Source organism: Elaeis guineensis, chromosome 7 (assembly GCF_000442705.2).
Source record: "Elaeis guineensis isolate ETL-2024a chromosome 7, EG11, whole genome shotgun sequence".
Lineage (NCBI taxonomy): Eukaryota > Viridiplantae > Streptophyta > Magnoliopsida > Arecales > Arecaceae > Elaeis > Elaeis guineensis.
This window is the reverse complement of record NC_025999.2, coordinates 101,894,594-102,038,772: the sequence shown is the minus strand read 5'-3', so window position 1 is coordinate 102,038,772 and position 144,179 is coordinate 101,894,594. Positions and strand designations below refer to the sequence as shown.

General features: G+C 38.9%; 7 protein-coding genes, 1 long non-coding RNA gene and 1 pseudogene across 12 annotated transcripts; 4 read left to right on the top strand and 5 right to left on the bottom strand.

Moving 5' to 3' along the window:
* The first annotated feature begins 31,990 nt into the window (after nt 1-31,990).
* On the top strand, nt 31,991-38,492 carry LOC105047955 (cytochrome P450 90D2). The gene is made up of 9 exons (XM_010927115.4): nt 31,991-32,396; nt 32,613-32,937; nt 33,245-33,394; nt 33,483-33,731; nt 34,481-34,570; nt 34,658-34,843; nt 34,994-35,115; nt 36,372-36,475; nt 37,528-38,492. The coding sequence occupies exons 1-9, from the start codon at nt 32,170-32,172 to the stop codon at nt 37,563-37,565; spliced, it is 1,491 nt and encodes a 496-aa protein (XP_010925417.1). The 5' UTR covers nt 31,991-32,169; the 3' UTR covers nt 37,566-38,492.
* A 793-nt stretch (nt 38,493-39,285) lies between these two features.
* Nucleotides 39,286-47,695, bottom strand: LOC105047957 (uncharacterized; the record flags this gene model as incomplete). The annotated part of the gene is made up of 9 exons (XM_073261035.1): nt 39,286-39,804; nt 40,080-40,774; nt 41,203-41,437; nt 41,529-41,752; nt 41,834-42,067; nt 42,189-45,133; nt 45,230-45,408; nt 45,722-47,413; nt 47,547-47,695. Coding segments are annotated over 2 exons (582 nt in total), but the record flags the coding sequence as incomplete, so codon positions are not given.
* LOC140859387 (DEAD-box ATP-dependent RNA helicase 20-like) lies at nt 41,423-43,988 on the bottom strand. The gene is made up of 4 exons (XM_073261036.1): nt 43,902-43,988; nt 43,080-43,123; nt 41,596-41,752; nt 41,423-41,437 (listed from the first exon to the last, which is right to left on the bottom strand). The coding sequence occupies exons 1-4, from the start codon at nt 43,986-43,988 to the stop codon at nt 41,423-41,425; spliced, it is 303 nt and encodes a 100-aa protein (XP_073117137.1).
* Nucleotides 47,696-54,476: 6,781 nt separating the features above from the next.
* Nucleotides 54,477-61,474, top strand: LOC105047964 (nucleosome assembly protein 1;2). Of its 3 annotated transcripts, XM_010927123.3 has the most exons (12): nt 54,478-54,734; nt 54,837-54,880; nt 55,054-55,149; nt 59,176-59,268; nt 59,502-59,592; nt 59,676-59,737; nt 59,827-60,011; nt 60,102-60,279; nt 60,375-60,418; nt 60,686-60,887; nt 60,977-60,994; nt 61,075-61,474. In XM_010927123.3, exons 1-12 carry the CDS (start codon nt 54,662-54,664, stop codon nt 61,129-61,131), a joined length of 1,143 nt encoding a protein of 380 aa, XP_010925425.1. In that variant the 5' UTR covers nt 54,478-54,661; the 3' UTR covers nt 61,132-61,474. The 3 variants fall into 3 exon arrangements, with proteins under 3 accessions (XP_010925426.1, XP_073116657.1, XP_010925425.1); XM_010927124.3 differs by lacking the exon at nt 60,977-60,994 and having other exon boundaries at nt 54,477-54,734; XM_073260556.1 differs by lacking the exon at nt 61,075-61,474 and having other exon boundaries at nt 54,477-54,734; nt 60,977-61,057.
* Nucleotides 61,475-64,273: 2,799 nt separating this feature from the next.
* Nucleotides 64,274-66,400, top strand: LOC140859098 (uncharacterized). The gene is made up of 3 exons (XR_012142540.1): nt 64,274-64,581; nt 64,670-64,744; nt 65,931-66,400. It is a non-coding gene; the product is annotated as an uncharacterized lncRNA (long non-coding RNA).
* A 3,315-nt stretch (nt 66,401-69,715) lies between these two features.
* On the bottom strand, nt 69,716-91,906 carry LOC105047962 (heterogeneous nuclear ribonucleoprotein Q-like; annotated as a pseudogene).
* A 1,646-nt stretch (nt 91,907-93,552) lies between these two features.
* Nucleotides 93,553-102,767, bottom strand: LOC105047961 (uncharacterized). Of its 3 annotated transcripts, none has more exons than XM_073260554.1 (8): nt 102,458-102,767; nt 102,234-102,333; nt 102,029-102,149; nt 100,651-100,772; nt 100,418-100,539; nt 96,944-97,103; nt 94,512-94,621; nt 93,553-93,962 (listed from the first exon to the last, which is right to left on the bottom strand). In XM_073260554.1, the coding sequence occupies exons 1-7, from the start codon at nt 102,603-102,605 to the stop codon at nt 94,600-94,602; spliced, it is 795 nt and encodes a 264-aa protein (XP_073116655.1). In that variant the 5' UTR covers nt 102,606-102,767; the 3' UTR covers nt 93,553-93,962; nt 94,512-94,599. The 3 variants fall into 3 exon arrangements, with proteins under 3 accessions (XP_073116655.1, XP_073116656.1, XP_010925422.1); XM_073260555.1 differs by having other exon boundaries at nt 94,512-94,626; nt 102,458-102,766; XM_010927120.4 differs by lacking the exon at nt 94,512-94,621 and having other exon boundaries at nt 102,458-102,762.
* Nucleotides 102,768-103,824: 1,057 nt separating this feature from the next.
* Nucleotides 103,825-105,255, bottom strand: LOC105047960 (tetraspanin-2). The gene is made up of 2 exons (XM_010927117.4): nt 104,607-105,255; nt 103,825-104,358 (listed from the first exon to the last, which is right to left on the bottom strand). The coding sequence occupies exons 1-2, from the start codon at nt 105,108-105,110 to the stop codon at nt 104,047-104,049; spliced, it is 816 nt and encodes a 271-aa protein (XP_010925419.1). The 5' UTR covers nt 105,111-105,255; the 3' UTR covers nt 103,825-104,046.
* Nucleotides 105,256-128,307: 23,052 nt separating this feature from the next.
* LOC140850807 (uncharacterized) lies at nt 128,308-142,997 on the top strand. Its single transcript, XM_073260553.1, has 11 exons — nt 128,308-128,569; nt 131,127-131,168; nt 131,284-131,428; nt 134,252-134,481; nt 134,665-134,722; nt 139,649-139,726; nt 139,887-139,975; nt 141,628-141,709; nt 141,876-142,055; nt 142,129-142,369; nt 142,485-142,997. Exons 1-10 carry the CDS (start codon nt 128,385-128,387, stop codon nt 142,264-142,266), a joined length of 1,227 nt encoding a protein of 408 aa, XP_073116654.1. The 5' UTR covers nt 128,308-128,384; the 3' UTR covers nt 142,267-142,369; nt 142,485-142,997.
* The last annotated feature ends 1,182 nt before the right edge of the window (nt 142,998-144,179 follow it).

Genomic DNA, 144,179 nt, shown 5'->3' with positions numbered 1-144,179 from the left:
CCGGCATTTAATGCGGGCGGTGCGGGCGTCCCGGGGCGAAGCGCGCCGAATCCTTAGCCAACCGGCGGGCGCCACGCGTCGCGCATCTGGGGGACCTTGGTCGGCGCGGAAGCATCTCGGCCGTCGGTCGGCCCTATATATATAGGACCTCCCGGACCCTGACCCACATTTGCCATTTGCTGGGGAAACTCTGTCCGGGCGATTTCTCGGTCGTCGCGGGCAGAGCTCTTCTCTACTTTCGGAGGGTCCATCGGGTTCGTGGTCCTCCTTCCCCTTCTTGCTTTCTTCTCTTCTTTCCCTTCTTTCGGTTCCTGCACAATGACCAGGAAACCGACTCAGGGAGCTCGGTCGGGGAACCCGACCGACGACACCCGATCGGCTCCGGAAGATGAGGCCTCCTCGCTTTCGGGGCCGAACGTCGATCAGCTTCGGGAGCACTATCGCATCCCGGAGCAGTTTCGGCTCTATGCTCCAGGGGCCGGCGGTCGGGTCAACAACCCTCCGCCCGGCGACCTGGGGCTGTATGTTGAGGACCTTCGTGCGGGTCTTCGACTTCCGATTCCGGAGTTCGTCCGGAATCTGCTTGATTACTACGGACTCTGTCCGGCGCAACTGGCGCCGAACTCTGTCCGGCTAATCATTTCTTTCGCGCTGTTGTGTCAGCTCTTGCCGACCAACCCCCGCGTTTCCCTCTTCCGGGCCTTCTTCGTGCTCCGACCCCACCCTAAGGCCCGAGGGTGGTGGCTCTTCAACCCCCGGAAGGGTCTTGCCTTCATAACCGGTCTTCCATCGTCCATTCATGGATGGAAGAACCAGTTTTTCTTTGTTTCCTCTTCCTCCTCTTGGGGCTTTCCTTCTCGCTGGGGTGTACCCCGAACTGAGGCCAACGACAACAGTCGGGTCGACGTGGACGACCGGGAGGACTTCCACCGACTCAAAGACATGTTGGTCCCGAAGCAGAGGGAGCTGTTACCGAGCAAGCTCTCTATGATGCCGGCCTGAGTCTGGTCCCCCGAATAGGTATCGCCCGATTCCCCAGCTTTTCTTTTTGTTCGGCTTTAGGGTAGTTCTGGTCCGGCCTTTAACATTGGTCGGTTTTGCAGGGACACCGCCGAGGATGAGGCCGACCGACGCCGAAATTCGTCAGTTTGCCGCCGCGAGGAAGAGGCCAGCGTCGGGGGCTGGCCCTTCGCGCCCTTCCAAGAGATCAGCCCCAGTCCCGCTGACCGTGGAAGCGTCGGCGACCGAGGGGTCGGAGCCAATCATAGCCCTCGCGGCTCCGACTGTCCGAGTGGAGGAGAGGCGAGTCGAGGAGAGGCCGGCCGAGGAAGTGGCCGAAGGAGTGTCGGCGGTTTCGCCGCCGCGGGCGGAGCCGGACGTCGTTCGGGAAGCCGAACATCGTCCGGAGGCGTCCGCCGGTGCAACGGGGGGCGCCGGGTCGAACTCCAGCGTCCCATCGCTGCCAGCCCCGTCGGTCGGGGCAGCTGATCGGGGGAAAGCCCCGATGGAGCCCTCGGAGGAGGAGAGATCAATGCCCCCCAGCGCATACTACCCCGAGGTGCATCGGCCTTGGCCGACCACAACCTTGCGAGGAGGTTGTGCCAGGGGATCCTCCTCCCTACCGACGTCCAGTCGCTGCGATCTCGGCAGGTGACCGAGATGCTGTCGCGGTTCTACCCGTCGATGGTGGAGGTAAGCTTCGCGTCACCTTTCTCCTTAGAAGAATTTTCGCCTGCCACATAATTCTGACAAATCTTTTTTCCGTCGGCAGTTGATCTTCACCATGTCCGAGTTGGAGGCCGGATACCGAAGGTTCGGCGACGTTCGGGCAGCCTTCAAGGAAAGGTCGGCAGCGGCCGAGGCCGAGAGAGGGAGGCTGGTCGACCAACTGCAGGAGTCGGTCGACCGGGAGGCCAAGTTGACGGACGAGGTCTCCCGGCTTATGGCCGAACTAAAGTCGGCCAAGAAGGAGGCCAAGCACAAAGGTCGGGTCGTGCGTCGTCTTCGACGCGAACGGGACAGTGCCACCTCCGAACTCCAAGGGGAACGCGAGCAACTTCGGGTCAGCCTGGAGAAGCTCGCGGAAACCGAAGAGGACTTGTCCATCGCCCAAATCGACGCCGAAATTGCCAGGGCCGAGGCGGAGTTGGCGAGGGAGGAGCTGGCCCATACCGAGGACGAAGTACGATCGGCGAGGGAGTCGGCCGACCGCGTGGTCGAAGACTTCCGGGCCTCCGACCAGTACAAGGAGGAGATGCTCGAGTCGGGCTTCGCCTCCTACAGGGTCGGGTTTGAGGACGGTCGGGATGCCGTCCATACCTTGTACCCGGAGGTGGACGTCAGCCGAGTCGCGCCGCTACTCGCCGAAGAGGAGGGAACCGAAGAGGAGGCCGACCATCTGTCGGGAGGCATCATCCCAACGGAGGAAGCCGTTCCGGAGCAGGAGCCGACCGGAGGTCCCTTGCCGACTGAAGGACATCCTTCTGCCGCCGACCCATCGCCGCTTATGGTCGAGACGCCGATTCTTCCCGATCCCCCGTCGATCGAAGAGATTATCCAGGACGAATGATCGGTCCAGCCGACTGTCTTCCTTTTGTTTTTTCTTGAAAATACATGTAATCGGCTTCGGCCCGACTTTGTAATCTCTTTTAATCAATGAATGAAATTGTCTCTTTTCCTTCTTGTTTGTAACGTTTCTTATCGCTGTAATGTCGAACCCAAGTCACCAACTTAGAGAAGTCGCCAACTCGGGTAAGTCGGTAAGACCTAACCGGCTTGCACAGTTCCGAAGTAGCTTGTATCCCGACTTTAGGTCGGTTTTCAATAATTGTAGTCGCTATTCGGGCGCATCTGTTAAGTCGGACTTCCGTAGATGCGTTCAGTCGAACATCGACCGGCGCAGTGTCGGGGGAGCGGTAGTAAGTCGGATCCCCAAGCTCTTGTGTCGGGTTCTCATGTCCTTCGACAGACGGTGGCAAACCGAGTGTCGTTCAGCCGACCGAAGGTCGGTCGGCGAGTAGTGGGTGCGACTAAGGTCGCGTCATATGATAGACGGTGGTAAGCCGAATATCCCTCGACCGGCCGTAGCCTGGTCGGAACGTCGCGGCAACAGCCGCGTGGGCTTTTAGCCTTTCTTCGGTCGGGGCCCGATCGATCAGTCGGCCGATGGATATACCCGAAAATTCGACCGTAGAGAGTATAAACTCCCGCCATCGTAGATGCATCGGTCCGTGTAAGGGGCCGATGTGTCGTCGGTGCCAGGTCCGCGTCAATGCGTCGGGGCTGAGCGCCGATCAGTAGTCGAAGGGTTAGAACTCCGATTTTTCAAACCGAACTTGTATTCCAACGATTGGATTACAGAATTTACTGGTAATACAGCTTCAAGTTGTCGGCGTTCCAAGTCCGGGGAATGGGTTTCCCCTCAAGGGTCTCCAGTCGGTAGGCCCTCGGCCCGAAGGTGTCAGCAACCTTGTAGGGTCCTTCCCAGTTGGGAGCCAACTTCCCTTGGTCCAAGGGCTTTGACACCTCCGCCTTCCTCAAGACTAGGTCGCCAGGTTTAAAGAGCTTTGGTCTGACCTTGGCGTTGTAGTACCGGGCGACCCTCTGTCGGTAGGAGGCCATTCGAATTTGAGCCTCATCTCGCAGTTCGGGGAGAAGATCTAGGTCGGCTCTCCGGCTTTCGGAGTTGTCCGGCTCGCGGTACTGCTCGACCCTTGAAGATGGCAGGCCAACCTCGAGCGGGATCATGGCTTCTGTCCCGTAGGCCAAACTGAACGGCGACTCTCCGGTCGGGACACGGGGGGTCGTTCGGTAAGCCCATAGGACGGAGCCCAGCTCGTCGACCCAGAGGCCCTTGGCTTCGTTCAGTCGGGTCTTGAGTCCATGGAGCAAGGTTCGGTTCGTCACCTCAACCTCACCATTGGACTGTGGGTGCCCGACTGAAGTTAGTCGATGACGGATGTGGAACCTGGCGCAGAAGTCCTTGAAGTCTTGGTTGTCGAATTGCCGTCCGTTGTCGGTGATGATGGTGTGCGGCAATCCGAACCTGAAGATGATGGACTTTTGGACGAAGTCCTCCATCTTTCGCTCGGTGATCTGCGCCAAGGGCTCGGCCTCGACCCACTTCGTGAAGTAGTCGATGGCGACAATGATGAACTTCCTTTGGCCCGACGCCGGTGGGAAAGGGCCGAGAATATCGACTCCCCACTGAGCGAAGGGCCATGGAGCAACAATGGGAGCGATTTGGCTGGCCGGTTGGTGCTGAATATTGGCATACTTCTGGCATGGCTCGCACCTTCGGACCAACTCTGCCGCATCCTTCCTCATGGTCGGCCAGTAGTAGCCCTGTCGTAAGACCTTGAAGGCTAAGGACTTGCCCCCCAAGTGATTCCCACAAATTTCCTCGTGAACCTCTCGGAGAGCGTAGTCGGCGTCGGTCGGTCCCAAGCACCTGAGCAGAGGGAGGGAGAACGACCTCTTATAGAGTCGGCCGTCCATGATCACATATTGTGACGCCGACCATCGGAGTCGCTTAGCCTCCGCGGGATCTTTGGGACTGGTTCCGTCGGACAAGTACCGGACGATCGGGTCCATCCAACTTGGTTCGGACGTTAGCTGCTGCACTTCTTCGACCCGATCAATGCTCGGCTGTTGGAGGTTTTCGACAAACGTCCGACCCAAAGAATCATAGGCCGACGTTGCCAATCTGGAGAGAGCATCGGCACGGGCGTTCTCCGTCCTGAGGATGTGGGAGATCTCGAAATACTCGAGGCGGGCCACGAGATCCTTTACCTTCTGAAGATACTTGATCATGGTCGGATCTCGCGCCTCGAAGTCGCCCTTGACCTGCCCCACGATCAGCTGAGAGTCGGAGAATGCCCGGAGGCTGTCGACGCCCAATTCCTTCGCCATCCTCAAGCCCGCGAGGAGCGCCTCGTATTCGGCTTGATTGTTGGAGGCCTTGAAGTCGAACCGGAGGGCATATTCGGTGACTACACCATCCGAGTTCGTGAGCAGGAGCCCGGCCCCGCTTCCCTGAGCGTTGGAGGCTCCATCGATGTGAAGTACCCAAGTGGAGATCGGGTCCCGCTCAGAGACCGAATCTCGTCCCGGGCCTTCAGCTCCCGACCTTTTGTCGGTTGTCGGGCATTCGGCGATGAAGTCGGCCAAGACCTGAGCCTTCAAGGCAGGCCTTGGTCGGTACTGAATGTCGAACTCGCTAAGCTTCATCGCCCACTTAGCGAGTCGTCCGGATGTGTCGGGTCGGCGCAGTACGGCCCTCAGGGGCTGGTTGGTGAGTACCACGATGGCGTGGGCCTGGAAGTATGGTCGGAGCTGTTGCGCGGAGACGGTCAGGGCGAAGACCATCTTTTCCGTCTCCGAGTATCTGGCTTCGGCACCGTGGAGCACTTTGCTGATGTAGCAGATGGGCTGATGGGTTCGGCACTCGTTTTCCCGAACGAGCACCGAACTGATCGCCTCAGGAGATGTGGCCAAGTAGAGATACAAGGTCTCCCCGAGCTGCGGCTTTACGAGCAGCGGCGGGGAAGCCAAGTACCTCTTCAGGTCTTCAAAGGCCTGTTCGCATTCATCCGACCAAGAGAAACCGTTTGCCTGGCGCAGGGTTTTGAAGAACGGGAGGCACCTTTCAGCTGATCGGGAAATGAATCGGCTAAGAGCGACGATTCTCCCATTCAGTTGTTGGACCTCCTTCTTGGTGTTCGGATGACGCATGTCGAGGATCGCCTTTATCTTCTCAGGGTTGGCCTCGATCCCTCTCTGAGAAACGAGGAATCCGAGGAACTTCCCCGAGGTCACCCCGAAGGCGCATTTGGTCGGATTGAGCTTCATTCGGTGTCGTCGAAGGGTGCGGAAGGTCTCCTCGAGGTCCTGAACATGGTCCGAGATCTGCGTGCTCTTTACCAGCATGTCGTCCACGTACACCTCCATGTTACGTCCGATCTGGTCTTTGAAGACCTTGTTGACGAGTCGCTGGTAGGTGGCGCCGGCATTCTTCAATCCAAAGGGCATCACCCGATAACAGTAGAGGCCCTTGGGGGTCACGAACGCGGTGTGCTCCTCGTCTTCAGGCGCCATCCGGATCTGATTGTACCCGACGAAGGCGTCCATGAAGCTGAGCAGTCGAAATCCGGACGTCGCATCCACCAGCTGGTCGATCTTCGGGAGCGGAAAGCTATCCTTCGGGCACGCTCGGTTGAGGTCGGTGTAGTCGATGCAGATCCTCCACTTCCCGTTGGCTTTCTTGACCATGACGACATTGGCGAGCCAATCGGGGTACGTGGATTCCCGAATGAAGCCCGCCTCGAGCAGCTTGTCCACTTCCTCGTCGATGGCCTTCTGCCTTTCTGGGGCGAAGGACCTTTTCTTCTGCCTCACCGGTTTCATCGTCGGGTCGATGTTGAGTCGGTGAGTCATTGTTTCCGGAGGGATGCCCGACATATCTGCTGCCGACCATGCGAATACGTCGGCATTGGCCGTCAGCAATTCTGCCAGTCGATGTCGCTCGGTGTCGGGCAATTGAGACCCGATCCAAACTTTTCTATCGGGATTTTCTCCTATCGGGATCGCCTCGAGCTGCTCGGCCGGCGAACCCCGCTCTTCCTCCTCCCGTTGATCCAGTTTGTCAATTGTCAGGGGATCCTTTGTCTCGTCGCTTTGGGCGGAGATTTGAAAGCATCGTCGGGCGAGCTGTTGATCTCCGCGCATCTCCCCGACTCCATTTTTGGTCGGGAATCGAACAAGGAGATGGTACGTCGAGACGATCGCCCTGAGGGCGTTCAGTCCGGGTCGCCCGAGTATGGCGTTGTAGGCCGAAGGAATTTGGACGACCGCGAAAATGAGGGAGACCGTGCTTTGCCGTGGTTCGGTACCGACCGTCACGGGCAGGGTGACTTCTCCTTCTGTCGTGACGGCGTCTCCGGCGAAGCCGATCAAGGGCGTGGAGACCCTACTAAGTCGATCCGTCGGTAGTCGCATTCGGGAGAAGGTCGAGTAAAACAAAATATTTGTCGAACTTCCATTATCAACAAAAATTCGTTTTACATCATAATTGGCTATTGTCGCCGACACAACAACAGCGTCGTCGTGGGGAGTCTGGATGCCCCGAACGTCGTCTTCCGCGAAGGTGATTACGTCGTTCGGTCGTGGCTTTTTCGTCGGCTCCCCCCCTGTAGACGTCCCCGATCCCAGCCGCTTGGAAATCATGTTGATGACCCCGGCCGTCGGCTGGTTAGTCGGTGCTTCTTCAGTCGACTGGGGACGTCGATCGGCAGTCGGTCGGATCGGCGGACCCTTTCGAAACTTGCCGAGATACCCCCGGCGGATGAGATTTTCGATCTCATCCTTCAACTGGATGCATCGCTCCGTGTCGTGGCCGTGGCTCCGATGGAACCGGCAGTACTTCCGATGGTCGAGGCCCTTTGCCTTCAGAGGCGGAGGCCGTCGCAGGTATTCCTTCCCTTCGATCTCCATCAAGATCTGCGCACGGGGAGCGGAGAGAGGAGTATAGGAGTCATACCTGGGACGCACCGACCTCGGAGTCTGTCGGCGGGGTGATTTTTGGATCTGTCGGGGTGGAGAAAGCCGACTACCGGCCGGGGGCCTGCTTGGTTTGGCGGGCTCCCGACCTTTTCTTCGCTTCTCCTTCGGACCCCTGGGCTCGACCAGGCGTCGGTCGGACGCTCCTTCGTCCGCGCGCATGTACTTGTATGCGCGCTCCAGTAGCTCGGCGTATGTTCGGGGGAGGGTCTTGTCCAGAGAATAAGTAAATCGGGACGACCTCAGGCCCCTCTTCATGGCTGAGACCGCCATGTCTTCGTTGAGGTCCCGGACCTCGAGCGTGGCCGCGTTGAATCGCGCCACGAAGTGTCGGAGCGTCTCGTTTTCCCCCTGCTTGAGGGAGAAAAGGCTATCCGACGTTCGCGGCGGCTTTCGGCTGGTGCTGAAATGGGCCACGAACGAGTGCTCGAGCTGCGCAAAGGAATGGATACTGCCCGATCGAAGATCGGAGTACCAAGCCCTGGCAGCCTTGCGGAGCGTCGCGGGGAAGCCGATGCAGAAAAGAGCGTCGGTTGCCCCTTGAATCGTCATGAGAGCTTTGTAGCTCTCGAGGTGGTCGACTGGGTCGGTGGAGCCGTCGTAGGGCTCCACGTGCGGCATCTTGAACCGACTGGGAATCGGCTCGTCGAGGACCAGTCGGGAGAGAGGTTGGGCGGTCTGGAAGTCGACGTCGTTCGAAGACTTCTGGCCGTCCATCTGCAGTTGGGCGAGTCGGCGGTCGATCTCCTCGAACCGCCGCTCGTAGTCGTCCGCTCGTCGATGCTGGGAGACCCCAGGGGTGGAGCCTCCGGAAGACTCTGAAGGAGAGGCCGACGGTGTGCGCGGCCGCTTTTCCTTCCTCGCCCGTTCCAACGGGGAAGGAGAGGGCCGCTGGGACCGTCGGTCGTCGCGCCGAGGTCGACCCTCCTCCTCCCCGTGGGAGCGCTGTTGGGAGTGCTCGCCTGGAGGCGGCAGGGGTCGGCGCGACCGTCGGCGGCTGCTCCTGGAAGGCATAGGTCGGGCCGCCGGTTGTTGCTGGAGGCTTTTGACTGCGTCGGTCAGTACGGTCATCTGCCGTACAATGGCCGCAATCTGCGCCTCCGTAGTCACTGCAGGGCGCGGAGAGCTAGGCTCCGCCGCCGGTGGTGGTGGAGAGGCCTCTTCCCGGCGGGAAGAACGCCTTGCCGACCCAGTGATTCTCGATCGTTGAGCTCTTGTCTTTGTCATGTTGACCCCTACCTGGCGCGCCAATCTGTTGCGGCCAATCGCCTCGTCGCCCGATCGCCGGGAAGCGTGCACCTGCAAAAGGAAGTCCGCACTGACCGGAGGCGGCTCCGGCGGGGACCCTCCGACGGTCAAGTCAGAGAGGTGACTGGGCAACAGTGAAATGCAGACAGAGAGCTCTGAGAGGGAGAGAGAGAGAGAGAAGCGAGCCTGCGTATGTGGAAGAGACGGGCGGATCGATCCCTTGCACTGTTGCCTTCCCCGGTATATATAGTGGAGCACGGTATGGCGCCGTCATCAATGGCGCGGACAAGTGAGGAACTGTCAACTCACTGTAGGCTGTCAGAGCCACCGTGAAAACATCATGTCGCCGTGTAGCCGTCTAATCACCAGGGTTGACCCGGCTCTCGGCGGGACAATGCCCCTAGGTAACCGTGCCGCATGTCCGTGTCAGAGCTGACAACGTCTGGCGGCCGTACGGCGGTTGGTGGAGTCGGCCGACCCAAGGTCGGTGGCCAGCAGAGTGGCGTCGGACTCCTTCGTCAGTCGGCGAGCTTCAAGTGGGTCGGCTACCGGACCTCTGGGTTCAGTCGGTCGGGAATAGACCGTGGAATGGCCGTGGTTAGCCGCTGATGGCGTCCGTTGGCCTGCCGCCCGACTTACGATCGGCCAGTCAGAGTCGTTCGTCGGGCCGTCGGTTAGTCGGTCGGGCCGCCAGCCGGTCGGGCCCTCCGACAGTCGGTCGGTCGGTCGGGGCCCCGAGGTCGGGCCCTCCGATAGTCGGTCGGTCGGTCGGTGGGGTCCCGAGGTCGGGCCCTCCGATAGTCGGTCGGTCGGTCGGTGGGTATCCCCCAACAACATCTAATCAGAAATATCATGATCGGTCCATCATCAGTTCCAAAAGAGTCCATATTGCACTACCCCTTAGTTGCAGTTAGGCTACAGACCAAATCCATTCTAATATTATTTATAATAATTCAGTATCTTATTCCAAAAAAAATAACAAAAAAATATTATTTAAATTTCTTAGCTATATATATATTATCACGTTCCAAACTCAACATCTGGATCAGATATGTGATGGCCGCACACTCCTTAGAGCAAACCCTAAAGAATATGCAAGACCAAATTAAATCATTACAACCTTATCAACCATAATATTTAATTTTAATAATAATTCATAAAACTTGCATAATTACAATTAATATTCCTTCAATCTTCTGATCAGGTATCAACGGTACTCTATCTATGCATCCGCTCACTCATAAATCCATACCATAGCCAACCATGGACATCTTGTAACTCTGAGAAGAAAAGAAAGATGAAGGGGTGTGAGCTTTACAGCCCAGTAAAAATTTCCATATCACATCAATATAATAATATAATCTGAAAATAAAGATAAGCAATAACACATAAAAGCCGATGTTCACTGTCCAGAATACTGCAAATATTTATAGATTATCTATTTTATCAAAAAAGATGCATTATCATATGTTAATAAGTTAAATAATTTTATTCAACGATTGTTTCATGTCTTATCTTTCTATTTTCTTCTATTATCACATTGTCTTTAATCCTTTTCTTTTTGGCTTTGGCTTTGGACTACTAAGATCATGCGACGATTTTTTATTCGGATCGATTTATGTGATCTTCCTTGGATCGAAATATTCATGATCTTTCTCGGATCAAAATGGTCATGATCTTTTTCGAATCAAATCATTCATGATCTTTCTCGGATCAGATTCTTCCACACATAAGCCTGTGGGGCTATCCCAGGCATAAGCTCCTAACAGGCTATTCCACATGACAAGGTCAGTCCAAACTATATTTCTCTTTCTTTTCATTTTCATAAAATTATAATATTTGACTTCATTAATCAATTCAAATTTTGCAGTGTAATAAATATGTCATACCCATATAATTATGCCATCAATCGTTGATACATATGTATTGATATAACATACTCATGCTCAAAATCATATAAATAAATAACAGTATCTCAGATATAACAAATTCATCAATCTCAAATCCAACGATACAAAATCAATGAGATAAAATCAATGATAAAATAACATATATAATAACGATCATGTACAAGGATTCTTACCTTTACTGGTGACTGATTCAAGCACAGAAATCAATATTCTTCTTTGATTTATGAATTTTTTTAACAAAATATTTTACTCGATTTCATATGCAGACAATCATCTCTTCATAACCCTAATCAAATATAAAAATTATATATGAAAAAAATTATCCGATAATCAATCCTAATAACACAAATCTAGGACCTCTCTCAGGATTAACCAAAATTAGAATTTATCTAAGTATCTGGATCCTCCACTGATCCATAAGACTTCTAGGGAGAGAAAATTTATGAAGAGAGAGAAAATTTTAGAGAGAGAAAGTAGAGAGAAAAAGTGGAGAGAGAATCTTCGTATCCTTCAGATGAGGCAATCATAGTCGAAATCATCAGAAATCAGATCAGGATGACTCAATATGGATTAACCATGATTGATGTTATCAATTTTGAATAAAGATCGGATCGAAATCTAATCTACTGCATGAATTTCGGAGCAATCGCAGGTCATCATATTTTCATATCAATTTTATCTTAGGATTCGTGATGAAATCAGAGAGAGAAAGACACTAGAGAGATAAAATCCATAAAGAGAGAAAGGTCTAGAGAAAGAATCTAGAGAGAGAAAATGTAGAGAGAGGAGAGAGAAAAGAGAGAGAAAGGAGGGAGAGGAGAGAGAAAAAATTTCTCTCTCTTCTTCTTTTATTTTATTTTATTTTTATTTTTTATTTTTCTCTTTCTCTTTTTCTCTTTTTCTTTTCTTTTTCTTTTTCTTTTCCTTCTTTCTTCTTCTTTCTTCTTCTTTCTTTTTCCTTTTCTTCCCACGGCCTCCCTTGGGCCGAAACAGGAGACGGACGAGGGGGCTCCAGCTTGGCTTCGACGAGGGCGACGGCTTTGTCGGAGGTCTGGCAACAGGTGGAGGTAGCGGTGGAGCAAAGGATGGCCGGCAATGAGGTTCGGCCGGCAGGAGATTTAAAGGATTTGAAAAATAGAGGATCTGCTCCTTTTCTTTTTATTTTTCGATCATTGGCTGGTCACTGACGGCCAAGACCTTCAAGAAAGAGGGATAGAGGGATGAGGGTCCTATCCTAGGGATGAGATGCCGCAACTGACGGTGCCGGTGGCCAGAAAAGAGAGGAAAGGATCCGACCGAAACAGAGCAAAACATGATTCACCCTTTTCATAGATTTTTCGACGATCCCGAAGGCAGGCGAGGGTGCACGAAGCCATGGAAAGGAGGGGAAGGAAGAGAGGAAGGAGGAGAAGGGCTTACCTCAAGCTTTAACAGCGTCGTCGGCTCCAATTTTCGGCGAGCACGAGTACGGGAGGCCTTGACTTCAATTGGAGAAAATAAGGAGAAATGAGAGAGAGATCAGTGATCATCGTGGGTTGTTTAGGAGGGGGAGAGGGGGGTCTTATAGAGTGGAGGGGAGGTCGAATCCCCCTCGAATTCGACATCTCCTTCGATGATTTGGGTGGAAGAAGACTCCCAGCGGAAGTCTTCTTCATTCCATTTTTTTGTTATATGGGCTTTTGGGCTTGGTCCAGGGCCCAAATGGATCGGGTGTTACATTCTCCCCCTTCAAATAATTTCGTCTTCAAAATTAAGTTATGTCGTTCGAGATACATATTTCAAAGTATACATTCTTCATGTCATTCTCAAGCTTATGGTAATGTCTTATATATTATTTATTTCTCATGATCTTGTTATAACAAAAATTATTTGAAATTTTAAATTCATCTTCTTTTATTGATTTCTCAACTTTTTGAAGAACTATAATATTTTGGACTTGTATTAATATACCACCATTATTTATCTAATACATTCCACTTGAAATTTATAATTATCTCAGACTACCCTTGATAGAAAAATAAATAAAGATCAAACATCGGACACTCTTCACAATCATCGATTTCTTTCTTCTCTTGACCTTCCAACAAATTTTATATGTAGACTCTCATCTTAAGAAAACCTCAATCTTATATATTAGTCCAAATAACAATATTAAATTTAAAAAAAAATAAGATCTATGTCAGGACATTCTAAGTTTGAACTAATATCAGAACTATCAAGCTGTTAATAAACTTGAGATATCTAGAATTTTATGGTATTATCTACAATGAAGTAACCTACTGTCACGCTCTGAACCCAACACCCGGGTCGGATACGTGATGGCCGCACACTCCTTAGAGCAAGCCCTAAAGAATATGCAAGGTCAAAATAAATCATTACAATCTTAACATCCATAACAATTAATTTCAACAATAATTCGTAAAATCTTGCATAATTACAAATTAAATTTTTTCAATCCTCTGATCAGGTACTATGACACTCTATCTATCCATCTGCTCACCCATAAATCTAAGCCATAGCCAATCATAAACGTCCTGTAACTCTGAGAAGAAAAAGAAAAATGAAGAGGTGTGAGCTTTATAGCTCAGTAAGAATTTTCATATCACACTGATATAATAATATAATCTAAAAATAAAGATAAATAATAAAATATAAAATTTGATGTTCAATGTCCAGAATAATGCAAATATCCATAAATTTTCTGTCTTGTTAAAATAGATGCATCATCATATGTTAACAGGTGAAACACTTTTATTCAACAATTATTTCATGTCTTATCTTTCATTTCTCTTTTCATAATCACATGATTTTTAATATTTTCTTTCTGACTCTGGACTAACCAAGTCTATACCTCAGTCATCATCCGGATCGAATCCACTTAAAAAGCCTTTCAAGGCTGTCCCAAGATGAGCTCCTGGCCGGCTGTCCCATGTACGAAAGCCCGTAAGAGGCTATCCCAGGCATAAGCTCCTGACGGACTGTCCTAGGCATGAACTCCTGACCGGCTGATCCACTTATAAGCCAGTGAAGGATGTCCCAGGCATAAGCTCCTGGTGGGCTGTCTCAGGCATAAGCTCCTGGCCGGCTGTTCCACATGACAAGGCTAGTCCATACCATATATCTCTTTCTTTTCATTTAATCATTATGTGTTGATTTCATCAAATCAATTCCGACTTGCATTATGATCAATTCAGATATGTCATATCCATATAATCATGCCATCAATCCCTGATATATATATATATTGACATAACATACTCATGCTCAAAATCAAATAACAATATCTCAGATATAATAAATTCATCGATCTCAAATCCGATGATGCAAAATCAATAATGCAAGACCAACAGTAAAATAGCATATCTATAATGGTGATCATGTACAGCGATTCTTACCTTTATCGGTGACTGATCCAAGCACAGAAATCAATATTCTTCTTTAATTTATGAATTTTTTTAACAAAATATTTCACTCGATATCATATGCAGACAATCATCTCTTCATGACCCTGATCAATATAAAAATCACATATAGAGAAATTACCGATAATCGATCTTAATAACACAAATCGAGGATCTCTCTTAGGATTAATCAAAATTAGGATTTATCTAAGTATCTGGATCCTCCACTGATCCATAAGACTTCTAGAGAGAGAAAATTCATGAAGAGAGAGAAATTTTTAGAGAGAGAAAATAGAGAGAGAAAATTTTTGTATCCTTCAGACGAGGCAATCATGATCGAGATCATCAAAGATCATATCAGGATGACTCAATATGGATTAACCATGATTGATGTTATCAATTTCGAATAAAGATCAGATCGGGATCTAATCTACTGCATGAATTTCGAAGCAATTTCAGATCATCTTATTTTTATCTCAAGTTTATCCTAAGATTCGTGATGAAATCAAAGAGAGAAAGACACTAGAGAGATAAAATCCATAAAGAGAGAGAAAAAGATCTAGAGAGAAAATCTAGAGAGAGAAACTGGAGAGAAAAGCTAGAAAGAGGAGAGAGGAAAGAGGAAGAGGAAGAAGAGAGAGGAGAGAGAGAAAATTCTCTCTTTCTTTTTTTTCTTTTTCTCTTTCTCTTTTTCTTTTTCTTTTTCTTTTCTTTTCTTTTCCTTTTTTTTCTTTTCCTTCTTTTTCTTTTTTTTCTTTTCCTTCTTCTTCCCACGGCCCTCTCTTGGGCTGAAACAGGGGATCTCAGATCCCCTCTTTTGCTCGACCGACCAAGGGCCGCAGTTGGCATGGCGGTGGTCGGCGACAAGGGCCGACGATCCCACAGCTCGGAGGGACCAAACCGGTGGTCGGCGGTGACCAACGGCATCGAAAAATCGAAGAAAAACGGGCAAAATAGAGGTTTTTTCTGCAACAAAATCCGACGACTCCGGTCGTTGGCGAGCGTGCACACCGGCATGAAAAGGAAAGGGGAGAAGAGAGGAAGGAGGAGGAGGCTCACCTTCGACGTTGGTGAGGCTTTTCGATGAGAAATTGGACGGGCACAGGTCGGGTCTCCACGGTGGTTTTTCGGCGATTGCCACCGATTGGATCTCGGGTCTTTAGTGGAAGGGAGAGAGGAGGGATCTCCTCCTTAAATAGAGCTGGAGGGGGCTCTTTTCCGACTCCGATTGGGAGCTGGTGAACGGAGGAAGAAGACTCCCAAAAGGGAGTCTTCTCCTTTGTTTCTTTCCTCTTTTTTTTTTATGGGCTTTGGGCTTGGTCCAGGGCTCAAAATGGGTCGGGAGTTACATTCTCTCCCCCTTCAAATAATTTCATCCTCGAAATTAAGTATGTCGTTTGAGATATATTCTAAAAATATATATATACATGCATCATGTCTTTTATTTCTCATGATCTTGTTATAACAAAAATTATTTGAAATCTCAAACTCATCCCCTCTTATTGATTTCTCAACTTTTTGAAAAACTGTAACATTTTGGACTTGTATTAATATACCACCATTATTTGTCTAATACATTTCACTCAAAATTCATAATTATCTCAGACTACCCTTGATAGAAAAATAAATAAAGGCCAAACATCGGGCACTCTTCACAATCATCGATTTCTTTCTTCTCTTGACCTTCCAATAAATTTTATATATAGACTCTCATCTTAAGAAAACCTCAATCTTCTATATCAGTCCAAGTAACAATATTAAATTTAAAAAAAAATATGAGATCTATGTCAGGACGTTCTAAGTTTGAACTAATATCAGAACTATCAAGCTGTTAATAAACTTGAGACATCTAGAATTTCTTGGTATTATCTACAATGAAGCAACCTACTGACAAAAATTATCCGGCTATGATCAGATTAGATCAAAATTTATAGCATCCTTTCATTATCAATAAAATCCTTCTTTATTTGCAACTAATGTATTTTATCATAATATCTTTTGATTTAAAAGATTAATATTTCTAATCAATTTAATTCACCATAATTTTGCTGCGCACTCTGATCTTAATTTATCAAATTATATAAGACTATTAAAGATAAAAAATATTCTTATATATTAGATCAATTCAGGATAGATCCAACCTTCAAATTTCATATAAGACTTACGGTAAAATTTTAAGTTTCTTTATTTTTACTACCTTTGGGTATAGCATATTAAAATTAAATCTTGATCCACTTTCTATATTTGAAATCATTGCATAAGTTTCATCACTCTTCAAAAATACAACATGTCTAGAATTAATTGGAGTTAATCTTAGATTTACCTTACAATCATTTAGATAATTTCTAAATCAATCTTTCTTTTTAAAAGAATTAATTCTAACTTGACAAACTAGAAGAACTCAAGCCAACATCCTTAAGTAGAATCAATTTGATTATTTCTTATAGAGCTCTCATCATCACAACCCTTAATATTAATCAATAAATCCATACAAAAATCTTGTCCCTTATATAAGTCATTCAAAATTTAACACTAACAAGATATCTTAGTTTAATTTTTAAAAAAATCCAAACTTTGACTTGAATAATTAATACACTTCATCATTTTCAATAATCACAAGAAAAATTAAAAAAAATCTAATCCAAAGATAGTAATATGAATTATTAAAGATTTTATCATAACTTGTATATTATACTCTGACAAAATAAATTTTCTTCTTTAATTTAACAACAATATCAAAATACTTTTGATCCACTGAGAAAAGTAAACTTTTGATTTGAAATCCAAGATATAACTCGTCAATTCTATTTTAAATAATTATAATCTTAAGCTCAAATACCACTTAAATCATATTCTCTAATGATCATAACCTAAACTATAATATCATTCTATTACATCCTTAATGATGATAATCTTAAACTCTGATATTATCTATCATACTCTATTGATTATAATCTCAAAATTTTGATATCACTTATATGACAATCCCTAGTGACCTTAAACCTGAGCTCTAGTACTGTTCTATCATATTCTCTGATATCACTCTGTCACATCCTATTGATCATGCATAAAGTTTTGATATCACTTCATAATCTCTAGTGACTTAAACCTAAGCTCTAATATCATTTTATCAAATCCTAATCACTTATATCATAATCCCCAATGATCATAACCTAAACTCTGTTATTACTCTGTAATATTTAAATCACTTATATTATAATCCTTAATGATCATAACCTGAGCTCTGATACTACTTTGTCACATCCTATTGATCTTATATAAAATTTTTAATATCTCTTCATAATCTCTGGTGATCTTAAACCTAAGCTCTGATACCATTCTGTCACACCCCGAACTCAACACCCAGATCGGATACGTGATGGCCGCACACTCTTTAGAGCAAGCTCTAAAGAATATGCAAGGCCAAAATAAATCATTACAATCTTAACATCCATAACAATTAATTTCAATAATAATTCATAAAATCTTACATAATTATAAATTAAATTTCTTCAATCCTCTGATCAGGTACTATGACACTCTATCTATCCATCTGCTCACCCATAAATCTAAGCCATAGCCAATCATGAACGTCCTGCAACTCTGAGAAGAAAAAGAAAGATGAAGTGGTGTGAGCTTTACAGTCCAGTAAGAATTTTCATATCACACTGATATAATAATATAATCTAAAAATAAAGATAAATAATAAAATATAAAATTCGATGTTCAATGTCCAGAATAATGTAAATATCCATAAATTTTCTGTCTTGTTAAAATAGATGCATCATCATATGTTAACAGGTGAAACACTTTTATTCAACAATTATTTCATATCTTATCTTTCATTTCTCTTTTCATAATCACATGATTTTTAATATTTGCTTTTTGACTCTGGACTAACCAAGTCTATACCTCAGTCATCATCCGGATCGAATCCACTTAAAAAGTCTTTCATGACTGTCCCAGGATGAGCTCCTGGCTGGCTGTCCCACGTACGAAAGCCCGTGAGAGGCTATCCCAGGCATAAGCTCCTGGCGGACAGTCCCAGGCATAAGCTCCTGGCCGGTTGATCTACATGTAAGCCAGTGGGGGCTGTCCCAGGCATAAGCTCCTGACAGGCTGTCCCAGGCATAAGCTCCTGACCGACTGTTCCACATGACAAGACTAGTCCATACCATATATCTCTTTCTTTTTATTTAATCATTATGTGTTGATTTCATCAAATCAATTCCGACTTGCATTATGATCAATTCAGATATGTCATATCCATATAATCATGCCATCAATCTCTGATATATATATATATATATTGACATAACATACTCATGCTTAAAATCAAATAACAATATTTCAGATATAATAAATTCATCGATCTCAAATCCGACGATGCAAAACCAATAATGCAAGACCAACAGTAAAATAGTATATTTATAATGGTGATCATGTACATGGATTCTTACCTTTATCGGTGACTGATCCAAGTACAGAAATTAATGTTCTTCTTTGATTTATGAATTTCTTTAATAAAATATTCCACTCGATATCATATGCAGACAATCATCTCTTCATGATCCTGATCAATATAAAAATCACATATAGAGAAATTATCGATAATCGATCCTAATAACACAAATCGAGGACCTCTCTTAGGATTAATCAAAATTAGGATTTATCTAAGTACCTGGATCTTCCACTAATCCATAAGACTTCTAGAGAGAGAAAATCCATGAAGAGAGAAAAATTCTAGAGAGAGAAAATAGAGAGAGAAAATTTTTGTATCCTTCAGACGAGGCAATCATGATCGAGATCATCAAAGATCATATCAGGATGACTCAATATGGATTAACCATGATTGATGTTATCAATTTCGAATAAAGATCGGATCGGAATCTAATCTACTGCACGAATTTTGGAGCAATCTCAGATCATCTTATTTTTATCTCAAATTTATCCAAAGATCCATGATGAAATCAAAGAGAGAAAGATACTAGAGAGATAAAATCCATAAAGAGAGAGAAAAAGATCTAGAGAGAGAATCTAGAGAGAGAATCTGGAGAGAGAAGGTAGAGAGAGGAGAGAGGAAAGAGGAAGAGAAAGGAGAGAGAAAATTTTCTCTTTCTTTTTTTTCTTTTTCTCTTTCTTATCTTTTTCTTTCCCTTTTTTTTTCTTTTCCTTCTTCTTTTTCTTTTTTTTCTTTTCCTTCTTCTTCCCACGGCCCTCTCTTGGGCCGAAACAGGGGATCTCAAATCCTCTCTTTTGCTCGACCGACCAAGGGCCGCAGCCGGCATGGCGGTGGTTGGCGACAAGGGCCGACGATCCCATAGCTCGGAGGGACCAAACCAATGGTCGGCGGTGACCACCGGCGTCGAAAAATTGAAGAAAAATAGGCAAAATAGTGGTTTCTTCCGCAACAAAATCCAGCGACTTCGGTCACCGACGAGCGTGCACCCCTGCACAGGAAGAAAAGGGGAGAAGAGAGGAAGGAGGAGGAGGCTCACCTTCGACGCTGGTGAGACTTTCTGACGAGAAATTGGACGGACACAGGTCGGGTCTCCACGATGGTTTTCTGACGATTGCCACCGACTGAATTTCGGATCTTTGGTGGAAGGGAGAGAGGAGGAATCTCCTCCTTAAATAGAGCTGGAGGGGACTCTTTTCTGACTCCGATTGGGAGCCGATGAACGGAGGAAGAAGACTCCCTTCAGGAGTCTTCTCCTCTATTTCTTTCCTTTTTTTTTTTTATGGGCTTTGGGCTTTTAGGCTTGGTCCAGGGCTCAAAATGGGCCGGATGTTACACCTATTGACAAAAATTATCCGGCTATGATCAGATTGGATCAAAATTTATAGCATCCTTTCATTATCAATAAAATCCTTCCTTATTTGCAACTAATGTATTTCATCATAATATCTTTTGATTTAAAAGATTAATATTTCTAATCAATTTAATCTACCATGCTTTTACTGCATACTTTGATCTTAATTTATCAAATTATATAAGTCTATCAAAGATAAAAATATCCTTATATGTTAGATCAATCCAGGATAGATCCAATCTTCAAATTTCATATAAGACTTAGGACAAAATTTTAAGTTTCTTTATCTTTACTACCTTTGAGTATAGCATACAAAAATTAAATCTTGATCAACTTTCTATGTTTGAAATCATTGCATAAGTTTCATCACTCTTCAAGCATCCAACATGTCTAGAATCAATTGGAGTTAACCTTAGATTTACCTTACAATCATTTAGATAATTTCTAAATCAATCTTTCTTTTTAAAAGAATTAATTCTAACTTGATAAACTAGAAGAACTCAAGCCAACATCCTTAAGTAGAATCAACTTGATTATTTCTTATAGAGCTTCCTTCATCACAACCCTTAATATTAATCAATAAATCCATACAAAATCTTATCCCTTGTATAAGTTATTCAAATTTTAACACTAGCAAGATGTCTTAGTTCAATTTTAAAAAAATCCAAACTTTGACTTGAATAATTAATACACTTCACCATCTTCAACAATCACAAAAAAAAATTAAAAAAAACTAATCCACAGATAGTAATATAAATTATTAAAAATTTCATCATAACCTGTATATCATACTCTGATAAAATAAATTTTCTTCTTTAATTTAACAATAATATCAAAATACTTTTGATCCACTTAGAAAAGTAAATTTTTGACTTGAAATTCAATGCAACTTGAAAGATCAAAGAATCATATTCAGAATATGATATTTTGAGTAACCAAAGATTTCACCAAGATGTGTATCTCATATTCTCATAATAAAATTCAAGTATATTTTTTCATCTAAGATTGAGTTTCATATATGATCTTCTTATAGGTTCAATGCTCAAAAATATTTTTCTCTCATATGATGAAATTTCTTCTTAGACCATATCCTAACTTCCTTCTGATAAATTTAAAATTTGTAATGCTCAGATAATTAACATCAAAATCAGAAAAGTTATCATGATTTTCTTTTATATAAGTTTAGCATTCCAAAATCATCGAGTATACTCAACATAACATATCAATACCTCCCGCTTCCTTCCAGGGTCAACTCTTCTTATATTCAGGCCATCCTACTAATTGAAATCCAAGATATAACTCGTCAATTCTATTATAGATATCATATGCCACTTATGTATAAATTTCATCTTAATATCTATGGATTCGAAATCTAAATAATAAATCTTCTCTTTTATATCTATCATGTTCCTCATGATCATAACCTAAGTTCAGATATCACTAAAATTATAATTCTAAATAATTATAACCTTAAACTCAAATACCACTTAAATCATATTTTCTAGTGATCATAACCTAAACTCTAATATCATTCTATCATACCTTTAATGATTATAATCTTAAACTCCGATATTATCAATCATACTTTATTGATTATAATCTCAAAGTTTTGATATCACTTATATGACAATCCCTAGTGACCTTAAACCTGAGCTCTAGTACTGTTCTATCATATTCTCTGATATCACTCTGTCACATCCTATTGATCATGCATAAAGTTTTGACATCACTTCATAATCCCTAGTAACTTAAACTTAAGCTCTAATATCATTTTATCAAATCCTAATCACTTATATCATAATTCCCAATGATCATAACCTAAACTCTATTATTACTCTGTAATATTTAAATCACTTATATTATAATCCTTAATGATCATAACCTGAGCTCTGATGCCACTTTGTCACATCCTATTGATCTTACATAAAGTTTTAATATCTCTTCATAATCTTTGATGATCTTAAACCTAAGCTCTAATACCACTTCGTCACGCTCCGAACCCAACATCCGGATCGGATATGTGATGGCCGCACACTCCTTAAAACAAGTCCTAAAGAATATGCATAGCCAAATTAAATCATTACAACCTTATCAACCATAATATTTAATTTTAATAATAATTCATAAAACTTACATAATTACAATTAACATTCTTTCAATCCTCTGATCAGGTATCAACGATACTCTATCTATGCATCCGCTCACTCACAAATCCATACCATAGCCAACCATGGACATCTTGTAACTCTGAGAAGAAAAGAAAGATGAAGGGGTGTGAGCTTTACAGCCCAGTAAGAATTTCCATATCACACCAATATAATAATATAATCTGAAAATAAAGTTAAGCAATAATACATAAAAGTCGATGTTCACTGTCCAGAATACTGCAAACATTTATAGATTATCTGTTTTATCAAAAGAGATGCATTATCATATGTTAATAAGTAAAATAATTTTATTCAACGATTGTTTCATATCTTATCTTTCTATTTTCTTCTATTATCAGATCGTCTTTAATCTTTTTCTTTTTGGCTTTGGCTTTGGACTACCAGGATCATGCGACGATCTTTTATTCGGATCAATTTCTGTGATCTTCTTCGGATCGAAATATTCATGATCTTTCTCGGATCAAATCATTCATGATCTTTCTCGGATCAGATTCTTCCACACATAAGCCTGTGGGGGCTGTCCCAGACATAAGCTCCTGGCAGGCTATTCCACATGACAAAGCTAGTCCAATCCATATTTCTCTTTCTTTTTATTTTCATAAAATTATAATATTTTACTTCATTAATCAATTCAAATTTTTTAGTATAATAAATATGTCATACCCATATAATCATGCCATCAACCGCTGATACATATGTATTGATATAACATACTCATGCTCAAAATCACATAAATAAATAACAGTATCTCAGATATAATAAATTCATCGATCTCAAATCCAACGATGTAAAATCAATGAGATAAAATCAACAATAAAATAACATATATAATGACGATCATGTACAGGGATTCTTACCTTTACCGGTGACTGATCTAAGCACAGAAATCAATATTCTTCTTTGATTTATGAATTTTTTTTAACAAAATATTCCACTCGATATCATATGCAGACAATCATCTCTTCATAATCCTAATCAAATATAAAAATCATATATGGAGAAAATTATCCGATAATCAATCCTAATAACATAAATCTAGGACCTCTCTCAGAATTAACCAAAATTAGGATTTGTCTAAGTATTTGGATCCTTCACTGATTCATAAGACTTCTAGAGAGAGAAAATCCATGAAGAAAGAGAAAATTTTAGAGAGAGAAAGTAGAGAGAGAAAGTGGAGAGAGAATCTTCATATCCTTCTGATGAGGTAATCATGGTCGAGATCATCAGAAGTCATATCAGGATGACTCAATATGGATTAACCATGATTGATGTTATCAATTTCGAATATAGATCGGATCGGAATCTAATCTACTGCATGAATTTCGGAGCAATCTCATATCATCATATTTTCATATCAATTTTATCCTAGGATTCGTGATGAAGTCAGAGAAAGAAAGGCACTAGAGAGATAAAATCCATAAAGAGAGAGAAAGGTCTAAAGAGAGAATCTAGAGAGAGAAAATATAGAGAGAATGTAGAGAGAGGAGAGAGGAAAGAGAGAGAAAAGAGGGAGAGGAGAGAGAAAAAATTTCTCTCTCTTCTTCTTCTTCTTTTATTTTATTTTTATTTTTTATTTTTTTCTTTCTCTTTTTCTTTTTCTTTTTCTTTTCCTTCTTTCTTCTTCTTTCTTCTTCTTTCTTTTTCCTTTTCTTCCCACGGCCTCCCTTGGACCGAAATAGGGGACAGACAAGGGGGCTCCAGCTTGGCTCCGACGAGGGCGACGGCTTCGTCGGATGTCCGACAGCAGATGGAGGCGGCGGTGGAGCAAGGGATGGCCGGCGATGAGGTTCGGCCGGCAGAAGATTTAAAGGATTTGAAAAACAGGGGATCCACCATTTTTTTTTATTTTCCATCATTGGCCGATCACTGACGGCCAAGACCTTCAAGGAAGAGGGATAGAGGGATGATGATCCTATCATAGGGATGAGACGCCGCAACTGACGGCGCCGGTGGCCAGAAAAGAGAGGAAAGGGTCCGGTCGAAACAGAGCAAAACAGGATTCACCCTTTTCATGGATTTTCCGACGATCCCAAAGGCCGGCGAGGGTGCACGAAGCCATGGAAAGGAGGGGAAGAAAGAGAGGAAGGAGGAGAAGGGCATACCTCAAGCTTTAACAGCGTCGTCGGCTCCAATTTTCTGCGAGCATGAGTACGGGAGGTCTTGACTTCAATTGGAGAAAACAAAGAGAAAGGAGAGAGAGAGAGATCAGTGATCATCGTGGGTTGTTTAGGAAGGGGAGAGGGGGTCTTATAGAGTGGAGGGGAGGTCGAATCTCCCTCGGATTCGACTTCTCCTCCGGTGATTTGGGTGGAAGAAGACTCCCAGTGGAAGACTTCTTCATTCTATTTTTTTTTTATATATATATATGGGCTTTGGGCTTTTGGGCTTGGTCCAGGGCCCAAATGGGCTGGGTGTTACATATATATAAGTACTTAATTAAGATCTATCCAATCCATAACTGATATGAGACTAAATATATATCTGCATGCATTCTCATATTAGTAGTGTAGAAATGCATCGAGGAACAAAAAAGCCCTCTTATATCTATACTAATTAAACCAAGGAAATGCCTATAAGACAGTATTCAAACATCCAACAAGGATGTTTAACCGTAAGCTTACATAAAATCCCAACATGAAAAAGGGGAAGAAATGAAAGCCTCAAACCCAGATCCAAACGTTCTGTTGTTTAAGCCTACAGATTAATTTTGGGCCACAACCTAGAACTCCACTCATGTGAAATATGGGTCAAGTTCTTTTCAGATCTACATCGATCATTAAAGATGATACTGTTTGGGAATGCAGATTGGACCACAAAAGCCATCAGAACAAAAGGTGGGAAAGATGCATTTCATCACCAAACAGAGATGCTACTGACGTTGGCAAAGACTAAGCAATCGTAGATATTATCCTAAGATAATAACAACTCAGGAAATTAAGCTTTTCCAATCACAGGTCACGGGATTCCCTAAAGAGACCCCAAATGAAGGCCAAAAATCATTTCCAGCTGACCAAGCCCAAGCCCTGTTGTTGCACAGTCTTTTTTTGGATTCGATCCAACTCCCCATGGCCCATCCCATCATTATGTTTTCTGTCAGATGGCCCCTGATTATAAACAGTAACACGAAAAGTTATTTCTTTCTGAATAGAGTTACCGCAGGACTTTTGGTAGCCTTTTTGACGGCACAACACGGTTAATCCTCACATTCGATAGCAACTGGCACAGTGTAATGGACTTCTGGACTTGTCGTTCATTTGTCTCACTGCTTGATTCCGTTCTCCTCTTCCTACGCTTGCAGTACTGCTCCTTTGGCATGAAACTGTACCATTATAATTTTCTCCCTATCCACATCCAAAACCCCACCACAAGCTCCCATTGGAGGTGTTTGATCCTACATATCCTCCTAAGATTCATAGGTTATCTGATGTCCTACAAAAAAAGTGAATGTTGCAGGGAATTCAAAGCCTTCCCATTCATGTCATATGTGAAGGGCCGTGTGGACGTATGTTTAGTCCCATATCAATTATTTACCAAAAAAATTTTAGATATTTATACAAAATCAAATAATCCAAATAATACATTTCGACTAGTCTTTGTAGATGAAATTTCGGATTGTGATAAATAGTATCAGAGTAGATCTCGCATATGATGTATTTGGACTAGTAAATTCTATAGCATGAATCTATTTAGGTTAACCATGAGCTGTTAATGATGTTTATAGATTTGAATGAATTTTGATTCTTAACCTGACGAGAATGTTGGAGTTTAAATACAGAGAATATGTAAAGATCCGTGTAAATATATGTTTAGTCTTATATCATTTGTTCATCGGGAAAGAGAAGAATACACCATAATTTCTACATGGAAAAGCTCTCAAAGGAAGAGAGGAAAAAAAAAAAAAAAAACAACTACAACCTTGGGGCCATGCTAGTCAGGCCTCATCCACTAGATGGAGATAATAGAGTACAAGTACCAGACACAAAGGACTAATAAACTCTTGGATGACGAGTTACATCTCACAAACAGAGGGATTGCAAATAATAAGAAGGTAGGACATCCCCATTGATAATGATGGATGGCAAACCCTTCAAGATAAAACTCCTTTGGAGAGCACAGAAATCAGTCCAGATTTATGTGGAGTTCGAGTTGACGCTCACGGATCAGGTGATAAACACCCCTTCAATGCGAAGCCAGAATCTATCTCCGGTTTATTTCTTTTCTACCCATCTTCTTTCTCTTGATTTCAGCTGCGAGGGAACCCTGGACCTCTTACCCAAGTCTCCTATTCTCTTCTTGAAGAGTTGGGGAGATTTAAGGGGTTGGAGAACACGGGACAATGGATACGAGCTAAGTACAACCCACTCATTTTCCAAATTAAAAACAATGGGAAGTTACCGAATTAGTCAATAAGAAATTCTTTGTGCACTGTATGCTATATAGAAAATTTGACGTGGAGCACACCGCTTCATTCTATTGGACCATATAGCCATCACTTTTCAATGCACATTTAATGTACACAATTCTATTTTTTCGTTCAAAATTTTTAGTGATGAAAATTCTCTTTTTAAAAATTATGACACCTCTTCTTAAAAATTATGTCACCCTTTCACAAAAATTATGACATCTTTTTTCTTTCAAAAAAATTATGATACCATTTCATAAAATTATGATATCTCTTCATAAAATTATGGCACTCCTTCAGAGAATTATGACACCCCTTCACAAAAATTATGACACTCTTTCACAAAACTTATGACATCCCTTCACAAAAATTATGACGCCTATGTGAAGGAGGGATGTCATAATTTTTATGGAGTGTCATAATTTTTAAGAAGAGATATCATAATTTTTTTTTAAGGATAGAGGTATCATAATTTTTTGGAAGGGATGTCATAATTTTTTAGAAGTGGTATCATAATTTTTATGAAAGGATGTCATAGTTAAAAGGTAAGAATATTTTTATCATATAAAATTTTTAAACGAATAAGACGATTTATAGGCATTAAATGTATATTAGAAAATGATGACTATGTGGATCAATCGAATAAGATGGTGTGCTCCACATCAGATTTTCTACACTGTCGCACAAAGCATTTTTCTTAATCAATTCTTCCATACACCACCACAATATGAGAAGTGACACCACAACAAATATAAAGCCCATTTTCATACCCCCGATCCCGTATCAAGACATATTATCGATGATTAAGCCAAAAGAAGCAGGTTGGCTAAAATGTTGATAATTCCATTGCTGAGGCAGAGATGTTCCCCGCAACCAAAGTTGCAGGTTAGAATTTTGTTCAAAAATGTGCAAGGGTAGATTATATATGTACATGTTTTAATCGGCTAAAAATGAATTTGGTTGAAATGAAAGTCAGTCAAAATAAAAAAAAAAAAATTTTTGCTTATGCATCCTTGCATTATGAATTTCCCACAACTAGAGTTTTGAATTAGTCGCACTAAATTCAAAAGCATCTATAACTAGGGAAAATCTAATAGTTTATTAGTCTGCAGAGATTTACCAACAAGACCTAGGTCAATGGATCGGCATCAAACATGAGGAAAATAAGATGCAAACATTACATTTTCCCTTTAAGAAAGTGCATACATGTAATTGCAAGCATCAAGCAAGTCCATTGGCCCGACATATTGCAATGTTTGCATCTAATTTTGCCTATCTTTTAGGCAAACTACATAAGAAAACCTGATAATTACTCCATATTGGGTAGGTGTTGCATCGAAGAAAGGATTTATCTTCTACCGCATAAATCCAAAAACCGATCGTAACATAATTTTTTTGAGATTCATGCAGCCTGATGATTGAGTAAGTTCAAAATGCTTTAAGAGCTACGTGGGGTGTGGTCTAATAAGATCATATTGCAAAAGAAAATTAATCATTCTTTCGTATGAAGGATACAATTTGATCTCCTTTACGTGTACAGATAAAAAAATGAAAATCCAATAGCCATCATCCTAACCGGCTGTGTTGGAACATATGCTTCCACTTTGCTATTAGAGCCTGCAGCCATGAGACATCTCATTAGGCTTTCTAGCTCTAACCATCAGCAGACGGGTGTACCGTGTATTGTTTAGTGCCAGACAGCCATACCAAAGCTCCAAGCTTCCTAGAATTAATGATAAAACTGAAGTAAACACCTATTAAATCAGGAATCTCCAATCATTACCAAAAAAAAAAAAAAGTCAGGAATCTCCAAGGCCTGCTGGCCAATCAACTGTCTGCATTTCTTATGAAAAAAACTCCTAAAGAGCGGACATCGATCTTTCGGTGTCAGGTCATTGACTATTTTCACGAAAGGTGGGTGATGAAGGAGAGAATTGATATGGTCACATCAAGTTTTGATATCCCACCAACCTGTACTGCCTCTCTCCGTCCCGTCGGTACTCCCTTTTGACGGCGAAATGTTTCACGGAAGGGATGTTAATGCAGTGCATTAGAATAACGCAATTATGACAGAGAAAATTAGAAGCAGGACAATATATATTCTACATTTGTTGTTTTGAATACTGATTTGGGGTGGATGTTTTATTTGTCGTCAGCTGGCTTGTGAATGTATCGGCTAATTGCATAAAAAAATACTTCGGAGCGTCTATCAAGCCTATGATTATTCGTTTGGTAATAAATAATTAAATAAATTAGATTTTAAAACTTATTTATACTCAGTTAAATTAATAATGTTAATAAAATTATTTTTTTATATAAAAAATCGAAATTGCTCTTAAATAGAGGGAGATATACATAATTTTTAAAATTTTTTTATGGTTGTTGTTGCCGTCGGAAAGTGGAGCTGATTCAAACCGCTGAACTAAAGTCAGGAGAGAGATGATTGTAGGGTAGCTAGTCAAGACATTCGAATCGAATGCCGGCATCGAGTCCTTGATCAAACTCTTTATTCAGATCCTACAAAATCATCAAAGATAGGAAAGTCCTCATGTTGGGGGCTCTTTGATGCCTAAATCAATCTTCTGCAGAAGCAAACAAAAAAAATCTGATCTTTTAGATGAAGTTTAGTAGAAGAGTCAAGTATGAAATATAATAAATTGGAGAAGGAATAGAATGTAGAAGCTCAAAAGATGCCATGTAAAGTACGAAAATCAGAGATAGAGTTAGAAAAACTCAGAGCTCTGTGGAGAAGATAAATTTCAGTTTGTATGAAATTAGTCTCAAAAAAAAATCATGTGAAGTTAGTGTTCACTTACTTAGAGGATTCTGAAGAGTTGAGTGTTATAGACGAAGATGGGTATCTGTCGTCTTTGAGAATGAGTGCTATTCGCTAGCAAACGTCGTAATGCTCTGGTTATTAGAGAATAACGACTCACATTCTGAAGCTTGTTGAAATTATAAATCTCACTGAGTGAAAAAGAAAGTGGAGCAGCAAGATGGTTGGCTGCTTATCATCTTGCAAATAGAAAATGCTGGAGCTCTTTCAATATCGTTGTAAAAGATTTAGTAAAGATTGGACATTTGTTTCATCACTTTCTTTTAAAAATATATGTCGGACTGCTGTTGGGCCGCCCGTCACAGTGGATCCTTCAATCCACAGTATATCAATTGTTATATGATTAAGATAATTTTGATCATTTTTTAAATTTTTTTGATATGATATTTAAATTTTATTTAAAATTAATGATTTAACTAATATTTTATTAAATCATGAACTAAAATATCAGATTAAAAATAAACCTCGACGGGAAGATAAGTATAGATTTTTCAACTTTTGGTTGTAAATATAATTTATCCTAATTTTATGAGGAGTTTTATAATTTATTTTAAAAAATCTGTTTGGCGTCAAATGCGGTGAATCATCCCAGTTATGCGCCATGCATCCATTTATATATAAATGATCTATGTTACCAAAAATATATAAGTGATCTGTGTTTTGAATAGCTCAGTGACATGACACCCATCCCTTTGGATGTCCTTGCTTGGGAGTGTTGAAGGGTGTGTCCTTAAAGATTAAAGAACGGAACTTTTTGTACCATGGGTTCTTGTCGGCAGATGGAGTTTGGATTCTCCATGGCCCTCAGACTTTGTGCTCGTCCAATTCATTTTAAATAAATCACCAACTGTCCGTTCAGGGGAGTTCTCTTGAACAACGATAATTAGCTGAGCAAGTGGTGGAGTCCACTCAATCACTTGTTATTCTACCGTGCTTAATCACAGGTAGGTGGATGACCAAATCGGGGGAATGGAAAGAATTTAACATCAAATGGAGAGCATCTGAAACCCAGGGTCCGAATAGTGGCTTGACTACGTGCACGAGCTCCATTCTTAAGCCAAGAAGAGTTAAACTTACTAATTTGTACTTTAGCTACAAGGAAATAGCAAAATCATAAGTTGGTTTTACCCTAAAAAGGTATAGCGATAAGTTATTAATTATGGTCATTTCTCTATGTTTGTGTTTTAGGAACAACAAATTACCATAAGAGGCGAAACATCTCATATTTAACTCTTAATGACCTAATCAAGCTCATCAAATGGCCTCCATTGGAGGCACCATAAGCCATTTAGAGCTCTTCTGACATGATAGTTACGTCTTGACTCACGGGTGCACATCCCGTGCAATTAAATCCTGTGATGTGCATAATGAGTTGATGTTTATTGCTGCAATGGACTCCACTCATATTGACACTTGCTTGACTCATTACTTTCTTAAATCTTCATTATTTTCTAAAATCTTGATTTAACTTACGCATCAGAGAATTCTTGACAAATAAAATTCAAAGACCTACAGTATTTTTCTTCTTATTTTCAGATCGGACCCGTAGCTTCCAACAGTTTTATTCATCTAACCAAATCAACCAAAGTACAGCAATTTGAGCAAAACCAACCAATCACCATCCACTAGCTCATCCAGTTTGGGCAGGCTGGATTTTAGCAGCAACAAGGAGCATGTGTCGATGTATAGGAGCAAAGAGGTGCGGTGGAGTGATCCAATCTAGTGAAGTCCTATTGAGGAAAGATGCCAACGTAACTCTTACCCATCCATAGTTATTGATGAGCACGGACATATGGTTTGGATTGTGAAAAGGGCTTTGGAACTCTAGAATGCTGATCAATTAGCCATGAGAAAGGTATCCATTGATGGTGCCCACCCTTTAATTAAGATTGCGTGTAGATATTGTTACCTTTCCTAGCCTCTTTTGATATAACATACATTCAAAGGGAGGTAAAAAGTATAGCTAATTGGATGGCGACTTATGCAACCAGTCAACCAGAGTGATCTCGTGAGATTCGGTCCGCAACGCTCCTTCCCTTCTTTCGAAAATTTTGTCCTAAGACTCCCATAGTTGTAATTATACACGAGAGTAGGAAAATTTGCTATAGTTAGAGAGTGTCAGGACGCTAAAAGGATGTGAGTAGTTTATCCAATGTGGGTGGGGAAATATATGTAGGAAAAAGCACCTTTGGTTAGGTTAATCCCGCACAGAGGGGGATCAATAATGGGAGAATAATGAGGGCCGGCTGTGTCATTAACATATCACAGCAAAGCAAGGAGAAAGCAAGAGGATGGCATTCTAAACTTGGCGCCGGATTAAAGGGGTGCCCTAAAGAAATTGGCACCACATGGGAAGTCTTGTAGGGATTCCTTTGGGTGATGCTGATTTGGTATGTGATGTGTCGTAAAGAGAGAAAGAGAGAGAGGGACAAAACGCGTTTGAGATGATGATGATGTGTGTGTGTGTGAAAGAGAGAGAGGAGAAGGAGAGGGACAAAACGTGTTTGAGATGATGATGAGAGGTGGGTTGGATTTTTATTCAATGAACCTCACATGTGTGCACGAGGTGAGCAGCTGCGCTTAATTATAGGGACTGGCACCATGCAATCATAGACGTGGGGACTAATCCAACGATTAAAATGGTTGGGGGCTGCCATTCAAATACCCCCCTGTACTTCAGCTTCTCGAACACCAAATTTCCACCCTCTCCCTTCTCTCTCTTTCTCCTTGCCTCCCTCACGCCTTCCCTCCCTCCCTCCCTCTCTCTACATTCCTCATCACCACCGTCATAGCAACACAGCATAATAAAATTAAAACGCCTTACATAAACATAGATGGGTCCAAATCTTTGGAAGATGGACAATTTGTTCATCACTTGGGTGGCCACAACTGTGACCGTGCTAGCAACCATCCTTTGGAATAAGCTGAGGAAGTGGAGAAAGACATCAGCCCAACTTCCTCGAGGGAGCTTCGGTTGGCCTCTCATTGGCGAGACGCTCGATTTCGTGTCCTGCTCCTACTCGTCTCGCCCCGAAAGCTTCATGGACAAGCGCCGGCTCCTGTGAGTTGACGCCAATCACACACCGCTAGTCATCTTCCTTGCATGTGTTGGCCAAGTGCCAATTCTTGTGTTACATATAGACAGCTCCGAGTTTATGATTGATGTCAACTTTCTCGATCTCTTCTCATTTAGTTTGTGATCTTATTTGGTCTACTTTAGGCTCATCTAATGACAACGATCTTGTTGCTCAAAAAAATTTTGTCAAAATTTTCACAGGCATGGGAAGGTGTTCAAATCTCACCTGTTCGGTAGCCCGACGATAGTTTCGACCGATGCCGAGGTTAGCCGGTTCGTTCTACAGAGTGATGCGAATAAGTTCGTGCCATGGTATCCCAAGTCCCTCACTGAATTGATGGGCAAGTCTTCCATCCTCTTGATCAATGGTAGCCTCCAAAAGAGGATCCATGGGCTCATTGGCACCTTCTTTAAATCGCCGCACCTGAAGGCTCGAATCACCGGGGACATGCAGTGCTACGTGCTCGAGGCCATGAAGCATTGGAAGGATGATCAGCTCATCTACATCCAAGAGGAGAGCAAACGAGTCAGTCCCACCCTTCTCTTCCTCTGTTTTCCTCTCATGCAAGCATGCACACCTGGGGCATCACATGAAAGGCCCAAGGGTGGGCAGAGTGGTTGTGCCTACCTATTGTTTTCATCACTAATTTGTGTGTCTCAATCTTTCTTCTCCAAATACAACTTTTCATTCTATCATCATACACCCACCCTTTTTTTCGATTATTAAAGTTCTGTTTGTTAATTAGTGGCTAATAGTATACTAGTTGGGTAACTGCACATGAGGTTCTTTTTCAACATGCTAAACTCAAAGGGGCATTATTTCCATGTCTCAGATTGTATTCCAAATACTAGTAAAAGGATTGATTGGCTTGGAACCAGGCGAGGAGATGAACTTTTTAAAGCAGCAATTCCGGGAATTTATTGCGGGTTTGATGTCTTTGCCAGTGAAGTTACCAGGGAGCAGGCTTTACAAATCACTGCAGGTAAGTCTGGTTTACCATGTAAATTTACTAGCATGGGCAACTACTTAAATTCATTGCCGACTAGTTAGCTCATTATGTCTTCGTCCAGGCAAAGAAGAGGATGGTGATGCTAATAGAAAAGATTATCCAAGAGAAGAGGAAGAACAACAAGAACGGGTGCACCCAAAGGGACGCTGTTGATGTTTTGATCAAAGATGGCAGCGATCAATTGACCGATGATCTCATATCAGATAATATGATCGATTTGATGATACCAGCCGAAGACTCTGTGCCTATTCTTATGACGCTAGCAATCAAATACCTCAGTGAATGCCCACTTGCTCTCCGCCGTCTGGAGGTACATGCAAGACAAGCTTCCTTATTTCTTAGGGCATATATTCTCTACGGTGCCCAATGTCGTGCATCTATAGATGGCCATCAAACAATGCACACAGCGTGCATCACATAGCTCATGCTTGTGCATGACCATCCATCTTATGATGGCAACTATCTATAGATGCACCGCATCTTGTGGTGTCATGCACACACTATAGGGGTCCACGCTCTATTTCTTAATCTTTTCCCAGTGTTTCTCGGATCCCCATAGACCCCACCACCCTAAGTTTAACGGATGAAGATTACAAGAAGAGAATAAATGAGTAGGTAGAAAGCCAAGCACTAAGAGATGCCTATTTGGTTTGTTTGGGGGAAAATATAATGTAATATGAAACTGATCGTTTTTAACATAATTGTTAATTAATAAGCAGTTGTTAATCTTGTAGCATATTTGTCTTGGGCAATGATAGGCACTGCCCATGCCGATCACTACCCCACATGAGAAAAGTGGAAGGGTAATGTTAGGTTCTTCGATCAGCCAGTGATTAGTAAAAGAAATTGGGAGTCATAAAAATATAAATACCTTATTGATTTGGCATATCACTGCATAGTTAGATTGTGACAGGAGAATGGTTCAATCAATTAAAAAGGACAATCTCTTATAAGAATGAATGATGAAGTGTGCATAATGATAAAAAGTTGATTCCAAATGTTTAGAAAAGAAATTTTTGAATATAATTATGAAACTGATATCGTGATAATTAATCTCAGCAAGAGAACATAAATGCAAAGAAGCGAAAATCCCTGCTCGGAGAGGATTTGCAATGGACCGACTACATGTCTTTATCATTCACTCAAGATGTGAGTTTGGAATTCCACATTATGAGATGAACTTATGTACATGCAACAATCTTAACTTCATGAGACCGATAACCTAGTCTTATGTAGGTCATAACAGAGACTCTTCGAATGGGAAACATTATAAGCGGAATCATGCGCAAGGCAGTGAGAGATGTGGAGATAAAAGGGCATTTCATACCCAAGGGATGGTGCATCTTAACGTATTTTAGATCGGTCCACCTTGACGAGAGCCTTTACAAGGAGGCCTACAAGTTCAATCCATGGAGGTGGAAGGTAAGGGAAGGCCCTAGCTCCTGGTGATCCACATGCCTCTCCTTTGTGGAGGGTAGGGTCTTGGTCAGTTGCATGCAAACCTACTCACCCTCCCCTCCCATTGCTTATCTTATCTGAGTGCAATCCTTCTTCTCTTTGGAACTCTGACAGGACAAGGACATGGGTGCTTGCAGCTTTACTCCTTTTGGAGGTGGCCAAAGGCTGTGCCCCGGGCTTGATCTGGCCAGGCTGGAAGCTTCCATCTTTCTCCACCACCTGGTCACTAGCTTCACGTAAGGATAGCCACCAATATCCCCTCCTTATGTGTATAGCATTGCATTGCATCTGACGTACATCACAGCAACACGTGTGTATGGCATGTGTGACTTACGTACGTACGTACCTATAGTTGCTTGCATACACAATGCACATAAGAACCTACACCGACCCATGAGAAATTATTAGGTGGACCAGATCCAATGGATCAGTCTAAATCTCAAGAAATATAAATCATCATTCTCACTCCTATTTTGCTCTTGAATTAGTTGAATATTTTAAATACGAGAGAGTAATGCGGCGAGTAACCATTGGACTGCTTCACTAGATCTGGTCCATCTAATGGTTTCTCCTGACCCACACATGTGAAACTAAATATATGACTGATTGGACTAGGGTTCACCATGTTTAGGTCACATGCCTTTGCACCATTGTGCTTTGACCTCGGCTACACCACGAAGGGTAACCTGTATCGTACCCGTGAACCGTTTAATGTGGACCCAGAAGCTGCTTAACCTGCACTATGCCCTGAGTTGGGTGTCAATTTCGCCACCGCGCATCAGACCTCAATTGCTATAACCTTAAAGCGACGTGTCTGATTTTGGCTTTACATAGGCTCTACCAATCAACAAACTTTTGGCTTAAATGTGCAATCATGGATGCCAAAGGACGCTCCTGCGTTTTCTAGCAGAAAAGTTCCATATAGACAGTATTATTGATAAACCCTGTTAAGAACATTCACCGGATGAGATCTAGAGTCATTCACTCAGTGTCGGGCAGAGATTTTAGATTCAAATTTTCCACCGTATTTTAGATTCACTCAGTGCCAAGAATTTAGATCATATGATAGGAGTCATATTGCGCTTGTAGGTAACCCAATCCACAAAATAGTGACATTTTTTTTTTTTTGTCTATTTTAATTTTGAAATCTAATAATTGTTTATCAGCATTTCTACCATAATTATTTATAATACACTAGATGCTTGTTTCTATCTCCATTTTGATGAGATAAGGTTTGGTTGCTCTGTCCGGTTGAAGCAGAGCCACATCCATCATAATTCTGGAATCCAATTAGCATTTTTCTATCTGGGACCAGTCTAAGATATGCTATAGCATGAAGATAGAAACAAGACCACGTAGATTTTTTTTTTTTTTTTTTTTTTTTTTGCATGATTGATTTGATCTCTGATATGAATGTTTGTGTTTGATGTTATTATCATGAGTGCATGACGGAGGGACTGATGAGTCGTACGTATATGACTTGTGCCCACAGGTGGGTGGCCGAGGAGGACCACATAATTAACTTTCCCACCGTAAGGATGAAGGGAGGAATGCCTATCCGGGTGAGAAGAAAGGCGAAGGAATCTCCCATCCCAGGTTAACAATTAACCTTTTTTTTTTAAAAAAAAAAAGGCGGTAGGGCAGCAAAAGGTCCGTCTGCACACGTGTGGGCTCCTGCACTACCTAGAGGCCCCGCTATTATTTAGACCTATACACAATATAAAAAATCCTGTATATATAAGAGTACATAGGAAAATTAAAATAGAAGGGGTATAAAAAGATTCTGAGATGTTGGCGGAGGAAGCTGGCTTTGGGGCAGCTTCCGCTTTAGAGTTTCTGAATAGTGTGCTGGCTTGGAAAGGACTAGAAGAAGAATAATATAGCTTACTGGATCACTATTTGAATGGTCAATGATACTGAGACTATATTATCAGATTTTACAATCGATCTTTCGACTTAATTTTTAAATATTTTATTTATAAATATATTTATACTCAATTAATTTAATTTAACTAATTTATCAAAAAAAAAGGGCTAAAAAGCCATGACTTTAGAGTAAGTACATGGCAATTTTTTTTTCCAAATTTATTAAAAATTATTGGATTGTTCTCAACTTTGTTCGGGTCCAAATACTTCTTTAAATTATTCTCGAATTATCTGATGAACTAATACTAATTATTCATAGATTTTATTATTCTTTTTATGAATGATGGATGACTTCCACAAATAAGTGATGTTATTTGATTCCAGCGATGGTGCCTTTACTATTATTTTTCATCTCCTGTTCCATGGTCGTTATCAAATTAGTAGATGTACAAAATTTGCGCGCTTTAACTTTTTGAGAAATCCAACCGATAGATGGGGTTCGATTCATAACTATATGAATTTTTTTTTTTTTTATGACTTCATTCTTTTTCTGAATTCCATACACATTGCTAAATTTGTGAACATGACTTATCATGTCCCAAAGCTATTACAGGCTCACTTGCTACAGCATTGTAAAACCATGTAATGACTAAGAAGAGAGTTTATCTCTTTTAAAATTGATCCTAGGAAAAAGAAGTTCAAATTCTATATGTAATTAAGATATATGAATTTATACATATAGCTTCCTATAATGCTAATTATGTTTGCAAATTTCTACATAGCTATTACAAGAGGGACCAATAACGGCTTAGCCAAGTAGCTGATACCCTCCTCCATGGGGTTTGGGATCAAATCCACTAGAACGATTCCGGAATTCTAAAACTATTTGGACTTCATTTTACAATGGCTGAAGGAAAATGCAGATTGATGTGGATATGGGGCCTATTCGTATTGTTCATGCCTTCATGATGCTCAAGGAGCCTCCAAGGTGAGAATATAGGGAAACATTTTCTTTTCTCTGTAAACCTTACCCCCCTCCTCATGCCACACACAAGAAAGAAAATTGCATTATTAATCTATTCTCAATCCTCTTTCCAAAACATTCCAAGGATTGTTATATAATGCAATCCAGAATCTAAAGAAGTATTTTGTTAGGAAGAGTTAAAGGTCTGAAATCAGAGTGAGAATGAAAACGGAATAAGAATGGATGATTTCTATTTCAATCGTTTTGTTGAGAAGAATTTCATTTTGATTTCAATTTCAGAGTGGAATGAAAATGATCTAATCTATCTAAAACTCAATTTAGAATTTAAATTTTTATTCCAATCACGGATCAAATATTTCAAAAATTTTAATCATTCCTATTACGAACCAAATATATGAAATGATCATATGAATACATCCCATTTTACTCATATGAAATGGTCAAGCTTCAGATCATCTGCATTATCTACATCACTTGTGCATAGGACGTGCCTCGAAAAATTATAATAATTCTAAGTTACCTACGATTTTATCAGTTTGCCGATTTTTTTAAATTCATAATAAAAAAAGATGAATCCGAGGGATAAGGCCAAAACATGCTTACGTGCTATACATTGTCTATAGCAGTACATGATCAACATCATAGATTATCGTAAAGCGAGCCATGGTCTTATCTTTTCCAAGGTGCTGGATGATACTTCGATGTCAACATGACAAGATTGCTGCAAATCCTGACAAAAGACTGAGTACATCCGATCCATTGAGGGGGGAGTTTTTTTGTTTTGTTTTGTTTTTTTTTTTTTTTTTTTTTTGACCCCTGTTCTGGACCACTCGATTGACTGGCTATCTGAACAAACAATAACTTGCTTTAAAAATAAAAATAAAAATAAATTATAAGACAGTAACTGAAATAAAATATTATTTCTTATTGAAATTTTGTTTGAGAAACATAATCGAGTTGCTGCCATCTGAATTTTTTCTTTTCTTCTTCTTCTTCTTGATGACAAAGGAGACAGGCCGGAAGCCACCCAATTTTTTTTGAGTTGTGAAAAGAAGAAGAAATCCAGATTTAACGTAGAATCTCGAAGAAGGATATGGATTCGCTTGATTGGTTTTTCCACTCAACAGGTTGAGATTAAACCTCCATTTTTCTACTGGTTTATAATCAGACTGAACTTAGATTGGCCATTAGAACGGGTTTACTTGGAAGTAGAACGAGACTTTTACTGGCAATTTCGTTATAAGTCCGCCTACCTCGGCTGAGGAAAATTTGATCAAACAGTTGGCTGTAGGGGCCACCACATTCAAACACCTTATTAGTGGTGGAGTCCATTAACATCAACTAAGCATAAAATTTAATGTCAATCACCGCATGGAACCGAGTGACCATAATCTCATGCCAAAGAAGAAGCTCCTGAAGTTGATGATTAATTCTATCGATATAACGTACTCATTTATTCTAGATCTGGCATTCAATAACTTCCTATTCATCACTACAAAGATGTTTAGTTTACAATCGAAATTAGAATGAATTGGAAAGAAAATCAGAATCACCATATCCTCTAAAGCATTCCATTCGTAGTCGAATCAAAATCGGAATAAAGATTTGAAGAGTTGGGATTGGATATTAAAGGATTGAATTATTTCTATGCTATCTCGGAATCAAAATCAGAATGAAACCCTCGTTCCGACCAAATTAATGGAATGAAAATCACCCATTCATATTCCCGTTCCAGACCCCAACTTCCCCCCAACCAAACATCCTTTCATTTCTATCCAAAAGTAAAGACTCAATAGATGGAAACGGCCAACTGGCACTGCAGCAAGCCGATGTCAGTTGCACCATGTCTTGTTCCACCTTCATGCAGTGCATCTCAGAGGAAAAATAAAAAGCGAAGAAGATGAACTTATCTGGAAATGATACCTGAGGCAGTTCTGAACCACACTATAACCGTTACTTAGACCAAGCCCGTGATCAAGCTTTGACTACTGTTGCAGATGTAATGGCAAAGGACATGTTCTCTTGGACCACATGGACGAAGTCTCTGACAAATACCGAATCTATGTGACAGGGCCTGTCAAGCGTAAAACAACTGAGGTTAGGACATGACATCAATGCATCAAATGCCAACCACCAAACAGTAATTAATCATAGGCTCATTCTCTCCAATAAATGCACCTGGCATGAGCACTGGGAAAATAGAGATGTCGGTGGCTCAGAATTAAAAGTATAGAATATGGTGGAAAGTGAGAGCGCTGCCCCACATTGCAGAAAAGAAATAACGTTCTATTGGAACTTTGGATTCCAATTTATCTATAAATTTCAAAATGATGGTAGAGCAAGAATTACCAGAAGAGCGGAGATTATTTGATGCGCCTGAACAAATAGCATTGCTATGCTTCATGGAGACCAATGGAGGCTCGAGGCAGAAGATCCAAGTTCTCAAAAAACTGCACATGCTGTACAAATCCAACCAATGGAATCATATAGGACCTAGATAAGGCGCCGCTCAAGTACTCCTGCATGTAGACTGTCAACTGACGAGCCATACAATGATTAACAAAAATCTTGTGTGCTTGGGTTGATAACTGGCAGTAAATTTTGTTTCATATTTTGTAAATTACATGTACGTTACTCAGTTCAGAATAAAACTTGATCAAGTAATATCAGAACTTCCAAACTTAACCTCCTAACGTTAAAATCCAGCTTCCTGAATGGTTCATCACAAGCTCTTAAAACAGCAGCCACCTCTTATGGTACATGCTCGATAGTTTACTTCCTAATTCAGAAGGGTGTTCCATGTTCCACAAAAACATTGACTCCATCCTCATGCCCCATCAGTTCACTGGTTGAGAGTTAAATGCAAGTTAAATATACCAAAATGGCCAATAGAAATGTCAGCTAACCAGAGATGCATGACCCTTAGAATGCAACAACCAGCCCTTCCATTCAATAGTAGTGCAGTGGATTCACTACTCAGGAATGCATCACCTCCATTGGCAACCACCACCAAAACCCTCCCACAATCAGAAATCCCCCATGACCTGCTGAAAATTTGGTGGTTAGGCAGCAGTCTCTTAACATCTGATTAGTCTGATGGGGATGGTAGAACTCCAAATTCACACATCAATTTTCAACTGGAAACCACACAATCAACAAACCACAGGCCACTGGCCAGGAAGCCTTCCATAGTTTGGGGAATATAGATCAATTGTCGTGGCAATTGTGCAGAGCAATTTACTTACAAATCTTGTTCTTAAAGTGATGGACCTATCAATCTATTTTTGGTCCTAGCCAGTCATATTGTTCGTGTGGATCAGAAAAGTTGGGGAGGAGTGCTAAAAAAGACAATAATTGACTAGTGAATTTTATGGTTCATTAGATTTCACTCCTCATACACACCTGTTAGCAGATGATGAAACTTGGGGAGAATAAGAAATTAAAGAGAAAACATAGTGCAGGAAGCACTAACCTGCAGAGGAAGGTGGGGCACCTCGGCCCACTGCAGCCAGTTCAGGACTGACGTTCTGCCCAGCTTCTTCCAGTAATATTAATAAGATCCTTAGCAAGTTTTCATTAGCTGCACTGAACAAGGTATATGCTGTTCCCTTGGCGCCAGCTCTTCCTGTGCAACCAATGCAGTGGACATAGTCCTCCAAGGATCCAGCAAAAGTCATAGTTGATCACATATTTCACATCCTCCACATCTGTCACCATAAAGCGAGCAGCAAAGTTAAAGAAGTAAAAAGTCCTTGCATGCAGAGATTTCAAAAGACTATTTGATTCATATATACGTACCCAGACAAAGCAGCAACATCAGTAGCAATCATTATAGGACTTTTCCCAAATTTAAACTCTGAGATACCCGGTCCATTTCAGCTTGGCTTATGTCACCATGGATCGACAAAGCAGGCCAGCCATCAGTGCACAGTTGCCTGGTGATTTGGTCGGAACCCTCCTCTGTGTCCATGCATATCAGAATCTGACTTCCATCCATAATATCCTCCAGCAGTTTGACCAATCTGACAGAAACAACATAGGTGAATCAGCATGCAGATTTATATATCATCCAAACAAACTTAGCAGTATATAGGATTCCCTACTTGTTATATTTCTGACTCTCTGACACAAACTTATCCAAACAAACCTGTGCCAAGTCAAGAGTCAAATCTGTCAGATCGGGTGAAGATGATACAATGAAACAAACCCAGTTGTGCATCTCCTTGTTTGGCCACAACAGCTAGCTTGTTTGGGTTGTATAAGAACTGTCTTGCAAGTTGTTCAACTTCCTTTGGTCAAGAATCACTCCGATAAAGAGTTTGACGATCTGGCTGGACCTATTGGAAGGAAATAAACTAAAACATTAGGGAAGCATCATGTTCTAGTGATATATTCGAAAAAACTGCATGACTAGAAAGGCCAAACAGATTGAGTGAACCAACTAATTTCACTTCATACATCATTTACTGCTGAAAAATCCCAATTTCCTGTGAACTGGGCCTTGCCCCAGTGATCCTTTGACTGGTAAGTGAAGGTTCTGCATGCAATTCCTGGGTGATGCAACACCAAAAATCTAAACCTTGGTAATTATAAGTGGGTTGGTCTCCCTTGAGTCCAATTTCCTAAACTACATTAAAATGGAAGTAAAAATTAGCAATCTAATTATCCACATGACTCCATGGGAACAACGACAGTTCAAAGAATCAGATATTTTCATCACTAGTAATTGTAAACAATAAGGATTTCACATCTCAAGAACTATAGGTGGCTGGCTGGATGATGAAACTGATAGCAATTCTCCAGCAAAAAGTTACAGTGAAGTTCTGACATAAAGTAGGATTTTGACATATGTTTGAATGCTATAAACTTTCTGTAAAATCATATCCAACAAAAGAAATTCTTGGTTATGCTGAAAAACCAGAACAAGTGATTCAATGCTTGATGCACACATCATAATCTTCAGAGAAATCATGCACAACTGACTAAAAAAATATAGAAGGCTCTGAAAACATCAAGAACTGATGGGTAATGCCTGAATTTTAACACCTGAGAAGAATGAGTAATATATGTCTGAGAAATAAAGTGTAAGCAAGCAAACAAGTGGCACACATGCACACACACACAAAAAGGTTGCTTATAGCCTAGACTTTGATGCCATAGAGATGAATGGCAAGCCTCCTTAAGATGCCCTGGAACACCCCAAACATAATTTTATCATATAGATAAATACATCTTTTAAACTCTGATTTGCACACAGTTCAACAGGTCTTGAAGTTCAAAAAGTCAGTCTCCAAGTGCAGATATTTAGCCAAAATAAGAATGTCTCCTCATTCACTTGTAAAACAGTACCTCGGTGACCATACTGCAGCAAGGGCAATAAAACTAGATACAATCTAGTATCCACACAAACGAGAGACACAGTGTATGCAGAGCACATATAGTCTGCAGATCACCTCAACAAATTCTCTAATTAAAGAATATACTCATCTTAATTCTCCTATTATAGATAATATTTTACATAGAGGAAGAAAGAGACAACATCAATCAAAACACTATTATTAAAAAGAGAAGAATTATGGCAACAATCTAATTCCAAATATACAATCAGTCAAGAAACTAACAGCCATCAATCAAATACTCCTACCTTTTTTTTTTTTTATAATTGTGAGAAGGGAAGGAAAGCTTCACTGAGTACAGATTACATTCTTACGAACCTACAGCCCAAAGCATCAGCAAACATGGACCAAGAAATGGCTGCTGAAAGGCTATTAAGCCAAAGCTGGAAGCTGAGGAACCTCAACTCGCTGTGATGTCTCCTGCCCGGTCCACTATTCGGTTACCCTCTTGACAGACACACAAGAAAGAGAACTCTAGCAAGGACAAGGACACGCAAACACTCCTATCTTTGAAGGTATATAACTAACTCATTTTACTTGTAAAAAGTTAAGTACCATACTACAAGACTTACAGGACCATGCCTTCCATTTAATCTGGCTATTTTTAAGATAAATACGATTGGGTATATGTTGTTACCATAGAACAAATATGAAAACAAAACCCAACTATATCCTGCTTAATTTTCATATATCTAACATGGACTATGGATGACAGACTAATAATACATGCCAAAAGTCAAGAGACTTTCCCTGGGTTAAAAAACGGCCAGCATACCTGGGAAACAATTTTCCTGATTTGAGGTTCCAAGCCCATGTCTAGCATATGGTCTGTCTCATCCAAAACAAGATATGTTGCCCCCATCAATAGGGGTGAAAGTGGATAGGATAACACCCGTCTGGCTCTATTTTCGTATCCACATCTAGCCGGATATACATAGAAATTTGAGCATCCAACTAATATCCATATTTTTATCTATATCTATATTTAAAAGAAAAAATAGATATGATATGGATATGAAAAGACAACTATTCTATCCGTATCCGATTCTATTTGTAATCTCATTTAATTTTATATAGAACTAAATACGATCTCATTTAATTGTATATAGCACTAATGAACTTTTAAAGAAAATATGTAACTATATTAACATACTATTAATTTGATTCACAATCCATTTAGTAATATCTTTAATTCTGTGGTCATAAAGTTTAATTATTCAACTAATATCCATATTTATATCCATACTTCCAATATCCGATTTGTATTCGTATCCATTTAAAACAAATATGGATATGAATTTTTGCATCCGACTAATATCCGTATCCATATCTATATTCATAAAAAAAAACAAAAATATGGATATGGATATACCGATACCCAATCCATATCCAAACCGGTTTCAGCCCTACTTATCAGGTTTGTGTAATGTGAATCTAACATATCAATCAATCATCATGGGGTAGAAATAACAATTTCAGCTCCTGATAAAGTGTTAGAAAATGCCGAAGCATTAATATCATAGCTTTCCATTTTTCAAGATAACATAACTGCAGCAATATTTTTGAGACAGGTTGAGAGAGTCAGATTTATAATGTTGCTTCATTCCTATCAATGGCCACCACTGCCAATAAGTAGTACAGCTGTTTCTTTCCATAACCTTTCAACACAAATTTAACTCCATTTTCTTACAACAGACCTTGCAGTCTGTAGTGAACAAGACCATACCACCTCAACTAGTTCTCCAATACTACTTTTGTTTATGTATATTAAAAACAAAAAAAAAAAAACACATTAATACACAACTCTGAAAAATAAACAATCAAATGGCTATCATCTATCGATCTGAAGATCTCAAACCTGAGGTCCCTTTGGAACCCCACCATATACAAGTGCTCCTTATCTTTGATGATGCACAAATTTAGTTGCTTCTTGTTGTATCTGGACAGCAAGCTCACGAGTAGGAGCCAATACCAAAAGGTCCAAAACAATTGGACCATCGCCAGGAGCTAGAAAAGAATTGATGTAGCAGAAAAGTTACATGTTTGTACAAGCACTAAGCATATTTAAATAACAAACAACAGAAAATGGATCAATAGTTCCACCTAAAATTGGCTAAGCTTTAACATGAACAATGGCAGCTAAAAGATAAGCAAGTGTCTTTCCAGATCTGTTTCACCAACGCCTACAAGATCACAGCCCTTTAAATCCATTGGTTAGCCCTATGATTGAATAGGAGTATGCTCAACGAAGCCAGCTTTAACAATCTCTTGCATAGCCTAATCTGGAGAATTGACCGTATATAAAAATATGTTATCTTGCAAACAAGAAATATGGTATAAACAAAAATCACAGAGAACTTTTCTCTGAGAAGCTATTTTTCATAAAATATAAAAAAGAAAGCTAATAAAAGAAACAACAAGAAATTTGTTCACAAATAAGAAATAAATATTCTCTGTCTCTCTCTTCCATGGATTACCATGCTATTTAATGATGCAGGAAAGCAAAATGTAGTTCTTACAGGACAAAATAAATATTACTCAAAGAGCCATGATAGATAGATTAATTCTAGAATACTCATGAACGAAAGAGTATACCCATCCTCCAAGAGAGCATGATGTTACAGCCACTTGTTAACCCTATATATGAAGCCTTCTTCTGAACCTGAGGAAAGTATAGCTAGATAGTCATATACATATGCATGCATATGTGTATAAATGGCACGCATGTAGGTATGTATGTGTGTGTGTGTGTGTGTGTGTGCGCGCGTGTGCACATATATAAGTACATGTACTCTACAAAATATAAATGGTCTAATAAAACACAAGGAATAGATCAAACCAGAAAGAAAGAAATAAGAAATTGTAAACAAGCCACTAGTTTATTTGTTATTTTCCAATTAATAACTTTCCTGCATGGATTTCCTCCCAACGACAGTTTCCTTGGCAGCCTCCTTAAGGCCTCAATCCAAGCTTGGACGATAACTGCACAACTTAAACAGATTCTCACTACATTAGTTTACTCCAGTAGCCAAACCTAATCTGCTCTGATCTATTAAATGCTAAGATTTGAGGCATGGGGAGGTGCTCTTCTCATAATTTTATTCCAATCAAACCCTGATGTTGTAGAATACGTGAGGTGTAATCTCAAGCCAGCATTGAATAAAATGCTTATGAGGTTTCTTACCTATGCATTGAGAGTATACATCACTTGATGGTAACTTTAGCTATATATATTCAGGTCAACTTAGTTTCATGGCCACAATTATGGCTTTGAACCATATTCTTTTGTTCTGGTTCCCATAGGTGCCACCTTGCCCCTTTCTTTTCCTCTAGATAAAGTTTGTTCGAAAACAAAAATGCATGTGCACGTTCCTGGCTACCTTCCCCTGACAATGTCTTTCTGTTAGCCTATAATATTATTTTATATGACATTTTTTGGACGACCAGAGGAAATTTAAATAGAATCACTACGTTAGCATCTGAAAAAAGGCATCTTTAACTTTATAGATGATAGTGTATTGCTTAATTATCATATCTGATAGATGAACAAAAAATAAATTATCATATCTGATGCATTTGGCGATAAAGCTAAGCAAAATCAAAAGTCCACGTATGTTTAAATTCTTCAATCACCCTAAAGTATCAGGAAATCAAATTCAAAAGTTTCTTTTTCAATATACATACTACATACACGTCAAGGAATTTGATCATAAAAGCCAATTAAAAAAAAAAATCACGCTCTCTCCCCTTTAGCAGGTGCTCTTCTCATTAGAACATGCATTTAAAAAACGACACTTTTAAACATGCATCTATGAAGCGAAAAGAGACATCTGAGTCACTTACCCCGCCTACAATTACATGACCTGCCCAAACACTTGTTCTTGTTCAAGATTTGATCTTTCATGATCGCACATTCCATGGAACAGGATAATACCTCCCACCCTCGTTCCAGAATGGCATATCCGAGCAAGAAAACTATCCAACATCTGATTTTTAACAAAGAAAGTGTCTTTTCTCCGAGCAAGATGAGGGAAGGAAAACCAACCGAGAAAGGCGACATCCCGGAACTCTAAGGCGGGCTCGGGCACGTCGCGGCCCTCGTCCGCGATCTCCCTCTTGCAGCGGTAGGCCTCCACGTCGGCCTTGGCCACGGAAGGAGACTCCACGTAGAAATTCTTCTCAAAAGGAGTCAGCCCGTTCGAGTGGGCGCCGAGCTCCGCTTCTCTCTTGCTCGAGGACTCGTAGCCCCTGCCGTAGCTCTGAGAACCGATCCCAAATCCCGCATCCCTGGAAAATATCAGGCAAAAGCATGGATAGGATGGAGGAGGAGGGGAAAAAACCTTCTTGCAAACTTCTTCTCCTTCTTCCTCTTGTTACCGATGGACTAGCGTTAGGGTTTGGGGTAGGGTTTTGAGATTACCTTCGCCGATAGGATCCGGGTCGCTGGCACGGCTGTCGCAGCGGCTCATGGCGTCCCGTCTCTTCCTTTTTCCTCGATGACTCTCTCGCGATCCGTTTGGGAGGAGAGCCAGAGAGCGACAGGAAACGAACGATGGAGAAGTTGTTGGTTTGAACGGTTCAATCCAATAAAATATCATCTAAATAAGATTTAAAAAATTAATAAAAACTAAATTGATAAAATTAATTATGATTAATTATATATTTTATTGTATTCATATTTTTCTGCTAAGCGAAAAATTTTAAAATTTTGAATCATAAAAAAATATGATAATATTTTATTGGATGGTCTGATAGAACAGTTATACCCAATAACTTTTTCTCCGAAGGATAAGGGTTGAGGGAGGTGCTAGCATTGCTGGTGCTTTTTTTTTTTTTAATTATATTTTTTAAATCAATTAAATAAAAATATATGTATATATTTATCAATATATATATATATATATATATATATATATATATATAACTAGGCCTTTGAGGTTGGTAGCCTTGACAGAGGGAAGGTTTAGAATGTTAGATGAATTGATTAGCATTAGAGAGATGTTTGGTTGGAGCAATTGAGATCTGAAATGGGAATCAAAATAGATGTCTCCCATTTGAGCTATTTGATTTAGAGGGAGTCTCATTTCAATTTTTATTCCAGAGAGAAATAGAAATGGCCCAATTTCCCCATATCTAAATCCAGACCATCCCTGGGGGAGTCAAAATCTCGTTACATCGGAATGAGATAAAATTAAAAAAAAAAAATACCTATCGACGATGGGAATTCGTCGGTGCCGATCATGCGGTAGGGGACCTAACCAGTGATGGCGACCATGGGGACAGAGTTGAGAAGGACATCGGCAAAGTTGGAGACCAGGTTAGTAGCGCCAGGGTCGGAGATGGCAATGCAGACGTCAAGACGACTAGTGGAGTGAGCGTAGTCAGAGGCTGTGAAGACGTCGTCCTGCTCATGGCGGAGGAAATGGTTGATAATAGAGGGAGAGCGAGTGAGGGCCTGATGGATCTCCATGGAGGCACCATCGAGGTAAGCGAAGACATCAATAACGCCCTTGCACTCGAGGGCTTCGACGAGGATGTCCGCACCCTTATGAGGCTCATCGGAGAAGAAGCGACGGAGAGAGGAGGGGCGGCGGTGGAGGGGTGGGAGAGGCGTGGGAGGTGCATGAGGTCGGGGAGGGGAGGCGAGGGGAGGCGAGGGGAGTTGGTGGTGCCGGAGCTAGGGAGGAGAGAAGGTTTGGTGGTCATGCAGAGGTGGGTGCGGCGCAGACGACGAGTGCAGCATGGACGGCGGTGGGGGCAGTGCGGTCGTGGAAGAAGGAGGGTCTACGGCGGAAAAGAAGAAGCGAGGGGGGTATCTTTTTTTCTTTTACTTTTTTTTTTAAATTTTTATAAAATATTTTATATTTTATTTCATAAAATATTTCATCTCTTATTATTATGTTTAATTTTTATTTAATATCAATTTTTAAAACAATTATTTTTTAAAAATTTTAATTAAGAATAAAAATAAAAAATTGAGTTAACTCCAATTTCTACCTTTGTATGAACCTAGCAACTATTCCGATTCCGATTCCGATTCCGGTCATGAACCAAATATTTCGGAGAATTAGACCATTTCGATTCCGATTTTCATTCCGATCCCAATTTCGATCGTGAATCAAACACCCCTTGGATGCGTATTTGATTCATTCTAAGATCAACAATGTACACCCCCCTCTTCGTACGATTGGACTCATCCTACCAAGCTTCTAGTTATAGTTTGTCAAAAAAAAAATTATCGCCATCACAGCATATCATTAATAGATGAGATCACCCTAATCCATTATGATCTCTTTGTTATATGGCTGACACTAGACCGAGGTGTATCATGCTCGTTTCCTGCTAATGTATCTGAGTTTCATTAGGTGCCATAGGTTGAATTATCTTTAAAAAATTTATTATATTGTTTATTGGGTAGAGAATTAGATGCTGGCGAGATTCAATTGCATCTTAAATTTTCAAGTGGCATAACTTAAGGTCCACGTGGGCATCTTAGCATACATATTCATAGGTGGTATCAGTTATAAGTCCTTTCTATGTTAAGTTGGATCATGTTACTTATCCATTGGCTTCATAATTTTGGATGCCTACCTTTGTTTAGTCTACCAAAATACTATATTTCAAGTGACTCTGAATTTTAGTGAGTTAACTCTAAGGTTGCATTTGATGGTTGGCAATCTATTCAGATTACTGGCAATTTAACATGGGCCCACCATATTACTGCATTTGGTATATCTTTTAAGTAGTAATTTGGATTGCATTGACAATCCAGATTGCCTCCCAAAATCTGAATTACCTTCAAGAGGGGTGGCTATCCTCAAAAAATTTGGACGATCTTCTTTCTCATGATTGACAACAAAAAGAGGGAGGCCAAAATTAGTGCCCTCATCTACAAAATCGGATCAATGACGATTGAAAACCAGCCAATCGACGGGCCGCCATCGTCTCCTTAATGCTCTTCATTGGGCGGCGATTGGGTGAGGCGGCGATGGAGCTGGATGAGACGCTCTTCGCCGTCGTCTTCTTGCTCATACTGACGGGCGGTGGAGCTGAATGAGGCGGCGGTGAGGTGCAAGCCCAAGGATGCGGTGACAGCTCTTCGTCAGGAGGCCGGGGTGTAGTGGTTAGGACAGCGCGGGCGGCCGAGAGGCCGAGGTGTGGTGTTGGAGGCGAGACGTGTGGAGGGCCACGGGGGGTGGGGTGCAAGAGATCGGTAGGGTGGGTGAGGGCGGCGGCACAGATGGGTGAGGATGGCGATGGGGGCGGCTGCGGAGGTGAAGGGTATGGATCCGTCAGGGGGCCAAGAGGTGGTGCGGAAGGATAGGAGTAGGTGCGGACGGCCAAGGGGCAGTGTCGAAGGCACGACGGGCGGGATGCCACAGGAGGTAGGGTGCGTGGAGTAGCCGGAGACCGTCGGGGGTGGAGGGGAGGGGGTTGTTAGGGTGTGGCGTGCTGGGGAAGGAGAAGAAAGGAGAAAAAAATAAAATAATAATAATAAATATTAAAAAATAATATTTTTTTATAGAATAATTTTTATCATTAAAAAAATAATTTAATAATTTAAAATATTAAATTAATAATTTAATTTAAAAATATTTTAAAAATTTGATATTATATTATTAATAATCTAATTGTTATATCAAATATATCAATCAAGATTCTGAATAATTTTACTGTAACATTACAATCAAGATTCTCAGTAATTTTACTGTAACATTACTTGTATGCATCAAATACAGTAATCAATATTACTGACAATCTATTGAAATTATAGATAATTTTAAATTATTAAATAATTTATATTAAAATAATTCGACAACGTACCAAAAGCAACCTAGAGTACATCTTAATTTTCACATGCCCGACATTCCGTTTCCTCCTAATATGTGCTGTTCCTTTCTGTGCTTAACTTCTAATCCACCTTTCTTTTCTGTTTCCAGTCAAACTCTTGATATGAGGCCTATTGACGTGTTCTAACTTCTAACCGTCCCTCATCCTATCACCTTATCTATAACCCTAGCTTTAAATAGATTGCGAATGTGTCAGAACTTTAACCGACCGGGGTCATAATGGCAGAATTCTATCTGCCTCTAGAAACATAGGTTCAACTGAATTGAATCGTGATCGTAGGTCTAGATCTTCTGAATGGTTGGTCTTTTTTTAATGCTAATTGTTTAATTCATCTTTATTAGAGATGAGCTACCGAGATTTGTAAATATTGAGCATCATCAAAAAGGAGAAAACACTAATAAAAGTAGAAGAAGAGGAGGAAAGAAGTGGTCAAGCCTGTCTCCAGTCCTGCTCCAAAGTGAGTATAATCTTTTGAAAAAAGAGAACAAAAAACCTCCAAGAATAAGATGCCACAAGGTTGTGACACCTTTAGTAGGGGCTCCATTCAATAAGTCAGGAGTGCAAGTCCCATCACTACCACTAGATCAGGAAATTTGCTTGTAGCAGTTTTAATTCTGCATAAATCTTGATCGAGAATGATCAAGAGAGCTTATGGCGGCGAAGTGTAGGACATACTATCAAGGATGCCGAGTTCAGGTGGTGGATTATCAACCAGGATGGAATGTTTGAGTTCAACCGACTGTCAAATACAGAAATTGAGATAATCAAGTTGATGATCATATTCAAAGCTGTTGCCAATCAGGTGGTTGTTGGCTCCATTCCTCATTAGATAGAAGGATGGTATTGCTAGAGATTGTAATTCTTGAACCTTTGATGCAAGGACTCCACTATATTTCTTTCAAATATAATTTGTTTGTGGAAAAATGTCATAGCAGATATACTGTTTCTAATTGAAACTCTGTATATTTTGTTTTGTTTTGTTCTGTCGTGCATCAAAATCCATGCTATACATGGCTGAGGATGTTAGATTTACTTGTCAGTGAAACATATAGTCTTACATGTTTGAAGAGTGTCTGTTGTTTACTTTTAAGCCATCAAGGGAAAAAAAAAAAAAAACAAAAATGATAGGCTTGTTCAGCATTCCATTCATGCACCATTAATAGATTTGTTGCTCCTTCTCTTTATTTGTGTCCATAATTTTCCAAGAACAACACATGATTGGTGGTTCTGTAAGTGCAATATTGTTATGATATTCTACTTTAAACCATGATCCAAAGAAAAGTATTTTTCCTGTCTTCATTTGTATTTATCAATATGATGACCAAACTAACGGAAGGTATATCAACTTCAAAGATAAGAATATGTTTAACCTAAAGTTCACCATCTTAGCATGGGATCTATATGAATAATATCTTAGTATGGTATTAGTTGCCCGATGCAGAGGTCGATTTGGCATATGGACAATCAATATACACTTATATTGCATAATGATTCCATACTAGTGTAGCACGCCCCATATACACGAGTACCGAACGTATGGCTCGCCATGGTTTAACTTACTCTAGTGGTACTTAATAGCCAATTTTCTAAGTTAGTTATCAAAATTCTGCTTCCAAATAAATCTGTTTATCATCCATCAAAATGAGACTACTCGAGCCTTAAAGAAAATAATTTGACGGAAGATTAGATTATAAGATGACAGGACTCGAAACAAGGAACTGATGAGCTTAAATATCCTATGCATTATAACCATGATTAGAGACTTGTTGCTTGATCTTGTGATAATGGAACATAGGAATTATGAGTTCTGTAACAAAGACATGTTAAGCTTGCGATATTTACAATTAAAGTAATCGAGTTTTCTAGTTACCACAATGGAATATACAGGATGTTCAAGTGCAGGAGGCTTCCGCTACTATGAAGTCTTTGGAAGGTGAATTAAATGCAGCATTACCTCTTCATGCACAAAGAGACTTTTTATATTTCAAATTCGTAGCATCCACTCATGGTAAAACAACCTTAGTGTTGCACTAAAGTCTGCCCTCTCTAGTTATCATGATAGCATAGATAAGATAAAAAAAACTGGGATGCATGGATATTACTATTGACGTGTGTATATGTGTTGTTTACCTTTCGAGCATTGTTCTTTTGAGGCATATTACAGTGTTAGGTGCAGCTGTATTGCACCCATGGTTCTTGCCTCCTTCAAAAGTAACATTTTTCATTTAAGAAAAAGGATCTTGCCTTTTGGTTAAAAAAGTTCAAACCTTCGTGTGGAACCAAATTGTTTGCACATTTTATTAACAATCAACAACATGGTCCATCTTCATTCTTTCTTCGCCATTTTCACATTTTGTTCTTCATTGCTGTTTGTTATCTGCAGTTCATTAATGTTGACGCTAATAATCACATATTCTCATGGTAAACATGCTCGATTTGATTACTCTCATGGTTTTCTGTTCTTTGCTTATAAATATATCATTTTTCTTTGGTTCAACTTATAAATATATCTTCTTTGATCTGAACTTACTCTATATCAGTATTTTTTTCCCCTGTTTATATATCTGCTTATTCCCCACCCCCCTCTTCTTCATGCGAACATTCTGTATCTTATGATCCCTACAACCGTTTGGAAATACCATCAACCTGTGTCCGTTTCTTCTTCTTCTTCTTCTTTTTTATAATGTCAAAGATGCTGAACGGGATAAGTCATTGTTACCACCCTTAGGCAAAGTTAAATATTCATGGATTGCCTGTTTTGGACATCTAATGTTTTTTTGTACTGCACTTTCTAGTTTATATCCCCTCAGAAGATCTATGTCTATATACGCAGATACACAAGTTAGAGGCAGAACATGAGAGATTAGAGGAGGATGTTGCTATCTATAATCCTACAGCAAGAGCAGCTTAAGCTTTCACCTGCATGTATGAAGGTATTTATACAGGTACACAATTCAGGCTATACAATTTTGTGTCGACTTGTTGCAATACAGGTATTAATTCAGCTTAAGCGATCTCATATTACATGCTTTCAGTTGGTTCAAGCATGGATCCATGGTGATCCAATATCCACTCTGTTCGGAGCTTAATCTCGAAGCTTCAGAAACTCACACCCGAATTCTAAGTGGGTCGGGTCCTAAAGCCCGACCCGCTAGAGCAAATCCTAGCGATGTGGTCTCCCTTGGAACGCTCAGATTCCCGGTCAAAAACGAAGACCCAGGCGGACCAATTTGAAAGCCAAAGGCGGGTTAAGTTCCGTGGGTTGTGACTTGTGATTGATCTGTCTTTTTCGCCTCAACAGCAAACAGCCTTATTAGCTCATGCATCAGCAAACAGCAGAGAGATTTATTAGTGAAACGAAGCGTGGACCCCGCCTCACATTGCCCATTACTACACCGAACAAAGACAGCGGATCCTCGGCCGGTTCGGTTCGGCCCTCGTGGTGGCGGTGCGTCGATATGGAGTAGGGTTTTCATGCGGGGGATCTTATTTGGAGGGAAGCGGGACCTCGCCCGAGCGCGCCGTCTTGGGAGCGAGCAACGAGGCCAGAAACCCTACACCCACGACTCCCCCCACCTTTATATAAACCGCTTTCACCTCTCCTTCCTAATCTCTCTTTCCCCTCGCCCTTCCGATCCTTTTGTTTAGGGTTTTGCTCTCTCTCACATCTCCGTGGAGGTCGCGATGAGCAACGACAAGCAACAAGACAACCTCAATCTCTCCGATCTCGGTTCCGCTCTCCCCACCACCACTCCCGGTTTCTTTTCTCCCCCGCTACTTCCCTCGGATATCTCTTTTTTTTTTTTAAAAAAAAAATTGATCTATATCCTCATGTGTCTTGGTGTCTGTTGATGTGTAGCTCTGAGCGCGGAGGACCGGGCCGGCCTCGTTAATGCTCTGAAGGTGTTTTTTTTTCCTTTCTTTTGAAAAAAAAAAACTCATTTTTTTGGTACTTTGATCGTGCTTTCTTGCTTGTGCTCTGTCTCTGTCTTTGTTCTGATTTTGGGATTAGAAATCCCGGTTTTTTTTTCATATTTTTTGAAAAAAAATTGTTACTTGATGTGTTCTTGAGACAGAACAAGCTCCAGAGCCTAGCAGGGAAGCACTCTGATGTGCTGGAGACCCTCTCGCCGAAGGTCAGGAAGCGCGTTGAGGTGCTGAGGGAGATCCAGGTTTGATCTTTTTCCCCAATCTTGATCCCTTAACATGTTTTTCGTCTCCCGAGGTTTCTTCTTGGTGCTTCTTCTCTGGGGATTTTCCAATTTTGGTTTTCTTGAGCATCCAATCTTCGTCTTTTGCTTATTTATGTTCTGTCTCGCCTATCTTTCTTATCAATGTTTCTTGATGGTGATTATCTGTAGGGTTTACAGCTTTCTTTATTCTTTTGACGGTCCCTATATATTTTTTGGCGATTCTTGTCAGGGTTTCCGGTTCCTTTTATCTTTAGTGTATTTAGGGTTTCAAATGCAAGTCAGATGTGGAAAAATTCTGTTTTTGCAAATGCAAGGATGGAAAGACTTGCCTATTAAAAGTTGGCAAGAACGCTAGGTATTTCAGGTTTTGTGTGTATCTCTTTGGATTATCAGATTCATGAACTCTTCCATATACATATTGGTTATTAGTCCATGAGGGATTTTTCTTTGAGTGCATATTTTGTTGATTGGCAGGACGGTTAAGTTCAGTGTGTTTCTCATTCAAAGCCCAAGGAAAAACTATTATTAAAATAAAGAGGGGTTTAGGTACATACAAATTAGTTCACCATTTTCTCTAAATTATGCAGTACAACTGAGCTTGAAAATTCCTTTTTTTTTGGGGGGGGGGGTGTGGGGGAGTTTGGTAACTTGGTTTCTTGAAATGTGAACTAGCATTGAGTACACTTTGACTAAGCTATTTGTTATATGGTTCATGTTCAAGTTCGCTGGATGTTTTCTTTATTTTGGCTGGCTAATTAGCTGTTTTGCTTTTGTGAATAGCTGTACCAGTTGTAGTAGCAGGCACTACATTGGTTAGTGCTTCAAGCTTATTTGTAGACAGGAGGTAAAATAGGGATAAAATCATGTGTCAAGGTTTGGGATATGTGGCTGAACGCTCACATATAGCAAATTTAAAGATCATGAAAACATGGATTCAAAGCCCCTATTGGTGCGCTCAACAATTCAAACTTCCTATTTCATTGGAGATTGGGTCATTTTTCTTTCCTGAATTTTATCTGTTATTATTATATTCATTAGTTCTCTGTGTAATCATAGAGTTGGAATAAGAGTTACTGAGGGTAGACTGAGAGTTTATTGGTATGTGCAATTAAAAATTGATGATTTGTGTAGAAAGGTTGGGAATCTAATTGAAGGTCTAAAATTTCATGGAAATTGTGATCAAGGATTTGAAAAGGTTACAGCAAATTTCACTTTGTTATAGAAATGCTTCTCTAAGGCAAGTTGACCAACAAGTGTTTGGGCTGAGGCTTGTGGATTGTGATTAATAGGTTCCTTTGTAAGTTGCAATCAAAGTTGTCAAAGGCTCAAGTTGCCAATGTTGATGTTGCTTGAAGCCTAGCACAAGGTGCGAAGCAGGAATGTGTCTTGGTGAAGTGATGTGCAAAAATACATAAACCTCTATAAAAGAAAAATAATGAATACATAATAGTCAATATATTTGACAATCAATTGCCAACTAATCAACAAAAATAAAAATATAAAAACATTAGGAAATAGATTTGCACTCATACAGATGAAATGGTGTCAGGAAAAGTAAATGAGATGCTTTGTTCTGTTGCCTATTTCTGATACATTGACACAGCGGCATCTGCTGAAGGTGACAAGGTGCAATGCCTTGGTGTGAAGCATGAAGGTTTTTCCTTCGTGACTTGTCTCTTAGGCATGCCTTAGCCGTGTCCTTCAAATCTTTGGTTATAATAAGGTCATTGTCTTGATATGTTATGCATTAGGGCTGAAATCGGATCAGATACAGATCTGATATCAACATATCCATATCCATATTTATTTTGTCTGATGAATATAAATATGGATATAGATATTATTCGGATGCAAAAATTCATATCCATATTTGTTTTAAATGGATACGAATATAATTCGGATAGTGGAAGTACGGATATAATTCAGATATTGGAAGTACGGATATAATTATGAACATAAGTTGGATAATTAAACTTTATGACTATAGAATCGAAGATATTACTAAGTAGATGATAAATCAAGTTAATAGCATGTTTATACGATCGTACGTTTCCTTAAAAATTAGTAAGTGTTGTATAAAATTATATAGGATTACAGGTAGATTTGAATATTCAAATACGGATCGGATTGTTGTTTATCCATATCCATATCCATTTTTATTTGACGGATATGGATATGGATACGGATATTAGTCGGATCCTCAAATTTCTGTCCATTTTCTGATTAATTTGGATATAAAAAATGGATCCGGATAGATATTGTCCATACTACTTTCACCCCAAGTGTGCATCCTTATGCTTTAGTGAAAAACATGACTTCTAATTATGTTCTTTTCCTCATCTTTACTCTCATGTGGTATGACCATTACATGTTGACTTTTGGCTTCTATTAAGGTATTTGGACTATTGTATGGTAATAATTGATGCTATCTGACAAAACAATATTATAACATCTCATTTAAACTTGTAGTAATTGCCCCTTTTATTCTTTTGTATACTTCAGCTCAGGCGTGGGGGTTAGTTTTTGAGTCAAGGAGTACACCCACCCCCTCAAACACCCATCCATTACACAAATAAAACAAGAGCCACGGGGCCCAGTGAGAATTTAGAGTCCCAAATCCGATGTTCCTCTAGGGAAACTCCAAAACCAGCAACCCAATCTGCCAGTCTATTGCCTCTGAGGAAGACATAAACAACACAGTTCTCCTAAAGCTGTTTAAAAATAGCCTTCAGCTGAAGTAAACAGTGGTAATAAACCATAATTGCATTCTCCTTTAATTAACTTAGAACTGTGGTGGAGTTACCTTCAACCCAAAGTTTAGTAGCATGTAGGTTATTTACAACAAAGTAATGTCCATTCAAGCAGCATATAATTCGGCTAAGGGGACAAACACCTGAAAGAGGATTACATCCTGCCACTAACATGTGACTGGTGTCAGCCCAAACTACAAATCCAGCCACCACTACATCAACTGCCTTTCAAGAGCTATCAAAATTGACCTTGAGATATCTTAGTGGGATGCACTATCTTGAACTGCATTATCACACTGCCTTTTTTCCCTCCTTCCATGTGCCAACTTAAAGTGGAGCAACATCACTCCATTAAATTTTGTTCCAATTCCAGCTCCTAGATTTTATGGAATGAGGAAAAAATCTTGATTACTATGAGAATATGAAGATTTGGCAAAATGCATTTCCCAACTTAATGGCACTTTTTCCCAATATAAATATCAATTGCTTGCATGTTTTACCAGGATAGGCTAGTGGAGTGTAGTAGTGCTGCTGCATAGTCCTCTTCATGGAACATATCTTAAGTTGTTTTAGTTCCTCTTTTTTTTCTTTTTTTCTTTTTTTTTTGTTGGGGGGGGGGGGTGGGTGTGGTGGGACTTCTGAACCCATTATTGAACTGGTCCACCATTGAACCATCATAATATGTTTAAAAAAAAAAAGTGCATGGGATAACACTATAAATCCTAATTTTGCACCATGCAGTTGGTTTTGCTTATTGACCACTTGAGATTAGGTACACACCTAGGCAGGTTAGATGTACATCGATGCTTCATACTAACTACCCTCAGTGTGAAATATGGTTGGGTTCATCTGAATGTCTCGAGGAACATCGGATGCGCTGCATACATGAGTAATGGTGAATAAATGTTGATAGATGGAAAGCAAAGAGCAGATGCATTTATTCTTGATCCGCTCCTCTTCTCCAATTGATCCTCTTGTTTTTACATCCATGAACCTTCAGAAGAAGTTTACTAATTATTTGATTTTTTTTATTTTTTATTTCTATTTTTATTTTTTGCTTTTTGTATAAAATTGGCTGAAGTGTTTTAGTTGTATATATCGATAATTTATGTTATTGAATGGCGCAACTGTGCAAGCTACATAGATACTGCTTTTTACCTAAAAGCAGTTTGTGTTTCAAGTCAAGTTTTATAATTAGGCCTGCAAGTTTATTTGTACTGATTTGATAATATTCTTCTGGCCTTTCATCTTCTAGAGCCAACATGATGAACTTGAGGCAAAATTTTTTGAGGAAAGAGCTGCGCTTGAGGCTAAATACCAGAAACTTTATGGCCCACTTTACAGCAAGGTATTCTCTTTAGTGGTGAATAATGTTAGCAGAATACATGATTACCTTTTCCACAACCATTTGCCAGGTGCTCCAAGTATTTCTAAGAATAAGTATGTTTTCTGTTGGCATGTTTCGGTTGCTATCCCATCATCACCATAAGTGATACTTAATGGTTGTTCTACCGCTTTTAGTATCTTTCATTTTTCTGGTCTTTGCTCATGAAACTTTTATCATGGAAAAAAAACATGCAGAGATATGAGATCGTGAATGGTTTGGTTGAAGTTGAAGGTGTTACAAATGAACCTGCGGAGGAAAACCAAACAGAAGATAAAACTACTGAAGGTTCGTAGGAGAACTTGAGACATCAGATGGTTGTTGAATTTGTTTCTATTTTCTTGTATGCTTATTGTTTTTTCTTGCTTCAGAAAAAGGTGTACCAAATTTTTGGCTGAACGCTATGAAAACAAATGAAGTGCTGGCCGAGGAGGTAAGTGAGAGTATAATGCATTTCTTTTGCTCCTTCTAGTCCTTACAAATTGGAAATGACTTGTGAAAGTTGGATTACGATGATTCCAGATTCAAGAGCGTGATGAGGGAGCTCTGAAGTATCTTAAGGATATCAAGTGGTGCAGAATAGACAATCCCAAGGGTTTCAAGCTTGAGTTTTTCTTTAATCCTAACCCTTATTTCAAGAATGCCATCCTGACAAAAACATATCATATGATTGATGATGAAGAACCGATCCTAGAGAAAGCAATAGGGTATTTTCTTTTCTATTTATTGCCAAATATTTTTCTTATGAGTTTTCCCTTCTTTATTTGAAATCTCATGGCATTGTTCTTATGTTGTAGGACTGAAATTGAATGGTTGCCAGGAAAGTGCTTGACTCAGAAGCTTCTGAAAAAGAAGCCAAAGAAGGGCTCAAAGAATGCCAAGCCCATTACCAAAACTGAAGAATGTGAAAGTTTTTTCAACTTCTTTAATCCACCTCAAGTCCCTGATGATGATGAGGATATCGATGAAGACGTTGTAAGTTGACATCATTACCTACCTTCCTGGAGAAAATATGAAATAAGGACTAAATCAAATTAACAGTGGGTCATCTTTTGCCTCTGTTTGAACAGGCTGAGCAGCTACAGAGTCAAATGGAGCAAGATTATGATATTGGGTAAGCCCCTTTTTTCTCCCTCAAGCAGTGGAGCGATCGTTCCACAGTTCGAAGAAAAAACAGATAAGGGGGATGCATTTGGTGCTGATTATGGAAAAAACAAAACCAAGTTAACATTTACAGAGGCAGTTTTTGATGATATCATCTCTGACATTTTGATTGCTAGTTCTTACAATGTTTTGCCTATAAGATTAGAATTGCTAGAAGCGTTCTGATTACCGTGTAAGCTCAACATGATACTGAGTGGGTGGTGTCAATGACCTGCAGGTCCACTATTAGAGACAAGATTATTCCTCATGCTGTTTCATGGTTTACCGGGGAGGCTGTTCAGGAGGATGATTTTGAGGACTTAGAAGAGGATGATGAAGATGAAGATGGGGAGGATGATGAGGACGAAGAAGAGGATGATGATGATGATGATGATGAGGATGATGAGGAAGAGGAAGAGGAAGGAAAGACAAGGAAGAAGGTATGTGTCTGAGATTTCAAAATTTTAGTGGGTCTGTAATATTTGAGAATTGTGCGCTTATTTTTGATCTGTTTTGTTGTCCCAAGCAGACAGCTGCAACAAAGAAGGTGAGATATCTACTCACCTACCTGATCTTAATCTGCATAGTTCTTAGTCTATGTTCTAAATGATGGTTATGCTACTGCAGAAGAGTGGAGGAGATGGTCAACAGGTGGACCGGCCAGCGGAGTGCAAGCAGCAGTAAAACTTTTCTGGAATGAAGTATTTTCTGGACTTTTTTAGAGTGCAGGTTGGAGGATCTGTTTCCAGGTGTTGGCTAAGTCAAGTCATTTGTTCTCATTCCCTTCTATCGTTTTATGTGGAAAAGATGAGAACGGGAGGTCGGGGAACTGAAGTTTTGGTGTCTTCAACATTAATACCGCTACCTTTAGTTTATTCTTTTTTAGTTTCCTTCTATATGGGTGTGTGAGATGGTTGTTTAGATTATTTGTAGGCCTTTTTGGTTGGGGAAGATTTTTTACTGCCTTTCTAGTGTGTACGCGGATGAACCATTAATTGTTATATTTATATATAATGATTATTGTGCCTTTCTGATTTTTGGATCTGATGCTAGTATGCTTTCATGGTTCTGAATGTACCGCAAGAGACTTGCATGGTTCTTTGGAGCTTCTTTTTGTTGGATTCAGACTCTTTTAATTTATGCATGCAAAGATTTTTTTTGGTTGATATGTTCCTTTGCTATGTCGTAAAGGGACCCATGGTTCATGGTGAATGCCTGCATTCATTCTGTCTTGAGAATTTTGTGGTTCCCTGTTGTGCTGTTGGATTGTTGTCTTGCAGTCTGGGAAAAATTAAGGACAAGGCAATGTTTTTTTTTTTTTTTTGTTTAAAAAGGTCATGTACTGGTGTGGGCTAGATTTTGTTAATTGTACTCGCCGGTGTGCGGCAAAGTCTCACGCACGTACTTGTTATCAATGTCTCCTCATTTCGGAGGATTATTAAATCCAAAATGTCTCCAATAGTTTTGCTATGAACTGTGAAAATATGGAAGCCTCTTGAATCTACATCCAGTACGGTCTCTCCCCTCCCCAAAGAAAATGCTTTGGAGATTCTTTAGCGCGGTCTACCTAATGCTATTAGCAATTTTGTGTTCAACTACTATCCGGGCATTTACCCTATGTAAAATGAAGATTAACTAAATAAGTGTGAATTATGTGTCCAATTGTCCATTGTATTGACATGGATCGGTGCATGGTTCGATTTTTTAGAAATCATGGATTAATCTAAGGTTTAGTAGCGGCATAAGCTCAAGATGTTCTATCGTTTTATATTTTTTTGGAAATATTCAAGAAAATTGTGATTAGATGGAGCAAGTCTCGGAGACTGAAACACATGGAATATTTTTGGCTGGATTCTATAAATCAAAAAGTCAAAATTAGTTTTATCTCTTGCCCTTGAGATGAATAAAAGTTCTCTGCTGCACGCACCAGCAGAGGTCGTCTAGAGTCTCTTAATTTTCTTATCACATAGACGGTTGCATGGATCCTGAAGTTGAAATTAAAGAGTACTCCCACTAATGGAGTCCCTTCGATCTCTGATATATCCAAAATCGGGTAAAAACAGTTATATCCTTGTCGAAGTCCCTCCCACCGTATCCATCTTTTCTCCATCTAGGGCTCGCTGGACTCTAGTTGCTAAGGAAAAGATAAGTCTCTCTCTCTCTCTCACACACACGACACGCGCGCACATGCACACGCTTATGCACCCTTTTCACGTATAATATTTGAGAATTGGTGATACATCATATAAGAAATCAAAGTATATTTGATGATTTTTTTGATACATATGATCGTTTTTTTTTATACATATTCAGCAATAATTCAATACCTATCTTCAATTGTATAGATAAATAATTTTCAAAACATAACTTGTGACAAGCCAATACACAACTAGTACATTAATCATCTGATGATTTATTACATACCTTCAATAGTATCAATGCATTGCATCAAATATATATATATATATATATATATATATATATATATATATATATATATATAATATAATTTTTAAAATGTGATATTTACTAATATACAAGTTAATATCTTGCTGATCGTTGGGAGAGATCACCTGAAGATGGCAAGGAAAAGAGACCGAGAAGGATTTGGGAAGGAAAAAGAGAGAGAGAGAGAGAGAGAGAGAGAGAGAGAGACGGCAACAGCTACTGACAGATGGATGCCCCTTTTAACCATATTTTTTTTCCTTTTCTTTTAAAAATAATGGAGATGGAAGGAACTCCATTGGTAGCAGTCCCTCCGTATCGGTCTCTTTAATTTTGGCGATTAGAAAAAATAAAGAGGCTTCGTACGGCTTTCTTTAGTGCATGCACCAAAGATAAGGAATTTTACCAAGATTTCATTACTATTAATTAGTCAATTGGGGCATTTAATGTAATTTAATGCATTCAATTTGGATCCAACAATTGCAGCCTCTAAACGGAAGGCTTTTTGTCATTGGTAGAAAAATAGAAGGCTTTTTTAATCGTATACAATTATTCTTTTCTCCTTGCTGCTGCACTATCTCTCTCTACAGTATCATTTCTTTGTAGATATTTAAAAAAAAAAAAAATCGAATACCATTTTTTCAAATCCATACAATTAGAAGATAGAAAAAAATAATTTAAACCTGACTGCGGTCCCCACTATCATCGCTATCAATTTGCCAAGTCCTAAAGCAATGAAATAGAAGATACCATCAATGATGCTGTAGTTGTTGATTCGGTGTTTTATTTTTTTAATTTTAATCATACGATGATTCAGACATATATAAATTAACCTAATTATTGGTTGGACAAATCCATCAGCTCAATGATAAACTGATCCAATCATGAAGCAACACATCTATATTATGTCTTTCTTTTCTTATTCTTTTTTCATGATGGATGTGTGCGCCTTTACTTCATGGTTGAATTGGTCCATCGCTAAACTGAGTCAACTTCAAAAAGGATGAACAAAAAAAGAGAATTTCGACCTAGAGTTCGATTTGTATACTTGATATGAAAGAATCATTGATCTTTTTTTCGTGATAGTTGAGAATTGAATGATCTTCTTTTGTGACATCAACTTTGCACTATGCATAGCTTTCAAAGCCCTCCAACTGCCCCTCCCATCTGGTATAGATCGTAAGGCAAATATTATGATTTGAAAGGTGTACAAAATGCTATCTCATGGTTTATGCAGCGAAAGAAAGGTTAATCATTCTTTGGCGCGAAAGATACAAGCCGCATCCGCTCGGCCCAAGCCTAATTCGGAACCCAATCACGCCGCCGCCAATCACCTCCCACCAATACTCCACGTTTTCTTTCTTTCTTTTTATTTTTTTTGGTAAAATCCACGTTTTCTTTTGACGGTGGACGAACGGGGGAGGGAAGTCCGATGGTCCCCCAGCCGAACTCCCCTACCTCCCCGTTTTCTATTTAATCCCACATAGAGCGCGGAGTGCTCTCTCGCCCCCTCCTCTCTCCGAGTTCTCCGTCGTCTCTCTCTCTTCCTCTCCTTTCTCTGTCCGTCTCGTTCGCTCTCTTAATCGCTGCCTCCCCCTGCGTCGGTGTTTTCGGAGAAGAAAGAAGAAAAGAAGAAGAAAAAGGGAAAAAAGAGATAGCAATCCAAGTAATCGATATACCATCTTCAAGGTAAAGCCTCTTCTCTTCTATTCTAAGCCAATCTATATTTAGACTTCATAGTAATTGATTCTTGAAGGATTTATTGGAGGGTTTATAGGTTGCGTTCTTGGATAGGATTGTAGGAGAAGAAAAGGGTTTCGACTGCTCATGATGGTAAACCTACTGCAAATAGGTCCTGCCCTTAATCATTCAAAAATTTATTTCTTCGACGAATTTTAATCTAAAAGTTTAGTGCTTTTTTAATTGTTAACCGATAGATCAACGATTATACAAATTTTGAGAATTTTATAATATTGTTTGATTGGCCAAATAAATTGTTTAATTGATCTGATGTGTGGTGAGAGTTGGAACCTTAATTAGACATATTATTTTAATATTATTGTTTTTGGTAAACATGTTGTTATGATGCTCCCTTTAAATTTGAAAAATTTTATTATGCCCGGTTATTGGCTGAAAATTTAGCAAATTAATGATATCGGTATCCCTTGATCATGGACTAGAAACGTGACGACAGCTAAGTACCTTTCGTTGTAGGCTGAATTATTTTTATTGGTAGAAATTGTAACATAGATTTGTGAGATAACGGAAATTTATTATTACCGGAATATTATGTATTTTCTTGCAAATTGTATAACGAATCAGTATGATGATATTTTATTGTTGGCAAAAGTACTTAATTAATTTATATATGTAGCATGAACATTTTATGGTCATGTGTTTCTGTTTTCTTATGCGTATATTATAATTTACATTCATACTATCTACTACATGGATATGATGTGCACATGCATGGTGGGGTATTTATTGAGCTGTCAAGCTCGTACTCTCTCTTAATGATTTTGAAAGGAACATGATATCCAGAGATACTTAGAATCGCTTGTTGTAGGAGATATGAAGATATTAGCTGCAGTATTGAAATCTAATTGAATTTTTAGATCTTATTTATTATATTAGGCTTTTTGAAACTTGGATGATTCAATTTAATAGTTTGTATTTACAGACGTTGGTGGAGGGCCTGGAGGCTGTTATTTTGAATTTGTGGTCAGAATAATTAGATCATATTTGAGAACTTGATATTATAAATCTATATTAGTGCCCAAAAAATTAATGCTTATGTTGTCTCCAATATTATAAGTTTTTGCATAAGTTTGAATACCTTTTGTATTTCATGGGATTATGATTTGCAGCCATTTCACATGTCCAAAAATGTGCGCGACACGTTAGAATACATTAAAGTGGAAGTAAACGGCATTTCTTTTTAAAATTATGCCATCAGTTTATATCCATAAATTTTGACATGAAAAAGAATTTCCTGATGTCATCTATTTTACGTTCAATGTCATTCTTTTCCTGTGTAGATGGGTGATGCGGTGAAAACAAAGTCTGATAACAAAAGAAGTGCTAAAGAGAGATCACAACGAGGTGGTAAGCGAGCCATGCAAGCAAATGAGTTCACTATATATGTCATGTCATGGACCTCAAAGATATTGGAGCTTCAGGTGATGGATTCTAATAGCATCGACTATATCAAGGAAATGATGTGGTCCAAGGAGAAAACACCAAAGGACCGACAAATTCTCATGTTTAAAGAGCAAGAGCTGGCAAACCACCAAACTTTGGAGCACTACGGTATTAAGAACGGCTCCTGGTTAGATCAGCGCGTGAAGCGTTATGTGTTAGATATTATGCACTAGAAAAATGAAGCATCAATTTTTTTGTTCCGTGAAGTTTTTTCCTTCTTCTTTGGAGAGGAAAAAAGTGCAAATTTTCTATATTAACTATTTAAGTGTTGCATTGACTTATTTAAGGGCTGCATTGATTTTTTTTTTCTTTTTTTTTTTTTAATCATTTATGGTGTTGCTTGGAGGAATTTTTTGCTATGTTTTAAAGGTTTAATTAAAGGCAATTTTTTTGTTAGAAAAGGAGGGAGAATGAGCCATCCCCTTGTAGACTGGAACTGAATCCCTCAGAAATGTAGACAGAGGTATCCTCTTTGATAGACCTACAAGAAGAGCTCATTGGAAATTTGATCATCTCCTCTCTAATGAGAGGAAAACTTTGGAAATCGATTTTTAAAAATGGCTTATTACAAGCATACCACGTCACATCATATTGGAGCTTCGCAAATTCAAAACAATAGTACGATGTATCACATCATATTTGCTTGTTTGTGATTTTTATTGGATGCGTGCTCTGGCAAAGATGTAAGACTGAATCTTGCAATCCGTCAATCTTGGGAAGGTTTAGCAGTTTCGGACCTGGTCTATTACCTTTCTATAATCCAAAATTGAGCGCACGAGCCTCTACTGCCAAACCAACCTCGTAGATTCTTCCTTTACCTGTAAAGATAATTAGCAGGAAAGCAGAAGTGAAAGGAGATTATGGTAAAAATCCACTAAGATGATGTGGCTGGAAGTCCTGAGACAAGTGGTCAAAAAAGCTAGCTAATCCCAGTCAATGCTAAGCAATTGAAGTATGGCTTCTTCTTTACTACCTTATGAGTGACTGTGTATATGTAAAGACAAATAGTACTGTCGATTGGACGGTGACATGTATGATTACACGTATAAAAATAATTTTTTGGATTACTGCATTGGAAATTTCTTTAGATTTTTTGTAGATTTTATTTTCTGATTCATACAGATGTATTTTTATTATATTGGTTTAATATATCCAATTTTATTCTAAAAAAATAAGTAAAAGGGCTTCTTTTGGTCAATTTTAGAACATCTTGCAAAAGATCAAGTCACATATGATCTAATATTCAGGTGGAAGAATAAAGAAGAGGGAAAACGAAAAAAGAAAAGACCAAGATGATCCATAGGCCCAGGTACAAGCAGGCATGCTGACTGCAGCTAGGTTTCAAGGGAAAGAGAGAAAAGGCGACACGAAATGAACTCTCTTGAAACGTGAATAGAACAAATATTGATCAGATAGGATAAACCTTCATTGTTGATGAAATTGACCCGAAGGAAGAATTTAACATCAGTCCTTTGGCAGTGCACAAGAATATTCTTTCCAAATCTTGAATTGGATCCTTAATATGACCTGGATTGGTATAGAATCCATAACGCTGATGTCGATTTATTAGGCTTTTAGAACAGCCCCAGAATGGTTTATTATGATGCACATATCAATACAAATATTTCAATAACAACTACCATTTGATCATTATTCCAATTATAATATTTATTTGTTCGCTGATGTTTGTGATTGTTTTTAAAAAAATATTTATTTCAAAATTCAAATTTTATATCAATTTTTTATCCAAAATATTCACACCTCCCGAAACAATCATAGGGTAATTTTCTCAACAATGCATATATTTTTTCATTATTTTCTGTTATTTCTTGCTACCGCACATTGTAACAACAGTCATTTTAATACAATGATTCAAAATTGCTGAAGTAAATAATAATGTTATAACTGGTTTCTAATGAGTTCCATTATAATAGAATGATGATTTTATCTGGGACACATAACTCAATGGATGATAAGATATGATGTGATCTATTATTTCGACTTATAAACAATCTGTTTTAAATAAATTTAGATTAGATATAAATAGATCTAGATCATAAATAAATCAATCCATCTAAATTTATTTATTATATCCGACAAGTATAGATTTCGACTTTTGACCCATTTAATGTGTTTTATCTTATTTAATAATTGGATCAGATCATGATCCAATCTATTTAATCTATTTAAAATATATTTAATTTATTTAAATTATTAAATATTTATTTAATCTGTGTAAAAAATAAATTATATAAATTTAATTAAATTACTTATTTAATAAATAAATCAAAATGATGAAGTTTTGATTCAGTCTGTATGCCAATTCCACCAAAGGTACCGTTGGCATCCCAACTTTTCCTTTAAATAAATTAAATAAATATGTTAAACAGGATGGATGACATCATTCAGTTCAGAATTCATCATGTAGTTCATTTGGGGATGATACCATGTTATTGACCTTCTGTCTTATGGTTGTGGAGTTTTGGCTTTTTTTATTACATGGTTAGAGATTGTTTTCCAACAGGGTTGGTTGATATGGCAGCCTACCAGGCAGAACGGTTCAGTAGTCAAAAAGTGCTCAGCTCGCATGGTCAGATGCTACCATGTACAACGCCCTCAACTCCTCGTACCCGACAAATTATTGCCTGCATCAGAACCAAGTGGACCAGCACAGATCTCGGAGCACACGCACGGCGCGTCATCCACCGTGGGATTTGGCGCGGCCCATTGGAGCTGCTCCAAGTAATAATTAGACCTCTGACCCACAAGGCTAAATTATACCTGTAGCAACTTGGACTCGGAGGTTAACTACTACTTCAAGGACGTTGCAGTGTCATCATTGCCCCGGTAAAATCTTGCAGACCAGTGCAGGCTCTCCGGCAAAGCAATGTACCGGCACGCCAAATACCGAACAGCAGAATAGTTCGATGCATCTCGAATTTATAATAGATTTAGCTCATTTGTTTGACTGTACCGTTATAACTTTTTGGAAATAAAAATACAGCCACGATTCTCCCGTCATGCAGCTTAAGCTAAATTTCATCGGCGTTAAAATTTCCGTCCAAAATCAGCTCTCCACCGTCCATGCCGGCAGCAGATTGGAACATGTTGCAGTCTTACAATGCAGTAATTATTACCTGACGAACATAAAGATCCCACGGAACGTTATTTCCCTCCTCTGTTATAACAAACCCTTCAAACTACGCCTCCGTAGTGCATGCACCAGGACCGCATCAAATCCGACGGTGGATAGCCTGCCACGATACCCCTTGTATGTCCCAGATTCCCCATCGAGCACCATCCACCGTGCATATATGCTCCGGGATTGGTCCGTCCTGGGTGATGCATGCAATAATTTCTCTCAAACTACCGACCGGACTACTGACACATGCCATTTAATTTCCCTGTGGGATCAATACCTTCAGGCTTGGTAAAAAAGATTTCGGTCAAACACAAGATCCAACCTCTTAGGGATTACGGACCAGACGACCGCAGAAAAATGATGGCTTCGATGATTCATAAAAGGATTTAACGTATCCAAGATAAACCTATAATGGATCCAGCACATTTGAGATCTACCATCCAATAGCTCACCAAGAACAATAACATCATAATTTAAATATTTTATATAAAAAAAAAAGTTTCCAATCTCTGCCTTGCTTTTTCAGAATGTCTGGTTACCTGTAATTTCCCGCAATGACATTTTCTACTCAGCCAATTGAAGAGGATATAGGCAGAATGAAGGGACCAAATCCTTTCTCCGGACTAATTCCTCGGATACTCATCAAAATGTTTGAAACAAAGTGATGGACCACAGACCGTGTCTGCTCCGAGGTCTCTGATCTATGAAAAGGAACGATAGGCTGATGCTGGACCGGTGAGCATCCGTAATTGATAGACCAGGCGGATCAATATGGCTTGTACCTACGTCCACGGTTACCATCATTGCTTTGCCAACTCCCACTGGATCCACTGCTCTGACCGCCCCCTAGCTGCATTGCGACTGCAGGTGATCCAGGCTGTTGACTGCACAATGTTTAAATCTAGTGTCATTAAAGCCAACCAAGATGCTGACATTTACTAACATCAGAAAGGCAACCAATTACTACATCAATGCGCAAAGAGAATTTGATCAATTATGTTGCCGCACTTATAGATCGGTCAAATCATGCAGAAATATTATTGCTCATCCGCTTGAAGTAACTTCTAGAGCAATGGTAAGCTTGCGAAACATGGAAACGAGGCCTGATACTTTAACTTACAGGACATATCCAAGACGCCCATCAGGTAAGATCATTGGCACCATCGCCATGCCAGGAACTGCTCCCCTTCCATAGATTAAAGGCTGGAAGAAAGACACAATAAGCTCTCAATCAGAAGCAGAACAGTGACAACAATTTGAGCAACAAAAAAAAAAAAAAAAAACGAAACTCAAAATGCATGTGAGCATGCATAGGCTGCATGGAGAATTTATCTGAACTTAAGATTACTGAAAAACAAACATACCTGACCAAAACCAGGTAGAGTACCATAGGGACTCCCCATCGCACCATATCCAACAGGATAATTTGGTAATAGAGCACTTTTTTTTGCATTAGAACTTGTTTCACCTTTATTATCAGCTGGAGGCTTCGCAAGGGAACACTCCAGAACTTGACCTGTTAATATAAAAAAGAATGACCCCAATAAGCTACATTAGAACTAAACAACAAACAATGCATATGGTAAGATATTGCAAAACTTCTTAGAATAAAAACCACCATCAATTTCATATCTCTCAGTGTTCTGGAGTGCTTTCATGGCCATTGATCTCTCTGCAAAATGTACAAAACCAAATCTATTCTCATGACCAGACTTGGCAGGAGGCAGAACTACTTTTGTAATTTCTTCATGGTGTTCAAAGACCTTTTTCAACTGATCTTGGGTCACAGTCTTGGGCAAGCTTTTCACATAAAGTGCCTTAACCTGTAGAAAAATCAACAGAGCATGTATCAGAGGAAATGCAAAACAAATTAGCTGGAGCATTTATAAACGAAGGAATGGCTCACTAAAAACAAAGAAAATTCACAATAAACCTGAGAAGTGGAAGTGGAATCGCCACTCTTTGGATCAGCCCAGCTCACAGTAGGAGCATTTGAGTCTTTAACTTAAATTTTGGAGTCGACATCTTCTTTCTCGAGTATTCTGCACATGCATGATTGTAGTACTCAATAAATGCAAATCCACGATTGCGGCTTGAGTTTTGTGGATCCTGTGACAGCAGGGAAAAAAAAAAAATACAACTCAAAACCCACAGGTCAATCAGCCAAATAGATGACAAAACGACAGGCACATGTAATTCCACTTTAATGACTCCAGGACCAATCTGTGTCACTGCCTTCTTCATATCATCCTCCACCCAATTTCGAGGAACATTGCCAATAAACAACCTATTCCTTGCTTGAGATGTTGAACACTTGATCTTCTTTCCCTGAGACACAATGCATGCAAACAATGGCATCAATAGTGTATCATAGAAGAACAGGCCAATGCCAACTAAATCCAGTATAATGGCCACATCATGTAAATTTAAATTTCTGAACATCTGCTCCACTTTATTCTTTTACTTAGATTAAAAACCATCAGTTATATCGGACTACACCAGCAATGGCAGTCCTCAAAAAAATGAGCACAGCATACATGCATACATATATACTGAGACATGACGCATGCAAACAATGGCATCAATAGTGTATAGTAGAAAAACAGAAATGCCAACTAAATCCAGTATAATGGCCACACTAGTTAAATTGGACTACACCAGCAATGACATACTAATAATAGAAGATTAAAGGCAATGGTTGTAATATGTCATATATTTACTATAATTTCGTTTGTGTCCCCATGTTCAAGGTCAACCTGTGGGATACGACCTTTATGTGGATCCTTTGCAATCATCTTAAAGAAAAAAAAAAAGAAGAAAGAAAGATAAAAGCTTGTGTATGATAACTTGTCATGTATTCATATAAAATGGGTCCCAGCTAGCAAGATAGATGTCACAGCCAATAAAAGTTAAGAAGGACCTACCTTAAAATCAGTATTATTTAGATCTTTAATGGCCATTGAAGCTAACTCCTTTGTTCTGAAGGCAACAAAGGCATAATTCTTATTCTCATCTTTCCCCTTCATCATCCTAACCTGTCATCACCATAAGACAATATGAGTATACAAGTAAAAAAACTGTGAATATACGCTGGCACTAATAGGAGACAAAAACACACCTCTGTGACCTCCCCAACTGATTCACAAAAGTTCTTCAGATCCTCTCCAGATGCATCATTAGGGATACCACCAACATATACTTCAGATCCATGAGGAGGGAGATCAAGAAGCTCTGCATGCTTCTCACTTTCACCCTCATCCTCCTCCTTCTGTTCACCAAGGTTTGCATCAGCATCTGCTTCATTAGCAGCAGCAGTTGCTTCTTCTTCTTCTTCAGCCTCTTCCTCCTCTACTATTTCCTCTTCCACTTCCTCCTCAACTTCTTCATATTCAACCTCTTCTTCCATTGCCTCCTCAGCTTCATCAAGATCCACCTGTTCTCCGGGTTTGACTGGTTCAAAAAGTTCTGCTTGCCTTACCAATTCATCAGGTTTGGCAGACGCATGGGCTCTTGGCCTTGGCATCTTCTGTATCTCAAAGAAGCTTGCAAGGCAACTGTGAAGGAAGTGATAGAATATGTAATGGTGGTGGAACATACAACAATAGTATGAGAAACTATATAAAACAATGGAGAATACAACTTTTTCTCACAAACCCTTCTCCTTTTTTTTCTATTCTGGATACCACTTCACCACACCGTCAATTCTACAACAACCACCTATTTATAGGTATAAGAAATGACCTTTTGACTCCCCTAATAAATTTATCATTTAGACTTCCCAAGTGACTCTTGGATTTTCCATGTGACTCTTGGCTTTTCCATGTGACTTTTGGTTTTTCCATGTGACTCTTGGTTTTTCCCACTTCAATTAAGTTTACAAAATGACCTTTGGATTTCTTCAAATATATTTAATATTTGCTTTTTCCAACACCCCCGCTTAAACTTAATTGTTCTTTCTTCATCATGCCAAGAGAACTTTTAAACTTGGTGAAGAGCTCTGCTCCTAATGGTTTAGTGAATATGTCGGCAACTTGATCTTGTGTCTTCACATACAGTAGCTCTACTTCTTTGTTCTTCACATGTTCCCGGATTGAATGAAAACGCACATCAATATGCTTGCTTCTTTGATAATACACCGGGTTCTTTCCTAGTGCAATAGCCGACTTGCTGTCAATGCTTATCTTGGTAGGTTCCTTTTGCTCAAAATGAACTTCCTTCAGCAAGCTTCTTAGCCATATAGCATGTGATACACATGCGGATGCAGCAACATATTCGGCTTCACATGTAGAAAGAGTAACAATAGGTTGCTTCTTTGACATCCATGAAAAAGCTGCATCTCCCATAGAAAATACAAATCCGGAAGTACTCTTCCGATCATCCATGTCTCCAGCCCAATCACTATCCGAATAGCCCACAAGTTCAAAGTTACTATGATGAGAATAAAATAGTCCATCAGTAATAGTACCTTGGATATAACGAAGAATTCTCTTTGCTGCCTTCCAGTGCATTAATTTGGGCTCCTCCATGAATCTGCTGACTAGGCCGACTGCATATAGAATATCCGGCCTAGTACATGTCATGTACCTCAGACATCCTACCAAGCTTCTAAAGAGAGTAGGGTCCACAATCTCTCCTTCATCTTCTTTTGACAGCTTTGCTCCACAATCAACGGGGGTGCTTATAGGGTTACAATCTTTCATCTTGAATTTCTTCAAGATTTCTTTGGCATAACCTTCTTGAGATAAGAAAATTCCTTTTTGATATTGTTTGACCTCCAAACCCAGAAAATATGTCATTAACCCCATGTCTGTCATCTCAAACTCCTTCATCATGGCATGCTTGAACTCCTCAAACATTTGTAGATTATTACCTGTAAAAATAAGATCATCCACATACAAACACACAAGTAGAATGTTAGAATTTTTCTCCTTTACATACACAGCATGCTCATAGGGACATTGCTTGAAGCCATTTGCTTTGAAGTAGCCATCAATTCTTGAGTTCCATGCTCTTGGAGCTTGTTTTAAACCATAAAGTGCCTTCCTTAGCTTTAAAACCTTCTCTTCATGTCCCTTCTTCACATACCCTTTGGGTTGTTCAACATATACTTCTTCTTCTAGAAAGCCATTTAGAAATGCCGACTTCACATCTAACTGGTAGATGTTCCAATTACTCTGTGCAGCCAAAGAAATCACCAGACGAATGGTCTCCATGCGTGCTACGGGAGCAAATACCTCCTCGTAGTCAATTCCGGCTTGCTGCTTGTAGCCTTTAGCTACTAATCGAGCCTTATATTTCTCCACCTTTCCTTCTGCATTCTTCTTTACCTTATATACCCATTTCACTCCAATGGGTTCATGACCTTCTGGAAGAGTAATAAGTTTCCATGTGTTATTCTTCTGGATTGCCTTCATCTCTTCATTCATGGCCATCCTCCAGTTTTCATTCTTCACTGCTTCTTCAAAAGAGATTACATCCTCATTAGCATATAAACAAATGAGATTAAGGGGACTCGTCACCTCATAGAGATCTTGAATGCTTCTTGTCTTTCTGGATTCTTCATTTGAAGATGGAGATCTCGTGCTAGGTGATGAAGGTGATATGGGATCTTCAACTTGAGCCTTCACTTGTTCTTCTTCTTCTTGCACCTCTATCATGTTGGTGCCCCAATTCCAGATTCCTTCTTCATTGAATTTCACATCACGGCTTATGAGGATCTTCTTCGCCTTTGGATCATAAAGTTTGTATGCCTTGGATCTCTGATCATATCCTATAAAGATGCAAGGATAACTTTTGTCATCAAGCTTGCTTCTCCTTTGATCTGGGATGTGTGCATAGGCAATGCAACCAAATACTCTCAGATGAGATACATCTGGCCTATATCCATTCCATGCTTCTTGAGGGGTCCTTCCTTCAAGATTCTTTGTTGGGCAGCGGTTGAGAATGTATACCGCACAATTCACAGCTTCCGCCCAAAACTCTTTTGGCATTTCTTTCGTCTTCAACATGCTTCTCACCATGTCAAGAATGGTCCGATTCTTCCTTTCTGCTATGCCGTTTTGCTGGGGTGAGTATGGTGCAGTCAAAGTCCTCCAAATACCTTGAGATTTGCAGAACTCCTCAAATGCCTTCGAGGTGAACTCTCCTCCTCGATCTGATCTCAAAGCTTTGATTTTGCACCCAGTTTGGTTCTCCACAAGAGCTTTGAACCTTTTGAATGTCTCCAGGACCTCACGTTTCTCCTTCAAGAGATACACCCAAGTTTTTCTGCTAAAATCATCAATAAATGTTAGAAAATAATGACGACCTCCAAATGAGGCCGGTGTGATGGGACCACAAATATCCGTATGGATGAGTTGCAAAGGCCTTCGGGCTTGATGAAATGACTCTTTTGGAAAGCTAGCTCTTGAGTGTTTTCCAATAATACATCCTTCACATATTCCTTCAGGGGTATCCTCAATGAGAGGTAATCCTTTCACCATTGCCTTCGAAGATAAGAGTTTCAAGGAACCAAAGTTCACATGCCCGAACCTCAAGTGCCATAGCCATGTGTCATCCTTCATGCATGCACTCAAGCACTTTGTCATAACATACTTGATGTTCAATATAAACATTCGGTTCTTGGTCATAGGTACTTTTGCAATCAGCTGATCATGTTTTCTTAAGTAAAGATATCTACCTTCCATAACAACATCAAATTCTTTTTCTAATAATTGACCAAGACTTAAGATATTTGTTTTCATATTAGGCACATAGTAAACATTAGAAATGAACTGTTGAGAACCATTCTTGAGTTGAATTAGGATTTTACCTATCCCCTTCACTTGAACTTTTGAGGTATCACCGAAAGAAACATTGCCTTCCACTGTCTCATCTAACTCTTTGAACATGTGTTTGTACCCGCACATATGATTGCTTGCACCGGTATCCAAGTACCAAATATTTTCATTGGAACCTTCTTCTCCCTTCTCTGCTAGTAGCAAGATACCATCTTCTCCTTCCTCCTTCTTTGCATAGTTGACCTTCTCATGCACTTGGTTATTCTCATTATGGTAACATTCTGAGGAGTAATGACCATATTTACCACAAGTATAACATTTAATTTTACTTTTGTCATACCTTCGTCCTCCTCTTGAGAAACCTCGTTGCCTTCTTCCGCCAGAGGGACCTTGTGTGCTTTCTTCATTAGGTAAGACTCCTGTGCCTCCTCTTCCTCTGCCATGTCCAAAGGAACCTCGTCCTCGTCCACGGCCTCGTCCATGACCGTATCCGCGGGTATAACTATGACCGCGATTTATTTGACTGCTTTCACTAGTTGGGCCATCCTTCTTCTCATTGATGGTGAGCTTGCACTTCAAGGCTTGCTCCAAGGATTCTTCTTTCCGCATCAAGATCCTTTGCTCATGGACTTGTAGAGAACCCATGAGTTCATCAACTGTCATAGTGTCCACATCTTTGGACTCTTCAATTGCAGCTACAACATAGTCAAACTTCTGATCCAAGGATCTTAGGATCTTCTCCACCACACGCTTGTCCTCTACATTCTCACCATTTCTTTTCATTTGGTTTACATTAGAAAGAACCTTTGTGAAGTAATCCGAGATGGATTCTCCTTCCTTCATCTTCAAAGTCTCGAACTCGCCTCTCAACATTTGGAGGCGCACCTTCTTCACTTTCTCAACGCCCTTATGAGCGTTCTCAAGGATCTCCCAAGCTTGTTTTGAGTTGGTGGCACAAGCAACCTTCTCGAATCCGGCTTCATCTAGCCCTTGATAGATGAAATAAAGGGCCTTCTTGTCTTTTTTTCTTTGATCGACAAGCGCCGTTCTTTGTGCCGCCGTTTGTGCGCGGTCATCTTGGGGTTCTTCATATCCCTTTTCAACAACCTCCCAAATATCTTGAGAGCCTAGCAATGCCTTCATTTGGATGCTCCAATTCTCATAATTGGTGGTGGTGAGTCGTGGAATGGGGAATTGCATGCTGTTGGACATATTTCCAACCTCCGAGCTCTGATACCACTTTGATAGAATATGTAATGGTGGTGGAACATACAACAATAGTATGAGAAACTATATAAAACAATGGAGAATACAACTTTTTCTCACAAACCCTTCTCCTTTTTTTTCTATTCTGGATACCACTTCACCACACCGTCAATTCTACAACAACCACCTATTTATAGGTATAAGAAATGACCTTTTGACTCCCCTAATAAATTTATCATTTAGACTTCCCATGTGACTCTTGGATTTTCCATGTGACTCTTGGCTTTTCCATGTGACTTTTGATTTTTCCATGTGACTCTTGGTTTTTCCCACTTCAATTAAGTTTACAAAATGATCTTTGGATTTCTTCAAATATATTTAATATTTGCTTTTTCCAACAGGAAGCACAGAAGCCAAAAACATTTGGAGGGCGAAGTATAGATATATGGAAAGGAGGGAAAAAGTAGAAATGCCAACAAAAGTCGCAGAGTAAGAATCTCAATTCAAATCCAGCCATGGAGTATGGCTCAAATGGAATTTCAATATGAAAGATTTTCATCATGGGTGATAACAATAGTGATAATAGAGACAAGCAGGATAGAATTCCAAATGATAATCAAGAAGTTGATGTGAAACTGGTGCAAAAAAAAAAGGATTTCTTGGAATATAGATATCAGGCTGAAGCCAAAATACAATTGCTCGTCTAATTGCATGTCTATCCAAATTCCAGAGAAATAAATAATAAGAAAAAGAAGGGGGAAAAAAAAAGAAGTATGAGAAATAAGCAACGAGGCAATTCTCATACAGAAAAAAACATAAACAAAAAACATGATGGTGACAGGTCCAAAATGAAGCAACACACAAACTTCCAGCAAAACAAATAGGAGTTCCAATAAAATTAACAGCAAACACCTATCGTACAAAGCAATTCAAAATAACACAGAATAGGGATGTGAAGCATAAAATAATACATAACAAAGGCATTAAGAAGGATCCTGCAGCAAATCATAGATCAGAAAAACATGACTAACCAACATAGCATTGAATACAAACATCTTTAGCCATCATGATGGACATACCCACCAAATATTCCCGAAATAATATGAACTAAAATATATGAATAATTAGGACTTCAGGTGAATGCATATAATCTGTTATGATTTAATACATATGACAAATCCCAGACAACTTTCTCATGATGAATGTTTTTGGCATTTCTTGAAATAAGTATTTTTAAAAAATTTAAAGTAAAACTGATATAAAAATAATCCTTGGTAGGGCCGAGCAAATAACCGAAATCCGTAGAAACCCATCCAATCTGACCCGTATGAAACCGAACTTGAATCGGGTTGTGATTCGTAAAAAATTTGATTAATTACGGTCGGATTCGGTTTCTGCATTTTTAATCCATATAAAATCGAACCCGACCGACCGATATAATATTTTCAATACTTAGGCTATTTGGAGAATTGAAAATTGATAATTATGACATATTATATACTAACTTATGGATATTATAAAACTATTATATTCTAGTTTCTATATGACTTGAATTGTGATAACCCGGCCCGATGGGCCAAAAGCCCACTAAGCCCACTTAGGGGGAAAAAAAAAACAAACAGGAAAGAAGACTTCCGATCGGAGTCTTCCCCTTCTCCGGTTCTGATCAGGAATCGGAGTCCTAGGGCCATTAAAAGATCCTAGGACGAGCCCTATAAGAACCTCCCTCCTCTCCTCTAAGAGAGGACACGACAGTCACCGATGATCGTCGGAGTTCTTCTCCGATTTTTTCGATTGAAGCCACGGCCCCTCGACTCGTGCTCGCTACGATTTCACGCCAGTGGGGGTCATCGAAAACTGTGGTAAGTCCTTCCTCCTCTTCCTCCCTTCTCTCTCTTCTTTCCCGTGCCGGTGGGCATGACTGCCGGTGACAAGAGTCGCCGGATTTCGTCAGAAAAGGGAAGCCCTGTTCGGCCTCTCCCTTTTCCTGGTTTTTAAGGCACCGACGGTCACGCTGACCGCCGGCTCTGACCTCTCCGAACTCGGGAGAGTCACCCTTTGCCGCCGGCCACCATCGGGCAAAGTACGGCCATGAATGGCCGATCTAAGGTACGGGGACCTCTAGGTCCCCTGTTTCGGCCAAAGAAGGCCACGGGAAAAAGAAAAGAAAAAAAAAAGAAAAGAAAAGGAAAAAGAAAAGAAAATAAAAGAAAATAAAAATATAAATTATAATAATTATAATAATAAATAATACACATGAGAGAAAATTTCTCTCATCCCTCTCTAAAGTCTTTCTCTCTCTAGAATTGGACTTTCTCTCTCTAAAAAAAAATTTTCTCTAAGAAGTCCTATGGATCCCCTATTAGGCCATCTTCTCCACTCCTAGGGACCTATGACCTTAAATCGGTTTAGAGCCGAAGGGAGAGATTTATTGGACTGATCATCAAATCGGTCATCTCCTTATATTATGTAATTTTGTTAAATATATGAAATAAAATTTATTGATGATTTAATATTTTAAATAGGACTGTTCGATTCTTTTAAGAAAGATTAAAAGGTCCAAGACGATCGAGGTAAGTAGATCTTATGCTCCTTATTTATTTTTAAATGATCATGTTTTTATGTAAAGAATTGCTATTGATGAAATCATAATTTTTTATAAAATAAGGATCGACATATGTGATATAAAAAAGTATATTTTTTTTTTATGAGCATTGACTTCATGAATATGTCTTATGAAAATAGCATGATTATGAAGCATGAATTTTATTATTTTTCCATCTATGTATATGTATGCTTTAAGAAAAAGATATAATGATTTCAAAGGCTCTCAGATGGCTATGAATGAATCCCTTCGGGAAGGTCGACATCTGGAGCTAGCATCCATACGAAACATGGCCCTGCCAGTGGGTATAAAGTTGGCACATGAATTAAAAATTCTATCGATTAAGAAACATGGCCCTGTCACAGGTATAATAGTGATCTTAGCATGAATATCTGTGAGCAATATTTTGAAACATGACATGAATACATGATGAAAATGATTTACGATTCATAATTGTGAAATATACAAGATTTATGCATGCATGATGAGCTTATAACTTATTTTATTATATGTTCTATGAAATATTTATTTTTACAATAATTGTTATTTGCTAAATGATGCATTATTATAGAAAACTTATACTTGATCCGGTAAGGAAGCGGAAGTCTACTTACTGAGCTGGTGTAGCTCATATTCTTTTTATTTTTTTTTTCATGTACAGAGAAATAAGGCTAGGACTGATGGAAAGGGAATCCAGACTTGGGGATCAGCAAAGCAAGCTTGAAAATTTTGCACTAGGAATTCAGTTTATATTTATGGATTGTAGTCATTATAAATTTTAAGGCTTGAATTATTTCATCTTTGGATTTAGATGCTCTGAACCAGTTTTGATTTAATTAAATATTTGAATTAAACTTTATTATTACACTTATTTATGATACACCTGTTATTATATTTAAGAAGATGAATTTTGGCTTCGTGTTATCGTAGGTCCATCTCTCGGTAGCATGGCCGTGTTATGTCCTGAATTTGGGGCGTGATATTTTATGGTATCAAAGCCAGGTTTAATCAAGGGTAGAACTTAAAACCTAACAGTGGATAGTTAGGTTACGCATAGTGAGACTCTGACTTAAATTATTAACTGTACTGCAACTCTGTTATAAAATAATGTAATAATGTTGGTATTTGAATAGGAAGCAATGAGCGATAGGGAGGGCGAGACCTTGGCAAATATGGCTGCTAGGACAAGAGAAGCAAGATTGACGTCGCGGAGAGCTGCCAATCAACCAGTTGAGCGGGCTCCTGACGCACCGGCCACTCAGGCGGACATTGCTGGTGTATGTCAAGTGGTGGCTCAGCTTATCCAGCAGCAGGCACAAGCTGCTCCTCGACCGACATTATCTATGGAGTCATACTATGAGAGATTCAGAAGGCTCAACCCACCTCTATTTTAGGGTGGATCCGATCCTATGTCTGCAGAGACATGGATTCGAGAGATGGAAAAGATGTTTGATGCCCTGCAATACCCTGAGAATGTGAAGGTCCGATTAGCCGTTCCTATGTTAAAAAGGAATGCCGAGTTTTGGTGGACTGCAATAAAAGCTGCCTATGAAAATAATGATGATCAACTCACTTGGAAAGAATTCAAAGAGATATTTTATGATCAGTACTTCTCGGGGACAATGAGATTGGTAAAAGAAAATGAGTTTCTAGCTTTAAAGCAAAAGGATAATATGACGGTGTTAGAATATGCTAACAAATTTAATGAGCTAGGCTGCTTCTGCCCCCAGCTTATGGAGTTCGAAAGGAGTAAAGCTAACAGATTAGAACAAGGTCTAAGATATGAAATTTGATTCTGTCTGTCTTCTCATATTTTCAATAACTACAAGGATGTACTGGAGCGAGCTTTGAAAGTGGAGTCTGAATTGAAAAGAATAGATCTAGAAACAAAAGATAAGAAGAGACCGAGATCAGTAGAAAATCTAAAGGATCAGCAAAAAAATTTTAAAAATAATAACTCTGATAAGAAAAAAAAATCTACATCCTGCTCCTATTGTGAAAAAAAATCACAATGGATCTTGTCTCAAGAAGATAGGAGCATGCTTCTTATGTAGTGAGAAAGGACATATGGCTCGTGATTGCCCAAATAAGAAAAGAGATGACTCTAGACCTAACAAACCAGTTGATCAAAAACAGAAAAGAAATGCACGAGTGTTTACTTTAAACCAGCAGGAGGCCAATGCAAATTATCAAGTGGTGATAGGTATTATCCCAGTCAATTCTATTCATGCTCATGTGTTATTCGATTCCGGCTCTTCACACTCTTTTATATCTCTCAAGTTTGCTACTTCTTTGAATTGTGTGCCTGAAAAACTAAATGAACCATTATATATTAGCACACCTTTTAAAAATATTATTGTTGCTAACATTATTTTTAAGAATTGCATAATCCAAATAGAAGAAAAAGAATTAGCAGCAGATTTGATTCAGCAAAACATGTATGATTTTGATGTTATTCTTGGGATGAACTGGTTATCTTCGTACCATGCACATATTGATTGTTTTAGAAAAAGAGTGGTATTTCAAATTTCGGATGAACCGCAATTCTTCTTTCAAGGCGAAGTTCATAATACGGAACCCAAACAATCTTTGGGTATTATCTCAATCATGAACGCAAGAAAAGCTTTGAGAAAAGGATGCAAAGTATTTTTGGCCCATTTAGTAGACGTCGAGAAGGAAAAAATAAAGTTGGATGATATCCCAATTGTCAAAAAATTTTCTGATATTTTTTCAGATGAACTACCTGGACTGCCCCCAGAGCGTGAGGTTGAATTTAAAATTGATATCACCCCAGGAACCGGACCTATTTCAAAATCTCCTTATCGGATGGCTCCCGTAGAATTACGAGAATTAAAGGATCAACTGCAAGAACTTTTGAATAAAAAGTTTGTCCGACCAAGTACATCACCCTGGGGAGCTCCTGTGTTATTTGTGAAAAAGAAAGATGGGAGCATGCGTTTATGCATTAACTATCGGGAGTTGAACAAGGTAATCATAAAGAATAAATATCCTCTTCCTCGAATAGATGACTTATTTGATCAACTTCAAGGTGCACAAGTTTTCTCCAAAATTGACTTACGATCAGGCTATCATCAACTAAGAATTAGAGATGAAGATGTACCTAAAACTGCATTTAGAACCAGGTATGGCCATTATGAATTTTTAGTAATGCCTTTTGGACTAACCAATGCACCGACTGCTTTTATGGATATGATGAACAGGATTGTCAAACCGTATCTGGATCAATTCATTGTTATTTTTATTGATGATATCCAAGTTTATTCTAAAAATATAGAGGAACATGAGAGATATTTGAGGATCGTGTTTCCGACCTTGAAAGAAGAGAAGCTCTTCGTCAAGCTTAACAAGTGTGAGTTCTGGTTGGATAGTGTTGTTTTCCTCGACCATGTAATATCTAAGGAAGGAATCTCAGTCGATCCAAAGAAGATAGAAGCCGTGGTGAATTGGCCTCGTCCGACTAATGTGACGGAAGTTAGAAGCTTCTTAGACTTGGCTGGTTATTATAGAAGATTCGTCGAGGAATTTTCTCAAATTGCAATTCTTCTAACTTGCTTAACTCAGAAATGAATAAAATTTGAATGGAGCAGTGAATGTGAGCAGAATTTTCAAGATCTGAAGCAATGATTGATATCTGCCTCAGTTCTTACTTTATCATCTAATAAGGGAGGATTTGTCATTTATAGTGATGCTTTCAAGAAGGGATTAGATTGTGTGTTGATGCAGAACGATAAGGTCATAGCTTATGCTTCTCGACAACTAAAAGCCTATGAGCAGAATTATCCGACATATGATTTGGAGTTAGCAGCTATTATTTTTGCTTTAAAGATTTGGCGACACTATTTATATGGAGAATCATGTGAAATCTTTACTGATCATAAAAGCTTGAAATACTAATTTACTCAAAAAAAGCTGAACATGAGGCAAAGAAGGTGGCTTGAACTATTAAAAGATTATGATCTAAATATTAAATATCATCCTGGAAAAGCTAATGTGGTGGCAGATGCACTTAATAGGAAGTCTTCAGCGAATGTGATGACTCTGCTATCCTTTCAGCAATAAATTCTGAGGGATCTTGAAGATTTATAAATTGAAGTGACTTGTACTGATGTTAAGAATGTGTTAGCAAATTTAATGGTACAACCAATATTGATCGAACAGATAAAAATGGCCCAACAAAGTGATATTCATTTATGTCAGTTTAAGAAGGATATGGAGAAAGGGCTACGAACTGAGTTTAGGCTACATATAGATGAAACTCTTTATTTTGAAAACAGATTATGTATACCAGGAGATCCTGAACTAAGAAAGAAAATTTTAGAAGAAGCCCATAAATCTCGTTTCTCCTTTCATCCTGGTAGTACAAAGATGTATAGAGATTTAAAACAACTCTTCTGGTGGAATGGAATGAAGCAAGAGATAGCTCGGTTTGTATCTCAATGCTTGGTATGCTAGCAAGTGAAAGCCGAACATCAAAGACCTGCTGGTTTGCTAAGACCATTAGAGATACCAGAATGAAAATGGGAGCATATCACGATGGATTTCGTTACTGAACTTTCAAGGACAACAAGAAAAAATGATGCAGTGTGGGTGATTGTTGATCGGCTTACTAAATCAGCTCACTTTCTACCTTTTCGAGTTGGCACTCCACTTGATAAGTTAGCTCAGATGTATATTGATGGAATTGTACGCCTGCATGGTGTTTCAATAAGTATTGTGTCTGATCGAGATCCATGATTCGTATCTAAATTTTGAAAAAGTTTTCAAGATGCTTTGGGGACAGAATTGAGGCTTAGTACTGCATTCCATCCCCAGACCGATGGCCAATCTGAAAGGACAATTCAAACTCTTGAGGATATGTTAAGAGCTTGTGTTTTTTATTTCGGAGGACATTGGGATAATCATGTGATATTGATTGAATTTGCATATAACAACAGTTTTCATTCTAGTATCCGGATGGCACCCTATGAAGCCCTATATGGAAGAAAGTGTAGATCCCCTTTGTATTGGGATGAAGTAGGTGAAAAAAAATCAATAGGTCCCGAGTTAGTTCAAGATGCTAGAGATAAAATTTATCTAATCAAGAGAAGACTCAAGGCAGCACAGGATAGACAGAAGAGTTGGGCAGATAGAAAATAAAGAGAATTAGAATTTCAGGTCGGTGATCATATTTTTCTAAAAGTATCACCTACTAAGGGTGTCATGAGGTTTGAGAGACATGACAAGTTGAGTCCGTGATATATTGGACCTTTTGAAATTTTAAATCGAGTAAGAGATGTTGCTTACGAACTAGCCTTACCATTAGATTTATCCAAAGTGCACAATGTCTTTCATGTTTCACTACTAAGAAAGTTTGTACCTGATCCAAATAGTGTGATAAAGTATGAGCCATTGCAAGCTCATGAAGATCTAACCTATAAAAAATTTTTTCTCCGAATTATTGATCGAAAAGAGCAAGTTCTAAGACGGCGTATCATTCCGTATATAAAGATTCATTGAAGTAATCATGAAGAGAGAGGCTACATGGGAGCTTAAAGATAATATGAAGATGAGATATCCATATTTATTTGAAAATGAAGGTATGTTAAATTTTGAGGATAAATTTTTTTTTAAGGGGGTAGAATGTGATAACCCGGTCCGATGGGCCAAAAGCCCACTAAGCCCACTTAGGAAAAAAAAATAGGAAAGAAGACTCCCGATCGGAGTCTTCCCCTTCCCCGGTTCAGATCACGAATCGGAGTCCTAGGGCCATTAAAAGACCCTAGGATGAGCCCTATAAGAACCCCCCTCCTCTCTTCTAAGAGAGGACACAACAGTCACCGACGATCGTCGGAGTTTTTCTCCGATTTTTTCGATTGAAGCCGCAGCCTCTCGACTCGTGCTCGCCGCGATTTCACGCCGGTGGGGGTCATCGGAGGCTGTGGTAAGTCCTTCCTCCTCTTCCTCCCTTCTCTCCCTTCTTTCCCGTGCCGGTGGGCATGACTGCCAGCGACAGGAGTCGCTGGATTTTGTCAAAAATGGGAAGCCCTGTTCGGCCTCTCCCTTTTCCTGATTTTTAAGGCGCCGACGGTCACGCCGACCGCCGGCTCTGGCCTCTCCGAACTCGGAAGAGTTGTCCTTTGCCACCGGCCACCGTCGGATAAGGTACGATCGTGAATGATCGGTCTAAGGTACGGGGACCTCTAGGTCCCCTGTTTCGGCCAAAGAAGGCCACGGGAAAAAGAAAAGAAAAGAAAAAAGAAAAGATAAGGAAAGAAAAAAAATAAAATAAAATATAAATAATAATAATAATAATAAATAATACACATGAGAGAAAATTTCTCTCATCCCTCTCTAAAATCTTTCTCTCTCTAGAATTGAACTTTCTCTCTACTTTCTCTCTCTAAAAATTTTCTTCCTCTAAGAAGCCCTATGGATCCCCTATTAGGCCATCTTCTCCACTCCTAGGGACCTATGATCTTAAATCGGTTTAGAGCCGAAGAGAGAGATTTATTGGACTGATCATCAAATCGATCATCTCCTTATATTATTAATTTTATTAAATATATGAAATAAAATTTATTAATGATTTAATATTTTAAATAGGACTGTTCGATTCTTTTAAAGAAGATTAAAAGGTCCAGGACGATCGAGGTAAGTAGATCTTATGCTCCTTATTTATTTTTAAATGATCATATTTTTATGCAAAAAATTGCTATTGATGAAATCATAATTTTTTATAAAATAAGGATCGGCATATGTGATATGAAAAAGCATGTTTTATTATGAGCATTGACTTCATGAATATGTCTTATGAAAATAGCATGATTATGAAGCATGAATTTTATTATTTTTTCATCTATGTATATGTATACTTTAAGAAAAAAATATAATGATTTCAAAGGCTCTCAGATGGCTATGAATGAATCCCTTCGGGAAGGTCGACATCCGGAGCTAGCATCCACATGAAACATGGCCCTGCCAGCAGGTATAAAGTTGGCACATGAATTAAGAACTCTGTCGATTAAGAAACATAGCCCTGTCACGGGTATAATAGTGACCTTAGCATGAATATCTATGAGCAATATTTTGAAACATGACATGAATACATGATAAAAATAATTTACGATTCATAATTATGAAATATACATAATTTATGCATGCATGATGAGCTTATAACTTGTTTTATTATATGTTCTATGAAATATTTATTTTTACAATAATTGTTATTTGCTAAATGATGCATTATCATAAAAAACTTATGCTTGATCCGGTAAGAAAGCGGAAGTTTACTTACTGAGCTGGTGTAGCTCATATTCTTTTTGTTTTCTTTTTTATATACAGAGAAATAAGGCTAGGACTGATGAAAAGGGAATCCAGGCTTGGGGATCAGCAAAGCAAGCTTGAAAATTTTGCACCAGAAATTCAATTTATGTTTATGGATTGTAGTCATTATGAATTTTAAGGCTTGGATTATTTCATCTTTGGATTTAGATGTCTGAACCAGTTTTAGTTTAATTAAATATTTGAATTGAACTTTATTATTCATTTATTTATGATACACCTGTTATTATATTTAAGAAGATGAATTTTGGCTTCGTGTTATCGTGGGTCCATCCCTCGGTAGTATGGCCGTGTTATGTCCCGGATTTGGGGCGTGACATGAATGATGTATTGGTTTATGATGTTTAAAATCAATATTGGATCAACATTGACGTCCAAACCGACACAACTCATCCGAACCCGCTACAGACAGTTAACTTTAGTTGCAAACAGTTTATATATGATAAATGGTCGACAGCTGGTTGGATTTTTTTCAACTCGATTGGGTTCGATCGGATCAAATTTTTCTCTCAATCCGACCCAACCCGACCCGTGCTCAGCCCTAATCCTTGGCAGTGCTAAAAAAAAAAAAAAAAGGCTTCTCAAAGAAAAATAGAGTAACCCCTAAAAGAGTTATCTCTGGATTCAATATGCGACTAATCTAAGTCTAAATGATTTTCTTTTTCTTTTTTTCTGTGGCTTTAGGGGAAAACATGGTTGCAAGCAGATCAGATAGTTTTGGATCTGACCAAAACACAACTTTGTCTGAAACCACCCCAAGCTAGAAATCTAGACTATGTTCCATGTTGCTCTCTTAAATGAAGACAAAAGACATGTTTCCCAGCTGAATTTTGGATTTCCAGGTATAAGAAAAATGCACTCCACCAGATTCGACCTAAAATGATCCAAAATGGAATTGATTAGACACATCAACCCTTCATTTAGACCACAGCAAACTAAAGCCAATATATACAGGTCAATTCAATGTGAACAGCATATAACTGGAATTGATCATGTCGAGTTTGGGTCCATATGTAAACCCACATCGAGGATGAGTTGTGTTGGTGGTCCAAGTCCAAATTCTGGAGCTGAAACCAATTCCAGTCTTAAAAAACCGGCCAGCACAAATGTTGTGATCAAGTGCCTTTTGGACACACCTATAGAATGCTTCCACCAATGAAATTGTCGAAAAGTGTTATCAAATGTAAAAGCAACATAGTGATAACAAAGGAAACTACCATACAAATGGTAACATGTACCTCCATACACCATCAAACACAGCTTTGAGTTTTGGCATCTCATAAGGAATGATTTTAACCAAGAAAATCCATGTCTCTGAAACAGAACTACCAAACACACCTTCATATGGTGGTAGGGTGAACAACACAACTGATAGGCACCACCAATAGCCAAATCATGCAAGGCATTAAGCAAATTTTGGGGCAAAAATTTCACATATATATAAAGCAACAATATATATATTAGGATGATGTGGTTTCTCCAGTAGCAATACCACTAGCTAGGTATTAATCAATGAATGAATGACTTTCTTCACTAAATTTATTGACAAAAAATTCCTGATGGTAAAAGATTAACTTAAAAAAATGAATATTAAGTTTCAGCTACAACAAATCATATAACAAATATATGCATATCTTCTTGGTATAACAACCCATCTTGACCTCTTGTAACAAACTCCAGATTGTACCAAGCTTGTGCATATCATACAATATTGTCTCTTATCAATATCTCCATAACTTAGATGTATGTGCTGTATCATATCTTTTATGTTGATAATTAAAGAAAAAATAGCTAGAGCACCAATAAAGAAACCACTCCTTAAGAAAAACAAAAGAATCTTGAGCTAAGATGAAGAGATTTTCCAGTAAATTTTATATTCTCAAGAAGTTCTGCATGAATCACGTAGCTGAATTCCAATCATCAAAGAAATAGTCTCCTCATCAGCAAAACTTGAATGAAGGTAAGATGACCGCTTCCAATTTTTAGATTGCTACTTCCTGGCCAAATAAAGTATGGATCCTTTGAGGTGCTCATATGGCGCTATAGAGTGTGATACAACCGTGGATAGCTACCGTCAGAAGATGAATGCTCAGCAAATAATGAACCAATTAATGCAAGCTATATCATATATAGTGTATGTTGTTTGATGGCCATTCATCTTCTGATAATGGCCCTCCATAATTGCACCGCACACTATGATGCTACATATAACGATTTTAATCGAGCCCAGTAGCCTTACAAAATATTTTTGATAGACCATAATGAAATGTTCTTACTATAAGATCCAGAAAGAATAATCCTTTTGTTGTGATAATGCATTTAAAGGAGCAGTTCAAGACTCTCAAGAACATGGACCAAAGAGCTAAAGCTATAGAAACCACCAATGTTTTTCAACTGATGTTGAAGTATAGCCCTAACTTTTATTTAAATACCCCACTAAGAGCTTCGCAAGAACGGTGTCAGATAGCTCGACTAAAAGCACAGACAGATGAGAAATACTCTAACCATCCGACAAACTGGAACTAAAATCTAGAATAGCCAATCAACAAAATAGCAGGGGAACACGTTGCCAACGATAGATTTCACCAAAAATATTGATAACCCAAGATTCTTTTATTAAATTCATATCCCTAGATATGCGTCAAGAAAAAAAAATATTCTCCATCAAATCATCTAAACCCATCTGAATCGAAAAAATCCCCAAAGAAATCGCTCTTTTAATACCAAATATTGACGCTCAAGCAAACGCAAATGAGCAAAGATTCCATAATGAGGTAAAACAAACCGATGAATTAAAGAAACAAATTAAAAGAGAGGTGGAGAGATAGAGATGGAATCAAAGAACGTACCAGAGATTGGAAGTCGAGGGATTCCAAGATGATAGAGGGTCTTTTGAGCAAAGAAATCCCCGCCACTCTATAGCGAGAGAACACTTAAAAACAAAATTAGGGTTTCTAAGATAGGAAAGCCCGACGGGTCATTGGATTTACGGCGCGTTCTCTTTGGTCGGTCTAGTTTTGCTGGCAACGTGGCAGACAGGAGAGGTTTATCATGAACCCGAAGTCCACCATCATCGCCTAGCTCAGCCTAAATTGATAACAGGGCTCGATGTCGGCAAGTTTTGTTGGATACGGGTCCAGTCCACGGCCCTCATCCTATTATTGTTATTTTTTTTAAGATAGATTGTATACATCTTATACGAATACATCCAAAAAAAAAATAGAAAGTAAAATCCTCATCCTATTTTGAGTATAAAGCAACAATATATATATTAGGATGATGTGGTTTCTCCGGTAGCAATACCACTAGCTAGGTATTAATCAATGAATGAATGACTTTCTTCACTAAATTTATTGACAAAAAATTCATGATGGTAAAAGATTAACTTAAAAAAATGAATATTAAGTTTCAGCTACAACAGATCATATAACAAATATATGCATATCTTCTTGGTATAACAACCCATCTTGACCTCTTGTAACAACTCCAGATTGTACCAAGCTTGTGCATATCATACAATATTGTCTCTTATCAATATCTCCATAACTTGGATGTATGTGCTGTATCATATCTTTTATGTTGATAATTAAAGAAAAAATAGCTAGAGCACCAATAAAGAAACCACTCCTTAAGAAAAACAAAGGAATCTTGAGCTAAGATGAAGAGATTTCCCAGTAAATTTTATATTCTCAAGAAGTTCTGCATGAATCACGTAGCTGAATTCCAATCATCAAAGGAATAGTCTCCTCATCAGCAAAACTTGAATGAAGGTAAGATGACCGCTTCCAATTTTTAGATTGCTATTTCCTGGCCAAATAAAGTATGGATCCTTTGAGGTGCTCATATGGCGCTATAGAGTGTGATACAACCGTGGATAGCTACCGTCAGAAGATGAATGCTCAGCAAATAATGAGCCAATTAATGCAAGCTATATCATATATAGTGTATGTTGTTTGATGGCCGTTCATCTTCTGATAATGGCCCTCCATAATTGCACCGCACACTATGATGCTACATATAAGGATTTTAGTCGAGCCCAGTAGCCTTACAAAATATTTTTGATAGACCATAATGAAATGCTCTTACTATAAGATCCAGAAAGAATAATCCTTTTGTTGTGATAATGCATTTAAAGGAGCGGTTCAAGACTCTCAAGAACATGGATCAAAGAGCTAAAGCTGTAGAAACCACCAATGTTTTTCAACTGATGTTGAAGTATAGCCCTAACTTTTATTTAAATACCCCACTAAGAACTTCGCAAGAACGGTGTCAGATAGCTCGACTAAAAGCACAGACAGATGAGAAATACTCTAACCATCCGACGAACTGGAACTAAAGTCTAGAACAGCCAATCAACAAAATAGCAGGGGAATGCGTTGCCAACGATAGATTTCACCAAAAATATTGATAACCCAAGATTCTTTTATTAAATCCATATCTCTAGATATTCATCAAGAAAAAAAAAATATTCTCCATCAAATCATCTAAACCCATCTGAATCGGGAAAATCCGCAAAGAAATCGCTCTTTTAATACCAAATATTGACGCTCAAGCAAACGCGAATGAGCAAAGATTCCATAATGAGGTAAAACAAATCGATGAATTAAAGAAACAGATTAAAAGATAGGTGGGGAGATAGAGATGAAATCAAAGAATGTACCAGAGACTCGAAGTCGAGGGATTGCAAGATGATAGAGGGTCTTTTGAGCAAAGAAATCCCCGCCACTCTATAGCGAGAGAACATTTAAAAACAAAATTAGGGTTTCCAAGATAGGAAAGCCCAACGGGTCATTGGATTTACGGCGCGTTCTCTTCGGTCGGTCTAGTTTTGCTCGCAACGTTGCAGACAGGAGAGGTTTATCATGAACCCGAAGTCCACCATCATCGCCTAGCTCAGCCTAAATCGATAACAGGGCTCGATGTCGGCAAGTTTTGTTGGATACGGGTCCAGTCCACAGCCCTCATCCTATTATTGTTATTTTTTTTAAGATGGATTGTATACATCTTATACGAATACATCCAAAAAATAACCGAAAGTAAAATCCTCATCCTATTTTGAGTATAAAGCAACAATATATATATTAGGATGATGTGGTTTCTCCCGTAACAATACCACTAGCTAGATATTAATCAATGAATGAATGACTTTCTTCACTAAATTTATTGATTACTTCCAAACTCGAGCTCTATTGATGATGATATCAAAGCATGATTCCAAAAACTTTTGCAACATGCCGTTGTAATGGTGCCAGTTTAGTGATAGTCTGCATCGCAAATGCATTGTATAATGCTGACCGCTTCTCCGAGGATTCTGCTCTTGGAGTATACATTGAGAAGTCCATTTCTTACCTCAACCAATGATCCATTAGGCCTTCGATAGTATGGCCATAAAGTTCTGTAGGCCTAGAATTGAACCAGCCTAAAGCCCATCGGGCTTTGCCAACTTTACATGAGAATATGGGCTAGGCCTGAAAGATTGTGAATCGAGTTTGATCTTAAAGATAAAGCCTACATTTTGGACCTCCGGCCCGGATCCAGATAAAGCCGAAACGAACAGGCCTGGATCTAGCCCAAACTCAAGGCCGAGGTGAGGATCAAACTTAAGTACTTATTTATAAACTGCTTAGAAAATAGAAATGCCTTTTCTAATTATGTTACCAATTTGCTTTCTGGTAAGCATGTTTCTGATCAGATGGTTGCTAATGTGAAGCTACAATATTTCATCAAAAACAATATAAAACTACAACATTAAAAATTGAAAAATTAAGCTTCCATGGGCCTCGGGCGAGCCCAAACACATAATTCAGACTGGACCACATTGGGTTAAGGTTAAGCCTGGGCTTGAGCTCAGGCCAGGATTTTCTAAAAAGTTTCACGGAGCCCCAAAAATATTTTTGACCAGGCTTGGGTAGAAGAGTAGCCTGACCTGTTTCAGCCCTAACCCTGACGATAACTCTGCACACGCTGATAGAATAGTGGCAATTGTGGCCGAAAGGGTTAAAAACTAGATTGCCGCATCACACTTAAGAGGTCCATCATCCCGCACTCCAACTTGCGACGTTAACTGTGAAAGTTCCCGTTTTCTCCATTCGTCAAAAGTTCCAGCCTCATCGATTTGCCAGGTTTGTGCAGCTTGCTAGTACTCATCATCCCCGTAGGACACCTTGCACGATAGTAACCGGGGCTTTGAACTTCCCCGGTCTGGGTGATTCACTTCTGACAACTGAACGGGCTTAATTGAAAATTTCATCCAGCTCAAACCGAAGACTTTGGGAAGTTGAAAGCTCTAAACCTTTTATTAACACTCTGAAATAGAACATCTCCATCTCATGACAGAAACAAGTCTTCCTATTTGCCATGAGAATTAGAAGCAAAGAATAAGATGGTTATAAACAAACATCATACAAAATGCTGCATAAATTGCACTGTATCTTGCCAGAGAGTCATATCTCCGGCATAAGCAAAACGATACTTCAAATTAGCATCGTCTCCTTTCCAACAAATATCCGCAAACAACATCAAGATGCAACAGCCCACAATCTCCCTCGTTGCTACTCTCAAAGTTCAGAGAAAAGAACAACGAAGCAGCTCCTATCAATTGATTGTTCCGAATCACTTCATTTTTGGAATCAGTTTTAGTACATTTGTCAAATTGTCTCTTCGTTGGCTATTCAAAAACAAGAAATTGTATAGTGTTCCAGCAGGATATTCTCTCCGCCTGCACCTGCTTCACCAATGAATGATTCTAACGTCATTTTAATTAACTTCTTAAAGCCTTGACCTGCTTCAAGAGTCCCTGCAAGAAAAAGCAGATGCCACCTGAGCCAGTCATCAAGTCCAAGACCAATCCCAAAAAGAGAGTCAATGCTATAACTAGCAACTAAAGACCACCAGGAGACTAATCAAAGAAAGACCACCACTAAAAGTCCTGAAGTATAATAAGATAACACATCTTATGGAAAAAAATAACATCGCTTGACAAAATTCAGATATATATTATAAGATGGATTATTTATATTATATTACATCATAATATGGTTCATCACGTCATGACTATAACTTAGACAATAGATTCAGCCATATGAATATCCAAATTTACACGGCAGGAAGTAGCCTATCATCTAAAAGTTCAGCAACAATCGCTTTTTACTTATCAAGTATCAATTATGCCAGCTCACACAACATTGTTTCACTGTTTTGCTATAACAACAAACAGATTTCTAAACCCACAAACTTGTGAAAGATTTACAAGTTTGGATCATAAAAAAAAACGAGAACAAATATAAAAAAGAGTTGGTTTATCTCTCAATTAAATGCAATTAACATAAATTTTCACATTACTCACTTTTGTATTGACAAAGTGATTAATCAACTTTAACATTGCCATGCCTCCATTACTCCAATCCCAGCCTGATCAGTGAACTGACATCATATTATGACCTTATACTTTCCCTTCTGCCCTAGAAAACAAAAACCATGCCAGCCACAGCTTTATAAATCAGACTCAACCACCACCATATATTAGATCATCAATTTGCTTAGCAACTGCTTCAACTAACAATATCGCATATAAATGGAACCTCAAGGATATAAATACGTATCTACTTTCACAGGAAAAGTAGCAAACAATGTTCTTGCAAGTAAAGAAAACCACTCCTATTTGCTTCGTTTACACAGGCAGAGTGATTGTTACTGTATTACTTCCAGATGCACACATATTTAGGTAAATGATGTTAAATATTTTTGAAAAAAATTATACATCCTTCAAATTTCCAATCTGAAAGAACCATCAAAGTGATCTCATCTTTCAGCTATATCTACCCCTATAGCATGCTTGTTATCTTCCTGTCCCTCATTTATACCAATTTAGGCCCCTCGTTCGAAAAGACGCAAAGGGCACTTAAAAGTTAGAACAATGGAAGACCAGAGACATATACCTTAATTACGTCAGCTTCTTCATAGCCGTACTTCATATTATATATATATATATATCATATGTTCCATAGTTCTAAGGATCTTTTAGAGAGAAACACTTGAGCACAGACTAAATATGATCAAAGTAAAAGAAAAAGGCTAATTCAAGCACTCCATGTCTATGGGACAGAAACCTTTCATTGCTTTTGAAAAGAGGTTCTGAGATGGCATTAAGCATGGATTTATAGATAAGGGCCCATAAGTTTGGAATGGAGTTAAGAAATTGAGCATATGCAAGTACTGCCTATCATTGGTTGGGACCAGGCAGCAGAACATACTCCATCCTTCAACTTGCAAGAGTTTCAAGACCGATGTCAAGAAAGCTTTCAGTCAAGGGAATATCTAGATTGGTTAAGGACCACTGGCTCACTTTTCCCTGGGATTGTTTTGATCCTGGTCTATAACATAGCGGTACTGCAGTGGTGGCTGAATCCTTTACAGAGAGGAGAGTACTGTTGCAGGATGCAATCTTCCAGAAAAATATAATCAAGATAAAATTACTGATGCACCCCTTAACTTCTACTTGCCTCTTATGGGCTTTGACCGGTCGTGCACGGTTATCCAAAATATTACTCTTAAAGACTTGGACAGCCCCAAATACTAATTTATATGGAATGGAGTTATTTGTTTGACAATGTTAAAAGAACAGATGAAATAGCTTAGAATTGCTTGAGCAGAGCGTGTTTACAAAGAATCAGAAATTGAACATCTTTTCAGGGAAACACATTTACCATCATACGTGATTACTATATATGTATTTGGGAAACAAATTCGTGTTGGTTGCCCAAATAGAGGGAAACAGTTGGGGAACATTTTATGGAGATGCTTCTCCATATCTGGAGCAATCACAAGGCCTGAAGGCCTAGGATTGGACATGGCAGAAATAGGCATGGATTTAGTATTTTAAGTTTTTAGTAATAGGAAAATTAAAATCCTTTAGAGTAAGGCTTTATGTATATTCAATAGATTATTTTTTCTTCTAGTAAACTAAAACTGAAGGAATATTTGGATCTCTTCTGCTTCTTAAGATGATATATTTCCGGAACTGGAAGTTAAGGAATGTTAGACCACAATGGGAACAACATCACAAAGGCTCACAAGACTCAAAGGCTGGAGACATCTTCCAATCTCAGAGATATTAGTTACTTGAGGAGAAAGAGAGACTAACTTAATCATGTCTCAAAGTAAAGATACTTCCTGATTCATATATTGCTATCCATATACCTTATTCCTTTCATATTTTGATAACCGAAATTTGTTACCGATGTGATGGAGATCATTTCCTCCAATATTATGTTCTCCAGATATTTTCTCATCACCATTATTATGGGAGATCACTTCAGCTTTTCATTATTTGCTACCAAGTACCAAATGGCGAGTTTATAGCGAAATAGTCATTAGAAAATTGGGCTGGGACTGGGAATCTAACTGGAATATCGGAATGCATATATCTGTATTTTCTTATTCATGCACACATATGATTGCGCATATATGCATGCATTTCCGTTGTATATTTTTAAAAGGGAAAACTCCACTCATGTTATTTAGCATCAGTAGTTCCATATTTTATTTAACACTGGCATGATAATCAACTAAAATAACATGTTTTTGACTGTGAAGATTGGGAAACAGGAAAGATATCACCTCATCAGGCATCTGGCTAGCATACTAAATACCCAAAAGACACCAGCTTGTATGCCATGAGCTCTATAAGGACAGTGTCATGCATTTCAAAAGAGTTGAAAAATAAAATATTCATTCAGCCATTGAGTCCCTGATTCAGGAGTTTTTTGTAGGACATACCTCGCAATCTTAATATTTCTGAACCAGAGCATCAGAGTAAGCATCATAGGAACCATTGCTAAACAAAGGTGCTCCAACGAGTGGCCACTGATAGCATATCTTGTTACACTGTAAACCCTTTTATCTGCAATGGCCACAAATCTCGCCAGAAGGTAAAACCCTGCATCAATTGACAGCACCACAACTGTAAGTTAAAAAGGGACATCAAGTATACAAGGTGCAGTGGTGCACATATTTGATATCCCATCTACAACACAAGCAATATGATGTTCAACAAGAATATAATCATGTGCAGTGATGCATCAGATATAAGCACATAACAGTATAACATGACAGAAAACCATCATTACAAAAGAAAGCGAAAGGCAGTATTTGTAACAGAAGTCATTCAATACTACCAGTCAACTGCAGATTCATATAATAATCAAGAGGGTGGCTTGTCACAAAGTCCTTGTCTAAAACCTTTAAATAGAATGCCCTTGAATTTAAAAATGGCCTTTTTGGACATATTTTAATCAGATACCGACAATGCCATACTGAATAAAAGGCAATTATTTAAGCAAGCAACATTTGGATATTTAAACATGAATAACATGCTTTACCCAATCAACATCGGCAGCATCACAAGGATGTACTTCAATATTTGTTCCTTTCCAAGACCAGCACTTCTGGAATATCGTGTCTTCAGATAATTTTCACGACTTCCATCCAATTCTTTTCTAGACTTTCTTTTATTTACTCCAACCTACCAACCTCTGTTTGAAATTTATGCCTCAAAATCTATCTTTAGACTATAATTTAGTAGTTAAAACCATGGTCTGCCATACCACCCCATATCACCCGCTATGGGGCATAACATACCATACTGTATCGTACCAATCTCGTACCGTACCGATACTCAATACATTGTCTCGTACCGTACCCACACTCGGTACACTATCTCGTATCACACCTTACCACATACTGATACTATAATAGGATGGTATTGGTACGAGATCCGATACTGAGATGGCGGGCCTTGGTCAAAAACCATCTCAAATAGTTGCTCTCAATTAAAATTTTATCAGGGTCATGCCCCAAAAATACCTACAACAAATTCTTCACCTCCTTGTACCACAATCAACACCATCCAACAATACAATTTAGATACAGATTTCAATGGTATTTGACAGTTGTATGCCAATCCAGAGGTACCTTCCATTAAATCCACCCAGCTTTTTTATTGTTAGAGAAAGTCTCACATGTCTCCCCATCTGTATACAAAGTAGATCCAAGCCTCCAATGTAGGGGAAAGCAACAACAAGCCCTCCAGGAAAAGGTTCACAATATATTTCCACATTAAGGTAATTACACAAAGAAAGATGTGTCGTGACTGTTAATAGCACTAAATCAAGGCATACTCCAAAATATGGTATTCCTACATGACATATTCCTTTCACAACAAGGTGCCAATCTGAGTTAGGTCAATACCTCCAATATGTACAGACTAGATCATTCCATGTGCCTAAGTGCACTGATTGTTTCATTCTTCAATATTGTAAAAGCCATGGTAATTTTGAAAGAAAAGAATGAGCAAAGTTCAATAGAAAGTGTATAAAAGTGTATATACACATACATATAGACACACGGACATTAAATCTTAAAGTATTACAAATTCAATATTGACATGTGCACATACAGCACTGTAGCATTGCACATCATAATATCATATAGAAAAACCAACAGATATACATAAATTGCTTGAAGATTGGACAATGAAACTTGTCTCAAAAATGAACCATCCGACAGAAGCAAAATAGAAAATCATTATGTAATTGAAAAGAAATTCAAGTTTACAAGAAGATGATTTAAAAAGCTTGGCAGTGGAAAGCAGGACCACATGTTATTTACAATAGCAAGGTTCCAAGACAATATATGCCGTATGTTATGGATGCATAACAATGGAAAAAGAAGGCATAGGGTCTCCAGAAATAAGTTGGTGGAATCTAAGAAGAGAAAAGGCAGCACTTTTTTAAGATAAATTGTTGAACAAGATAAGTGGAAGCATGGGACTTGAAATCATACCAAATATAATGAGGGATTGGATGGTTGACTGCATTACTTGTTTACTCATGAGTTCTTGGATGGTCTGGAAGCAGACAGGAGATGCTATGGAAGTACCGATGTGCCCGACAATGCATTGTTACGTCTAATATAAGCTTATTAGGTGTTCTCACTATTCAAATTTCATAAGACCTCCCACCTTCAAATGGCTTTCTATTTCATGTATTAGTTGATTCATTCCAACATAAAAATTAAATCTAGAATAAGAAACCAACCACCAAGAAAGGTAATCATCAAGATGCCCAACAATTTGTTATGACTACACACAGTCTTCTTAGGTGCTCTCACTTTCCAAATTTTGTAGGACCACACTATCCCATGTCACACACCACTTTCCATAGCACTCCTTTGCTGTAGAATGTATGCAGCACCTAGTACGAAGGATTCAGCATACTACGGAACCAAGAAAACCACATGCAGATTTGAACTTTAGTACTTATGGTATAACAATATCCTTCTCTAGCAATATTAAATCATGTACAGTCTTGTCTTTCTTACTATGATCCCTTGAGAAACATGGTAATCTCCTTCAAAAATTCATCAGATACCTCCTATATGTTCTCTCAATCCTATCAGAGCTTTTTCTCCAAAAACCATTTAAAAGATTCATTCTGAAGTTTAATGTTAGTTTCTTGGAGAAGATAATTTGGTTGCTAACTCCTGCACCAGGTGACAGCAACTCAACATGTGAACAACAAAGCACGCACAGATACAAAATTACATCATAATTTACCGAGCATGGGGAAATTTCCCAATGAAGCCAAGTCAATGAAAATAAAAGATAAAAGCAACGCACATTTTTAGGCCTATAAAGCACAGAACTGATTTACAGAGGCAGAACCATGGTCAGCATTAGCAGATGGGAAAGGAAATTGACATTTCAAAATTTTCAATAAAACAAGACAATTTATTAATTTAATGGAACTAATATCGGACAAATTTACTTGATGATGACAGCACAGACATGTCTCAAGTTGACTGAGAGGTTAATTTGTAAATCTTAGCTGTAAAAAAACAAAATATGACAATTTTATACAGAGAGAGATCAGCAATTTCAAGCTTCACCACCAAGCCCAGTAATTTCACCTCTTTTGGTGAACCATGAAACTAACCCTCTAACTAAGTATAAGTTTGTTACTGAATGATTCTTCCTTCTTTAGCATTAGAGACTTCTGGGTGAAAATCATGGTGTCTTCATTAAGCCTGGATTACCAGGGCATCACATGAATAAACGTAGGAGGAAAGCAAGGATTTTTTTTCTTTATTCTGTTATGCAACAAACAAATTTCTTTTTTTTTTTATATATGATATACACAAACTTTATGGAGGAAAAGATAAACCAGCAATGCAGTTAAAGGTATAGAATTCAACCTGTTGCCCAGAACCAATATTTTGAATGGGTGTACTTTGGTGGGAACAAGAATACCATTGCAGGAATTGCAACACATGGAACAAAATAGAACATCATGCAGAGACGAAGATCATCAAAGGTCCTGCAACCAGCTAAGATAGCACATCCAACAGAAATCTTTGTTAGATATTCCTTGAGCATTTTTTAATTCACACAAGAACTAGAATTCAAACTAAGAGTAAAATTTAATCACCTTTCGCATGCAATGCTAACCAAAACAAGCATTAGGAGGGAAAACAAACATGTAATCCCCATCCGCTCATCATATCGCTCTATGAGTAAGTTAGATAGGACTGAAGAGGCTGAAATCATCATCTACATCACATAATTTCAAAAAATATAGCTAGTTAAAAAGTTTTGAACTCACAAGGTTGAAGTTAATGAATCAGCGACAAAAGCTTAAGCATCTAAATTCCTATGATATCCTTGTGTTCCCAATCATCACATGAATTTATAAAATTTGTTACTTTTTATTTTTATTAATGAATTGTTTACTTTAATAGTCTTAATCTTGCTAGAATTGCATGGTGTGTTACCAAGTAAATAAAAGCAAAGGCATAGAGAATAAGAGGTATCTTAAAATGTCTTAAGAAACAAATAATAGAAATCAAAATCTGCGTCTAAGAGGCATAAAGAGATGCAGGGGTTGGGACATATTGAAACATGGGAAGAATATACGATAGGATACACAAGAGAAGGTGGGCTCTCAACAATAATCAGTACGATACATCCTCAAAGAGATTGAATGACTAAGAATTAAGGAACACGGTGATAGGTGTGCAAACCCAAGTCACATGAATTCAAAGCATGGTTCGTGGTTTCAGTACCAAACCCTATATGCTAGTACTATTATAGTGTCGGTACATGGTATGGTATGAGATGGTAAAACGTACCAAGCGCCGGTATAGTATGAGATTATGTACCGGTACAATATGTCAGGTATAGTATGGTACTAAATGGTATGGCAAACCTTGATTCAAATTGCATGACCCAAAAGCCCAAACAATCTAGATACTCGAGATGCAGATCACGAAGTGACAAAAATTTTAAATTTTCAGCACAAAATATAATGACGCAATGGGAAGTCAACATGTCATGAGATATGTATAAGAAAAGGTGGGATCTTTATAATGATAAATATGATACCAGGTTAAGAGGACAGAATGATTTAGAATCAAGCAAGTTGCTGAAGGTCATCTACAAGAAATCACATTAAACATAAACTATTGGCATTGGCAAAGCCTAAAAGGTCAAAAGATCCGGAGATGAAGACTTAAGATACACATGGAAGTATAAGGGGTACGATTCCAAGACTTGTCGGGTTCTTTTGCTTCACGTTCCAAATGCATCAGGTCAAATTTCCTCGACCAATTGGCTAAAACACAGGCAATCCAAAGACAAATCCGATTCCTTAAATCATCTCATAAACAAACACAAGATAAACAGCAACCCAAGCAAAAAGACATCCATTGCCTAAGAAAGAATCCAGTTTTCAATCCAAAATCTCACAATCCAATTGAAAAGAGAAAACATACGATGCAGAACAAAGAAAGCAATGAATGAAGAAATACCGGTAATCGGTCCCAAATAACCCGTTCGTCGTCCGGCTTCAGATGATAATAAGCAGATCCAAAAGCAGCCGCCGCTGCCCCAGCATAATACAATGCCCAGCCCCAGACCTCCCCTTTTAAGCTACCAACTCAAAGACCCCATCCATCAAAACAACAAAAAAAAAAAAAATTATAAATCTATGAGAGAGAGAAGAAAAGAGCAAACCTGATGCCGAAACAGCTGCCGGAGAGGCAGAGGACGAGGCCAGGCACGCCGATCAGCAAGAAGGGAAAGCTCGTCAGCACGTTCAGAGTATTGGGAACTCCTGATACGATCATTAAATGGGCAAAGAAAAAAAAAATGGGGGAAAGAAATTAAGAATGAAGAAATCAAGAAAGAGAGGTATAGAAAGGAGGTCCGGGGAAGTTGGGGGAGCGAGCGGAGCGGACCCAAGAAGTTGCGCATGTCGGCGAAGAGGTGGAGGGCGGGGGAGTGGGGGATTCTCGGGGTGGCGACCATGACGAAGACGAACAGCAAGAGGGCCCCGCCCCACACACGGACCCGGTTCTCTCTCTTCACCAACTCGAACTGCATCATCGCCCTCCTCGGCCTTTCTCTCTCCTTCCTCTCCGATCCTTCTTTCCTTTTCTGGTTTCCGGGCACGAGCCGAAGGATAAAAGGGCAAATCGCTATTTGGATTGTGGAATGTGAGACGGCAAACAAAATTTGCCGTTATAACATGAAAGAATACATATGCATCATGTGGGCATGTGCACACATTTTACGGAATTAATCAGACGACCAATCCACTTAAAAGACGAAGAATACGTGTGCTCATATTGTGGGCCCAACCGCCAACGTTGCTACACTTGGGCTTTGTCTGTATAAATAGCCTTAGCCTTTCAACTGAAAAAGAGAATTAATTATGCTTTTTTTTAATGAGTCCTTGAATTTCAAAAAACTCAAATTTGGTTCCTGTAATTTTGCAACTTTCCTCTCAATTTCAATTTTTATCACGAATCAAATACTTTGAGAGATTTGAATCCTGATTCAGATTCCAATTGTGAATCAAACATTCCCTTAAGATTTGACTAATGTTATCACCGAGTAGATTTGGGAAACATTTGAGTAACATCTTGTCACTATTGCTAAGCCAAATAAAAAGTGATGACGGGACATAAGGTAGCCATTCATTTTCGGACACTGTTGCATGCGAAGTATGATGCCAGTTATACTGGTCAGAGAGAATTTATTAGCTCATCTCTGGATAAATTTGCCGGTACTTCTTATGTTAGCTGACCGAATCTCTTTTCTGTCATGCCAATGGCCTGTGTGGATATTGGTTACCAGGAGAGCAAATTAGCGTGGTATGAAACACCCAGTTGCTGAAATCTTCAGTCTCATGGCAATCACCATTGAAATGCTTCCCTGCTTGAGTACTGCCAGCGTGATGAATCTTGCTAACGTAGAGAGGCATCTGGGATGTTGATGTAAGTATAGTTACGAGTGATTCCAGGACATGTTCTTCTTTATCTTAGCTCGAGTTCTCCTCTATCGTGGAACAGCGTTACAAGCACTATGATTGAAATCATGAAGATTACTTCCGGACTTTCTGTCCCCTGGCACTCTTGAATTGATCTACCATTTACGTTGCTTTTCCCATACCAAATTGTGCCCCCTACCCCACCTCAAATTTTTTTTTTAAAAAAAAAAAGGTGCTTTAAAGGGAACAATGGAATCCTTCCACTCAAATCAAATCATATGAAATCCTAAAATGAAAACCAGAAGGCCTCCATTCATGTTCATGCTGGCATCGTATTCCCCACGTCAATACTTTTCATTCCTTTGCCACTGCAATTAATAAAGTAAGCGCGAACGAAACAGAGAACCGCAGGACAACTTTACATACCACATACATAACTACAGGGTTATATAACTCATTCACAAACAGAGCAACAAGAAGTTCCAGTGCCAGAGGTCGAACAGACCAATCGTAATCGCTCGCCGTTGCATCTGCGCATGAAATCAGCGAATCGGACTAAGCGAATCCCTGCTTGTAGCGGCGGAAGAGTTCCTCGGTCTGGGCGTTCTTGAAGGCGCTGCAGCCGATGATGTAGACCCAGATGAGAGCGACGGCGGTGACGATGAGGACGATATTCGCCTTCCTCCACTCCTGCCGGAGGTTGCCCAGCAGGCCCGCCTTGCAGGAGGTGCACGCGTAGCACAGCTGGCTCTGCTCGTTGCTCCAGATCGAGCAATCCGTGTCCGCCATCGCGTTGCTCGGGTTTATCCACACCGTCGGATTCACGTACGCGTACCCACACACCGTCGGTGGCTTGCAGCACCCGGACTGCAAACACGATAACAAAAGAAAAAATAAAAAAATAAAGGATATTAGTGAAAGCTAGGCAACAAGGAAACGAACAACCTTTGTTTCGACAATGGTATTCCCCTCCACCAACCGCCAGCTAACCACCACCAACCATGGCAGTCCATGTAATTTACTCAGAAACGAAGCCCTTTTCCTTACTTAACTAGCCCGCAATGCTGTTTCGAAAGGGAAAGTGGAAAGGGATCTAGGTCAGAATTACTACTTGCCTGGAGAGGGGAGAGATGGGTTTGGAAGTACTGGTCGGCGGTCAGGTAGGGCTGGTCATGGCCCAGCTTCTGGCACACGTCGGAGGCGCTGAGGCAGGAGCGGATCTGGTCCCAGTGGTCGGAATCGGTGACGTGGTCGCGGAGCCAGGAGGAGAAGCCGGAGAGGCGGTACTCGCTGTAGGCGCGGCCGGGGACGGGGTAGGAGCCGTCGGGGCGGGTGACGACGAAGGCGAAGACGAGGAAGATGAGGAGGAGGACGATGAGGACGGCCATGCAGAAGAGGTAGGCGGCGAGGAGGCCCTGGCGGTTCCAGTAGGCACCCACGAAGCCGGCGAGGGAGACCAGGAGGATGAGGACCCCCAGGATGATGATCGGCCACCGGGCCAACTGGACGCACTCGTTGTCCTGCTTCGAGGCCAGCCAGATCCCCGCGCCGATGATCGGCACCGAGCACAGCAGCCCCACGAAGTTGAGCACCGCCGTTATGTTGTTGCTCACCCCCATCTCTGCTCCCTGTCGCAAGAGTGGCTTGGAGTTCTATGGAGAAGAACCGAGTTAGCGATGCCCTGGAGCAGTGGGAGAGGAACCTTGGGTGGGTGGGAATGTGGGAATCTGGGACTCTCTGGGAGGGGCTTATCTCTCTCTGTCTCTCTCTCTCTCTCTCCCCCCTATTATTGTTTTGTTCTTTTTTTAGGATTCCTCTTGCTGGGTTAGTCTGATCTCAACTTAGGGTGCAATCGAATGAGCCAGGTCGAGTGGCCAAAAATTTAAAGGTGGCTCGGTTCAAAATATTTGAATTTAAAGTTTGACTCAAGATTGATTAAATTTTAATATTTCAAATTCAAATCTGATTTGATGAATAAGAAAAATAAATCTTGAGATCGATTCAAATTGACTCAAATATCAATCGTGTCATCTTCAAATTCAAATTTGAGCTTTAACCTAATAATAACGTAAATATTAATATATATATTATAAATAAAAATAATATTATTAAAAATATATATAAATTCGTATAGATTTGTGAGCTTTTGAGTTAAATTTATATCAATAAAGTTCAATTCGAAAAATTATTCGAGTTACTCGAGCTCGATAATAAAAGAGTCAATTTGAACTCAAGTAGCTCAGAAACAAATCACCCCATTCACACATCGAATAATTTAATAATTTTTTAAATTTATTTATTTAACAAATAATAAAAAAAAATTATCATATTTGAATGGTGAAAAAATTATTCCCATAAGGCATTAGAAAAAATACTACGTTGGGTATAGAAGGTAATCTTATATAAAAATATTATTAAAGTTTCAACAATATTCTTGAATAGATAATTTAAATAATAATTTTTTTCTCCATCTATTTATTGGTTATTTATGGCCCACTTACATAAATAGTGTCAATATTGGATATTTTAGATATTGAAATATATATTCACATAAATTAATAAATATTTTTACATTTATCATATATATTAGAAAATATTTTTCATTATAAATAAATTTGAGCATAGTTTGGTATACAAATAAATATATTAATGAATAAATAATTTATTGATAATTAATAAATATTTGTAAATTATTAATATTTATTAATACATATACTAAATATATATTATTATTTATAAACAACATCCATCAATCAATAAATATAATGATATAATATATATTAGTATAATAATTATTATTAATTATATAATATAATTAATATAATAGAAATTATAGTATTTCATCATAAAATAATAATTTTAAATTACATCCATTTGGTGATCCCATATAGAAAAATAAATATCATATCTTTAATATTTATTTTATCTTCTCTTAGAAAATAAAGCATACCACGTCTCTAACATGTGATGCCTCAGGAAACGGGCCATCAATGGCTTGAGATTGATCCTCTGCGGTACAACAAAAAGCACCGCAGAAAGCAGCAAATTAGTGGATGCATGCCATCTCATCTATTTGGACAGCTTCCAAATGAGTAAATTGATATTTGATACCATGAAACCAAGTGGAACATCTTCCGTTCTCTCTCTGAAAAATAAAAGGTTTCTCCTCTATTATTCTTTGGCCCCTTCCTTGCCCTCTGGAAAATAAAAGGCACAATTTTTTTTTTTTTGATAAATTCGGAGGCTGGAAAAGCAGCCACCTATCAATTTCGCGATATCAAGTTACTCTAGGTTACTTGCCATTTTAGAAACCGTTGGATTAAAAAATAGATTAGATGACACGCATTCACCGATGCACTCCAGGTTACTTGCGATTTTAGAAACCGTCCGATTAAAAATAGATGAGATGGTCCGCATTCACCAATGCACCGTCCACTGTGGTGCTTTCCGTGCAACCCCGGAGATCCGAACCCCAATGGTTTTTGGTTTCCCCCAAGGGGCCGTCTAAAGCTGCGGATTTCCACGGTATCTTTTGTTTACCTGTTGGCCTAGTAAAGTTAGATGAGGTGCTTCTTCTTGCATGACACCTTCGTTGAGCCTCCCCTAAAAAATAAAAATAAAAATAAAAATAAAAAAAAAGACACGTTCGTTGAGCCGCAGATAGATTCTGCCAGAGCTGGTTCCAGGATGTAAATAGGACTCAGCAGCCCCTTCAATTGAATTTCGATCAGGTCACCAGAAGAATTAAGATGTACTGGGTTTGGTCCCAAGAAGGTGCAGCTGCGGCTCTGAAATCATCATAACCCCTCGTTCTGTACTTCCTGAGACCAAACCACTTCGCCTCCAGTAGCACTGGCGGTGTCTCACGAAATCTGCTTCTTGGGTCAGTGGTTTATTATAATCAATCACATGCAGTGCCTGGACCGAGAGGTTTTGTTTATTTTTGACTGAACGGCGGTGGTTGAGATGCTGAATTCTTCGCCAATTGAACGCCGTGGTGGTGTGCCGCGATTTTTATTTTTTATTTTTGAAGTGAAAGTTAATGTTGACAGCGGTATGGTGGGCCCCAATTTCAAACATCACTGGTGGAAAGTTGTGGTTCATTTGGTTGGAATAACTTTATGTTGCAAATATTGCCAAATTTTTAGTAAAATATTGAATAAATAATTCGAAGGCTATCATAGGGTACATGGGTATGCATAGCCCAAAAGACTTGATAAGAACATGGAACACTTTTCAATAATAGACCGCTGTAGTTGCTCTCCGTGTGCATAGATCATAAATCTATATCTCTACTGTTGGGTGCATGTCTGACCAAGACACCACCTCCCAAGATTCTTTCAGTACCACACGATGCAGCAGGAAGAAAGAAGAAATAAAACAAAAGAAAAACAATCAAAATACGTGGATCAGCCACAAAAGAGCTCATCTCCACGGGGCATGCAAACTTCACTATGAAAAGAAAATTTTACAAGAGGAGATCTCACCCTCAACCCTTGTACACCCAATTCTCTCTCATCTGAAGTTTCCTCACAAAAGCTCTCTCTCTCTTGGAGACCCCCCTGAAGAGCCTGGCGACTACTGTCCAGGAGCTTCCTGCTCCTTCTCTCTTAGCGCTCTCGCCTCTCTCTCTTCTCGGATTCGTACGGCTCCGTACGGTGCGAAACCCGAACCGCTGCCTTCTCTGTTCGTCTCAGGCCCTTTTAAAGGGTTAAACAGAGCTTAAAACCTAATTAGATTAGGTTTAAGAGTCCTAAACAAGCCAAATCAGCGTCCCAAACCGTCGGATCAAGACCGGGAGCCCCCTGGGCCTTAGATCGCGCTCCGGTCCACGGAATAGTGCCGTGGACCGCGAGAAACGCATGGGAAACGCCCACGCGGTCCACAGGCCCCGCCGTGGACCGCCCGGTCCACGGTGGATCGGGGCAAGGGGGCCAGCAGGCGGCTGGCCTGGGCCAGCCCGCGCGCGTGGGCCTGGGCGCGCCTGGGTTGCGCGTCCTGCGCGGGCCTGGGTCGCGCGTCCCGCGCGCTGCCGCCGGTCGCCAGCGGTCCTCCGCCGCCTCGATTCTCGTGCCGACTTCAAAAGCTCGTATCTCCTCCATCCGAGCTCCGATTCAGGTGATCTTGATCTCGTTGGACTCCGTTTTTCGCCGCGAACCTCGCTGTGGGCTCAATATGAGCTGAATCTCGAGGCGTCAAATTCTAACATCTACGAGACCAAAAAAAAAAGAGGCAAAGGCATCGATTATTGAACCATGCAACCAACATTTCCAATTCCAATAGGGCGAGTGAAAATGAAAAAGATAGGAAGAATCAAGACGCCTTATGGTTTTAAATGGATGCTGTAAGGAGGAAAAAAAAAATTATGATGCACATGACCGGCACATAAGATGGTCGATTGAACCAATAACGATTGTTTCCGAAGTTCCTACTAAATATATTCGGTGATATGTGTCCATACGGAATTTGATAATTCCAAGGATTTATTTCCATGGCAGGTTTGATCACAAGGCCATCTGTTTGTCCGACATCGTCTTTATTTTGTATTTCTATCATTCCTCCTGCCATGTAATGGATGGACCTATGCCGCTCGTTCTTTTTTTTTAGCTACTCTTTTTTTTTTTTTTTTTTTGATAAGCCGGTTTATTGAAAATAGTATGTGTATGAATATAATTAAGAGAATTAAAGAATAAAATATTTCGAAGTTGCCCAAGAATAACCTCCATCCCATCCCAAAGGGCTTCTCGCTTTTAGCTATTCTTTGCCAGGGCTTTGCGCGCACCCGCATTTGTCTCGAATTCAAAGGATGTGCCTAGGCCCAAAAGACGGGCGAGTTGAGATTGTCACTCGTTTGTATCCTGTATTGCTCAAAATCCACACTACTTGTTTGTATCCCGGAGCTTTTCATTGTTAGTGTGCTCCCCGCTCGTTGCCTGTGAGCTTGTGCTTGGACTTGAGATATTATCCAATGACTCAAAACCCATATCCTAAGTTAAGATATTACTCAATGACTCAAAACCCATGTCCTAAGTTAACAAAAAAATAATTCACTAGAAGTCTGTGCCGATGATTAGACCAAAAATCTTATGAGATTTGTAGCTCAACAAAAAAAAATATAGAATTATAGATCAAATTTGATCTATTTTATAACTATCAGGATCAGCTTCCAAGTGGATTGATCCAAATCTTATAGAGAGAAAAAAAAGGTCTATTAGACCATTGTAATCTTTTTTTTTTTTCTTCTTAATGAATTTGGACCAGTTCACTCAGAAAATGATCCTGCACAGTAATAAAATAAGTTAAGTTCAATCTATAATTCAGTATTTATCTAGTTGAATTACGAATCCTATAAAATTTTGGATACAGCTATCCAAACAAATTCTAGGTTAATAAGCTAATCTGAAGTAAAAAGGTTAATTACGTCTATTTTTTTTTACTCCGAATTAAATTACGTTATGCTACGTAGAAGAATAACATATGTTGCGTCAAGTGGAATAAAAAATTAAAAAAAAAATCAACATCTCAAAATATCTATCTTATCTTTATTAAAATTAATTTAAATATTTTAACAAATATTTAGTTGGGGGAGGATGAATGACCACATTGAATAACTTCCAAGCCCTTCGTACGTTTAATTATTACTTGGACCGGGTCCAACGGACCACGGCACAACACGCCACATTGCCCCCAATATGTCACCAATTCCGGATTTGGCGTTATCCACCATGCCATGCTCCCAGATTTGCCCTGGTCCATGCAACAATTTGTCCTTTTGTATCCTTTCCAAAGGCTGCCTAATAACCCGGTTTTTCTTGAAAGGAATTCATTCGCGATCTACGCACAGTGGCGAATACTTTATCAATTTGATGTAAATAAATTTTTTTTTATCAAAATAATATATTTTTAAATTTATTTATCTGGCTGATGTAAAAGATAAAAATATTATTTAAAATAATATTTTTTATATAAAAAATATTATTTTAAATGGTGCTTTTTGTCCGCCAGCTTACTCCTCCGCAGTCTATGTGAAATCGAAAAAAAATTGAAAACACCGTTTTAAGTGATGCTTTTGAAAACGTCATTCCGAATAGCGCTTTTAGGTCGGTCCTTGATTATCCAGCATACCACATCTCAGTTAAATTTTTAATCAATTTTTGACTTCAAAAAATCTAAAATTTTTTTCAAATGATCCAAAATCTTCTCTAATGTTCTTGAGGAAAGGATGACGAGAGGTGGAGGAAATATGACAAATTTCAGAGATATTTGAAGATGTTTGGTGAATATAGGATAAAATAATTATAAAAACTTTATAGATATTTTTTTTGTTGGAGCATGTTCTCTCAACTGGCATCTTAACGTGATATATTTCTCCTATATATTAGAGAAGTAGAGCTAATTTATGTAAACTTGTTGCTTGCTATTTCAAAAGATGTAATTGAATTACTCGACATATTATTATAATTTATATTTTGATTTATATGTCCTTTTTAGAATGATATTTCCTCTTCCAATCTCCTGAGACACATTGAAGACCTGTATCCATATCCAAAAATTTCATAGCATCATAACATTTGAAATTAATAAGTAAAATATCTAAACTAATCTATCATAGAAACAACAATTAATAATATAAGATAAAATAAAAAAATCTACAAAAAAAAATCTCACATTACTATAAATTTAAAAAATACTAAGTACCACAAGAGCGTCATAGTGTCCGTGGTCGCTTAGATCTTCTCAGAAAGATCCTCAACGATCGTTCCTGCTCCTGTGTCATCTATGATGGCCCCTCCCCTATATCAATGGACATCTCGTGGTCATGCATATAAGAAATAACAGGTGCTATTGGAGCATCTGCGAGCTGAATGACCCCCTCAACCCCCTCATTTGAATCCAATAATGGGCCTATAATAAAAGAGTCACACTGACAGGGAATTGAAATAATCCCCAACTGCTCAGACCACTCAGATGAAGACTCATGATGCCAACTGGGATGCGATGCTGCTATCTGGGGCACGTAAGAAGATGAAAATTCTGGCATCTGTGGATCATAAGGTGGTTGCATATGTGGAGCATGCGGTGATGATATATGCGGAATATATGGTGGTGGTATATCTAGAACATATGGTGACGGTGAATATCTCATATCTGACGCATTAGATGCTCCATGCCAAGGCATGGTAATATGCTCATAGCCAATCGATATCAATGTCCTTAAATATGATTTCTTCATCTCCCGCGGTATCTGGATCCGCTCGTCTTTAGCAGTCGTAGACAAAACACGACGAGTGTCCAATATAAGGTTCGAAAAATATTCAGTCTATACAACAAAAATAAAATTAGCAATACATTATAGAACATAAAATAAAAAAATAACAAAACTATATAAGATATTTTGCATTAAAGATGGGCTTACCACCATCTGTATCGTCTCTCCTTGTCCCTGATATCTAAGCTTTACATAATTTAATTTTTCCATCACTAAATGGATAATCTGTCGATACCACTCCATGTACTCTCGATCGTATGGAATATCCCCAAGAATTGGCTCATCAGAAATAATAAAATATCGACGATCGTGCCATCTGTCGATATAGGTAGCATGTGTAGTATCTTAAACAGTGTTGGACCTGCCTCATCGGTTTATACCATGAAAAGTAAGTCCTATGTCGCACATCTATGGTATTGACTGACGTAGGCCAAATTATCTGAGTACACAGTCTAAAAAATGCCACTCCATGATATCAAAGCAAATAAGAGACACCCGTGCCATCCAAATATCATGCCCATCAGTGCACATGTGTGGCAAACACGCCATGACATCTAGTGTGTAAGGCTCCCAAACGAACTGATAAAAAAATAAATATATCTTCATTAATAATTATAAGTTGAATATTACTTCAAAAAATTTTAAAATTATAGTCATAAATGTGAAATAAATTATCTATCTTTCAGTATCATCCAAGCAGTCTAACTAATCTCTATAAGCATGTATAATATGGATGAAGCGAAAATTTAGTGCAGGGGCAAAATGGTAATTTTAAAACTTTTTCAAAATTACTATTTTACAGCAGAATTATTAATTAATCTCATTAATTAATACTAATTAACCCTACACTAGGATCTAAATATGATACAACAGCATGCATTTAAATTTGAAATTCAAATTTGAATCAGTAAACGTTTTACAGTACTGTGTTCAGAACACATCACCTTTTGCGGGTAGTCGATCACCGCAATCTGATCACCGTCGGAGGGCTCTGATCATCACGTCGCAGCCACCCAACTGTCTGGCCTCTGCGGATCGTCCACACGAAGCTCCCGTCTGATCAGCTCCTCACGAATGCTAGTTCGTGATTTCACCCTTTTGATGGCAGATGTTGATCGAACTCCTTCGATCGATGTGTGCTGACTTCTTGGATACTCCGAATCATCTGCACAGTTACTTGAGAGGCTGATGGATCTCTCTCTAAAATTTGGTGGACTCACGACACTCATGGCACACCAATCTCACTTCCCGAACCCTAGGTAGAAACCCTAGGGTACACACCAAAAACCCTGCGCCCAATTTTCTCTCTTTTCTTTCTTTTTCTCTCGAAAGGTTTTGGACCTTCACCTTATGCAGAAGCCTTCCTCACGCCCCAAAATTTCTCTCCTAATTTTTCTACGCATGTCCCACCTTTCTCCTCTTTTTAAAACAACGTCGAACGTGTCTTATCCGCGTGAGAGGATAAAGACAAGAGGTTACACATTTGAATTCAAATCAAATTTGAATTCAAATGAAAACCAACTTATCCCTATCCTTTTGGGCGTGAGAAGAGAAGGGGTGTGGCTCTTTGTGCGTGGAAAAGTTTCACGAGAAACCTTTTCTCGTGTAAGTAATGTGGCGCACAAAATGGATAAGGATGAAAGGGCAAGTGATAAGTTATCCATTCAAATTCAAACATGCTTTGAATTTGAATGGCTAACTAATTAATTTATCCATCCATATGGCGCACAAATGAGGACGTGGGGAAGGGTTTTACGTGAGAAAAATTTCACGAGAAGTTTCTTCTCGTGAATTCAAATGGGTGCAAGGAAGTTGGGTGACGCAGGGAATTTAAAACAAGGTGGTTTGATTCAAATTGAGCCAACCTAGTTTAAAATAGGTTGAGCACAATTAGACCAAATTAAACCCAACATAATTAGGCTTAATTAGGCTTAATAAAATCTTAATCAAATCAGAAATTAACTAAACGTAACCCCTGATCAAATCAGGGACTAAACCACCTTAGCGATTAGGTCAACATTTAACCTAATCGGGTCAATCCAAACTGAATCCAATTCAATTGGACTTGATCCAAAAATAATTACTCAATCAAATTGAGTTAATTAGTGATTAAATCACTAATTAAACCTCTCATAAATGTTGAGTCCAAATCCGATGGGCAATCAGGCATCAGAGACCATCGATATGAAACCCTGATTAAAGAGTTCAAATTTCAAATTCAAAATTCGAAATTCAAAATTTTGACCCCGGTACCCAAAATATGTGGAACTCATGATTAGAGAATCCTAATTCTCAATCATAGAGTCCCAGATAGATAAGACTCATAATCAGCCATCAGATCAGAAAGGAACCTCTAATGTGTGTGACCCCGCAGGTTCGAACCTAAGCCGGTAGCACAGGAACCAATTTCTGTACTAATCGAAGTGACCATCTAGCAATGGTACCCGACGACCGGATAGGTCGAATAATCGCAATCACAACATTCAGAACCTACGTGAATATGGTTACCGTATAATTCATCCCTTTTGACCCCTGTGTTTAGGATGACTCAGGGTTAAACTGTCAACCCTGATGATATCATCCGAATCGTGCTCAACTCAATTAGTCATGTGACTCCTCACTAGGACTACCCTGACCAAGGTTTTGCTAAATTGAAATACGACTGTACACAGCTCCTAAACTGGAGTGGTCAATCCCATCTTGACACACGCACCGACAAGTCAAGTACTTGACTACACCCAGCAACCTTCCGTCACTGAATTAGAAATTCAGGTAGTCCAGTGCTTAAGTGCAGTGAGTTGCTTGCAAGTCACCATGGCGGTCTCAGGTCGGAGGGACATTTATACCCATATCCCATCGGAGCAAATCTTGACAGCAGAAATAGCTCCGGAGTTGGTCACGTTCAGTGCAGATGTACCATTACATCTCACCTGTATGCCATACCAGTGTCTCCACACTCTTTGGTTATGAGGACAACCAACCCATATGGCACACAATGACCTATGCTCGATAAATATTGTCGTCCTTGGTAACAACGTATCATTTGGTCGCGAACATGTTTAAGGACTAAACGACAAATCCTCCTTTGTCGAGTCTAAATAGTCCTAAGGACTTCACCACAACACAGGAGTTCATTAGAAGATGAAACATTTGTGATGAAAAAATACCAAAATAATTTTTATTTATTTATAATTCATGTACTAATACAAAAGGAGCACAACCGTCAACAGGCTGACGATTGGCTTTGGGACACTATTCCCAACAATCTCCCACTTGGCCTAAAGCCTATCGGTGCAGTATCTAATACCCATCTTCGACTTGTAGTCGTTGAACTCCTTCACCGCAATGGCTTTAGTGAATGGGTCGGCCAGGTTCTCCTTCCCGTTGATCTTCTGAAGGTCGACGTCACCTCGATCCACGATCTCCCGGATGAGATGGTAGCGGCGCAGAATATGCTTCGTCCGCTGGTGTGCCTTTGGTTCCTTCGCCTGAGCAATGGCTCCAGAGCTGTCGCAGTAGAGCAGAACTGGACCAACAAGGGAGGGTGCTACTCCGAGCTCGGTGATGAATTTCCTCAGCCACACCGCTTCTTTGGCAGCATCTGATGCAGCAATATACTCCGCCTCGCATACTGAATCAGCCACAGTGTGCTGCTTGGAACTCTTCCAGCAGACAGCCCCACCATTAAGGGTAAAAATAAATCCTGACACACTCTTGCTATCATCTCGATCAGACTGAACACTAGAGTCTGTAAACCCTATAAGTCTTAAGTCCGATTCACCATATATAAGCCACTGGTCCTTAGTATTTCTCAAATACTTCAGGATGGTTTTAACAACCTTCCAGTGATTCTCTCCTGGATCAGATTGGTATCTACTCACTACCCCTAGTGAGTATGCCACATCTGGTCGTGTACATGTCATGGCGTACATGATAGATCCCACTGCCGAAGCATATGGAATCCTACCCATACGCTCTCTCTCTTGAGGTGTTGTCGGACAATCCCTCTTCGAGAGAGAAATTCCATGGCCTATCGGTAGATAGCCTTTCTTGAAATTTTTCATGCTGAACCTTTTCAGCATAGTATCAATGTACGTGGACTGGGATAAGCCAAGCAACTTTTTGGATCTATCCCTATAGATCCTCATCCCTAGGATGTAGGAAGCTTCTCCCAGATCCTTCATGGAGAACTGTGACGATAGCCAAATCTTTATTCCCTGTAATGCAGGGACATCATTCCCGATTAAGAGAATGTCATCCACATACAATACAAGAAATACTACTGCTGGACCATTAGCCCACTTATAAATGCAGGGTTCTTCTCCGTTCTTAACGAAGCCATACATTTTGATCGTCCTATCAAAACGTATGTTCCAACTCCGAGATGCCTGCTTAAGTCCATAAATGGACCTCTGTAGCTTGCACACCTTAGACTCATCTATGGATGTGAACCCTTCAGGTTGTATCATATACAACTCTTCGTCCAGCTCTCCGTTTAGGAAAGCTCTCTTCACATCCATCTGCCAGATTTCATAGTCCAGATGGGCAGCTATCGCAAGCATAATCCGAATGGATTTGAGCATTGCCACAGGAGAAAACGTCTCGTCATAGTCTATACCATAACGTTGACGATATCCCTTGGCAACCAGACGGGCTTTATAGGTCTCCACCTTTCCGTCTGCGCCCCTCTTCCTTTTGAAGACCCACTTACACCCTATGGGTTTTACTCCTTCGGGTGGGTCAACCAATGTCCACACATCGTTGACCTTCATGGACTCCATTTCGGATTTCATGGCCTCTAGCCATTTCTCAGAGTCAGGTCTCTGCATTGCATCCATGTAGGTGATCGGATCCTCATCATTTTCATCAAGTTCGATAGGATCACCATCCCGGACCAAGAAACCATAATATCTGTCCGGTTGATGTGGTACTCTACCAGACCGTCTTAAGGGTGCATAATCAATGGGCTCCGGATCTGATCTAATCAAATCCGATTCAGGTTCAGTAACATGTGTCAGTTTTTTCACCTGTCGAACTTCGTCAAGTTCGACTTTAGAGGCAACAGTTCCTTCACTAAGGAACTCCTTTTCTAAAAAGATTGCCTTAAGGCTGACAAACACCTTTTGCTCATCAGCAAGGTAGAAATAATACCCTTTGGTCTCTTTTGGGTACCCTATAAAATTACACTTGTCAGACCTAGGTCCAAGCTTGTCTGTAATTAAACGTTTAACATAAGCCGGACACCCCCAAACCCTAAGGTGCGAGAGTACTGGCTTACGTCCTATCCATATCTCATATGGCGTTTTGGCTACAGACTTACTCGGAACTCTATTTAGAAGGTAACAAGCCGATTCGAGCGCATATCCCCAGAGGGAGATCGGCAGACCAGCAAACCCCATCATGGATCGAACCATGTCTAACAGGGTTCGATTCCTCCTTTCAGACACACCATTATGCTGTGGTGTTTCAGGAGGAGTCCACTGAGAGAGAATCCCATTCTCCCCTAGATACGTCAGAAACTCATTGGAAAGGTATTCACCTCCTCGATCAGATCGAAGAGTTTTAATACACTTCCCAGTTTATTTTTCTACCTCATTTCGGAATAGTTTGAACATTTCAAATGATTCCGACTTATGCTTCATTAAATAGACATACCCATACCTAGATAGGTCGTCTGTGAAGGTTATGAAGTAGAAAAATCTACCTCTTGCACTTGAGCTCATGGGTCCACATACATCAGAATGTACCAGACCAAAGAGTTCACTGGCTCACTCACCTTTTCCAGTAAAAGGTGACTTGGTCATCTTTCCAAGAAGACAGGACTCACAGGTTGGAAGTGATTCACAATCACTAACTTCAAGAATTCCTTCTTGAGCCAACCTGTTTATCCTGTTCTTATTGATATGACCTAGCCTACAGTGCCAAAGGTAGACTTCTGACACATTATCTATTCTAGAGCGTTTACCGAATTTTTGAACCACATTAACAGGCTGTGATAGTAAGTAAATTCCATTATTTAATTGTCCAACAAATATTGTAACACCATTCAAAATGATATTGTAAATATTTCTTTTTATTAAAAAATCATAACCGTACATGGCCAAAAGGCCTACAGAAATAATATTTAATAAAAAACTTGGACAATAGTGACATTCACTCAGAATTACATTACGAGAATTGATTACAAGACTCATGATTCCTAAAGCTAGAACTGGAACTTTGCTTCCATCTCCAACATTAAGGAACCTCTCGCCTTCATCAAATCTCCTACTGACCTGCAGACCCTGCATCGAATTACAAATATGATAAGGGCTTCCGGTATCCAATACCCAGGCAGTAGTATCACAAATCGAAAAGTTGCAAGGAGTTATCATATAATTACCTTGCTTCTTCTTTGGCCTGTTCGGGTCCAGTGAGGCAATGTATTGAGGACAGTTCTTCTTCCAATGTCCGTGTTTCTTGCAAAAGAAGCACTCCGCCTGGCTCTGGTCATGCTTGCGCTTCTTGGTCTGACCCCGTGCTACTGTCCCAGCATGAGATTGCACCTTCTTATTTTTCTTCTTCTTGTTCTTCTTCCCCTTCCCAAAGGGTTGACGACGAGAAGAAGACCCTCCCACTACATTCACCGACTCCTTATGGAGTTGGTGATCCTTCTCAAAGTTCTGCAGCAACCCCAACAATCCGTGGTAGTTTACTGCAGGCTTTGTCATTCGAAAATGAGTAAGGAATGGGAGGAAGGACTTGGGCAAGGAATTAAGGATCGCATCCTTACCGAGCTGCTCGTGCAGAGGAAAGCCCAATTTGCTTAGGCACTCAATCATCTCGATCATATACAGTACATGATCAGTGACTGAGGCTCCATCCCTCATCCGAGCATTGAAAATAGCACAACTAGTTTTGTGCCTTTCAACGTCGTCAGGCGTGCCAAAGGAGTCGTTCAACATTTGAAGCATCTCCTGTGGCTGGCGTTCTCAAACCTTCGGCTGAACTCATCATTCATTGCTGCCAGCATAATACATCGAACGGTGGTGCAGTCATTGAGCCACTTCAAGTAAGTGTCTCGGATCGCTTTACTAGCGTTCGGAGCTGGCTCCTCAGGTGCTGGATCCGTTACTACATAAAGGATCCGCTCATGCTCAAGACGATTTTCAATTTTCGATACCAGCTATCGAAATTGGGTCCCATGAGCTTGTCATTATCTAATAATGACCGGAGCGACAGGGTAGTGGCCATAACTGCTTAAAGAAAACGAGACCTCTATTAGTACATAAATTAATACTAAAGACTTGGACTTTAGTCTAAAGTTTTTCCCAATATTTTTACGAACTGGTAGCCTCATCCTCCAATTCGAGAAATTACTTTAATTCCTTAATGGGTACTAGAATCCACACAGACTACACACGAGCCCAACTTTGGTTGGTCAACCCATGTGCATCTATGGGTAGGTTCTTAACCAGTTGTTTCTCTAAACAACTTCTAGTAATTTATTTTGCCCCAGAACCTAATCAGTAGGCTTTGGCCTCCACTGAAAAGATCTGGTTAGGTCCAACCATTAACATGACTTAATTTAGTGAATCGGATCAATAAATGATCAGGCCCGACTTTGGCCGGCCAACCTAACCACCATCAGAAAGACTCAATCAAATTATCATATTATGAATAATAATTCCATTAGCCAATGAGCACCAGGCCTTTGGGCCTCCAATGATCATTGAACTAATGGACTCATTATCATTCACTTAATGGGAGGCTATGACTTAGTTATCATTATAACTTAATCATTTTAGGGACCTAATAATTTTGAGGATTTTATTAAAGAATAGTAGAGAAAAAATCATCCAGCCAATTTCAATCCTCCCACTGACTTCACCAAGTCAGATTAAAAAGGATTTAATTAAAGCTGGCATTAGGAGCACCTAAATCAGTCATACTGATTTACCTAATGACATGGGTGAGCTCTAATCACCAAGTGATCTAATCAAAATCTAACTTACCAGATTGGCTAGGTAAGTGAGATCAGTGGTGGGGATTTGCCATTAACTCGTCAATGATCGAATCAATGCGAGTAGCTCCCGCTCAAGAACCACTGGTCAAAACTGCCGAACTTACCTTAGACACCAACCGGTTCATTAGTTTTAATTTTGATCAACTTAGTAAATAGAGCTCCACCACGTAGCCATGAATTAAGTCCATCTTGGTCTAGTTAAAGACATGGACCCATTCAACTACAACTATTGAAGTTGAGTCTAGAGTATCCTTGACCTAATCTAATTCAACTTTTGATTAGATTTGACCAATTACTCCAATTCGTCCATTTTTTAAACTAACCTTAGGTCTAACCCAATTATGGACCTAATTCATCTAACCCATTGACCCAAAAGTTTATGCAATTGTCTTAGGTCTTAATTCACAATTCTAGACCTACTAGACAACACTTAATTCTTTTAATTAAGTACTTGGGCTGATGGGTCAGGGTTTGGCATTTCGAAAATAATTTTCAAATTTGAAAGATTTTATTTTTTGTTCACCAAATGTGTTAACTCATTTCACAAACGGGTCAGCACATTTCATAAACAGCAATTCTATTGCTCATTTCATAACAGAAAATAACTCAAAATAAATCATAAATTTTTTTTTAGATCTAATCTAATATATTCATGATAAATTTCTTAATTAAGTCCTTTCGCTGCTTCATCGGCATGGGATATAATTACATCGGCACCCCTACCGCCATAGGAGACCCCATCGAATGGGAAGAGAGGACCTTTAAACCCTACTTTTCTCCTATGACCGGACGGCCATGGCAACCAACCCAATTAGATTACTTGCTACTTGGATCAAGTATATCTAAATATACAAATTTCAAAATTTAAATTTTAAATTTCAAATTTCAAATTTCAAATTTCAAATTTTAAATTTCAAATTTGAGATTTCAACCAAATTTCAAATTTCAAATTTTCAATCTTTGAATTTTAAATTTTGAATTTTGAATTTCAAATTTCAAATTTCGAATTTCAAATTTCAAATTTCAAATTTGAGATTTCAACCAAATTTCAAATTTTAAATTTTGAATTTTGAATTTCAAATTTCGAATTTCAAATTTCAAATTTCAAATTTGAGATTTCAACCAAATTTCAAATTTCAAATTTTGAATTTCAAATTTGAAACTTCTAACAAATTTCAAATTTCAAATTTCAAATCTTTTTGAATTTCGAATTTTAAATTTTGAATTTCAAATTTAAACTTATAGATTACACCTTAATCTACGCATGCATATGTATATCATATTCTAGAACCTGCTCTGATACCAATTGAAGTGAAAATTTAGTGCAGGGGCAAAATGGTAATTTTAAAACTTTTTCAAAATTACTATTTTACAGCGGAATTATTAATTAATCTCATTAATTAATACTAATTAATCCTACACTAGGATCTAAATATGATACAACAGTATGCATTTAAATTTGAAATTCAAATTTGAATCAGTAAACATTTTACAGTACTGTGTTCAGAACACATCACCTTTTGCGGGTAGTCGATCACCGCAATCTGATCATCGTCGGAGGGCTCTGATCATCACGTCGCAGCCACCCAACTGTCTGGCCTCTGCAGATCGTCCACACGAAGCTCCCGTCTGATCAGCTCCTCACGAATGCTAGTTCGTGATTTCACCCTTTTGATGGCAGATGTTGATCGAACTCCTTCGATCGATGTGTGCCGACTTCTCGGATGCTCCGAATCGTCTGCAAAGTTACTTGAGAGGCTGATGGATCTCTCTCTAAAATTTGGTGGACTCACGACACTCGTGGCACACCAATCTCACTTCCCGAACCCTAGGTAGAAACCCTAGGGTACACACCAAAAACCCTGCGCCCAATTTTCTCTCTTTTCTTTCTTTTTCTCTCGGAAGGTTTTGGACCTTCACCTTGCGCAGAAGCCTTCCTCACACCCCAAAGTTTCTCTCCTAATTTTTTTACGCACGTCCCACCTTTCTCCTCTTTTTAAAACAACGTCGAACGTGTCTTATCCGCGTGAGAGGATAAAGACAAGAGGTTACACATTTGAATTCAAATCAAATTTGAATTCAAATGAAAACCAACTTATCCCTATCCTTTTGGGCATGAGAAGAGAAGGGGCGTGGCTCTTTGTGCGTGGAAAAGTTTCACGAGAAACCTTTTCTCATGTAAGTAATGTGGCGCACAAAATGGATAAGGATGAAAGGGCAAGTGATAAGTTATCCATTCAAATTCAAACATGCTTTGAATTTGAATGGCTAACTAATTAATTTATCCATCCATATGGTGCACAAATGAGGATGTGGGGAAGGGTTTTACGTGAGAAAAATTTCATGAGAAGTTTCTTCTCGTGAATTCAAATGGGTGCAAGGAAGTTGGGTGACGCAGGGAATTTAAAACAAGGTGGTTTGATTCAAATTGAGCCAACCTAATTTAAAATAGGTTGAGCACAATTAGACCAAATTAAACCCAATATAATTAAGCTTAATTAGGCTTAATAAAATCCTAATCAAATCAAAAATTAACTAAACTTAACCCCTGATCAAATCAGGGACTAAACCACCTTAGCGATTAGGTCAACATTTAACCTAATCGGGTCAATCCAAACTGAATCCAATTCAATTGGACTTGATCCAAAAATAATTACTCAATCAAATTAAGTTAATTAGTGATTAAATCACTAATTAAACCTCTCATAAATGTTGAGTCCAAATCCGATGGGCAATCAGGCATCAGAGACCATCGATATGAAACCCTGATTAAAGAGTTCAAATTTCAAATTCAAAATTCGAAATTCAAAATTTTGACCCCGGTACCCAAAATGTGTGGAACTCATGATTAGAGAATCCTAATTCTCAATCATAGAGTCCCAGATAGATAAGACTCATAATCAGCCATCAGATCAGAAAGGAACCTCTAATGTGTGTGACCCCGCAGGTTCGAACCTAAGCCGGTAGCACAGGAACAAATTTCTGTACTAATCGAAGTGACCATCTAGCAATGGTACCCGATGATCGGATAGGTCGAATAATCGCAATCGCAACATTCAGAACCTACGTGAATATGGTTACCGTATAATTCATCCCTTTTGACCCCTGTGTTTAGGATGACTCAGGGTTAAACTGTCAACCCTGATGATATCATCCGAATCGTGCTCAAATCAATTAGTCCTGTGACTCCTCACTAGGACTACCCTGGCCAAGGTTTTGCTAAATTGAAACACGACTGTACACAGCTCCTAAACTGGAGTGGTCAATCCCATCTTGACACACGCACCGACAAGTCAAGTACTTGACTACACCCAGCAACCTTCCGTCACTGAATTAGAAATTCAGGTAGTCCAGTGCCTAAGTGCAGTGAGTTGCTTGCAAGTCACCATGGCGGTCTCAGGTCGGAGGGACATTTATACCCATATCCCATCGGAGCAAATCTTGACAGCAGAAATAGCTTCAGAGTTGGTCACGTTCAGTGCAGATGTACCATTACATCTCACCTGTATGCCATACCAGTGTCTCCACACTCTTTGGTTATGAGGACAACCAATCCATATGGCACACAACGACCTATGCTCGATAAATATTGTCGTCCTTGGTAACAACGTATCATTTGGTCGCGAACATGTTTAAGGACTAAACGACAAATCCTCCTTTGTCGAGTCTAAATAGTCCTAAGGACTTCACCACAACACAGGAGTTCATTAGAAGATGAAATATTTGTGATGAAAAAATACCAAAATAATTTTTATTTATTTATAATTCATGTACTAATACAAAAGGAGCACAATCGTCAACAGGCTGACGATTGGCTTTGGGACACTATTCCCAACAATGGATAGACACATCCTTCATATGAAACGAAACATCATCCGATAACTGAAAGTCCGCATAATAATCCGACAGCCATCCAGCCTAAGTCTACTCTTCTCAAAAGCTTCAGTCGAAGGTGCAACCCTTAATAATCGCTTGCAAAGTGACTGCCACTGCGGTATCATAAATGCAGGATTATAATTGGTAACTGGCAAACCATCAACGTATAAACCAGTTAGGATGCTGACATCCTGTAATGTAATCGTAGTCTCCCTAAAAGGTAAATGAAATGTATGAGTCTCTATACACCACCTCTCAATCAATGCAGTAATCAAACCTACATCCATCTGTATCCGTCCAATACGATAAATGCCATAAAAATCTAACTGCTACAAAAGCTATAAGACTCTATCAGAAAAAGATGGGATGCGTATCTAAAAAGACCGATCTGACTGTCGACATCTGATTTGCTGCATCTCCTGAAACAACATCAAACAAAAATAATATGAAAAATGTAACATCATTAATATCAAATTAATCGGAATTACTTCAATGGAAAATTAATCACCTCCCCCTCATATATGTGCTCTGATCTATGCAATACTTGTAAAGTCAGAATGCTAGGATCTCGGGGCCTTGGATTCAAAATACAATGAGACTTGATGGCTAAAATAACCTGCAAAATACATTCAAAAGAATATGGTATACAAAGATGTTAGGAAATTCTCAAAAAGCAAAACAAAAAGAAAATATTAGCTCCACAATCAATGACATGGAATATATAGAATAATACACAACTCTGGATATACATAGAATAAGTATTTTCTCTGGATATATACTACACAACAGTTCAACTCCGAAAATATATAGAACAATATACAATTCTGGACATAGATTACATAATAGTTCAACTCTCAAAAATACATAGAACAATACATAACTCTGAAAATATATAGAGCAGTACACTCTGCTGTGTTTAATTTTTTTCACTACTTGAAGTTGATGTGTGTTGAAGTAATCTAAGACAGCGACGACGATCATGACCCTGTTCCTTACAAATGCCATAATAATTCTTGCTTCTTGTTTGCCTATCATCCATCTTATTTCGAAGCCTTATTGACTTTAGCCTACCTTTCTACTTAGGTCTCAACGATGATGATCAAGAATACATGTGAACATATATGTGCACCCCTACCAATCTTCATGTAGTAATAGATAAAACTCACCACTCCAAGCATTCATATATGCTACAACTGTGTATGCATCATCCATGAATCTACTAAAATGCATAGTAATTTTTTAGCACACAGCTAAAATATATGAACAAAGATATCTACAGATGCTCCACTTTTTATAAGAATATTTTTTTTAACTTAAAGTCACAGTATGGAAATTACCTCTACCTCTTAACCCTACGCTTGCTCTCCTGGTAAGCACTCATATATGCCTCTTTGGAGATTGAACATTATTACTATGTGCTGGTTAGTTTTAACTTGATCTTCGGCAATCTTAATTATAACATGATGAGTAAAAAAATTATTTGAGTTCTTCTGCACATATCTTAAGACTTGGACACGTCTCGTATTAAACTATTTCACAGGATGGCAAAATATCATTTGAACACAAGCTGTAACTGGCACATTTCTAGCTCCTCATAAGACACTGTTAAAAATCTTCGATAAGTTTGTAGTTAAAACATCATATCGTATGTCGACGTCATGTGCCAATATCCACTTCTCTTTTTTCAACTCAGATAGCCAACTCCAAGCCTCTGCATTCACTGTCCTGATCCTATCCATGATAAATTCGAGCTTGCGAACTTGATGAGTGCTCCCTGCTTGTCATACTGCTCTTTTGACGTATATAATTTTAAAGTGAGTGTTGAAATTACTGCAGACATGTCTTAAGCAATATCAATGATAAGTAAGTGGCGGACTTCATCTAATAGACTCATCTGTATTGGCATTTAATATATCTGGATGTCTGTCAGAAATTAAACATATTCCATTTCTATCTTATATGATATGTGTTCTGAGCCTTAAAAGAAACTAACTCTAACTAGCAGTTGTCTCCTCATCCATAATTACATATGCTAAGGAAAAAATCTCATTCTCTACATCAATTTCTGTTGTAATTAGCATCTTACTTTTAAACTTTCTATATAAGTGTGTGCCATCAATACTGATCACAAGACGGCAGTGTCTAAAATCTTGGATGGATGGTTGGAAAGCCCAAAATATATAATTTAAAATCTACACATTGAAATTCTCAGTTGAGAAGAAATCTCATGAAACAACAATGCAGGGATTTGCATTTTGGATTACAGCCATATAATAGGGTAAGTTTACATAAGACGGCTCTTATTCTGCATAAATATTAACTAATGCCTTCTGTTTTTCACACCATGCTTTTTTGTATGACACTCTGTATTGAAATTGCTAATTAACGATTGCCATAAGAGTTTCAACATTAACATCTAAATCTTTCTTAACAATATGTTGGACTAGTGCGCCAATCATCCTTCCACTGATATATTTGTGGTCTCGACTCAACTCATTAAACAAATAAGTGTGAGAACCCTCATATCTTATGATTTGAAAAGATCCATGCTTTTTCAACAATGCAGCACAAAGCCTCCATTTAAATCCTAATTTATTATCTGATGATGTACATTGTATGAACCACAACTTTGAATGTGTGTGAACTACATTGTATGTCCGATGCTTCCAAATGTGATTAAGATCAACAGCTCTCTTTAGCTTATCTTTATTCTCAAACATCAGATCTATAGAAAATTCAGTCATTGAGGAGTTTCAAAATTGATAATCAAAGTTAAATATTCGACCAGCACTAATACCACCACCATCAACTAAATTTAAGTTGCTAAAAAATTATGGAGGTTCATATAAACGAGGTTCAAGTTCTCCTACAGGTTGATCATCTTCATCATCATCTTCATCTTCTCTTCATCATTATCACTGTCTTTATCAAGCCATTCTTCTTCAGTCTTATTCTCATCTGACTCAAAACCTCGACTATCAGAATTTATTCCGATGTTGACCTAATTATTGTCCCCCATTTCAGTGTTGTATCCCACACTTATTTCAACCATAGGAGAAGCCACCATAGGATTTTTAATAATTGAACAACTAGAGCTAACAGCATTAGAATATTGTTCTGCAAACATGGCCTCAACACCAACAGTTCGCACTATAAGACTTGAGAAAGGCGAGGAAGGTCCATGAGTATTGTTTTCTTGGATTAAAAGCCCACTAAAATATCCAAACATCAGTACCATCATTTGAGTAGTATTTTCATTAGTAGATACATCTTTCTTTTCAATATATAATTCAATATATCGATATTCTGGATATTTTAAAAGAAATGTCAACATTTCTTAGACATCTTCATCGTCGTCAATTGAAACTAAGATATACTTGCTCTGCATTAACTCTCCCAATATATTAGGAGATCTCCATCTTAATTTGATTTTATATTTTTTTGTCTATAGAAATACCACTGTATAAATGGTCTAACAATTCTTGATGTGATAATGAAGAAGATAGCTCAACCATCCGGCTTACATGCTGATTGTACTGCACGTCATCTTTGCCATATTCTATTATGCCATCATAGTACAATAGTAGACGAATCTGAGCATTAGCCATTTTCTTAGAAAATTTTGTGACAGTATCAAAATTAAAATATTTAATATTAATAATTATTTTAATAAAAAAATAATAAATCTAGATTGTCATAAATTAATGTTGAGAAAATCATCAGCATTTAATATATTTATTTATGAATTTCATCGTCTAAATGTCACAGCAATATAGTAAATAATTATTCAATAACTAATTTTAATAATTTAATTATTCAAAAATATAGCAAATAACATTAATGGATAAATTAATTTAATAAATATATTAATTAGGTATTCTGTAAATCTATTTCCCTGCTAAAATATCTACATTAATAGAGTACACACAATCGAATGCTATATTTATAGATAAATTAGATAATTATAAGATCACCGTAGCGAGGTATGTCGCTGTGACGTTGGATAGCTGCATCGGTCGTCTGAAAATGGAAAAGGGCCTTTGGGGCGGGGGGAGGAGAAGGAGAAAAAAGTTAGAGGGGGGGGGTGGGGATGAGAGAGAAAAAAGAGGGGCAGGGGCGTTGGATGGGAAGAGGGCACCGGGGGGATTAGATGGGAAGAGGGGAGACGGTGGGGGGCAGGAAGAAGAAAGAAGTCTGGAGGGGCGGAGGGGGTGGGCGGGCATCGAATTTGGGAGGAGTGAGGGGTGGGCGTCGGTTGGGATAGAGATGGAAGAAGCTGGGGGGTGGGCGTCGAATGGGAAGGAGAAAGGCCTGAAGGATGTGGAGGGATGGGCCTTGGATCAAAAGAAGAAGAGGATGGTGGAGAGCGCAGTGGGAAGAAAGAAGAAGAAGATGCTAATGGTGTGGGATTTTGTAGGGGCTTATTTAAAAGCGCCATTAGAAATGATATTTTTAAAAGTGTCATTCTGAATGATGTTTTTATGGACCACATTATCTCATCATATATTCGAAGAAAATAAATTGACAGTGCAGAAAATATTATTTAAAATAATATTTTTTAAATAAAAAAATATTATTTTAAATAATATTTTTATCTTTTACGTCGCTACTATAAATAAATTTAAAGAAGCATCATTTTGATAAAATATTTTTTTTAACTGCATTAGATCGGTAAAGAACTCCACAGTGGCTCGTCTCTTCTTACCCATCCAAGAATCCCTTCCGGAGCAGAAGGGAGAAACCATGATGGTTTTCGAGGTCCGCAGGCCCCAGCTCGAGCGGCGGAACCCCGCGGCATTCCGTCGGATCCTCCTTCTGCTGCTATTCTTCTCCCTCTTGCTTTCGGTTCCGGTTTCCGTCCGCTGCTCTTCTTCTTCCACCATGCACAACAACAACTGGGCCGTCTTGGTTTGCACCTCCCGATTCTGGTAACCCACCTCTATCTATCTGGTGTTTCTTGATTATTTTCTCTTTTTTCATTTATTTTCCCTTTTTTTTTTCTGGATTGTTGTGTAGTTTTAGATTCCTGGTCTTTTGAATGCTTCCTTTATATACTAATGTCGAATTATTTGGCATGGGGCAGGCTACCAACGAAGGGGTGAGTCTTGATTTCAATAGACAGTCTTCTTAGATTTTGATGTCCTTTGAAGAAAGCTCTATACTAGTGAATTACAAGCGAGGGCACGGGTTGAATCTTGATTTCAACGGGTAGTCTTGTTAGGTCTTTTTATTCAGTGCCGTCTTTGGAGCTGCTCGATATTTGGCGGTTGAGAGAAGGCGGAATCTTGATCTCAGTAATGGGCAACCTCATTAGGTATCGATTCCAGTGGAGGCGATCTTGTCATCTCCATCCTTCATCTAGACAACTTTCAAATGTAGGGAGGTTCAGGCAGATTACTCCTTCTTTCGACGGGTTCACTGTGAAAAATAAGTTCCCAGTTTGCCAGCCATCATACTAGATTTTTGGTGGGTTTGTTCTTGCTCAAAATTTCTTTGGCGGTAAATGCATCGCAAATTCTTAGAGGGTCGACGTTGGTTAGACAGCTAGTTGTTAAAATATGCTTAATCTATCCATGGAACCTCTTTGATTTATAGTTACGCTCCATAATCAACCCATTTTAAATGAAAGAATCTGGAAAAACTGTAGTAACAATGATTTTTGGGGATCAAAGCGTATTAGCGGTTTTCACTTAACTGACAGGATATATATTTTTGCCAATGTCATTTACTCTTCATTGGTGACAACTAAGAACAAGAGGAATTTGTGGAAAGAGATGTGAGACAGTACAGGAGATGGTGGCAAAAGATAAACTTGGGACCACTGCTTTCCTGAGGGAGATATAACTTATTTAGGAAATTGCTGGTTTCTGCATATCAAGAAAGGATATTCCTAGGGTGTTAATTTTTTTATTAATCTTTTTTCTGCAAACAAGAGTAATAAGGAGGCGAGGTAGGCTTGTGGGGCCAGAATCAATAAGGGATCACTCAGTTCTCAGAAATTTATTCGAATGCAAAGGACAACTATAATATGAATGATTTAGGGTGGGAGTAATATGATTTCAGCGCTCAAGCCTCACTCAGGGAGTTGATGTTTGTTACTGTTCTATTTATTTTCTCAGTTTTTGTCTATATATCACCATGTGTTTACTATATTTTTCTGCTAGTCTTCAAACATTTCAATCTTTAATTTATTCTCTTTTAGGTAATTTTGTATATGATGCTCCTACTCTATCAGTTCCTGCAAGCGGTTTGTCTATAATTGACATCCATCAGCCCCTGCCTATTGGTTTGCAGATTCATAACTTTACATCATGTCATGCTGTAACATTATAAATAAAATAAAAAAATAAAAATAAAAACCCTACTATCATTACTACTCTCTACCAGAGACTAAAGTCATATATAAACATTACCTACTTTGAATCATCTTACTTTGGGTTTGGTGCCATTATTTGTGTTTTCCATTATGTCCTTATTGCTTTCTTATTTGGTATATGTTGTCTTCAATTTTGATGGTTACAACTGGCTTTCATGTATTGCCTTGTAAATTTTGCTTGAACGTCCTGCTCCTATCATGTAAGTTTAAAAGGTGTGCAGACAATATAACAACACTAAGTTGCTTGAGTCAGTGTTTCAGATAGTTGGACTGCATTTTCACAATGGATATGTGTTGATCATCCTCCACAGCTTACCATGTCATGTTTATGGCACACTCTTTTTGCTTTTGCTCTATCAGTTTTCTGTATAGATTTTTCTCATGAGGAGATGTGCAGTTATTACTGCCCTATCACACCTTTTTTTTTAGTAAACTGGAATTCATTAAACCATTCTAGTGTAAATACAACCGTGGAGATCAGAAACAAAACATCTAACGGTTGTGAAGGAAATCAGACATTGACATCCACAATGTAGAAGCCATATGTGCAGCAACATATGAAGCCATCTAATTTGTAGCACTATTAGCTTCTCGAAAAATATGTTTAGCTTCAAAAGATTGAAGAGATGCACCCATTCTTAAACACTCCTGCCTCAAGGGATACCCTATAACACCTTTGCTGCCACAACCATGCCATCCGAACTACAAACTTGGGTATCTTTAAGGTGGGCATGCATGGGCATCAGCCCTCATATTTTCAATTGGAGGTGTGTATAAAAAGCTCATTTTATTTTTATATTCCTCATCAACCTTGTATTGTTGGCTCGATCAATATATTTGAACATTATATGTTTTCAATCTAATCAGAATATGTATGCAGAATAAGCAGCGGCTACTTGTTAAGACATAAGATTATTTTTGCCATCAACATCTCAATTTCTCACATACGTCACCTTACCTGTTAATTAAAAATATTGTGCAATTTTCACCTTTCAGATTTTTTTTTTGATAGAATTTCTTCTCCATAGTTCAGTCAACAGATTTTGTTGTTTTTTCAAAATAATACCTTTCGCGCGAGTTTGTTGATTAGTTGTTGCATTCTTAACCAGGTTTAATTACAGACACATGGCCAATACTCTATCCTTGTATAGGTAAAGGGGGAGGATATCTTCTCTTGAACTCCTCTTATCTTTTCTTTTTGACTTCTCTATTTCTTGATGTTTTACAGCTTCTACAATTGAAGAAATATTTTCTCCCTTCATTCAGGACAGTGAAACGACTTGGAATCCCTGATGAGCGGATAATACTTATGTTGGCAGATGATATGGCCTGCAATGCGAGGAACAACTACCCTGCCCAAGTTTTCAACAATGAGAACCACCAACTTAATTTATATGGTGATAATGTTGAAGTACGTTTCTTAACCATATGGGTGATGTAGAAGGTCTTAGCTTTATACTGAGGGCAATATATGTGAATAATGCTTTTGGCAAAACCTGTCAACACAAAATCTACTTGTATTAACACTAATTAAGAATAAATTTCAAAAGCACTAGCTAATAATGAAACCATAAACAAGATTTAAATTCTTCTATGCTCTGTAAATTGATATAAAGAACTCATTTCTGTCAAGACTAATAAAAGTAAGCACGTTCCCCTTGCTTGCATTTTTTAGTACATGATTTTCTATGACAATCAAGTTCTAAGTGAGAGTGGGATGCTCTAGAATGCAGGTGGGGAATAGTCAAGATATTGTTCAGGGTGAATTTATGAGGCTTCAGTTGCGAATATTTAGAATTAGATGATAGATATTGTATAGAACTCATGCATGATGATATTGGTATCAGGTCATCAGCTAAGTTACATAATCAATCTTTAATCTTTCTCATGGAAATATTTAGACCAAAAAATGGTCACTTTTTAATCTTGGGAGATGCACAACAATTGAAAGCAATGGAATCCAAAATCAGTAGAATTACTCTGACAAGTATGTCTGCAGACTAGGTAAAGAAGTAACTGACTGATGTAACCAGAAAACTTTCACTGGATGCTTCTGACACAAGTTGGTGTATTCCATACTAATCCATAGGCTGTCTGCAAATGTTAACTAAATCCCTCTGTTCTTTGAGACAGGTATAATACTGAAACTACTATACTCAGTATATTTAGCCCAATTTCCAAGTATTTTTCCTTGTCCAAATATGAAATATTCCATGTATAGTGCAGCTGCCACAAAATACTCCCTAAAGATATCACATACTTAAACTTTGTTATTTATACATGGAATTCCTCATCATTCTTCTCTGGAGGCAGCAAGACATCAAGATTGTTGTATAAAGAAGCTTGCTCAGAGCGTTATACAGTCTTGCAAGTTGCATGTAGTTGACAAGTTCTCTTGCTTTGTAAGAAAGGAATTGAATCACAAACTGTTCTTGCCTACTTGTACAACCAATGCTTTAATTTCCTTTAACTTGTATTTTTTGCACATGTATTGTCTTACAATCATGGTTTCTACTGTTGCTGTGTGCTAGCCAATACCCAGCATTGGTCAGCATGACATTTTTAAATCCTTTTTACAGAAAAGCTAGGCAGCCACAGATAGTTTCCCATGCTGCACTTACCTGCTGCTTGAAGCCAGTGCATCCAGTTTTATTTGTTTAAACTCTAGACTTCCAAGAATACTTTAATGCAGTCCCATGCTCCATTTGCCCCTGTTCCTCTATTTCTTATCAGACTCCCTGTCCCTCCAGCTGGGCATGGGAATAACCCAATCCTGTCACTTGAAGTACCTATGTCCCACACCTCCTAGTACCCGAATCACTTATACCCACCTATCTCTTCTCCTTTACCCAGATAGGCATGGAAAAACCACTCCTCTTTCCTTGATTTAATTTTGATGCTATTCTTTTTGGCTTCATGTTTGTTCAAATTGTCTTTTCCTTCAGTCAATTTTATTTTAGAAAATGATGAAAGGACCATTCAGGCATCGGGCATTGCTTAATAAGGTAATGAAAATGATAAAAGTTGTCATCATCTGGGGGCATCACAATGGCGATGTTTCGGTTGTTAATTTTGTGTTTCTAGGGTCTTGAAAGAAGCCAAGAAGCAAGTGATCACCTTTTCCTTTTTCCCTCTAAACTTCTTCTAATCTGTTTGATGGACTTATGATAGCGGTTGCAGCACCTCTGTTTTGCCTTTTCTTTTTTCTGAATAATAGAAAAGCTACTGATGATAGTGGTAGTCTTTTGCTATTGATATGCATCTATTAGCCTAGTGAAAGGGACAAGAAAGGAGGAAGAAGATGACAAGAGAAAGGGAAGAGGAGGGATTGTGCTTTGACTGGTGCCGGTTGCCGGGAGGGTAGTTGAGGGGTGGGGTGTTTGGGTTAGAAGAGGAAAAATGAGAAGGAAAGAATAGAATGTTGGTTTAAAAGGGCAGTTCGGAATAGTATATTTTTTTACTTGACTCATTGGATAAACCTGATTTTCAAGGACTTAGCAATCAATCCTTGATTGTGGGAATCAGGCATGGAAAGCCTAGGCATGGCCTTCTAGCTTCCCTATATTTTTTTAATATTTTCAATGGAAAGGGATTTTAAAGTTTATTTATTTATTTATTTATTTGGCATAGAATGGCACTTCTATTGGCAATGCACATGGCATGTACTGTGCCAGCCAATCTTATGCAGCTGGCTCTGAAATCCTGGCATAACATAACATTGCACATGGCACTAGCATGATCTATTTGTTTTGCAGCCCTGGTTTGTCTGCTTCTGGGACATGTTATGCAAGTTTTTACTTTCCTTTCGTGCTATGATACCAAACCTTATCTCATTTATTTTGAGTTTTGTTTTGTTGGTCCTATATGATCTAGCAAAACATATGGTGACATTTTGCAAGTGGATCTCCATCTGAAATGCATCATTGAGTTGGTTTCTGATTTGTAACTTTGAACAGAAGGTGCCTACCGTTGGAACATGGTAGCCTAATTAACAAGAAAGGAGGACTATCTTTTTCATCATTGTTTAAGCTCACGTAAAAAACATTCATGCTTTGAAATAACGTAGGACAACATTATTCTAGATGAGTGTTGATATTAAAGAGAAGACTGAATAATAATGCAGGAATTATAATATGATAAGTAGGAAACTAAAAAGGAAAAAAACATAAGAAACTTTTTTTTTCCTTTTTTACAAATTAGTTAAGACTGTTCATTTTTTGCCCTGAACCTTCAGGTTGATTATCGAGGTTATGAAGTAACTGTTGAAAATTTTTTGCGAGTTTTGACTGGAAGACATGAGAGTGCTGTCCCAAGGTCAAAGCGTCTTTTAAGCGATGAAGGAAGCCACATTCTTTTGTACATGACTGGGCATGGAGGAGATGAATTTTTGAAATTTCAAGATTCAGAAGAACTTCAGAGCCATGATTTAGCTGATGCAGTGAAGCAAATGAAAGAGAAGCATAGGTGGGACATTTGACATGTGTTTTTACCTTTTTGTTGGTATTCATTTGTTCTTTGAACTCTAGTTGAGGTACTTGTAGCTTCGATAACTTCAGTTTCTTTTGAAAAATCAGAGGCCTATCTTAAATATTTAAAGATGGTATAGTGTTCATTGTCATTAATTTATTTTTTAAAATTTATTTGCAGATTCAAGGAGCTGCTGATAATGGTTGACACTTGCCAAGCTGCCACTCTCTTTTCCCAGGTTTGTGCTACATTTCAAATAATGTGGTCATTTATTATTGCATTTTCGTGATTTCTTAAAATAAATACTAAAGAGAACTCCATCTTCGACAAATTGCAACAACTCCATTTTTTGACCTTATGTAACATAAAGGAGAGGCTGATGTAATTCAGCGATTCTCAAAGAATAGATATTTTCCTGTGAAAGGCCAAGAAGTGTTGCAGTTTAGGGACTTAAATGATCCATTCTTTGATAGTGAATGAAGAAGTGTGATAACAAAAAGATTATAAACACTTGTGAAGTGTGAACACTATATATGCAAGACATTGATATGGGAGAGACGTTGGTTGTGAAATAACAAAAATAAAAGTCAGCCTTTTTCTATTCAATCTTATTTAGAAAAAAAACTATAATTTTCACATGTTTACTCCTAAACTTCATTTAATTATTTAATATCACCTTTGGTAGATGTGGCCAACAAAGTTACTGTAAAATATAGAAGATGACATAGGGGTGATATTTTTGGCATGAGATTCCCTCTGCCATCTAAGGTCCATATATTATCCAAAGTGTGCATCAACATGAATTTGCATATAACATTTGTAGTTAGGTAGAAAGGTTTGGAGTTATAAGGAATATATGAGAAGTAAATTTACACAAAGGCAACTGATATTACTGTTTAATTTTACAGACTCAAAAGGATTTTACTAGTAACTAAGGATTTTAAGTGGCATGGATATGAGCTGGTATGCCCTGTGCTGTGCTGTCTTATGATGAAATGGAGAATATTAAAATTAGAATTACAATTTAAATAAACCTTTTCGGTTAAAAAGCCAGAAAAGGGATTTAATACATGCCATGCTGACCTTGTGCTAATGCCAATATGGCATGTGCATTGGAATGCATCCCAAGTTGCTAGTTTGGTGAAATTTTTGCAGAATTTGAAGAACCCATGCTTCTGTCACATATCAACTTATCAGACTAAAGGTGCACAAGATTGGATCTAAAATCATTTTGAATGAGTAATGAGGAAGGCCAAGAGAACCAACTAGTTGATCTCAACTGCTACATGGTCAGATTGTGAAACTATCCCCTGTCTAAGGGAATTGTTCACCTGCCGTGATGGCCATTTGTCTATGGGGAGGACATGGATCTATGTCAGTTTAATAATTAAAAAGAATTTCTTCATTTTTAGGAGTCCTATTTGGAATAAGATCAGGAAATTAGCATCTAATGGTTTTATTTTAGGTACATTTATGGAAGTTACCTGTCACTTGAATTATGTTCTGAGAGTGCTAGCTGTCTTATGCATGGCGTTTCATCAGGATCGAAATTTTGTCAGTCCTATCTTTGTTGTCTTTTTGATCTCTTGGACTGTTCTCATTGTTACTTTCTGAATCTTGGAGATGATAGTAATTACTTATGGCAAACTCTGTTATCTGCTCTCTTTATTTAGACTTGTTCCAAAAGTCTTACAGAAATTTTGGAGCGGCGATCCCTGGTTGCATGATCTTAAATTGCGACAAATACGGTAGGTTCATATCCACAAACTCGTCTTCTAGGTTTCATGTCACTGTTCTCCTTCTTTCTTATGTTGCTAGGAGTTTGTATTAATTTGTTGAAGGTTGACATTAGATTGATAGTTGTAAAGTTCATCTCATTCGTTCCATGAAGCCTACTTGATCTATAAGCTTTGCTTGAAAGCAGAGCACATTTTAATGACATAATGAAAGAAGGCTTTAATGATAGTCTGTTTAGGAAAATTCTTAGTAAACTTTCCTGACTCCACTAGGACCCCTTAGTTGTGTACTTAGAAGATCCGTGTTCTTTCCTTTTTTTGTGTGTGCCTTTTTGGCATAATGTGCCAAGAAACTCATGAGGGCTTAAATAAGAGATGGTCTCCATTATAAAGAACCTCAGTTTATTTAATAAAGTGAGTAGCTTTGTACCCATCTTCTGTTTCTTCATACAGACTGTTAGTTGAACCTTCTCATGATGAGGAAGATTCTCCCCAAAAGTGATCATTTTTATTTATTTATTTTTAATGAAGTATTTGGGAAATCTCGACACACAAATATATTTACAGGCTTGGGCAAGTATAGGTGTATATCTCTAGTTCAAAGACCAAAAAGCTCCTGAAAGCTATTGTCTGCAACTAAAATAAGATGATATAACAGTCATCTTTCATATAGAGAACTGGAGGTGCAACAGGAAGGTGCCTTACCAAATGTTGAATTGAGAATTGGAGGTGTGCCAGGAAAGTGCCTTAGCAAATATTGACCCAATAACAGTGTGTTGTAAATAGGAGGTTCTTAATTATGGTTTCAATCCTATTTCTGCTTATTTCATGTCCATTTCCTATGCCCTTCAAAACTAAAGCAACATCATATGTACGATTGATTATCAGTTTACTCATGCTTTTGCTCTTGTTTGTTGCTTCTAGGAACCATGCAACAAAAGTTTTGAGAAAGATAAAGCCAGTATGGTCACTTGGACCTGAAGTAATAATTTATAAGAATTTATGAGAACTAAAGAAAACAAATGATGAAAATATGGAGGTAAACAAGTTATGAAGTTATAAATTGGATTTTTTATTTCACTAAGAGAGTTGCACTATTTTCTGTGAAGAGAGAATTTAAATGAAATTTATAGCCATTGTCATTCCATCTGTAATTTGTAAAATAGATACAATTCACAGCCAAAAGGCCCAAAACATATTTAGGCTATATTTTCTGAAAGTTTCCTTTTAAAGCTTGTTAACACTCCTAGTAAAGTTGTCTGAATTTTGAAGCTGACCTGCCCCTCGTACCTTTCACCCTTGCGACAATTCTTACCCAGAATCATCCTATCTTTACCTTAAACAAAGAAATACTTCGGTATGCGCTGTCTAAAACTCAGATTTTACCTTTTAGCTTATCATGCAACAGCCACTCACTGTGATATTTAACATTTTTGAGCAGTATACTAATTACGATATTCATGCTAACATTTTCTCTTCCATTTAATAGGCAAATCTATTAAGTTATACAATGATAACTAGTACCGGCCTAATTAGCATCCATACAAGTATTTCTCTCACCCTGGCCTCGTTGTTCCTCCACCATCATCACTGTATTAAATCTCTGCCGGTCCTCCATCCCCTCAACAAGGCATCTTCAATAGCTTGCATATTGCCATCCGATCTATATGAGATTTCATCCAGCCATTTCCGTATCCCCTATTGGTCCTCCATCAATGACATGCCAAAATGTCCACAATACCCATAACACAACTATGTTATCTACTAGTCTTCCATTATCACCATTAACATCCATCTCCACTCAATATTAGCTCCATCACTAGAACTGATGCCCATGTCACTTTGCTATCTCACCTCTATTTATGATGCCCTATCACCATTTTTGCTTGATTCCATGAGTAACCCAATTTGGCATGGCTTGAACACTATACTCATCTCAAAACTGTGCTGAAAAAGGAAAACCTTAGAATCCGAAAATAGTCTTTAATTACCATTTCTTTGTAATGTCTTTAGCTGGATTATATTTTAATTTAGGATATCTCTACATTTAGGTCCTGTTTTATCTAAGTGGGTAAATAAAATAATTTGGTGCAAGAATGGAGGGCTATACTTGAATAGTTTTATTCTTTCATTTACCAGAATAGTTTTTATATGGGTTTATTGAAATATTATTTATTAATGTATTTTTGAAATCCCTTTTGCCCCTCCAATTTCCTTTACTTTGGAGCAAAATTGTTAGGATAACATAGGATAAGGGGGATTTATTCTGGTGGAGATCGATGATAATAGTGGATGGAGACAGTGATCATTGGTTATGGTGGTGGGAATCATTGGAGGTGGTGGGCAGCAGTGGGATGATGGGTGGTGGGCTGTGGTGGGTGGTGAGAAAAATAATCATGAGTGATTCTCTTTCTCTCTCCATTTCTTGTCTTTATCTATTGTTTGTCATATCTTTTTTCATATATGCTGTATGTTTGGTTCCCACTCCTGTTCCTTCCTACCCATATTCTAAGATGATATTGTGAGGGGCATTTTTTGTCAAGACGAGTCCAGAACAGCTTGTTGCAAAATCAGAAAAAGGGCCATTCCTGTAAAAAATGAAAATGGAATGGTCATTTCTACAAAATGCCCCTACAAGATTCTTGAAATACTTGGGTGTCGATACGATTAATAAAGACAAGTGTTGGATGGCATTGTATACAAAATTTTAATGCTGGGAGCTTGACTGGTTTGTTGGTGGATAATACCTTATAATTGACCCTTGATTGGGAAATCTTGTACGAATTTTTTCTAGAACTAAGGCACATGAAAATGGGTATATTAATCCTCAAATGTTGAGTGGATGTCAGAAGAAATTTCAAACTATTTATTACATAATTTAATCTGTCTCAACTAAGTAAGTTGGGGTGAATCCATCCCATGTAAGGAATCGCACCTGCTGGCAAGCACAATAAAATTACACTAAAAAAAGTCTGCATTTATAAGACGAAAATATGTAATACATCATGGAAAAGTGGAGACAAGACATGCATATCTAGCTCACTGTGGAGATTTTACATGTCTATTATGGTTATATTATGAGCACAATCATTTAGAAATGTGTACTTATTTTTCCCTGAGAAAATTATGGAGTTCCATGCTAAAATTTGTGGCTGAATTTTCCTTACAATTGTTGAGTTGCTGGTTTGATTGATATTTGTGATTAAAAAAGGCTAGGGATTTAGTTGAGCATCATTGGTTTTTCCTTTGACAATCAAATGCATCAACATTTCTATCTTCTATAAAACTTAGGTTTGTTTTGTTAATCTGTTAAATGCGAATTAAGATTGCATCAACATCTCAGATTGCATTTTGGACCATATAATCTTGTCGGTTGGATTGGCATCAGGTAGTTTAAGACTTTCTGACACCACCCTTGCAATCTGCAGCTTCAGTCTCCTGGTGTTTTGGCAATTGGAAGTAGCATGAAAGGGGAAAATTCCTATTCTCACCATCTTGACTCAGATGTAAGAATAGATCTTCTAATGCCATTTATCTTTGCATGAGGATGCTATGCTAGTCTTATTACGGACCTTAGTTTGCTCTAGCAGTTAGTGCATACTAGTTATAGCCTTGCCACTTGAGTTTGATTAACTTATATTATGAACATTTCCTTTATACATGTAGGTTGGTGTTTCGGTTGTGGATAGGTTCACATTCTATACCCTTGCCTTTTTTGAGAAGCTGAACATGTACAGCAATGCCTCATTGAACAGGTAAAATAGAATTGTTTATTTTTTAAGATTTTCAAAATATAGAATTCTGATTTTATTATACATGTGGCAGAATGATCTATCCAGTCACTTCTTGAGATATTTATAATTTGCTGCTTCTAGTGTGGACTGGAAAGATGTCAAGGTGTCTACAATTTCTTTTGTAATCTTCAAAGAGAGAATGCTACCACTGGAGACTAGATCAGTGATGTTAGCTCAGATTACATAATCCCATAACATTACAGGATGCCTGTCATTTTTCTTCACCCTTACTCCCTTAGTCCATTATGGTTTGTTTTAATATCTGAAAGCTCTACATGAGCTTGTTTTAGCATTAATAGTTAACCTTGAGTTCTTGATACGACCAATTGGGAATTGGCTTAATCATTCACTACCTTATGAGTGATGTTTATGTGAAATAGTGAGAAAACCCATGCGTATTATTTGTGTTGGTTGTTCACACTTAAAGGTGTGCAGAAATCTGTATGTAGTTATAATGTTAATTCTTTGTTTTAGCTCGTAAGTTAGACCTTTAATGCTTTGAATAGATAAATATGCCTTGCAGTTAGAATGTGAATGAGAAATTAAGCAGTAATAAACCCCTTTTAGGACTATGTGGTAATAGTTACAAGGAAAAACATAACTGAAGAGACTAGAGAGTAAACAATAGAAGTAGAGGATGTAGAATAGGAAGAGAAGACTGTAAAGAGAAGTAGCAAGAAGGAGCAAACATAATGTTCTGTTTGCCGTACATCCCCTATTCTTTATCATGAAATTGGGAAAACCTCTAAGAGCCCATGCCATGTTTGTGTGGCATCATGCAAAGGGGCCAAAGTTGTGGAAACAGATAGAGGAAAATGGTGTGCGTGGGAGATGGGGATTGTGCAATCAAGCCCAAAAACTAGGGATGTTGGAATGGCCTTTTAGAAGGAATCTGATGGCCCTATTCCTTGCAGGATTGTGTGGTTCTGGCATTCATGATCTAAAAACATTACCTGCCTCTGGCCCTCTACGGCGACCTTTGGCTAATGTGAGGATCCCATGGACATGATATGTAGGTATTCAAACAAGTGCAAATGGATGCCCATATGAACCAATACTCTTTTACTTAAGGCACCAGCTGCTAAGTGCCGCTTACCACAATAATTGGCTAAAAATTTAGCCTGTAATCATAACTAGAGTCCTATTACTTTTGATTTCATCAATGAATTTCACTGACATATAAGTTGGTAGTAATTGTTCAACAACATTTTAATAAGAGTATAATTGGAACTTGGAAGGATAACAATGTAGAACCTTAAATTTTGCCCATTTTTTGTTCCTGAATTTACTAGACATGGAAAACCTTTTCTTTATAGAGATTCCAACATTTCTCAATGAACGTGTTGAAATCTGTCTCATGCATATCCCTGTTAAATTTTATCAAACCTGAACTTGCTCCCTTCCACTGTTTCTTCCTTAAAATTTCGTAATCAAGAGATGTGGCACCTAATCGACCATGTAGATCTAAGTGTTTGACTTTGATATGCATATTTTTATGTTTTGATCTTACCAATCAGCCCCACTTAACAATATATTATTTATTTGAGCTCAACATCATCTGTTATTAAATTTTGCATTTCTGTGCTCATTAAAGAACATCTTAATATTTGCAGTCTTTTTAATTCATACAATCCAAGTCTGCTGATGTCTACTGCATATTACCGAATGGATCTCTATCAGCGACCCCTGAGTGAGGTATTCGTTGACATGACAAGATATATGCATCCTATTTTAGTTTTTTTGTAAGTTAGAACAATAAACATGTAATGGGCTGGCTGAATGAGGGCATAATTTGGGATTTCACTACCTATATTTTAGTTCATCAGGTTAATCTATCATTGGATGTTATGACTGTGAACAGGTGCCTGTAACAAATTTTTTTGGGTCAGTCATGAAAACAATCCACACAGACTCTGCATACACTGGCTTCTCAGCTGAGCCTAAAATTAAAGTACCATATGTCTTGGAAGATAATGAGGCAGACCGTATGATGTTAGAAAGAGAAGCTGAGGTGGACAAAATATATAGTCAGGACAAGAAGGTGAGTTTCAAAATGTTTTATTGATGGAAGAATTTCAAAGAAGCTAATGGTTGACTTTGACATATATGTTTAGGTGGGGAGCTGTAGTTTCCATGCATGGTTGAGACATTTTCAAGAAAGACTGGAAGATGAGAATGCTGACACTTTAGTAAAATATGGCTTTGGAACCATGATTCTATTGCTGGCGGCTTCTACTTGGTTATCATTATAGGCATTCCAAATGACATGCATTTTTCATCATCTTTTGTGTCATAGCTATACATCTTCACGATATTAAGGGTTTGACATCCTTTCCATTCCATGATATTTCAGAGGTACACTTCTAGAATATGCCTAATACTTGTTGATATTTATTTAAATTCATTTTTTGATTTTGTAAACAAGTGATGTGTGTTCATCTTTTGAGATAATTCTTCCTGATCTTTCCAGAATGGTTACTCCCTTGTTCTTTGAGGGATATTCAAATTTGGGTATGAGGTTTGTCAGGGAAGTCATGTATATGGCAGCAAATGGTCCAAGATGTTCATGAACAGCTTGTGACCGGCTTGGTGATAGGCTTAATTGCTCTCAGCTCAACTAGGAAATGAGCCAATCTCAAGCTCCAAGTTCTTGAGTGGTACGTGGACATAGAATGCTTCCAAAATTTAACAGAATCTCAGCCCATAGCTCATACAAGTCAAGGTTGGCCGTGCCCATTATATCATAAGCCAAGCCAGAGCGCCTAGTACTTGGCCTGGCTTGGCTTTTTTGCAACCCTTATATATGTGACAGTTTTGACACTCTAATTTGTAGCAATGATAATGCCATTCTTGCGTCAGATGCAAGATAATACTTGTCTTCGTTTGTAAGCCAAAATGGTTAAATAGCTCATCATAGGAACTCCTTTGTCTTATGTTAAATTTTTTTTTGATAATATAGATTTTATTACTTTCTTCATGTTAATATCTTTTATAAGCATCTTGAATATGTCCACATTTGAAGCTTATTAGAAAGACAAGTCATTAATTAACTTGGTTAAAGAGATTGTTACTGTTTTGCCCTTTAAGTTTCTGATAATGATAGTTTTAGTAGTGGAACAATTTTTTTTTGCTTTTCTCGTTTTACATGACGCCTTTAGATAGAAAATTAATAGAAGTGGCATAAATGGTTGTTCTTGAGCTTACACTACACAAATCACTTCCATATGGATTAAAATGTTTAAATTTTCTAAACCAGTGCCACCTATCTATGTCTGTTAATAATGTATTGTACCAGAAGAAAGTTCTAAAAATTGGATACCTAGCTGAAGTAAATTTGTGTAGGGAAAGAATCAAAAATTATAAATTTTATTCTTCTTCTATGAATCTTTTTGTCTGGTAACGTCGAGAAAGATGAGAAAAGAAGCATAAAACTCTGTTTCATTGGTTGAACAACTCACATATTGAGAAAATAAGGGGTACAGCAATGCCATTTTCTACTATAAAAAGGGGACCATGCCGCTGTCTGCTCCATTAATGGTGGGATCATGCCGCATTCTACTATAAAAAAGGGTAAGGCAACAGTCTTGGTAAGCTTTCTGATGCTCCCTCCAGCTCTCAAGTTTTTCCTAGCCCTTTCGAGTTGAGCCTCTGATTTTTCGCTGTTGCCTAGTCTCTCTGACTTGACCGTCGGAGGGTCTTCGTCGGAGACATCTCCGGTCTGTGAGGACTTCTCTTGCAGGTGTGCACCCTCGGCGATCGGGCGATGGGGGATTGGCCATAACAGATTTGGCATGCCAGGAAGGGGAACGCTCGACAGAGGTAAGACAGCAAGCTCCCTGGAGCTTCAGAGACCTCTCGAGATGATAAAAATCAGAACTCAGCGATCGAAAGCTATCGGGTCGGCGAGGCGCTCTTCCCATTGGGAAAAGCCCTCTCCTTCACTCTCCATGGCGGAGCCCAGCTTTCCGCACCCGACGGTGACCACGGAGGCACAGATTGCGGCGATCGTGCGGTAAATGATCGTTCTGACGGATGCGGTCAAAAATCTCCAGCAGCAACCAACTCAGTTGCCGCGACCAATGGCAGAACAACCGGTGGCGCATCCCATGCCGTCCAGAAGCAGCCGTCGACGCCCGCGTCCACTTCCATCTCCTCCTCAAGAGCA

Excerpts from the sequence above, each read along its gene's own strand:
- LOC105047955 (XM_010927115.4), top strand. The coding sequence starts at position 32,170 with ATGGGTCCAAATCTTTGGAAGATGGACAATTTGTTCATCACTTGGGTG. Across the intron at positions 32,397-32,612 it reads ATGGACAAGCGCCGGCTCCT|GCATGGGAAGGTGTTCAAAT; the intron begins GTGAGTTGACGC and ends AAATTTTCACAG. Across the intron at positions 32,938-33,244 it reads TCCAAGAGGAGAGCAAACGA|ATTGTATTCCAAATACTAGT; the intron begins GTCAGTCCCACC and ends TCCATGTCTCAG.
- LOC140859387 (XM_073261036.1), bottom strand. The coding sequence starts at position 43,988 with ATGGGGGCAACATATCTTGTTTTGGATGAGACAGACCATATGCTAGAC. Across the intron at positions 43,124-43,901 it reads TCAGGAAAATTGTTTCCCAG|ATTGTATCTAGTTTTATTGC; the intron begins GTATGCTGGCCG and ends TGTGGATACTAG. Across the intron at positions 41,753-43,079 it reads GCTGCAGTATGGTCACCGAG|ATTGGTCAAACTGCTGGAGG; the intron begins GTACTGTTTTAC and ends TGTTTCTGTCAG.
- LOC105047964 (XM_073260556.1), top strand. The coding sequence starts at position 54,662 with ATGAGCAACGACAAGCAACAAGACAACCTCAATCTCTCCGATCTCGGT. Across the intron at positions 60,280-60,374 it reads AGGATATCGATGAAGACGTT|GCTGAGCAGCTACAGAGTCA; the intron begins GTAAGTTGACAT and ends CTGTTTGAACAG. Across the intron at positions 60,888-60,976 it reads AAGGAAAGACAAGGAAGAAG|ACAGCTGCAACAAAGAAGGT; the intron begins GTATGTGTCTGA and ends TGTCCCAAGCAG.
- LOC105047961 (XM_073260554.1), bottom strand. The coding sequence starts at position 102,605 with ATGATGCAGTTCGAGTTGGTGAAGAGAGAGAACCGGGTCCGTGTGTGG. Across the intron at positions 100,540-100,650 it reads GTTAGCATTGCATGCGAAAG|GACCTTTGATGATCTTCGTC; the intron begins GTGATTAAATTT and ends AGCTGGTTGCAG. Across the intron at positions 94,622-96,943 it reads AGAAATATTAAGATTGCGAG|AAGGGAAAGTATAAGGTCAT; the intron begins GTATGTCCTACA and ends TTTCTAGGGCAG.
- LOC105047960 (XM_010927117.4), bottom strand. The coding sequence starts at position 105,110 with ATGGGGGTGAGCAACAACATAACGGCGGTGCTCAACTTCGTGGGGCTG. Across the intron at positions 104,359-104,606 it reads CCCATCTCTCCCCTCTCCAG|TCCGGGTGCTGCAAGCCACC; the intron begins GCAAGTAGTAAT and ends TCGTGTTTGCAG.
- LOC140850807 (XM_073260553.1), top strand. The coding sequence starts at position 128,385 with ATGATGGTTTTCGAGGTCCGCAGGCCCCAGCTCGAGCGGCGGAACCCC. Across the intron at positions 139,976-141,627 it reads AGCAATGCCTCATTGAACAG|TCTTTTTAATTCATACAATC; the intron begins GTAAAATAGAAT and ends TAATATTTGCAG. Across the intron at positions 141,710-141,875 it reads ATCAGCGACCCCTGAGTGAG|GTGCCTGTAACAAATTTTTT; the intron begins GTATTCGTTGAC and ends GACTGTGAACAG.